General features: G+C 31.6%; 11 protein-coding genes, 1 long non-coding RNA gene and 1 other non-coding gene across 22 annotated transcripts; 3 read left to right on the top strand and 10 right to left on the bottom strand.

Annotated features, from left to right (window-relative positions):
* Positions 1-13,207: 13,207 nt before the first annotated feature.
* On the bottom strand, positions 13,208-14,525 carry LOC150027336 (uncharacterized). Its single transcript, XR_016521665.1, has 3 exons — positions 14,454-14,525; positions 14,228-14,302; positions 13,208-13,388 (listed from the first exon to the last, which is right to left on the bottom strand). It is a non-coding gene; the product is annotated as an uncharacterized LOC150027336 (long non-coding RNA).
* Positions 14,526-16,143: 1,618 nt separating this feature from the next.
* Positions 16,144-17,938, bottom strand: LOC137833120 (GDSL esterase/lipase At4g16230). The gene is made up of 5 exons (XM_068641492.2): positions 17,570-17,938; positions 17,352-17,479; positions 17,025-17,270; positions 16,601-16,856; positions 16,144-16,506 (listed from the first exon to the last, which is right to left on the bottom strand). The coding sequence occupies exons 1-5, from the start codon at positions 17,817-17,819 to the stop codon at positions 16,277-16,279; spliced, it is 1,110 nt and encodes a 369-aa protein (XP_068497593.1). The 5' UTR covers positions 17,820-17,938; the 3' UTR covers positions 16,144-16,276.
* Positions 17,939-28,367: 10,429 nt separating this feature from the next.
* Positions 28,368-30,351, top strand: LOC137831944 (Pectin lyase-like superfamily protein). Its single transcript, XM_068639859.2, has 5 exons — positions 28,368-28,746; positions 28,871-29,033; positions 29,297-29,503; positions 29,593-29,840; positions 29,945-30,351. Exons 1-5 carry the CDS (start codon positions 28,478-28,480, stop codon positions 30,096-30,098), a joined length of 1,041 nt encoding a protein of 346 aa, XP_068495960.2. The 5' UTR covers positions 28,368-28,477; the 3' UTR covers positions 30,099-30,351.
* Positions 30,352-30,553: 202 nt separating this feature from the next.
* On the bottom strand, positions 30,554-31,857 carry LOC137833528 (uncharacterized). The gene has a single exon (XM_068641872.2). It carries the CDS (start codon positions 31,813-31,815, stop codon positions 30,745-30,747), a length of 1,071 nt encoding a protein of 356 aa, XP_068497973.2. The 5' UTR covers positions 31,816-31,857; the 3' UTR covers positions 30,554-30,744.
* A 2,622-nt stretch (positions 31,858-34,479) lies between these two features.
* Positions 34,480-38,197, top strand: LOC137831943 (DNA-binding enhancer protein-like protein). The gene is made up of 3 exons (XM_068639858.1): positions 34,480-34,805; positions 37,562-37,628; positions 37,713-38,197. Exons 1-3 carry the CDS (start codon positions 34,621-34,623, stop codon positions 37,791-37,793), a joined length of 333 nt encoding a protein of 110 aa, XP_068495959.1. The 5' UTR covers positions 34,480-34,620; the 3' UTR covers positions 37,794-38,197.
* A 1,081-nt stretch (positions 38,198-39,278) lies between these two features.
* Positions 39,279-44,881, bottom strand: LOC137831942 (uncharacterized). 5 transcript variants are annotated; one of them, XR_016521352.1, is made up of 13 exons: positions 44,425-44,829; positions 43,892-44,306; positions 43,149-43,815; positions 42,818-42,858; positions 42,564-42,632; positions 42,074-42,174; positions 41,872-41,950; positions 41,485-41,698; positions 41,291-41,359; positions 41,137-41,186; positions 40,941-41,022; positions 40,485-40,579; positions 39,279-39,876 (listed from the first exon to the last, which is right to left on the bottom strand). XR_016521352.1 is itself a non-coding variant. In XM_068639857.2 (13 exons), the coding sequence occupies exons 1-13, from the start codon at positions 44,691-44,693 to the stop codon at positions 39,744-39,746; spliced, it is 2,169 nt and encodes a 722-aa protein (XP_068495958.2). In that variant the 5' UTR covers positions 44,694-44,881; the 3' UTR covers positions 39,279-39,743. The 5 variants fall into 5 exon arrangements, 3 of the variants coding, with proteins under 3 accessions (XP_068495958.2, XP_090159230.1, XP_090159231.1); XR_016521351.1 differs by having other exon boundaries at positions 43,146-43,815; positions 44,425-44,824; XM_068639857.2 differs by having other exon boundaries at positions 41,485-41,583; positions 44,425-44,881.
* Positions 44,882-46,791: 1,910 nt separating this feature from the next.
* Positions 46,792-53,941, bottom strand: LOC137831941 (phytochrome B-2). Its single transcript, XM_068639856.2, has 4 exons — positions 51,542-53,941; positions 49,995-50,802; positions 48,186-48,479; positions 46,792-47,655 (listed from the first exon to the last, which is right to left on the bottom strand). Exons 1-4 carry the CDS (start codon positions 53,616-53,618, stop codon positions 47,436-47,438), a joined length of 3,399 nt encoding a protein of 1,132 aa, XP_068495957.1. The 5' UTR covers positions 53,619-53,941; the 3' UTR covers positions 46,792-47,435.
* Positions 53,942-69,767: 15,826 nt separating this feature from the next.
* LOC137831940 (ATP-citrate synthase beta chain protein 1) lies at positions 69,768-76,996 on the bottom strand. 3 transcript variants are annotated; one of them, XM_068639854.1, is made up of 17 exons: positions 76,692-76,996; positions 75,669-75,787; positions 75,453-75,555; positions 75,167-75,232; positions 74,631-74,754; positions 74,412-74,546; positions 73,293-73,353; positions 72,944-73,020; positions 72,662-72,817; positions 72,438-72,566; positions 72,170-72,302; positions 71,927-72,054; positions 71,624-71,729; positions 71,421-71,497; positions 71,148-71,218; positions 70,744-71,028; positions 69,768-70,095 (listed from the first exon to the last, which is right to left on the bottom strand). In XM_068639854.1, exons 2-17 carry the CDS (start codon positions 75,766-75,768, stop codon positions 70,020-70,022), a joined length of 1,827 nt encoding a protein of 608 aa, XP_068495955.1. In that variant the 5' UTR covers positions 75,769-75,787; positions 76,692-76,996; the 3' UTR covers positions 69,768-70,019. The 3 variants fall into 3 exon arrangements, with proteins under 3 accessions (XP_068495955.1, XP_068495954.1, XP_068495956.1); XM_068639853.2 differs by having other exon boundaries at positions 76,687-76,962; XM_068639855.1 differs by having other exon boundaries at positions 76,431-76,757.
* Positions 76,997-86,793: 9,797 nt separating this feature from the next.
* Positions 86,794-91,871, bottom strand: LOC137831939 (uncharacterized). 3 transcript variants are annotated; one of them, XR_016521507.1, is made up of 12 exons: positions 91,533-91,871; positions 91,394-91,442; positions 90,822-90,968; positions 88,709-88,839; positions 88,557-88,626; positions 88,350-88,440; positions 88,073-88,142; positions 87,861-87,956; positions 87,679-87,774; positions 87,504-87,587; positions 87,316-87,407; positions 86,794-87,128 (listed from the first exon to the last, which is right to left on the bottom strand). XR_016521507.1 is itself a non-coding variant. In XM_068639851.2 (12 exons), the coding sequence occupies exons 1-12, from the start codon at positions 91,794-91,796 to the stop codon at positions 86,997-86,999; spliced, it is 1,326 nt and encodes a 441-aa protein (XP_068495952.2). In that variant the 5' UTR covers positions 91,797-91,871; the 3' UTR covers positions 86,794-86,996. The 3 variants fall into 3 exon arrangements, 2 of the variants coding, with proteins under 2 accessions (XP_068495952.2, XP_090159539.1); XM_068639851.2 differs by having other exon boundaries at positions 87,679-87,778; XM_090303413.1 differs by lacking the exons at positions 86,794-87,128; positions 87,316-87,407; positions 87,504-87,587 and having other exon boundaries at positions 87,614-87,774.
* Positions 91,872-94,273: 2,402 nt separating this feature from the next.
* Positions 94,274-95,411, bottom strand: LOC137831938 (TPD1 protein homolog 1). The gene is made up of 3 exons (XM_068639849.2): positions 95,163-95,411; positions 94,978-95,082; positions 94,274-94,859 (listed from the first exon to the last, which is right to left on the bottom strand). Exons 1-3 carry the CDS (start codon positions 95,248-95,250, stop codon positions 94,558-94,560), a joined length of 495 nt encoding a protein of 164 aa, XP_068495950.1. The 5' UTR covers positions 95,251-95,411; the 3' UTR covers positions 94,274-94,557.
* A 6,595-nt stretch (positions 95,412-102,006) lies between these two features.
* Positions 102,007-108,885, top strand: LOC137831936 (uncharacterized). 2 transcript variants are annotated; one of them, XM_068639848.2, is made up of 9 exons: positions 102,007-102,465; positions 102,650-102,858; positions 103,036-103,162; positions 103,411-103,476; positions 103,576-103,647; positions 103,989-104,087; positions 104,169-104,365; positions 104,868-106,524; positions 108,074-108,885. In XM_068639848.2, exons 1-9 carry the CDS (start codon positions 102,142-102,144, stop codon positions 108,626-108,628), a joined length of 3,306 nt encoding a protein of 1,101 aa, XP_068495949.2. In that variant the 5' UTR covers positions 102,007-102,141; the 3' UTR covers positions 108,629-108,885. The 2 variants fall into 2 exon arrangements, with proteins under 2 accessions (XP_068495949.2, XP_068495948.2); XM_068639847.2 differs by having other exon boundaries at positions 102,059-102,465; positions 104,868-106,530.
* Positions 108,886-109,625: 740 nt separating this feature from the next.
* Positions 109,626-109,697, bottom strand: TRNAT-UGU (transfer RNA threonine (anticodon UGU)). The gene has a single exon. It is a non-coding gene; the product is annotated as a tRNA-Thr (tRNA).
* Positions 109,698-113,003: 3,306 nt separating this feature from the next.
* LOC137833118 (putative N-acetyltransferase HLS1-like) lies at positions 113,004-114,924 on the bottom strand. The gene is made up of 3 exons (XM_068641491.2): positions 114,660-114,924; positions 114,365-114,495; positions 113,004-113,972 (listed from the first exon to the last, which is right to left on the bottom strand). The coding sequence occupies exons 1-3, from the start codon at positions 114,891-114,893 to the stop codon at positions 113,102-113,104; spliced, it is 1,236 nt and encodes a 411-aa protein (XP_068497592.2). The 5' UTR covers positions 114,894-114,924; the 3' UTR covers positions 113,004-113,101.
* Positions 114,925-124,066: the final 9,142 nt, after the last annotated feature.

Here is a 124,066-nt window from a genome sequence, read left to right as displayed (position 1 = left end):
CTAGTAGTTTCTAATTGATGAAGGGCAGCCTAATGCTGTTGTGCCATAGTAGCACTCTGTTGTTGCAAGGCTGTTGCCATCATCTCTACTGCCCGAGCTAAGTTGGGCATATCTACTGGTGGAGGAGGAGTAGGTGGTCTACGTGCCATCTTCTAAGCACATAAAGAATTGGATTAGAAATTACTAAAAATTTCCAACTACATCTTTAAGACAAATTAATTTCAAAAAAATAATCATACGAAACAAGTAAAAACCAATCAAAACTTATCCCTAAAATGTACTCTAGCTACTTAGAATTAAGATAGAAAATAATCTTGATCTAGTCATGAGTGTGCACCCTCACCACTCTATCAAGATTCTTTTCATTCTTAATACTTTCATCTTTATTCATAACAATTAACTTGACTCGAACACAAACAAGATTTCAGGAAAAACAACTTTGTCAAACATCTTATTAGAAACTTTTAACTTAGTCTTGAGGCTAGACGTAAACAAAAATCTACACGCAGGAGAAACAGAATAAACCCACTACCCTCAGGTTATCCTAAGGATGAACCGCTCTGATACCATTAAATGTAACACCCCATAATTTACTTATAATTATTACAATACCGGTTCTACATAATTCTATACAAGCTTACAGTTTTTCAAAATATTCCTAATACATGATTAGGATTTATAGAAATACAAATATTTACATATCCACAGCTCAAAATAAAACTCTGTAACCTCTAAGGTTCTCCTGCACCTGTATGGTCATCTGCTCATGTACATAGTACAGTCATCGCAGTTCAAACACAACAAGAAAAGCAAGGGTAAGCTACTGAAAATAGAATTTTATAATATACACACTTAAATCCAAAGAGAAAACCAAGTTACATGATCAATTTCTCAAATTACACAATCTTCTTCAATTCCCAACATTAAAACAATCACATAGATCTCACATGGATCTACACATCCAGAATATTCAACAAACAACGTCTTCCGGAAGACCCGTATTAAGTAAGTCCTACCAGAGACTAACACCTGATCCAAAGATTACCAGCGAATCCAACAGAAAGGATCAGGGTAAGTTCAATACAACCCAAGCCGTGCATCTCATATGTCACGGTGTGCATGAACTCCCCCATCAGCTTCTCACCACCTGATATCTTAGTCTATGTGACTTAGATCATCAGTGAAGCTCGGAGATCTCTGTTACCACATAGGCATCAATACTTAATACACAGCAAACATCAGTCCATACATTATCCCGACATCAATATTTAATACACAACGAACATCAGTCCATACATTATCCCAAATGTATGAATTCAATTCCATACCATTTCGTCATACAATATAATTCAAAAAGTGATCCAAAATATTCAAAAGTTTATTTGACATAAAAAAAATAACACTTTAATACTAAATCATCAAAACCGAATATTTCCACAAATTTAAATAATATATAAACAAACAACCCAATATATATAAACACACAACATCCCTGCAAGAAAAATTGAATATTGGGACCACGTCCCTTCCGCATTCAGATCTTCTATCCTAGGGTGCTATTAAAAAATTAAATTTAGCTTCCCTTACCTCAATTGCTTGCTTTTCAAGCAACTTTTAGAATTTTATTCCCCACCGTTTGGATAAGCTTCAAGATTTACGGGCCTAATGCAAATTATCCAAACAGAACAAAATTTCAGTATATAATATAATAAGTTGAGAGGATTAAACTTCTCAACTGACCCCACCAAGATTGATGACTAAATCCTAAGGAAAAACATAGAACAAAGGATATTTAGAGTAAAAATGAACTTACTCTGTTTGAAAATCTGATCGGGTAGAAATGTTCCTTAACTCCTCTGCTACAGCGTGGTATGATCAGATTCTAAAAAAGATGAAGTTTGGGAGAGAAAATTAGGAGAGAGGGAGAGAAAAGCATATGGAGGGAGAGAGAGAAAGAAAGAATGTGTGTGACGGGGCTGCTGCTTTTTTTTTAAAAAGCGCTGTTACATTATCTCCAACTACAAAAATTTTCGTCCTCGAAAATGAACTTACCAAGAAAGAGGTTAAGGTATGATGCTCGTATCTCCTCTTCAATTTCCCAAGTGGAATCTCCAGATATGAGATCCCACAATACTTTCACCATGGGAATACTTCTTCCACGAAGTTGTTTCACTTGTGAATCTAAAATTCTGATTGATCTCACTTCAAATGACAGATTTTCTTTCACCTGGATAAAATCAGACTCTAGAATGTGGCTAGGATTGGGTACATACTTTCTTAGCTGAGATACATGGAAAATATTGTGAATGTTAGCTAAAGGAGGAGGCAAAGCAATTTCGTAAGCCACAGGGCCTATTCTCCTGAGAATTTGATAAGATCCTATGAACTTAGAAGTCAATTTCTAGGATTTTAGTGCTCTTCCTACACCAGTGAATGGTGTAACTCTTAAAAAGACATGTTCACCCGCAGAGAATTCTAAAGGTCTTCTTCTTTGATCTGCATAAGATTTTTGCCTGCTGAGAGATGTTTTCAATCTTTCCTGAATCATTTTGATTTTCTCATTGGTTTGTTGTATTAATTCTGGTCCAATTAACACACTCTCACCATCCTGAAACCAACACAGAGGTGTCCTGCACTTTCTTCCATATAATGCCTCGAAAGGAGCCATTCCTATGCTAGCTTGGTAACTGTTATTGTAAGTGAACTCTACCAAAGGTAGAATTTCATCCCAACTGCCCAAATGATCTAACACACAAGTCCTAAGCAAATCCTCTAAGGACTGGATAGTTCTCTCTGATTGTCCATCAGTCTGAGGATGATATGCTGAACTAAGTCTGAGTTTAGTTCCCAAAGCTTCTTGAAGTGTTTGCCAGAATCTGGAGGTGAATCTGGGATCTCTATCTGAAACTATGCTGGAGGGTACACCATGCAATCTGACTATTTCATCTATGTAAATCTGGGCCAACTTCCGCATAGAGATTCTCAAGTCTATAGGTAGGAAGTGTGCCGTCTTTGTTATCCTGTCCACTATGACCCAAACAGAGTCATGCTTCTGCAAAGTACGTGGTAAGTGGGTAACAAAATCCATTGAGATACTGTCCCACTTCCACACTGGAATGTCTAACTGAGTTAACATGCCTCCAGGCCGTTGATGTTCAATCTTTGATTTCTTACAAGTCAAGCAAGCAACTACAAACTTAGCTACATCATTCTTCATGCCATGCCACCAATAAGACTTCTTGAGATCTTGATACATCTTGGTCATCCCTGGGTGTAAACTGAGTTTGCTTTTATGATCTTCAGATAACACTGTTTGCTTTAGTTCATTATCCTCTGGTATGCATATTCTATTTTTGAATCTCAAAATACCATCCAGTCCTAAAGAGAAGTCTTTAGCTTTATCAGTATTTAATAAGCCCATGACGTTCTTCAATTTTGAATCTTCCAACTGCTTCTCCTTCACCTTCTCCAGAAATTCATTAGTTATAACAAGGGTATTACAACTAATGCAATTTTGAAGACATGGAAACCTCCAAATTCATACTCCTGAAATCTTCAATCAATGCTAACTCTCTAATCATAAGCGAAGACATTTGTATCTTTTTACGACTCAACGCATCTGCAACAACATTTGCCTTCCCAGGATGGTATATCAGCTGGAAATCATAGTCTTTTAAAAATTCAATCCATCTCCTCTGCCTCATATTTAACTCCTTTTGATCAAACAAATACTTCAAACTTTTATGATCACTAAACACATTAAAACTAACTCCGTAAAGAAAATGTCTCCATATTTTTAAAGCAAAGACAACTGCTGCCAATTCTAGATCATGAGTTGGATAATTTCTTTCATGCACCTTTAACTGACGAGAAGCATAGGCAACAACTTTCTTATTCTGCATTAGAACACAACCCAATCCCTGATAGGAAGCATCACAGAAAACTTCAAAAGACTGATTGGTATCAGGGATTGTCAATATAGGAGCATTAGTCAACCTTCTTTTCAACTCTTCAAAGCTTTTCTCACATTGTTCAGTCCATGCAAAAGGATGATCCTTTCTAGTCAATTGGGTCAAAGGAGCCACTATTTTAGAAAAACCTTTTATAAATCTCCTGTAATATCCTGCTAACCCGACAAAGCTTCTAATTTCAGTAACTGTTTTAGGACGTTCCCACTGAAGTACAACCTCCACTTTAGAAGGATCTACTGATATTCCCTGTGCAGAGATGACATGTCCTAAAAATTGTATTTCTGACATCCAGAAGTCACATTTTGAAAGTTTAGCATATAACTGTTTTTCTCTCAAAATGCTCAGGACGGTTCTAAGATGTTCTGCATGTTCTTCCCTTGTACGAGAATAGATCAAAATATCATCTATGAACACTACCACAAACTTATCAAGAAAAGGTCTGAATATCCGATTCATATAATCCATGAAAATAGCTGGAGCATTAGTCACCCCAAATGGCATAACCAGAAATTCATAGTGACCATACCTTGATCTAAAAGCAATCTTCTGAACATCTTCCGCTTTCACTGAAATTTGGTGATAACCTGAGCGCAAATCTATCTTAGAAAAGACAACTGCCTCATGCAACTGATCCATCAAGTCATCAATTCTAGGAAGAGGATATTTATTCTTTATTGTTAACTTGTTTAATTGCCTGTAATCTATGCATAGACGTGACGAACCATCTTTCTTCTTCACTAATAGCACTGGAGCTCCCCATGGAGAAACACTAGGTCGAATGAATTGCTTCTCCAATAAGTCTTCTAGTTGTTTCTTCAATTTAGCTAACTCCGCTGGTGCCATCCGATATGGAGAAATTGACACAGGGCCTGCTCCGGGAATCAAGTCTATTGCAAACTCTATCTCTCTTTTAGGTGGAAGTCCAGGAATCTCATCAGGAAATACATCCATAAACTCCTGAACTACAAACATATCTTTTTGTACTTTATCAGTAACTATAGAACAAGCCAAGAGCATAAAACATTCTGCACCTTCTCGTATCTCTCTCTCAAACTGATGAGCTGAGATAACCTGCATTCCTTCTAATTTAGGGAAAATTAACTTCTTCCGACCACAATCTATAAGGATATGATTAGCAGACAACCAATCCATTCCCAAGATAACCTCCAAATCTTTTAGAGGTATACAAATCATGTTGATCTTGTATCTCTGCCCATCTATAATTACTGGACACTCAGCACACATGGAAGAAGTTACTATAATACCTTCTGTTGGTGTAGATACCACCAACTCAAATTCTAATTCTCGGACTGGCAACTTAAGTTTCTTAGCACAATCAAAAGATATAAAAGAATGGGTTGCCCCAGAATCAAACAATACAGATAATTGTGTTCCAAGGATAGAACAAATACCTCTAACAAGGCTATCAGACTGTGAAGCTTCAACTCCACTAATAGCAAAAACTCTGCCAGCAGCTTTGGGTTTTTGATTACTATTTTGTTGTACTTGTTGCACTCCGCCAGAATTTGGAGCTCCCAATTGGACACGACAGTCTTTTGTTGCATGACCATACCTGTGACATCTATCACATGTCACATTTAACACTGGATGAGGGCAAAATCTAACAACATGTGGCCCACCGCATCTAAAACATCTGAAACTAGGTGGTGATTGAGAACTGGGTCTTCCACTGCTATAAGATTGAGGTTTGAAATAAGGTTTCTTTCTATCTTCATATTTAGGCATGCTTTTAGAAGGTCCTCCCACTTGAGGCTTAGCAAGTCTGCTACTACTTTTAAAACTCTCCACTACTTTTGCTTTCTCCACTAGGGCAGGGAAAACTCTAATGGACATAGGAATCACCACTTCTTTAAGTTCTTGCTTCAATCCAAACTCAAATTTTCTACATCTCCAAGCTCAGTCATGGTTTGGGTGTAGAATCTAGCTAGGTGTTTGAACCTAGTAGCATATTCTGTGACTGAAAGATTTTCTTGTTCCAGCTGCATGAATTCAATTTCTTTTGCATACCTGACACTATCAGAAAAATACTCCTCCAGGAATCTTACTTTGAAGTTCTCCCAAGTGGCATCTTCTCTTTTGTCTTCCATCATTTGCTTCATGCCTATCCACCAAAACTCAGCTTCTTCAATAAGCATATAGATGGCATAAGATAACTTTCTCTCTTCAGGGCATTGAGTAGCTTCAAAGATTCTTTCGATGTCTCTCACCCACTGGTCTGCTCCATCTGGATTTTCCTTGCCATTAAATTTGGGTGGATTGTGTCTTGGAAAATCCTCCAGACTAAAAGTATGGGGTAGTTGATGAAGCTGAGATGCTTCAACCGCTAATCTAGTAGTTTCTAATTGATGAAGGGCAGCCTAATGCTGTTGTGCCATAGTAGCACTCTGTTGTTGCAAGGCTGTTGCCATCATCTCTACTGCCCGAGCTAAGTTGGGCATATCTACTGGTGGAGGAGGAGTAGGTGGTCTACGTGCCATCTTCTAAGCACATAAAGAATTGGATTAGAAATTACTAAAAATTTCCAACTACATCTTTAAGACAAATTAATTTCAAAAAAATAATCATACGAAACAAGTAAAAACCAATCAAAACTTATCCCTAAAATGTACTCTAGCTACTTAGAATTAAGATAGAAAATAATCTTGATCTAGTCATGAGTGTGCACCCTCACCACTCTATCAAGATTCTTTTCATTCTTAATACTTTCATCTTTATTCATAACAATTAACTTGACTCGAACACAAACAAGATTTCAGGAAAAACAACTTTGTCAAACATCTTATTAGAAACTTTTAACTTAGTCTTGAGGCTAGACGTAAACAAAAATCTACACGCAGGAGAAACAGAATAAACCCACTACCCTCAGGTTATCCTAAGGATGAACCGCTCTGATACCATTAAATGTAACACCCCATAATTTACTTATAATTATTACAATACCGGTTCTACATAATTCTATACAAGCTTACAGTTTTTCAAAATATTCCTAATACATGATTAGGATTTATAGAAATACAAATATTTACATATCCACAGCTCAAAATAAAACTCTGTAACCTCTAAGGTTCTCCTGCACCTGTATGGTCATCTGCTCATGTACATAGTACAGTCATCGCAGTTCAAACACAACAAGAAAAGCAAGGGTAAGCTACTGAAAATAGAATTTTATAATATACACACTTAAATCCAAAGAGAAAACCAAGTTACATGATCAATTTCTCAAATTACACAATCTTCTTCAATTCCCAACATTAAAACAATCACATAGATCTCACATGGATCTACACATCCAGAATATTCAACAAACAACGTCTTCCGGAAGACCCGTATTAAGTAAGTCCTACCAGAGACTAACACCTGATCCAAAGATTACCAGCGAATCCAACAGAAAGGATCAGGGTAAGTTCAATACAACCCAAGCCGTGCATCTCATATGTCACGGTGTGCATGAACTCCCCCATCAGCTTCTCACCACCTGATATCTTAGTCTATGTGACTTAGATCATCAGTGAAGCTCGGAGATCTCTGTTACCACATAGGCATCAATACTTAATACACAGCAAACATCAGTCCATACATTATCCCGACATCAATATTTAATACACAACGAACATCAGTCCATACATTATCCCAAATGTATGAATTCAATTCCATACCATTTCGTCATACAATATAATTCAAAAAGTGATCCAAAATATTCAAAAGTTTATTTGACATAAAAAAAATAACACTTTAATACTAAATCATCAAAACCGAATATTTCCACAAATTTAAATAATATATAAACAAACAACCCAATATATATAAACACACAACATCCCTGCAAGAAAAATTGAATATTGGGACCACGTCCCTTCCGCATTCAGATCTTCTATCCTAGGGTGCTATTAAAAAATTAAATTTAGCTTCCCTTACCTCAATTGCTTGCTTTTCAAGCAACTTTTAGAATTTTATTCCCCACCGTTTGGATAAGCTTCAAGATTTACGGGCCTAATGCAAATTATCCAAACAGAACAAAATTTCAGTATATAATATAATAAGTTGAGAGGATTAAACTTCTCAACTGACCCCACCAAGATTGATGACTAAATCCTAAGGAAAAACATAGAACAAAGGATATTTAGAGTAAAAATGAACTTACTCTGTTTGAAAATCTGATCGGGTAGAAATGTTCCTTAACTCCTCTGCTACAGCGTGGTATGATCAGATTCTAAAAAAGATGAAGTTTGGGAGAGAAAATTAGGAGAGAGGGAGAGAAAAGCATATGGAGGGAGAGAGAGAAAGAAAGAATGTGTGTGACGGGGCTGCTGCTTTTTTTTTAAAAAGCGCTGTTACATTATCTCCAACTACAAAAATTTTCGTCCTCGAAAATGAACTTACCAAGAAAGAGGTTAAGGTATGATGCTCGTATCTCCTCTTCAATTTCCCAAGTGGAATCTCCAGATATGAGATCCCACAATACTTTCACCATGGGAATACTTCTTCCACGAAGTTGTTTCACTTGTGAATCTAAAATTCTGATTGATCTCACTTCAAATGACAGATTTTCTTTCACCTGGATAAAATCAGACTCTAGAATGTGGCTAGGATTGGGTACATACTTTCTTAGCTGAGATACATGGAAAATATTGTGAATGTTAGCTAAAGGAGGAGGCAAAGCAATTTCGTAAGCCACAGGGCCTATTCTCCTGAGAATTTGATAAGATCCTATGAACTTAGAAGTCAATTTCTAGGATTTTAGTGCTCTTCCTACACCAGTGAATGGTGTAACTCTTAAAAAGACATGTTCACCCGCAGAGAATTCTAAAGGTCTTCTTCTTTGATCTGCATAAGATTTTTGCCTGCTGAGAGATGTTTTCAATCTTTCCTGAATCATTTTGATTTTCTCATTGGTTTGTTGTATTAATTCTGGTCCAATTAACACACTCTCACCATCCTGAAACCAACACAGAGGTGTCCTGCACTTTCTTCCATATAATGCCTCGAAAGGAGCCATTCCTATGCTAGCTTGGTAACTGTTATTGTAAGTGAACTCTACCAAAGGTAGAATTTCATCCCAACTGCCCAAATGATCTAACACACAAGTCCTAAGCAAATCCTCTAAGGACTGGATAGTTCTCTCTGATTGTCCATCAGTCTGAGGATGATATGCTGAACTAAGTCTGAGTTTAGTTCCCAAAGCTTCTTGAAGTGTTTGCCAGAATCTGGAGGTGAATCTGGGATCTCTATCTGAAACTATGCTGGAGGGTACACCATGCAATCTGACTATTTCATCTATGTAAATCTGGGCCAACTTCCGCATAGAGATTCTCAAGTCTATAGGTAGGAAGTGTGCCGTCTTTGTTATCCTGTCCACTATGACCCAAACAGAGTCATGCTTCTGCAAAGTACGTGGTAAGTGGGTAACAAAATCCATTGAGATACTGTCCCACTTCCACACTGGAATGTCTAACTGAGTTAACATGCCTCCAGGCCGTTGATGTTCAATCTTTGATTTCTTACAAGTCAAGCAAGCAACTACAAACTTAGCTACATCATTCTTCATGCCATGCCACCAATAAGACTTCTTGAGATCTTGATACATCTTGGTCATCCCTGGGTGTAAACTGAGTTTGCTTTTATGATCTTCAGATAACACTGTTTGCTTTAGTTCATTATCCTCTGGTATGCATATTCTATTTTTGAATCTCAAAATACCATCCAGTCCTAAAGAGAAGTCTTTAGCTTTATCAGTATTTAATAAGCCCATGACGTTCTTCAATTTTGAATCTTCCAACTGCTTCTCCTTCACCTTCTCCAGAAATTCATTAGTTATAACAAGGGTATTACAACTAATGCAATTTTGAAGACATGGAAACCTCCAAATTCATACTCCTGAAATCTTCAATCAATGCTAACTCTCTAATCATAAGCGAAGACATTTGTATCTTTTTACGACTCAACGCATCTGCAACAACATTTGCCTTCCCAGGATGGTATATCAGCTGGAAATCATAGTCTTTTAAAAATTCAATCCATCTCCTCTGCCTCATATTTAACTCCTTTTGATCAAACAAATACTTCAAACTTTTATGATCACTAAACACATTAAAACTAACTCCGTAAAGAAAATGTCTCCATATTTTTAAAGCAAAGACAACTGCTGCCAATTCTAGATCATGAGTTGGATAATTTCTTTCATGCACCTTTAACTGACGAGAAGCATAGGCAACAACTTTCTTATTCTGCATTAGAACACAACCCAATCCCTGATAGGAAGCATCACAGAAAACTTCAAAAGACTGATTGGTATCAGGGATTGTCAATATAGGAGCATTAGTCAACCTTCTTTTCAACTCTTCAAAGCTTTTCTCACATTGTTCAGTCCATGCAAAAGGATGATCCTTTCTAGTCAATTGGGTCAAAGGAGCCACTATTTTAGAAAAACCTTTTATAAATCTCCTGTAATATCCTGCTAACCCGACAAAGCTTCTAATTTCAGTAACTGTTTTAGGACGTTCCCACTGAAGTACAACCTCCACTTTAGAAGGATCTACTGATATTCCCTGTGCAGAGATGACATGTCCTAAAAATTGTATTTCTGACATCCAGAAGTCACATTTTGAAAGTTTAGCATATAACTGTTTTTCTCTCAAAATGCTCAGGACGGTTCTAAGATGTTCTGCATGTTCTTCCCTTGTACGAGAATAGATCAAAATATCATCTATGAACACTACCACAAACTTATCAAGAAAAGGTCTGAATATCCGATTCATATAATCCATGAAAATAGCTGGAGCATTAGTCACCCCAAATGGCATAACCAGAAATTCATAGTGACCATACCTTGATCTAAAAGCAATCTTCTGAACATCTTCCGCTTTCACTGAAATTTGGTGATAACCTGAGCGCAAATCTATCTTAGAAAAGACAACTGCCCCATGCAACTGATCCATCAAGTCATCAATTCTAGGAAGAGGATATTTATTCTTTATTGTTAACTTGTTTAATTGCCTGTAATCTATGCATAGACGTGACGAACCATCTTTCTTCTTCACTAATAGCACTGGAGCTCCCCATGGAGAAACACTAGGTCGAATGAATTGCTTCTCCAATAAGTCTTCTAGTTGTTTCTTCAATTTAGCTAACTCCGCTGGTGCCATCCGATATGGAGAAATTGACACAGGGCCTGCTCCGGGAATCAAGTCTATTGCAAACTCTATCTCTCTTTTAGGTGGAAGTCCAGGAATCTCATCAGGAAATACATCCATAAACTCCTGAACTACAAACATATCTTTTTGTACTTTATCAGTAACTATAGAACAAGCCAAGAGCATAAAACATTCTGCACCTTCTCGTATCTCTCTCTCAAACTGATGAGCTGAGATAACCTGCATTCCTTCTAATTTAGGGAAAATTAACTTCTTCCGACCACAATCTATAAGGATATGATTAGCAGACAACCAATCCATTCCCAAGATAACCTCCAAATCTTTTAGAGGTATACAAATCATGTTGATCTTGTATCTCTGCCCATCTATAATTACTGGACACTCAGCACACATGGAAGAAGTTACTATAATACCTTCTGTTGGTGTAGATACCACCAACTCAAATTCTAATTCTCGGACTGGCAACTTAAGTTTCTTAGCACAATCAAAAGATATAAAAGAATGGGTTGCCCCAGAATCAAACAATACAGATAATTGTGTTCCAAGGATAGAACAAATACCTCTAACAAGGCTATCAGACTGTGAAGCTTCAACTCCACTAATAGCAAAAACTCTGCCAGCAGCTTTGGGTTTTTGATTACTATTTTGTTGTACTTGTTGCACTCCGCCAGAATTTGGAGCTCCCAATTGGACACGACAGTCTTTTGTTGCATGACCATACCTGTGACATCTATCACATGTCACATTTAACACTGGATGAGGGCAAAATCTAACAACATGTGGCCCACCGCATCTAAAACATCTGAAACTAGGTGGTGATTGAGAACTGGGTCTTCCACTGCTATAAGATTGAGGTTTGAAATAAGGTTTCTTTCTATCTTCATATTTAGGCATGCTTTTAGAAGGTCCTCCCACTTGAGGCTTAGCAAGTCTGCTACTACTTTTAAAACTCTCCACTACTTTTGCTTTCTCCACTAGGGCAGGGAAAACTCTAATGGACATAGGAATCACCACTTCTTTAAGTTCTTGCTTCAATCCAAACTCAAATTTTCTACATCTCCAAGCTCAGTCATGGTTTGGGTGTAGAATCTAGCTAGGTGTTTGAACCTAGTAGCATATTCTGTGACTGAAAGATTTTCTTGTTCCAGCTGCATGAATTCAATTTCTTTTGCATACCTGACACTATCAGAAAAATACTCCTCCAGGAATCTTACTTTGAAGTTCTCCCAAGTGGCATCTTCTCTTTTGTCTTCCATCATTTGCTTCATGCCTATCCACCAAAACTCAGCTTCTTCAATAAGCATATAGATGGCATAAGATAACTTTCTCTCTTCAGGGCATTGAGTAGCTTCAAAGATTCTTTCGATGTCTCTCACCCACTGGTCTGCTCCATCTGGATTTTCCTTGCCATTAAATTTGGGTGGATTGTGTCTTGGAAAATCCTCCAGACTAAAAGTATGGGGTAGTTGATGAAGCTGAGATGCTTCAACCGCTAATCTAGTAGTTTCTAATTGATGAAGGGCAGCCTAATGCTGTTGTGCCATAGTAGCACTCTGTTGTTGCAAGGCTGTTGCCATCATCTCTACTGCCCGAGCTAAGTTGGGCATATCTACTGGTGGAGGAGGAGTAGGTGGTCTACGTGCCATCTTCTAAGCACATAAAGAATTGGATTAGAAATTACTAAAAATTTCCAACTACATCTTTAAGACAAATTAATTTCAAAAAAATAATCATACGAAACAAGTAAAAACCAATCAAAACTTATCCCTAAAATGTACTCTAGCTACTTAGAATTAAGATAGAAAATAATCTTGATCTAGTCATGAGTGTGCACCCTCACCACTCTATCAAGATTCTTTTCATTCTTAATACTTTCATCTTTATTCATAACAATTAACTTGACTCGAACACAAACAAGATTTCAGGAAAAACAACTTTGTCAAACATCTTATTAGAAACTTTTAACTTAGTCTTGAGGCTAGACGTAAACAAAAATCTACACGCAGGAGAAACAGAATAAACCCACTACCCTCAGGTTATCCTAAGGATGAACCGCTCTGATACCATTAAATGTAACACCCCATAATTTACTTATAATTATTACAATACCGGTTCTACATAATTCTATACAAGCTTACAGTTTTTCAAAATATTCCTAATACATGATTAGGATTTATAGAAATACAAATATTTACATATCCACAGCTCAAAATAAAACTCTGTAACCTCTAAGGTTCTCCTGCACCTGTATGGTCATCTGCTCATGTACATAGTACAGTCATCGCAGTTCAAACACAACAAGAAAAGCAAGGGTAAGCTACTGAAAATAGAATTTTATAATATACACACTTAAATCCAAAGAGAAAACCAAGTTACATGATCAATTTCTCAAATTACACAATCTTCTTCAATTCCCAACATTAAAACAATCACATAGATCTCACATGGATCTACACATCCAGAATATTCAACAAACAACGTCTTCCGGAAGACCCGTATTAAGTAAGTCCTACCAGAGACTAACACCTGATCCAAAGATTACCAGCGAATCCAACAGAAAGGATCAGGGTAAGTTCAATACAACCCAAGCCGTGCATCTCATATGTCACGGTGTGCATGAACTCCCCCATCAGCTTCTCACCACCTGATATCTTAGTCTATGTGACTTAGATCATCAGTGAAGCTCGGAGATCTCTGTTACCACATAGGCATCAATACTTAATACACAGCAAACATCAGTCCATACATTATCCCGACATCAATATTTAATACACAACGAACATCAGTCCATACATTATCCCAAATGTATGAATTCAATTCCATACCATTTCGTCATACAATATAATTCAAAAAGTGATCCAAAATATTCAAAAGTTTATTTGACATAAAAAAAATAACACTTTAATACTAAATCATCAAAACCGAATATTTCCACAAATTTAAATAATATATAAACAAACAACCCAATATATATAAACACACAACATCCCTGCAAGAAAAATTGAATATTGGGACCACGTCCCTTCCGCATTCAGATCTTCTATCCTAGGGTGCTATTAAAAAATTAAATTTAGCTTCCCTTACCTCAATTGCTTGCTTTTCAAGCAACTTTTAGAATTTTATTCCCCACCGTTTGGATAAGCTTCAAGATTTACGGGCCTAATGCAAATTATCCAAACAGAACAAAATTTCAGTATATAATATAATAAGTTGAGAGGATTAAACTTCTCAACTGACCCCACCAAGATTGATGACTAAATCCTAAGGAAAAACATAGAACAAAGGATATTTAGAGTAAAAATGAACTTACTCTGTTTGAAAATCTGATCGGGTAGAAATGTTCCTTAACTCCTCTGCTACAGCGTGGTATGATCAGATTCTAAAAAAGATGAAGTTTGGGAGAGAAAATTAGGAGAGAGGGAGAGAAAAGCATATGGAGGGAGAGAGAGAAAGAAAGAATATGTGTGACGGGGCTGCTGCTTTTTTTTTAAAAAGCGCTGTTACAGTGAGATCTTTAATGACCGAAATTACCCTAAAAACATCAATTGTAACCTAAAATATAACATAATTCATCATATGTCATATTATTCAAATAAAAAAAGTTATCACATTAGATTTAATAAATTAACCAAAAAACAACTATCACTCTTAATAAATAAAAAAATATCATCCATATTAGAGAAAAATATAAAAATACAGTTAGTAATTTTAATTTATATGATAATTTGGGAAATAGATAATACAAGATATTTTTAATTTATTCAAATTTTGAATGTGCAATTGTATTACACATATAAAGAGTGCAAATAAAGTAGATGCATAATTGCTTTTAGTAACTTTTTTATTTTTACAATCCTAATTTATGTTAATATTCAAAACTAAATTATAACAAAGAAAAGAAAAGAAAACTAACGGACTATTGACTTTGAATGAAAAATATTTTAAAAAATTATTAAGTTTAAAAAAATATTATAATATAACTAAAATTTTAGATGTCTATTTAAAAAACTTTTAGGATCAATTGAAACAAAATTAAAATTCAAAGTTTCTATTTATAAACAGGATAAAGTTTGAGATCAATTAAAATAATATTAAAATTTGAGATGTTTATATGTAGAAAGAGTCAAGTTTTTAAAGACAATTAAACTCAATTACTGATTTGACAGAACACAGGGATTAGAATTATGAATTTCGCAAATATAGAAACTAAAATTGTTTAAAACTTTAAGGACTAAAACTATGGATTTTACAAAATAGAGGAGCCAAAATTGTGTCAAAAGTATTCAAGAACAAAAATTACAGATTTTGAAAATATAGGTTCAAAGTTATAATTAAACCTAATTTTTTAACTATTTTTACAACAATAAAAGTAAATTAACATTTACTTAACTAATCATTATATATTTTTATTATGTTAATTAGTATAGAATAAAACCTTACCTTAAATTTAAAGATGAAATTTTAATAAATATTATAAGATAAAAAAGGAGTAAAATATAAGGAGCCAAAAAAATATTAAAAAAACACGCTAATATAATTGAAAATTTCTTTTAACGAATAAAAAAATATAGAAACTAATTAAAATTATCTGTCAAACGTAATACTTGTGAAACTTAGCTAGTAAACTAACTAAAAATTATAAGCTATAAAATTAGAGTTTAACAAAAAAATTTTATCAGTAATTAACAAATTGAAGTCTAAAAAATAGCTAAAAAATAGTTCGCATTATTTTGTCGTACAATTAAAGAATGGTATGTGAAAATTGTTTCACAACTATAATAATTATATATAATTTTTTATAAGTTGATTTAGATATAAATATATATTATAATAAAAAGTAAATTTATAATTAAATAATATTAAAATATTAAAATAATAATATTGAGTGTTGTATAAAAAAATAGGATTGTATTATTATCCGTGAAAATTTTCTCTGAATGTTAACCTCGTCTTGCAACATTTTCATTTGACAGATAAAAGCTAAGAAACTGATGAGTTCATTTAGTGAAACTGATTATAATATTACTTTTGTGTCGTCTATTAATCACTAGCCAGAAACATTGAACATTTGCTAGTAGCAGGGGTACCCTGCACCAACAATACATCCCTCAAACATTCACATTAGCAGAAGAATCAGATCAAATGTTGAATGAGATGATGAACATTCATTGGAAAAATGTCATTATGATCACCATATAAGAGGCGCTTTGCGATGATAACATTTGTAGCATCAGTGGGATGCCAAGGGTCCCAGAACACATACTTGGATCTGTCCCTGCAAACGCTCGAAGTGGGACCACACGGAATCAAACCTCCAAAACGCCCTGCCATGCAACAACAAGAGCTGCATGGATTCTCAAAACCTGTCACATTAAAAACATAAGGGTCTAATCAGTTCAAAAATATCATGCAAAGTTTAGGTGCTAACTAGTACACTTTTTCACCTCAGATACACACCATAAGCTGTGTAATTGTCGAGAATGTCTTCTAATATGCGATACACATCTGCATAGACGAACATTGAACCCTTCAGATTTGAATTTAACTCTGCAATCAGACCCTTCAACTGGATATTGAATAACTGTGCTAGCTGATTGGGAAAAGTGACACAGTCTTCACCCGCAGCTGGGTTTGTATCCCTCTGACTTGGTATGCATCCAATAGGTCCTACATTTGTCACAACAATTTTCCTGCCACCTAGATTGTATAGCCTCTGCACATATTAATGTCCATAGCATAACAGCAGTTAACACCAAACATCATTAAACAACAATGATATGTCCATCAACATTAAAAAAATGAATATTTTCTTCATTTAATATAGATGGTAGAAAAATATTATATGCAATATCAAGAAGTAAGGTCTTCTGAGGAACATTACCGTGAGCTGTTCTCTGAACTTTGACAGTAAGGTGGTCACAAAGAGTTCTGGAGATGCCAAATCCATCTCTTCAATTAAGACTGATGGTGCTAAATAGTTGTTAATGAAATCGTTGGAACCCATTGCTACTGAAAACATAGACCTGTTGAGTATACTGAGAGTTGCAGGAACACCAATATTAGAGATTATGTCTTGCCTGGTGTTAGCAAAATTATCTAACTGTGCATCGAAGTTGATTCTGTCACCCTTCAAAATCCCAAACATAATGTTATTATTTCATTCAAGTTGGAGTTTAAACAATAGGTATAGTTGAAGCAGAAAACTCACAAAGAGTTTTCCAGTGAGATTGAGGATTCCACCTGCACCAGAAGCATAGTTGACACCTCTCATAATCACTGGGAAAACTGTAGTTGGTGCTAAGTAAGGTGGGGTGAAATCAACACCCAGTTCCTGACCTGATGAATCATGATAAAGTTATGAGATGACAAATAAAAGTGGCACGTTAGTGAAATAAGAAGAAAAGGAAAATCAGAAGTTAATCTTGCCAATAATGTCAACTATGGTTCTTCCATTTGTGAACCTCCCTGTTGGTCTTCCAAAGTCAATTCCAAAGGGAGGATAATTAGCTCTTGAGAGGGAAGCAATGTAATTGTTGTTACCCACTTCGACAAGAGAATCTCCGAAGACAAAATTTGCTGGTTGTTCATCTGAAGTCGTAATCCCAAACAAGAATAAGAATATAAAAACTTCAAACAAAATATCAACAGTCACTGGTCTATTCAACTTGATACACATTGGAAAATATATGGAATGAAAAATTATCTACACAATGACGTTTGGAAGCAGGTTTTCTCAGTTTTCTCTCTCAGTAACTATCTGCTAGAAGGTGCACAAGACCATAAGAACATGATTGTTCGTAATATATAAAGCAGTTCCATAGGAAAGAGAAACTCGAGTAATTTGCCTTTTTCTTTCCTGTAAAATGACATTATCAAGTTTTTTATTTGGTTTTTGAAGGAAAAAGAAAGGAGGGATAATCTTCTATTTTAAGATAATTATATAATTTTTAACCATCATTTTTTTATAAGTCAATAAACTACTTTTAACTCAATTTTAAAATGAGCTGATATGTGTTTTATATATTATTTTTCAACATATTCCTACTACAAACATATATTAAAAATCAATTAAGGATGGAGTCAGCATTAATGCCTCTTCAACACTCATGAATGCAAATCTGTTTCATTTCTTTTACAGGAAAATTATTTTTTAAAACAATTTAAGATACTTCTAAAAATAAGAATACTTTTTTATGAGTTAAAAGAAAAAGTAAGAATTTAAAACTATTTAAAATCTGACAAATTTTGAAAAAAAGTAAGTAAGTTACTATAATTTTATTTTCCAAAACTGCTAACAACCACTCTTATTGTTAGAAAAGTTATATATATATTATAGAAAAGTATTGCTAATATACTTTCATCACGATGTTTCACATGCCTTCACCATGTTTTTTGATATAAGGTTTATTTATTATCTTCTCAACTAACAACTGTAGACACATTAATGCAACCTGTTCTAGTGACTGAACCTGTTCTATGAACTTCTTCAACTGTATGCCTCAGTTTCTGTGCAGCACAAAGCAATCTTACATTATATAAAGATAGACTCGGTATCTTAAGAACGCATCTTAAAGAACAATGAATAATTTTTTTCATTAAAAATATCACTAATATATATTTATCTGAATGTATCCTAATAGAAATTCCAATAAACAAATCTTTTAAATTTTTAATTGATTCCATTAACGCAATAAACCTTAAACATATTCTATGCATGAAACATGACAGACACTTTCCTTCGTAATTTCATCTCTGCTTTAAATTTAAGATAACTTGTCAACTTGTTATTCTCCCTTTCAGTTCATTCATGGTGAACACTGCGCACCACACCATATGATCCCTTTTTTTTCTTTTCTTTTCAGCAAGTAGGTATCGAAAGTTCTCGAATCATAAACATCATCCAAGAGGTTTTCTCTATCAGCAAAACCTTCTTTGTATGTATACAATCAAGAAAATCAAATTTCTATTAATAATTTTTTTTAAACTTAGTTATTTATCAATTGTGTTAGATTTTATTAACTCATGAAAAAGTGATGAATTAGGATACATCCTGTATTATGTTGGTGATGAAATATATGTTCAACAGAGCTTGAGAAAAAAATATGGAGAAACCAGATTATTTAAGATATAAAATATATGTGTAATAATTTCAATAATATAATGAAAAATATTATTATGATATTAAAATATTGAATTAGTGGTGTTTCTCTGTCTCTATTAATAACACTCCTTAAATTGTTTTTTTACTATTCATGTAGATAAACGCGTAATCATGGTGTTGGAGTTCCAAAGTCCGTGAAACTGTTATCTCATCTTCATTTCATTATTGACAGTAAGTATGGGCGTTCAGTGTGATTTTACGTAATAAATAATGAGGGTAGCTAGCTTCTCTTTAATGCAGTAGCAATTATACTGAGTTTATGTCTTGGTTTTATTTAGCAATTAGCAACACACTGCTCAATCTTTATATGCATGAATTCAGCAAATTATTGTACTACCCACTCACCAATTTTTCACGTTCATCATTCAATTTGTTCAGTTAGGATTTTATATGTAGCACATGGGATTAGATAAATAAACCTAATTCCTTATTAAAAGGAAAAGATAAATATCACATGAAACCTAGGTCCAATTTTTCATTGCATTAAGATACAAAATTGAGAAGATACAAAACGATCATTTGAAGCTAAATCAAAAATAAAAAATTCATAAAGAAAAATCTACATGAAACTTTTGCATTTGAAAAAATAAAATGTTCACAAATTGTCCTACCATGTCAATACTTTTAAAGATAGAATTAGTGTTCAATTTAGAATCAGTGGTTGAACTTAAATAACAACAATTAATTATAGAAGCTCAAAAATTGGATCTTACTAATGTTTGGTTGGAATGTGACTCTGTCTTGGTTTGTGTTGCGTTTCCTGCTAGACAAATATTTTTTTGGATGCTTCGTAATCGATTGAATACTTGTCTTAATTACTGTGGAAAAATCAGGTTTATGGTTACTCATATTTACCGTGAAGGGAATATTACTGTTGATAAGTTGACTCATAATTACTGTTGATAAGTTGACTAATTTATGATTTATTCATAAAGAATCATTTTATTGTTATAATAGGCTTCCATCTAGCCTGTTCTTAGAATTCTTTATTAATAGGTATAGTCTATCTATGTATCGTTTTTGTTAACATATAAGTTTTGGTCTAGTCTCCCATATTTTTGTATTTTTTTTTAATAATAATTTTTTCATATATTGACAAATTATTGTTGTTATTTGAGGTGTCACTGAGATGTCAAGTAGCATAATGATACCTAACATGAAAGTTTTTTATAAATAAATAAATAAATAAATAATATATATATATATAACAACAATTATAAGAGTTGGTGATAAATATCTAAAAAATCTGAAAGAAAAATTAGAAAGTATTATTTTTGTACTATTTGCTTAGCGTTGTAACATTTTGTTCAACTTATCGATCATTTGTTTTTGTTTTTATTTTACACTGCAGCGCAACTTGATTGCCCTTAAGCGCATTTATCTGTTTTATTTTTCTATTTTGTGCATGAGTTTTTTTTTTTTCATTCTCTCAATAATATACATGTTTTTTTTTATCTTTGTTTTGACATTGTTCTTACATTTTTATTTTTATTTTATATATAAATAACAAAATCTTGAATGCATGAAAATGTTTTTTATGGTCTTGGATTTGTTTGAGGTTTTTAAGTTGGTATGAAGTCTTTTGATTGAAGAGTTTTACTGGGTGTTTTGGTTTTCTTTCTTAATCTTTTTCTCTTATTATGGATGGAGATTTAGAATGATTTGAAGTGTAGATTTTTAGGGAAATATTTTAAGGATTTCATAATTTAGAATCTAAAATAGTTAGTAGTTAATATTAGATATCAATTTAGAAACTAGTTTATAAATTTTTATTAATAATAAAAATTACTTTAGATACTAATATTTAGTTTAGAAAATATAATCTAACTTAGTCAATATAATAAGGAATTATCTTTTGTGTATAAAATTAGTTTATATATCTTTGTGGTGTTTTTTTTATTGGAATTACAAGATATGAAAGTATAATATTTTTTTGCGTGGAACAATTTACAAGTTCTCATGTTCTTACATTAATTATTAGGAGCTATAAAATAGTTTTAGAGTATAAGTGATATAATTAAAATGACACCTAAATATTTTATTATTAAAGTAAAATATATATATATATAAATAGAAAAATTAGTTATTCAGTTTCATTTTAATATAATCACAATCTCTATTAAGGAAATAATAATTATCAAATTATATGCAATTATTGTATACAATATTTGACGATTTTATACCCAATTATATGCAATTAATTTAATAATTATAGAATCTCATGATTAGTATCCTACCTAATTAGATGTAATTTGGGAAAGAGAAACTCCCTCCTATTTCAGTCCAATTTACCATTAGAATTTTGGGAGAATGTGTTTTAACCGCCACATATATCATTAATCGCTTGTCATCACCTTTACTAACAAAATAAATGACCTTTTGAGCTACTATATAATCAACCACCTTCATCATTTTCTCATCATCTAACAACTTTTGGTTGCCTCTGTTACGCAACTGTTGTTTCAACTAAGCAAAAATTTGATCTGCGTGCCCATGCATCTTCATTGGTTATCCTCACAGTCAAAAATCATACAAATTATTTGATATAGATGCAGACACTTTTTTTACAAGTCGGGATGTCATCTTCCATGAAAGTGTTTTCCCATTCTGCCAACAGTCACAGACACAATCCTCACTTCCATTACAAGGTATTTTGTCCACTATTGACATTGACTTAACCACTCATGTCCAACATTCACTCAATCAACCTTCTTCTCTTACTCATCACAATGCACCTGAACCTCCATCAAACCAACCTTTTTCTCCTACTCGTCACAATACACCTGAACCTCCACCAAATCAACTCTCTTCTCCTACTCGTCACAATGCACCTGAACCTCCATCAAACCAACATTCTTCTCCTACTCGTCATAATACACCTGAACCTCCAGTAGACCAACTTTCTTCTCCCATGCCAAAAAGTTTAGCACCCATTACCAAACCTTCGTAAAAATATCTGCGAGCTGATACTGTGTCGGTACATATGAAGGACTGATTATCCCAGCTTGTAATTTTTCTCGCACAATGTGGCAGTCTATTTCAATGTGTTTTGTGCGTTCATGAAATACTGGGTTTGCTGCTATATGTAATGCCGCTTGATTGTCACAAAAAAGTTGAGCTGGCAAATTACATGGCACCTTTAAATCCTGCAACAGATATCGCAACCAAACTATCTTCAAACAAGTTACAATGAATTTGAAGTTTACTATATCAACAAAATCTAGCATATTTATACTATCACATTCAATCTATATCAACACATATTAATTTACTCAAAACAATCATCCAAGAAAATTTGAAGTTGGTGGGTTATATTGAAAAGTAAAGTTAGATTCTGTTGGTTATTAATTTAGATTTTATTATTATTAATTCTGATTTTATTACCCTTAAACTATTTTACCGTTATATTGCATTAATGGTTAGTTTACAGGCCTGTTAGTATTCTATTTTATAGCTTCCAGTAATTGTAATTTTATTATATATATGATTGAGTAAATCAAAATGAATAAGATCAGTTTTGCAATTTTGTGTAATTACGTTCAATCAGTTACTATAACCTTTTGCCTTTTCTTATTTCCTTCCATTAGTTCCTATAAGTGTATCACAGCTAGTCTGTTATCATGAACTCTACCCAATTATCAGTCCCTATCCTTGATGGAAAAAAATTACAATCGGTGGTGTGTGCAAATGAAAGTTTTGTTTGATTATCATGAGTTATGGGATGTCGTTTGTCGTTGAGAGTGGAGTGTCTGCATTAGGTGATAATGCAACTGAGGCGCAACGAGTAGCGCATCGTGATCAGAAGAAGAAGGACAAGGCCTTGTATCTCATCTATCAAGGGATGAATGATGAGACGTTTGAGCAGATAGAAGGAGCAACAACTGCCAGTGAGGCTTGGACAATTTTGTCAACCAATTATAAAGGTGATGATAAGATCAAAAGGGTGCGTCTTCAAACCCTAAGACGCCAATATGAATTGCTGTAGATGGAAACCACATAGACTATTGATGTCTATATAAACAAAGTTCTTGCCTTGACAAATCAGATGAAGAGCAATGGTAAAACACATTTGAAGTAGGCAAAAGTGGAAAAGATTTTGAGGTCTTTAACTCCCAGATTTGAACATGTTGTTGCTGTAATTGAAGAGGCCAATGACATTTCAAAAATGACAGTAAGGTTATTGTCTGGTTCCCTACGAGCGCATGAGCAGCGGATGAATGACAATAAGATTGAAAAACCAATTGAACAGGCTTTACAAGCACAAGCCTCAATTGGTAGCTCCTATCATAAACATGGTAGCTATTTCAACAAAGGTCGTGGTGGCCAGAATCATGGAGACTCTTGGCGCGGAGGACGAGGAGGCATGTATAATAAATTAAATGTGAAGTGTTATAACTGCAATAAACGCGACCATTATGCAAATGAGTGCAGATTAAAAAGTGATAATCATGCTGCCAATTGTGCTCAAGAAGATAGAAATCACGAACAAGAGGAAGATGGAGTCACTCTTGAAGCACCTGCAGTAGTTCAACCTGTAGCACCTGCAGTTCAACTTGAACCTGTAATTCAACCTGAAGTTGCAGCTCCAATTGCAACTATGATGGAGCAACCAAGAAGGCAGCAACGACAACCTGTACACCTTCAAGATTGCGAAGTAAATCTTGATGATGAAGTTAATGACAATGGAGATTTAGTTCACTTTGCTTTTCTTGCAGATTCAGAACCCGTGAGACTTGCAGATGCCATCCAACACCCCAAATGGAAAGAGGTTATGAATGAAGAATTGATGGCGATTGAAAAAAACAATACATGGCAGCTCACTGATCTTCCAAAAGGACACAAAGCAATTGATGTGAAGTGGGTATACAAGATTAAAGTGAAAGCAAATGGTGAGATTGATAGATACAAGGCAAGGTTGGTGGCAAAGGGATTCGAGCAAAGAGAAGGCTATGATTACGGAGAAATATTTTCTCCTGTAGCTCGAATGGAAACAGTGAGATTAATCATTACTTTAGCTGCACAAAGGCAATGGAAAATTCACCAAATAGACGTCAAGTCTGCGTTTCTAAATGACCCACTTGATGAAGAGGTTTATGTAAAGCAGTCGTCGGGTTTCATACAATCTGGCAAAGAGGAGAAGGTGTACCGACTAACTAAGGCTTTATATGGTCTTAAACAGGCACCAAGAGCTTAGAACAACATGATTGATTCATTTCTTCATGCCATTGGATTCAAAAAATGTGCATCAGATCATGGTCTTTATGTAAAGACTAATGATTATGGAGATTTGCTAATTTTATGTCTTTATGTTGATGATGTGATTTTTACAAGAAGTAATCTCAAAATGATTGGTGATTTCAAGCATATCATGATGAAGGAATTTGAGATAACTGATCTCGGTCTTATGTCCTACTTTTTGGGCATTGAAGTCATCCAAGGAGATGATGGAATCTTCATTCATCAGAGGAAATTTGCTGATGAGTTTTTAAAGAAGTTTAAGATGGAGGATTCAAACCCAGTTAAAACTCCAATTGAAACTGGAATTAAGCTCACGAAGGAAGGTGATGGACAAACTGTAGATGCAACATACTTTAAGCAGATTGTTGGGAGCCTTAGATATCTCACGTGTACTAGACCAGATATATGTTATGCTGTGGGATTGGTCAGTCGATACATGGAGTTACCTCGACAAGTCCATTTACAAACTGTAAAGAGAATTATGCGCTACATCAAAGGTACTACAACTTTTGGTCTATTTTACTCTTCATCTAAGAAGATTGAGATCGTTGGATACTCAAACAATGATTGGGGTGGAGATTCAGACGAGAGGAAGAGCACTAGTGGTAATTGTTTTATGATCGAAAAAACGGTTTGCTTGTGATCATCAAAGAAACAGTCAATTGTTGCATTATCTACTTGTGAAGCTGAGTATGTAGCCGTAGCATCAAGTGCTTGTCAATCAGTTTGGCTTAGCAATATCATGACTCAAATTGGTTTTAATCTAGATGTTCCAATTAAGATTTATGTTGACAATGTCTCCGGTTTTTCATCAAAGAAGTAAACACATCGATATTCGATATCACTTCCTGCGAGACCAAGTTGGGAAGAACATGATCAAATTGGAATACTGCAAATCAGAAGATCAGATTGCAGATATTTTCACTAAGCCATTGAAGATCGATGCTTTCATCAAGTTAAGAGATATGTTGGGCATGAGAGTGATTCCAAATCAGAATTAAGGGGGATGTTGGTTATTAATTCTGATTTTATTACCCTTAAACTATTTTACCGTTATATTGCATTAATAGTTAGTTTACAGGCCTGTTAGTATTATATTTTATAGCTTCCAGTAATTGTAATTTTATTATATATATGATTGAGTAAATCAAAATGAATAAGATCAGTTTTGCAATTTTGTGTAATTACGTTCAATCAGTTACTATAACCTTTTGCATTTTCTTATTTTGTTCCATTAGTTCTACAGATTCTCTTACTTAAGAAGAAGTAGCATGCTTACAAAGAGCTCAAACTCTCAATAAACACAAGAATAACTTACTCTACAACATAAAGAGTCGATCAATGATCCAAACATATTCCTAGGACTCTGAACTAGCAATGACTAATCTTGAAGTTAAAAACATCACATGCAAACAAGTTTATCTAGGCCAACCACAAAACTAAAAACTTATTCAAAGGAAAAAATGTAAAAATAAAATTACTTTAACTAAAATTATGACTAGACAGTTTTGTTGTATTCACAGTCTTTCTAGTGGTGACCTCTAATTGTCAGTTTGATGAAGGAGGTGGTCAAATTTTTTTAGAGAAGACACAAGTGAAAAGAGAATGATTTTTAGAGAGATTATTAAGCAAATAATAATTATCAAATTATATGCAATTATTGTATGCAATATTTGACGATATTGTACCCAATTATATGCAATTAATTTAATAATTATAGAATCTCATGATTAGTATCCTACCTAATTAGATTGTAATTTGGGGAGGAAAACTCCCTATATATATTTCTTATACATGAAGTGATGTAATATACACATAAGAGAATAAGAAACATCTCTTCTTCTTACCATTTTTTATCATTTTCTTATACATTGTGATGTGAAAAAGATTTTTGAATGTGTTTGAATTGTATTATGAATCATTTAAAATGTTAACATTAATGAATATTTTTATATATATTCTCAAAAAATCTGCATCAAGAATTTTCTTAATTAATTATACACTACAAGAAAATCATGAAATAGAAACTAATTGTAGAGATAAAAAATAATTAGTTATTATAATGACTAAATTAGATACCAATTTAGAGACTTTTTTTTTTATTCCTAAATTAGTTTCTATTATTGTTAAATAGTTTCTAAATTTGGTAACAAAAAACTTGATCGCTAATTAGATACCAATTTAGAAACCATTTTACAATAATAGAAACTAATTTATAAATCAACAATATTTTAGTCTCTAAAATGGTCTCTAATTTAGTCACTATAGCAACTAATTATTTTTTGTCTTTAAAATTAGTTTCTATTTCATGATTTTCTTGTAGTGAGATTCATGAAAATATAAATAAAAGTGATAAGGCATAATAAAAATTGAAGAAAATTAGAATAGTATTAGAGTTAGTTTTTTTTTTTTAAATACAAGTTAATTTCTTGCTGAATAAAATATGAAAACTAAAATAAAATTATTAAATAGAAACTAATTTAAAATCAAAATAATTAATTATTGTATTGACTAAATTGTAGATAATTTTATTAACTACAAAAATTATTTGTATATAAAGTAGTTTCTATTATTAATAAAAATTTATAAAGTAGTTCCTAAATTGATATCTAACCATGAGATACCAAGGTGGTTTTTAGTAATGGAAGTTTACAATTAAAAAATAAATTTGAATTATTAAAGTGTGTCCTAAGACACATTGTTGAAAAACAGGAAATAAAATAAAAAAAATAGAAATTGATTACTTTAGTAATTAAATATGATTTATTTTAGTATAAGTCATTACTCAAAAGATATGTCTTCTTATATAAGATATTTTAATTATTAACTATATTTATTCATTAATTTTTATTTTTTTCACTATTTGTTTATTCTAAATATATCTATGGATATGAATAAGATTAATATATATATATATATATATATATAATTATATTGAAATGATCTCACTTTTATTCACTTATTCATTAATAATTAAAATATATGTGAGCATAAATTTTGAAAAAATTAATTAATAATATATGTACCATTAGCTAGCCAAATCTCTTATTAAGAAGAATTAACTTATCTAAAGAGTGTTTATTAATCATTAACATATATTCAATATAACTATAAAATCTTAAAAATAAAAGAAAAGAGTACTTTAAATTGTTAAAATTAAATAACATTAGTTATGAATGAAAGAAGAAAAATTTCTCAATGTTTTAGTTTGAGACAAAGAAAAAACTATAGATAAATTAAAACGGATTGAAAATGTAAAAAGGTAAATATTTAGACTTTAAATTTTTTTATTTTAAGACAATAATTATATTTTTAACCAATAAGCAGGGGGGTAAATATAAGATTAATGGAGGGTCAATAAATTGTTTGAAAAAAAAGAAAATAAATAATAAATTTCGTAAACTCATATCAAAATTGTTTCATATTATTTAACATTATTTTACTGTTAGACTTAATTTATCATCTAGGATTAAGGTGTAAGTTAAATAGTTTATGTACAGTTATTTTGTCCATTTTTCTTCATCAAATGTGAAACTAACGTACGCATTATAATATTGCTATTTTAATTATATTCAATTTTAAATAATAAAATTCTGGAGTCCATTTTAAAGCTGTAGTAAAAAATATACTTAAACTATATGAGTGAATAATTATAGTTGATGGTTATATAGAAGCAGAAAGACGGAAGACGTGAAAACAAGCCAAATGGCTTATGCAACTAAATTAAAGGAACTTATGGATGTCCTCTAATATAGACAATGTATCTTTAAACCATTCTGTCATTTCATTCACAAACGCTCAATTTTACCTTCCTAACATCTTAGCTCCAAAATTAAAGAATGTTATTGGCACTTAAGAGCCTTCCATTTCCATCTTCATGCCTCACAAAAGCCACCACCCCAAATTCTAACTTCACATTCTCTTCCGTCTAAGACATGGCTAATCTTCCTTCATCATGCTCTTCTTTTCTTCTTTCATCATTCACAGTTGCATTTCTCATTTCTTGCATCTCACATTCTGCCCTTGCCGATAAGGAAAAAAAAGTCACCTCACCTATGTTGACAGAAAAGTTAGGAATTAATCGTACTATCAAAGTAGATGGCAATGGCAATGGGGAGTTCAAAACTATCCAAGCTGCCATAGATTCCATTCCTGAAGAAAACTCGAATTGGATCATTGTTCATCTTAGGAAAGGACTATACAGGTGCAATTTATACATTTTTCCCTGTACTTGTTATAATATATATATATATATATATATATATATATATGAGGAGCTTAATAAATATAAACTTGTTAAATTTTGTTTTCATTTTGATAATGTGAAGAGAAAAGGTGCACATACCAGAGAGTAAGCCTTATATATTCCTGAGAGGGAATGGGAGAGGAAGAACTGGTATAGTTTGGTCTCAGAGTTCTACAGACAACGTGGCTTCTGCCACCTTTAGAGTCGAAGCACACGACTTCATTGCCTTTGGAATTAGCTTTCAGGTAAATTCTTCTTATATACTTAATTAAAACTTTGCAATCCTATGTTGTAAATGAGGATTGAAAACTGAATAAAATTTGTCGTACATGAGAAAACATCCTTAAAAGGTATTGCCTGTTGCATCCACTGATCTTGATTTATGTTCCTATTACGTTGTGGTTTGAATATTTTACTTATGTCTCTAAAAAATTGAACAAGCTAATAAAAAAAGTTCGTTTGAGTTATTCTTAGAAGTGAAATGGTCCACTTATTCCTTTCATTGCAGAATGAGGCGCCTACGGGGGTTGCTTATACCTCGCAAAACCAATCGGTGGCAGCATATGTGGCAGCAGACAAAGTGGCATTTTATCATTGTTCGTTTTACAGTACTCACAACACTCTCTTTGATCAAAAAGGTAGACATTACTATGATAATTGCTACATTCAAGGATCAATTGATTTCATATTTGGTCGTGCCAGAACAATCTTCCATGTAAGTAGTTACATGTGTGTACCATGGATGCTTTTGCTAACATTGGTTATGGAGTGAACCGAGCATTGATTAAATCCATTTTCATGCAGGAAGCTGAAATATTTGTGGTAGATGATAAAAGGTTAACGATTCAAGGTTCAATCACGGCTCATAATAGGGAAAATGCAGATGAGCTGAATGGATATATCTTCATCAAAGGCAAGGTTTATGGCATTGGTGAAGTTTACCTAGGAAGGGCCAAGGGTCCTTATTCTAGGGTGATTTTTTCTGAGACATATCTCTCCAAGACCATTGTCCCACAGGGGTGGACCAATTGGAGCCATGGCGGTAGCACAGAGTAAGAAAAAGTCACCAATTGAACTTAATTAATATTGTTATTTATATTTTGTGCACAGTATTTATAATTAATTGACTAATTGTGGTAATTAATGTAAACTGTAGAAATCTAGTCCATGCGGAATACAATTGCCATGGACCTGGTGCTGTGACCAAGGGACGTGCTCCTTGGTCGTTGCAGCTAACTAAGGAAGAAGTTGCGCCCTTTTTAACTATTGACTATATTGATGGCAAAAATTGGTTGCCAGTATGGCTGTAATCGTGTTTGTTGATGTTGTGCACAAACTTTTAGAGGCAAAACAAGGATGTCATATGTTTTTCTACTTTCAATCAATCAACTCAATATCATCCAACTTTTCTCCTTCTTATATCAGTTTATGCATTACAAAAAAATCTCTCTTCAACTCAACTTTAACGAGTTTTAGACTGTAGATATCAGAGATAATTAAACATAAAGTTGGATTGTTTCCCCAAAACTCAAGTATGTAGTCACTTGCTCATGACGCTCTTGTAGCAAGCAATTTAGACTACATTATCAAGGAACTGTTTCTAGAGCATTGGAATTGTACGTTACTTGTTATTTCTGTTCTTTACATTGCAACTTAATTCTGGAGTGATGGGTCGTGTTCATATATAAAGTAAGCAAAAAACCAGCACTGCTAGCTCCACCTATAGATTAAGAAAATTAATAATAAGGATAAACATATACGTAACTTAAATTATAAACTCAAATTTATTTCACTAATTTATTATAGCAGTATTGATCTTTATTTGCATCCATACAGGGATGAACATCATATCACAAAATTCGATAATTTATTTAATTAATATACTACTATATATTATTGCATGCTACATCCATGCATGATTGATAGCATAAGATCTTGTTTTCGGGAATATTTATGTTAATACCCACCACCAATTTCTCCATCACCACTACCAACTCCAATGCCTCCAAATCCCCCACCAGCACCACCTTCAGCTCCTCCTCCAAAGCCACCACCATGTCCCCCTCCAATGCCACCCCCATCTCCTCCCTTTTCACCTTCACAGCCTCCACCAGCTCCTCCTTTACCACCACCAACAACACCTCCTCCTTCTCCCGAGCCTCCACCAGCACCACCTCCTGAGTCCCCACCAACACCAACATCTCCTCCAATGCCACCACCACTTCCTCCTCCAACACCACCACCATGTCCACCACCAGCTCCTCCAATCCCACCTCCACTTCCTCCTCCAACACCACCACCATGTCCACCACCAGCTCCTCCAATGCCACCACCACTTCCTCCTCCAACACCACCACCATGTCCACCACCAGCTCCTCCAATGCCACCACCACTTCCTCCTCCAACACCACCACCATGTCCACCACCAGCTCCTCCAATGCCACCACCACTTCCTCCTCCAACACCATCACCATGTCCACCACCAGCTCCTCCTTTAGCGCCACCTCCGGCTCCACTACCTCCTCCTAAACCCTCGCCAGGACCAACTACTACACCTCCTCCTTTACCACCACCACCAGCGCCCCCGGCTCCACCACCTCCAACGCCACCTTTGTGTCCACCTTCAACGCCGCCACCATGACCAACTCCTCCTCCCACACCACCTTGTTCACTTCCTGTGCCGCCTCCGGCACCTCCTCCAACTCCACCACCTGCAACTGCACCTCCTCCTTTACTGCCTCCACCAGCACCACCTTCTGCTCCGTCACCTCCACCAACTCCTCCTCCTATGCCACCACCATGCCCACCTTCACCGACTCCATAACCCCCACCAACACCAACACCAACACCACCTCCTTCTCCGCCACCTCCACCCCCTTCACCGAAACCTTCTCCATTGCCAAAAGCACCCCCTTCAAAGCCATGAGGTAATTCATCATCTTTGATTTTTCGACATTCAGCTGTCACTATGACTAGCAAAAGGAACACACTAAGTGTTCCAGCACTCTTAAGTAGTTTATCCATCATCTCTGAACAATCTTACAAACTCAATCCAGAAATGTTTGTGCTGCCTGCAATTTGAAAGCTAGCAAGAAGTAGTATTTATAGTGGAAGCCATTGTACGTGCCATTAATTCACGTAGTTCAGATCTCTCTTTCACTCTCATATCCATGGTACTACTTCCATCACTTGCCCAAAAAATTCAAACTCGTTTGGAAAATCGACAACCACATTTTTCCATTCCATTCCTTTTTCGCCACCTAATAATATATTTTCCATCAATACCTTTATGAAAAAACTCTATATTTGCTTAGTTCTTAAAACAAATAAGAATTCTAATATGTATAATGTATTTTTACTAATACCTTGCAAAATTTACTAATACCTTGCGTCATTATATATTTCGGTCCTGTTACCAATAACTTTTTATAACACATTAATATGGTGGAGAATCATTTAATCTTTAAAATGTAGAACAATGTATTATAAAATTATAAATTGAAAATAAAGATTTATGTGTATAAGTATTTTTCATTCTTTTTTATTCTTTTTAATATAAAGATGTTTTTCATGATTGGTTTAAAAGTATTTATTCCTTATTTTTATAATTATAATAAAAATTTATATAATAAGTTTGAGTTTTTAAAAAATTAATGTATTTTTGTATCTTATTAATGTCGTATGAATGTCGGTGTTCAATAGATGTGTTCAATACGAACACATCATTTTAAAGACATATGAGTGTCGGTGTTTAATATATCTGTCCATATATTCGAAATATGTGTCTACAATGACTTAAAAAACTTGCTAATTTTAAAGCTTGGCCTTGTGGATCAAATCATAGTTCCAGATAGGATGAGGTTACTAATATCAAATTTATCTGCCGACAATTTATACTCTCAAAGTGGATGAAAATTAGTGGCTCTTTATCCATCCTTGACTTTCTTTCATAAATTTTTTCCACCAAATAAAGTATCAGTTGAGCTAAATGGTAGCAAATTCATATGCTAAAGCTTTTTCCAATGGAAATAATCACTTCAAATTAAATTTACTATTTTTGTTTAAATTTTTCGTAATTTGTCCAAACTAAACTAAGATCTCTTTGTATATGTTATAAAAAATAAGGATAGTGATGGCAAGATTTTCACAAGTTTAGTGCGAAAATAATTCATTATGTGTACTATCTGCACAAAAATGTAGTTTAAATAAAAAAGAGCAATAATCTTTCTGTTACAGTTGAATAAATTTGGCGGTGTATAAAGTAAAGGGTTAGTTTGCTACAGCCATGCATGAATACATCAGTCAATATAATTATAGATAATATACAATAAATTTATAGAAATCATAAAATAAGAAAAAAAATAATTGTCATATGTCATTAACTTGATGTTATACTCGTTTACAGTGTAATAACTTGTTACTTTATATATATATATATATATATATATATATATATATATATATATATATAACATTATTATTGTTAGTTTGCACATCAACATCATTATAAGTCTGAGCATATGTTGAGGACATGGAAAAATATTTACATCTTTTTTATAATCATTTTTAGAATGATATATATGGGAAATAATTTTCATAATAAAATAACATTCTTGAAAATATCAATTTTGTGGCTTTTAAAATTTAAGAAAATAAAACTTTTAGTGTGTGGTTTAAAACTAAGAAAATGTCAGAAACAATACTACTATTAAGTCTCTTTCTAGCAGTGATGGGAGTAAAATAATAAAAACAACGAAAAACATAAAGATTAGAAATGTCACAAATTTTTTCATGCAATTTTATTTACATGGAGAAACATTAATAAGTAAAAGAGTAAGAATACGATTAATTAAAAAAAGTAGCATGTTGTTGTGTAACAAAACACCAAAAAATAGCAAAAAGATCGTACTGAAAAACCAAAGCATGAGTGAAATAGAATTTGATATAAGGAATATTTTTTACTTAAAAAGGTATTATACATCGACAACTTGTTTGGAAACACCTCGATAGAACAACATTATAGAATCTTGATATTTGATAATTAATTTTTTTAACACATGCTAATAAAAAAAGATGGTTAATACACTCTTAAGAGTGACATATTAGTGAAGGTTATTTTTTTATTGACAATTTCAAAATCGATGTTGATTGAGATATCATTGAAAGTTGTAGTTTTTAATGACAATTTAAATATCTGTTGCATATTGTGTATGCAATGACAATTTTATCTATCAAATTAAACTATCCGAAACAAGGAAGAAAAAGATATAAAAATGACACAAAACGCAATACAAGAATAACAATAAAATAAATATAATGTGAGAGCGGCGATGATAACAACAAATATAGTTAATACTTAGAATAAAAACTTCACTAAAAATAATTAGTCAAATTATTTGATAAAAATAAACCATAAAAAAAATATATATTTAAATAAGTTTCTTCATAAATACTTTTAGGTGAAAAAAATAATGGAATGAATTTATTTAAAGAAACCTATTCCACATATAAACTAAAATTTATCTTTAAAGGAAACTAGTATAAGAAAGTTTTTTCAAAATTAGGTTACGTAATGGGGGTAGAGGAGGGTGAAAAAATGAGGGCAAATTAGTTTTTTCACAAATTGGGGGTGCAGTAGTAAAACAAGGAGTGAGAATAACACGAGCCTTAGGTTGGAAGCCCATGGGTCTTAGGGCGATTACAATAAGGGAAGAAGGAGCAGCGCCATTGTTCCGATTGTGGAGACTTTGAATTTTGTAGCTGAGTGGGTGTGATAGGACACAGTAGAGCGCAGGGAAGAAGAGAAGGGTGGTGTTAGGGTTTAGGGTAAGAATGGAGGGTGGAGAGGAAGGAGTGGAGATGGTGGTGGATTCGAAGGACTTACAGCAACAGAGCAAAGCCTTGGATAAGCTCACTGACCGCGTCGAGGATCGCCAATTGGATTCCACTCGCGTCCAGGAGGCCATGGCTTCCATCGCTGCTTCTGCCGAAGCTGATCGCAATGCCATGCGCATCAGGTCACCACATCTTCATTTTCAATGCATGCTATGCATCAAAAACCAACGCCTGCTTTTAATTCATGCATTATAATATATACTACTTGGCCTAGGGATTATGATTGTATGTTTTTATTCTGAAGTATCAGTAACTTAGGACCAGATGTTGTGCTTTGGTAAGATTAGTAGAAAGTAGAAACTAAGTGATAATGCTGTAATGCTCATATATCATGTAGTTTATATATGGTGTTCAATGTAATGATTTTAAAGTAGAAATTGATAAAAACAACTTAACCATACGTCTTATAAAACAAAATTATTTCGTGTATATGAGCTTGTGAAGCTTTTAACTTAGAAGTATGGAGAAATATAGCACTGCAATTGTGAAATGCATTAAAGGAGCGAGGGACACATAATTTAGTGGATTAATCAAGTAGGATAAGTTCAGAAGTTGCTCCTTCAATTCCTTTTTCATATAACAATTTAAGCTTATACGACTTTTCAAACGTTTCCGTGAGAACTGATGCAAGAAAAATAAAAAAAAGAAAGAACAATGAACGCTGAAATGTGTGATTTGTATTGACGATACAAAATTGCATTTAGGTTCATTCTTGTATTGAATGATAGAAAGTCATTTAAGATACATCTCATGATACAAACGTGGGTAATTGAATTGTATCTAGTTATGGGATTCAAATCATGAATAGGAATATTGTAGTAACTATGCTAAGTTTGAATCACACAAACGAACTAAAATCTCATCCAACTTAAATCTTAAGACATTAGGTGTATGTGTGCATCTTTGTTGCTTATATGGAGCTTTTTTGTCACTCCAACAATGTTACCCTTCTTATCCACTAAATTTGCATTTGTGATCCCTCCGCTTGTCATTTTTCCATGGAAGTAGTACACAAGAGTGTTTGTCATTTTTCTCCAAAGAGTGACAATGTTTCCGCCTTTGATCAGTACTGTTACTGACCTTGATATGTGATGGTTCTCAACATTACTTGCCTTTAATAAAAGTACTGAGATGAAATGTACAATTGAGAAGCACTATCTCAGAGAAGTAAGGACCCTGGAGTGTCAAAAATTGAAAAAAGAGTGAACAGAAATAATCAAACAAAGAGACAATGATGGCCATATAGAACAAGGAGTCAAATAGAATAGAGAAATGGAAAAGAGGCGGAGAGGAAAGACAATAGAGTGAAACAAAGAAGCGGAGAAAGGAACAGAGAGGTTTCATGACAATATTTGATGGTTTGTTCGCCAGATACAGTTTTCATCGTTGTTTGGTTTTATAATATAGAAGTGGAGAGTTCATTCAGCTTAGCTTGTGTGTGGAGGTTATTCAGGTCCCTTTTGTTGAAAACACAATGAACAATTGTTGAACAGTCAAGACTTGTCATTTATTTTTTTTTTTTTTTAAAATACAACACCTTTTTTGCTATGACCACCAAAATGAGCATGTCAAAAGCCGGAGGATGTAGTATAAGACCACAATCCTGTTAACATTTGATGACAAACTGCTGAAATCTGGAACCATTAAGCTATGGCCACTATTTGACACAACGCTTATTAACTTGGTAAATTGGGTGTTCTCCTTAATTCAAGGTCAAATCCCAAAAAAACCAATAAAAAATGAAGACAGGTGCACGGTTGAAATTTACCCTTGAATTTTCAGAGTTAGTATACCCCCCTCCTAAAATAGCAGTGTGATTTGATTTGTAACAAAAGAACCCTGATGGTCTCTTTAACATTAAAAATGTGAAAGTATTGAAGGATCCATGTGGTTACTAGTTTTATAGTTCATCTGCATTGTGAGGATGGATACTTGTAGCTGCTTAGCTGCTTACTAATGTTCATTGTCTTTAGCTTTCCTTCACTTTATACTGTTTTATATCTTTCTATTGTCCTTGTACGTATTGAAAGATCAAGTTGCATTACTAACAGAAATAGAGTGTGAAGAGCTTGTTAAGTTCTAAAGTGATAATTTAAATGAGTGAAATGTGTTTTTGGGTGAGTATTTACAAAATTGATTTTGAAGTGAAGTGATTTATATTTAGATATTTTAATTCTAAAAACAATTCAGTAATAAAACTTAATATAATTTTTTTTATCTAACTCAAAAGCTACTTAAAGTTGTTCCTACCTAAACTTTGGACTCAATCAATTCCTTAACTAAGACCAAAGATGTAAACGTTTATCTAAATCACTTTAGCTGATATTTTAACGTGATTTAGGTAATTCAACGTGAATCGAAACACGCACCATGTAAATAAATAATAGGCTGAATAGTCTTTTGGGTCTTTGAGAGTGTATGTCACCTTAGTGAATTCCTAAAAACGTCAAAATACAAAATTAATACCCTAAAGTAAGTTATTTGTTTTTCACGTTAATCTTTCGGATGTATAACGATAATTAACAGAGCTAGTTTGTTGACCTGGCATGTCATCTACTGCCTATCATGCGAATTTGAGAACAAGGTAATTGACGTGTCACCTAATATGTCACTTTGGCAAACTAACTGTATTAGGAAGGACCAACATGAAAGAAGAATCTTATTAAAGGGTACTAATTTTTAATTTCTACGCTTTTAAAGATTGACTAGAGAAGAATACATATACTTTCAAATACCTGAAATCCTACTCAGCCTGAATAATGATAAAAAAAACTAAAAAGCTGTATGTTTAATTCTCCATTTTCCCTCCTGTCTAGTCCTGCACTGATAGTTTGACTTTTATCTCTTAACTGTATAATGTATTTTGGTCCAATCACAGGGAGAAAGAATTAGCTGCTGTTAAGATAAATGCAGCAGATGTTGATATAATTGCAAATGAGCTAGAGGTAACTTAATCAGATTGTTCATCAATGCATCTAGAAATTTTTATTCCAATGGGATTTATATATATTTCTTATTGTTTTCATCAGTTGGACAAAAAGGTTGCTGAAAGAACTTTGCGCGAGCACAAAGGTGACGCAGTTGCTGCCATTCGGCACTTGCTTCACTAGAGAGGTGATAATGAACAAGGGTCAATGCTTCAGAAAATTGTTTTTCATTTAAATTGAATCTCAACCGCATTCTGACCTAATTCATTCAGAAATAATAAATGTATTGTTGATTAACTGTCTTTACCTCTCCTCTCCCCAAACTTTTATGTGCTATAAAAGTAGCCATTATCTAATGGAGAAGTCCTTCTTGAAGACCTCCTCGTGTCTCATAGTACACATGCTTGCTCGTTAAGCATAGTTTTGTCATCTTGAAGCCCAGCATGTGACTAGTTCAAATCAAATGAAAAAAAAGAGCCTTGCTTATGTGCTCTTGTGAATTGTGGTGTGTAATGCTTGTGCGAGTGGCATCTTCTGTTTTGTTTGTTACATTCAAATTGATAAAGCTACATTTCAGATTTTTGCTATTGTTTCTTGAAATGGACATTGATGGGATGGAAGTGTCCACAATCTTTGGTGACTTTTTGCTTATTCAATAAGATTCCGATAAATTATGTTACCGGGTCCTTACAATGCCAAGGTCCCCCCACTCTATGGTGCCTTTCCTTTCATTGGCCATACGCCATAATAATGTCTTCGGAGTTATTGCCATCCCCATTTTTTTGTTTGTAACCACTTCCACTTTATGTGTGATAAAGCTTCAAACCATATTCATTTAATAGGCGTTGTAAATTAACTAAAGGCCAATGCATCAATCAGTAATGTAATAGTACAGATTTCTTACAGTGAAAATTTATGCAGCATATTTTTTAATTAATTTTCATCATAAAAATAATTCTCTATTCAAAGATTAGATTTTTCTGCCGATCTTTAAAATTACAAATTGATTCGTAATGGTATTTGGCATAAGAAACAAAAGGGGTTGAGACATTCTATAAATTGGTTGAGAAAGTTGGATGTGTCTCCTTTGTTATCCTCTTCACGTGATTTTATTCGTCGCGTCACATTTCCACTCGTAAAACAGACTTGGCCATAGGACAGAATAATGCCAAGGCTAATATATATTGGAGATTGATTAAATTTATAATTTAAATACACTCAAATTATAAATTTTAATATTATTATTCATATATAAATCATGCATCATATTTTTTTTTATATTAGTCGTCGTAGCAATTATACTCGGTAAAATTTCATTTCTACATATTTGATAGTATACAAACTCATGTAACAGATGAGTGACTTTAATCTAACATTTGAACAGTTTGCATATTCATTCGTATACAATTGTATAGTCAGACCGGTATGTATTCTTATTTTTCACCAAAGTGGCTGAATGGACAAATTAACGTTTGAAGAATATGAAGTTGGTCGTTTTCTTGGAAGATGAAAATTGCAGTCAAACATTATGAAATATATTGTGTAATCTATCAATCGAATTGGGTCTCATGTTAAATAGATTGATATTGCATTCTAACTTTTATTGAGTCTGCTGCCTTCAGTCCTCTCTTAAGTGTTCAGCTGTTATAGGTCTAGCAGATTCTGATATCTCTAAACTATAAATAGTTTATGTAATCAATAAATTCTGATACACAATAATTTCTAAAATTCTCTCTTTCCACTATTTTCTCTCATTTCCCTGCTTCCTACATTGATTTATATTTTTCTTTCTCCCAAACATTCTATACAACTATATGCAGTACAAACATTTTCCATATAAAATACAAACCTATCCACAAGACTTCAAGCATATAAACCATTACTAGCAAGTTTAAGATTCTATGGTGCCATCAAAGAAATATCAAATGACTAAAAATAGTTTGGTAACCATTTTCCTACTTGTATGGTGATAACTGGACAAAAACTGATGAACCAACAACGCTGCCAGACTCCAAAACCAGGTATTTGTACCAACAGGTTTACTCATCAGGAATGTTTTGTATTGCATATGCCAAAAATTCCTTATGCACCAGCTTGTTAGAGATGAAGAAGAAACAAGCTCAAAGATTGTGGCTATTTGCTAGAGAACTCCTTTTGAGTGCCTTCCTCGGCAGATCGAGCTGCCTGGAATTGAATTGCATACTGTCTATGCAGTTCTCTAAGCCTTTCCACCAGTTCCTGGAATGTTGGTCGGCAAACTGGATCACTGGTGGTAATGAACAAAGTAAAAAGTTAGCATGTGAGAGTTGATAATTGCACCACACTTCGCTTCAAACACAACGAAGCATAACTGATAACCACTAATGTCTAACATGAAAACTCTAACAAATGAAGTAGACTATTTAATAAGAACCCATTAAAAAGAAATTAGCAAAATGTTGTTTTGAAAATCCTTGTCAACCAAACGAAGGCAAAAAACCCTTTTAACTCTTTTGTTTAGAGTAAAAAACCCTTGTACAACATATGCAACAGCTTCAAGTTATGAGCGTTAATTAAAATTCATGGCCAGAGGCTTTCAGCCCGTAACCATAATGTAGATACTAAGTAGAGAAGTCTCACACATGCGAATAAAGAAGAATAAGGAGAAATAGAATGTTGCAATGCTGTCCTTAAGCAAAAGACCATTTCACTCGTGTATGACTTTAAACATAATATTTAGCATATAGTCATTCTCTACAACAAAATGATCTCCATTTATGATATAGTGAAATAGAATCTGATTTTTTCGAACGTTTGATGATAATTTTGTCATGGATATTTAGAGCAATGGGGGAAAAAATTAAAAATACGTATGACAGTGGAAAAATAGCACACCTGTGCCAGCAGCTCTCAATTATACAAGCCCACTGTGGATCAACATCTTCTGGAATTTCTAGTCGATGGTTCATAAACCCTACAGCTCCAATAACCTACAAGAATCCTAGTGAAACTGTTCATATGTACTCACTGAGCATGAGTAGACAGTGAAATATAATAACAGGCATTGGAGCAAATGATGATGATAAAAGCTGTCACTCACTGTTGTCTTCTAAGATTATTTGTAAATTAAAAACTAGATTAGTGTAGACATGATGAAGAAATTAAAAATTCAAAAACCTAATTTGCATACCCTGCTAAATGGTTTATCTACAAGCACTAGAATTAGTGGAATAACAAATTTAACAACATTAAATGTTTCAACTGTGAAAATAGCCGTTTTTAACTATTACATAACTTTTTATATCTGTTCACTTTCATAAATTTTCATGGATGTACACATTAAAAATATACCTGCATTGGGTTGAGAGTATCCCAAGGGATCTTTTCAGTTGTAAGTTCCCACAATATCACCCCAAAGCTGTAAACATCAGACCTAATGGTTCCATGAAGCAGCAAAAAACAATTCAAAGTGGGATTAAAGTAAGAAAGAGTGAAGGGGAGAGGAAGACAAAAAGAGAGGGTAATAGAGAGCATAAAGCACACTTACTTCTCGTCTGACAGTTCATTACGAAGAACTTCTGGTGCCATCCATTGAGGCTACAAAGCAGAATAAAAAGTGGAGAATCAGAAACACTTTGGACACTGAAGGGGAAAAATTCAAAAGTCAAACATCTATGGGACCACCACAAACGAGAGCCTACCGTGCCTTTTCCTGTCTTAGTAGTGAGATATGTTTCATGTTTAAGACGGGAAAGTCCAAAATCACCAACCTGTTTTGCCAACAAAAGTTAAGATAGTCTGGCTAAATAAGAATAAAAATAAGCTGTAATTCCTTAAGCACTAACTGAATGAATACAACCCAACATATAAAAAGTAAAAAGATACGTGACGAAACCTTCACAGTCCAATTCTTATCAACTAGAATATTTGAAGACTTCAAATCTCGATGAATGATAGGGGGGTTGCAATGATGGAGATAATTTACACCTCGTGCCTATAGAAAGATTAAGCATACACCATTGCTTCAATCACAGTGATAGAGATCCTTTCTAAGATAACAAATTGAAGTTGAAGTCGAAATCTACTAGTATTGCTCCAAGAATAGATGTCTGAAATGATTAATAATATTGAAAAGGGAAAATGGAGGGAAACAAAAGTGAACATGCTGTTATTTCTCATCAAACATCAGCATCACAAGAATAAGATGTAATTACTTAAACACAAAGAAGATACATCGACACAGGAAGAGATGTTGTCCATAATACTGCTTTTAAGTACTCACAATATCTAAGGCCATATGAACTCTCCGTCTCCACTCTAGTTTGGATGTGTTTCTCTGAAGCAATCGAAATAAGCTTCCCCTGAATAGATAAAACATAAATTGATGCAACAATTATCAGCGCAAATCAGCATTATGAGACAACAAATTGAATCAGAATGAATGCTCACGATACTGAGTAAATCAGAGATGGAGCAAGACAAACCGTGGGAGAAACTCTGTTACAATGCATAAATGTTGAGGTGAAGTCACAGCCCCCATAAAGAGAATAATATTTGGATGACGAAGTCTTTTCATGACAGACACCTGCTTATAGAATACATTGTCAAATCGGTATACAACTGAATTTTAAGGGACATTCAATTAGTCACTGGAACTGAGGAATTTTATAATTAATTTGATTGAAAGTCCGGTATTATCAATCCGCATAGCTGAGGGGTTATTCCTCAAGTGATTCAAATCAGGAAGTCTCGCATATCAGGTTTTCCAAGAGTAATAAAGATGATCTCATCATGTAAACATCGTTAAAGTAAAATCCACCAAAGATAGTCTATTATGGTCTAATCTAAAAAATTTCTCTCCTAGGTAAGGGTGGATCATAGCATTCTTTATACACAAGCTGGCTTCATATGGATAAACTTTAGCTTATTTCTCATTTTCCAACATAACAAGTAAATTAGACTTCCAGACATTACCTCTTGTCTGAAGGACTGTAGCATATCATCTGAATATTCTTGCTTTGAGAAAACCTTGACAGCAACATCCTGAAGAAACATGAATATACTTTTGTCTGATAACTAAATTTTCAATTTAACAATTTAAAAAGGACTTCAAACGGCAGTAATTTGAGTTGCAACATAACAATTAATGTAATGTATTCAAAAAAACATAAACATGTTAAGCAAGATGAAATTTAAAACAGAAATTACAGGAAGAGAAAAGAACATACCGATCCATACCACAGAGCATGATATACAGTTCCACAAGAACCTGCAAACCAACAACAGAAAGGTAAATAGAAAACACTCAAAACTGATATAGCAAACCAGTGGACAATAACCACTGATTACTATATATTTGGGTTTTGTAAGTAAGGGTATCAAATTCAGGTGGCGGGCCTAATAAAGAAGCAAACAAATTTCAAAAGTAGAAATTCTGTACATAGATATATCAGCATTATTAACAAACACATGTCTTTCGATTGATGCATGGATATTGTAAAAAGACAAAAAAGCTTATTTTTCTCAAGCATGCTGCCACTTGAGTAAAGACATGACCACCTTGTCCAATTTGTTCTCCAACTGTCAAGTCCTCCCACAAAATTTCATAATCCAAGCAATCGGAGTCAACATCCACTTTATTATTGGCAGCACAACTACTGCCACTGCCACAGCTGCTGGTACTACTTGTGCTGTTAACATTAACAAACGAGAACCAGGATCCTGAAGCCTCGTTAGTAACAGGTCCATTGCTTTCGCCTGCCTGGCTTTCTCGCTTCAACCCAGAAGAAAGATTATTCTGATTAACCGACTCATTCTCTTGGTCACCCTGCAACCAAGGGGAAGCAACATGAACATTCCTTGCCTCAGATCCTTCCTGATCACTTGCTCTCCAAGGCCATGACAATGTTTTCTTTTGAATCCATGTTTCAGCCTTAGAAGTTATGATCTTGTGAATAGGTTTTCCTTCACTCTGATCATCGGAGTCTCTCATAGTTCTCCCTTGGGATTTCTCTTCAGCATGAGAAAAGGCACCAAAAGGAGATTTTTGCACATCTCCTCTGGGAGTGCTAGCCCCACTGGAATTACCATCTTCTCTCGGGTCAGAAACAGCACATTCCAACAAACTATGCTCGGAATGACGACTTTCTCCACTCCCACCTTCACGATTGACACTATTTTCTCCTGTTCGGATTCTGGACTTAACTTTGTTACTCATCTTTGAAGCCTGGTGTAACAGTTAGAAACATCAAGACATGCTAAGCCATACACAAACACAGAAACACAAAAGGCACAAAACTAACCAAATTTGAAATTTTCGAAGCCAGAGCAACTTGGAGTGGCTGCTGAGAGTCAAGGCCAAGTTTATCTGAAATGCTACTCCTACGACCATTGGAACCCGATACAGATTCTGCACTCTCTGCTCCTAGAAAGGGAATTCTGGATTCAACAAAGGGCCGTGAATCACAGGAGACGCAAATAAACCCAACCATGCTTCCATCATCATCATAGAAAGGTGTATTGGTTGCCACGGCATAGAACCTATCGCCTTTCTTATTCTTAACAGGGAACTGGCCTCTCCAACTCTCTCCCATTTTGACATGGTTGAACACATCATTGGCCAAACCAAAATCCCTGGGATCCACCAGCATCTCAATCCCATCCCTCCCAAGAACCTCTTCTGCCGCATAGCCATACAGATTTTCAGCACTAGGGTTCCTGCAAAATGATGATCACACAACCCCACGCATAAAAAAACAACTTTTACTTTAGATATGCTACAAAAACAAGCACCCCAGATGACAACAGTTGACGAGGTATAAAAATAAGCACTCACCAGTACATGACACGACATTGAAGATCCAAAACATGAACAGAGTGGCCCATTGACTGCAAGATATTGAGATACTTGTTTCCATTTTGATGCAGAGAAGAAGAAGAGGGTTGGTTAGACGTAGCAGCACCAAACCTAGAATGAGACCTGTGGTTTTGAAGCAGCTGGAAGTTGGACATTTCTTGCTTGAGGTGAGCGTGACCCTCTTCGAGAAGTTCTATCTTTTTGAGAAGCTTCTCTTCTTCTTCTTCTTCTTGTTCTGGGGTTCCCATTTCAGCAATTCTCACTATGAGAATGATACAAAAAAAGTAAGGGCGGATAAACTTGACACTCAAGGTTTGAGAAAGAAGAACACATAAACAAATGGTTTGCAACTAGAAAGGGTCAACAGACAAAAACGACAATCTCTTCTTTTTATCTGCTGCAGTGTTCGGTGATAATTATCATGATCAATAACCACTACTTCCAATTAATCTCTTCACATGTATTACAAAAATTAAACTTTCAAATATTAATAATAATTTATTACATATTATATTATATGAAAATTAATATTTTTCATCATTAGTGAAGAATAACCTTATATAAATAAACACATGTCTCTTCCTTTTGTTGTTTTTCACTTATCGTAATATATAATTTTCAAAATTTCTTTATCTAACTGACTATTTACCTATATAAAAAATAAATAAGTTTTACTTCATCTCCATGGTAAAATTCATTTTGAGTTTTCGACACACTTTTTCGTGTTCCAATCAATATCTTGTATTATTAAAAAACTTTCAATGTTTTTTGTTCTAATGTTAGAATCTTTATGGATTTTTTTTTTTTTCATGGAGTCTCAAAATCATATTATATTTGTAATTTTTTTTCTCAATCCCCCCACAAAATAAGTTATTCAAAATTCTTAGGTGATATTCAGCTTACTTCTCTTTAATGTACAAATTATATAATATTTTTTTTTATTCTAATAACTTCTATTTTGAAAACTGGGCCTGATTTATGAATCAGTCAAATAATTTGTGCTAAGAAACTACAAAACGAACTTAAAAAAGAATGGAAGAAAAATTGGTCAAAGATTGATTTATATTTCAATTGAAAAGTATTTAATAATACTTTTTTTAAAATAAATATCTAAATATTTGTTGTTTTTTAGTATATAAGATTTAATTACCCTCTGATTAATGAACTCATCCTACAAAAATTTATTCACATTGCTTTGCATGAGAAAAATGATGGTACATTTCATGCAACTTAATTTTCAATTTTTGTATTAAATGCACCGGAATGCATCCTTATCTCACTAATTGTACTTGTGGCTTTAAACAAAAGGAAGAAAGGATACTCTGCACATGTATAGCAATTGAAGCACACCTTCATCATCTCTTTCTCACTATCTCTGGGAAAAACATTCTGTGGTACATCACATCAAGAGAAAGATTAGCAAACTTCAAAAACTTAAACCCCTTTAACTATGTGGATCTCATTCATCTCCACCTATTTCCTATATTTTGTCTTTACGCTTTTTATAACTATTACTCTCTTTTTTAGAGAGGACAAATATTTGTATATATAAAAAACTAAATCTTAAGTTATTTTAGGAATAAACCTGTTTCATTTCATAGAATGAATAAAAGAATATGCACTCTAGATTCTCTTACAATAAAATGACAATAATAGTTGTAAAAGAGTTTCAAGTTACATCTTTCTTATAAGGAATCAAATTGATCAAGATCTTCTTCGGTAGTAATTTTTTATTTATTTGACATAGATACTAGTTCAATATTTACCTAAAAAGTACTAATATGTATCCAATTGAAGTGATTTTTGTAAAATATTTATGATAGTATTCACAATATGTACCCATTGGTACTCAATGAGTATCAGATACGAATGCATACTCAGTGTAGATAAAGTATATTGTTTTAGGAGTACCCATCCTTCAGAGATCAAACTTTCTTACCTATAATAATATGATTGTTATATTTGGGTACGAAAATTCTACTATAAGCTATCTGTAAGATTTATTTCCTTTATTGATTTGTTGAATTTAAGATATATTTAATTGAGGGATGTGGTTATCCATGAATTCCTTCCCATATTATCTTTGAACAAGCTATGGATTTAATAATTCTTATTGATTACAAAAGATTTAACTAAGTATAGAAATAGTAATTACTTTAGTTGACTTGACCATCGAATCTATCATTGGATTGAAATTGAGCCACATTGCATATATTATAAACCATCGAATGGAATTATTCTAAAACCTTTCTCTTCATGGTGTGACTAGTTCATCTGCTAATGATTTAAGAAATAAAATAAATCGCGGAAAGAGTAACAGAAACAAAAATTCAGACAATAAAGATATAGATAGGTGCAAATTCTTTTTTATTAAAGAAAGGCTAGCTTACACGAAATTTCCAAAAATACAGGATAAATAACCCAGCTTTTATTAGAGTGGGAAGGGATTTACAGGAAATGATGAAAAAAAGAGTGGAGAATTGGAAAGCAGCATCATAGAGGGCAAACCTTGTGGGAGACAATAATTTTACACATATTTGCAAACTTTGAAACTCATTCGGTATAAGCAGTTACTATTAGAACAGACGAGAATGCAGAAGATGGATGCAGTTCAATCCAACTATAGATTGGAGTTCACTGCAGCTGCTAATGTAAGCATTTGCTTGAAAAAATTCACAGGAGACTCCACTTGATCATGAAGGTGTGCATATTGGCGACACAGCATTTCATCTACTCTGCCATAACTTTATCAGTAAGACTTAAGGTTACATTTAGCTACATAACAAGAAGCCACTCTTGCTGTACCGAACAAGTTTTGTCAGGTTGCAACAGTTCAATTTGGGATAACTACACAAATCAGCTTGTTCAAATTCTTGTCCCATATGTCGCCTTGTTAGGTGAGAGCATAACTTATGACAACAAACTATCTAGCGGTCAGCATGAGGGGGCAGAGCCAGGGCTTTAAATTTAATCTTACGGCTACAGAATAGCTATTTAACACTTCTAGAGTTTCTCCGCGTCACAGGGAGTTCAAGAAGAACAAAAAAGTAGCACCGTTCTGCTTCCCTGATATACTGGACTTCTCCGTTCATTACCTTTAGAATCTTTCTGCTCATGCTCAACCCTAAACCTTCTTGACTCACCCACCGACTGTTATTGAACATGTCTTGAATCAGTTCAGGAGGAAGACCTTCACCAGGACATACCATTCTTCACAAAAGAAAATAGCAGACAGTCGATTAAATACTATCCACTCGAAAATAATAATACCCAAGTAAACATTGCATATATGGAAAAGCACCACAAGGTCAGTACTAATTTACAAGTTGCTAAATGTATACATCCAATAAGTATTTAGCTAATAACAAGCATTTGCCCTTTTTTTCTCTCTCTTTCTTTTTGTTGGATAAGAACATTGTTTTCTTCTTCTGCGTAATCTCTTTCCCAACAAATTATGTAGAATGACAACAGATCCAAAGGGAAGTCAAAAAGCATTGGGATTATTCTTTTCAGTAACTCACAAATTACTAGTCAGATTGTTAGTTTGTTCAGATGGGAAACTAAGATTCTAAGATATCAATCTACCAAGGCCACAATATTCAATTATTGTAATCATATTGAGATTGAGACAAGGTCTAAACCTAAGGCTCCTGTAAACACTTATTTTAGGTGTTCATTATCATCCGTAAACACTTGAAAACAAAAATAATGAGAATTACTTTAAGATCACACCACAGTACCTAAATTCAGCATGGAGAAGAGTGAGCCCATCCGAGATTTGTTTTATTCTTGGATGTACATGAATCTCTACCCAACCATCTGGAGATGGTGCATAGCGCACTATATTCAATAAGAAATCAGTCAACACTTGTTGAATCCTCAATTGATCACCATAAACAGCCAATGCCTTGATTTCTTCTGGAATATCACGAATCAACTGTAAAGTTCTTTCTCTTAACAGTAACATTACTTGGCTAACAACTGCATTTATGACATTTCCAAGCAAGAATTCCCCCTTTTCAAGCTCCAGGGACCTAACGCCAAAAGGAAAACAAAAACATGATCGTACCTTTCTCTAAACAAAATCAAAATCAATACAGTAAGTTTATAGGGACATTAAAGCAAGTAAGAACACTAAAGGAAACTAACTAAGACAGCAAAACATGAAATGGAAGTATCAACCCACTGGCAAAGTATGGTATATGGAGATAGAACTAATTATTGATATTCAAAGATACCAATTCCCCAAATTTAAACATCCTAGTGGGAAGGTAGTGTATATGTTTACATAACAAATACGTGCTTTGTTGTCTGACTTAATCTACGTAGAGCGTCATAGAAGACAAATGAAGTTGATATACATCATTGACGAACATGTAATACAGGGTACTCACAAACTCCAAGACGTTAGCAGATCAAAGCAAAAATGGAAAACTTCAAAGCATATTGGTAAAACACAGATGTGGTCAAAGTTAACTCGAAAACAACTTTTAAGACTTAATATTTTACTCCTTAAATAATACAAGAGTTTTGAGTATCATTCCAACAATAAAAGATGCTTTACTTTTTATCTCTCTAAAATAGGAAATCATTGTTTTTTAATATATACTATTAAGTTATATTAAACAAAAATGTTAAGTGAGCATCTCATTTGGTATCCACTAGTGCATGGGATATAATGTCGACACCTCTAATTTTTTTTCTTTCAAGATTATTAAAACAAATATTGCATATTTTGAAATGAATGTTAGAGATAAAAATTAATGATTTAAATTTGGAAGGATGAAAAATCAAAAGAATTTAAATAGAATGTTATATATATATATATATATATATATATATATATATATATATATATATACATCTTAAAATGAATGTTAGGAATAAAAAATAATAATGAGTTAATAAGATGAAAAAGAAAGAAAAAAAATTATAGGCACCACACTTAAAACTTTTATTTTTTTGGAACAAAAAAATATTGAACCTGTTTTTTAATCATTTATGTTGTTTCTTATACAAATAATTCTAAACAGAAAAGATTTCTCCAAGTACATAATCCTGTTGAGTCTTTCAATGGGGGTATATAGGGAAGATGAAATCAATTTCTCTATATTTAAAATTATGAACTAATTTATAAAAATGATTTCCTATTAGCTTTTTCAACATCTTACTTTTCTCTTATAAGCTAATTTTAGTTTTAGTTTATAGAGAAATAAATTTTGTTTTTTCTTCTTATTTTTCTCTTATAGGAGTATGTATGAAAAAATTTACTCCAAACAGGCTCTAGACATTTTAGTTACAGTACCGTGGAGCAACAATACTCAACACTAGGACTAACTTGGCTTCCTGGTCCCGTTTCGAAATACCATTTGTTCTGAAAACTAAGCTATCACATTTCAGTACGATTCAGCTTTGATTGTTAGCATCTAATTCATCACATTGCAAGCTTTCACATTAGGGATGCTGGATTTAAATAGCAAAATTTGTTACTCTTTACATTGTCTTTCAAGACAACCAAAAGGTTTTAAAGGATAACTTAGAAAACTTACCCATCCTCAATGCTTTCAAGATCAACGTCGCGTATTATCTTTAACATTTGCTTCTCACAGGCAGCACTAGTCTCAAGAAACTGCTTTTGCTCATCGGTCAAGCCTGTAGCCTCCAAAAGAGAGTTGGTAAAGCGTATGCCACTTAAAGGATTCTTCACTCCTTGACAAATATAAGCTAACTCTTTCATCCTAGCAAAGGAAGTCTTCTCTTGTTGTCTCTGTGCCTTCAGAGCCTGTTGAAGCTCAGGACTCACAATTTGCAAAAAGCAAAAAGCCCCAATGATCTGACCGTCCATGTTAACTCTCTTATTTGCAGTCAGGAAAGTTTGTATATACTTTCCATGCCGATCGAGAAATGAAAAAGGAAATTTGTCTGTATCTTGTCCGTCAAGTGCATTGTGTAAGACAATCATAAACTTTGTTATTGAATCTGAACCCTTCAACTGACAGCAACTACCAAAAACCTCTCCCACCAACATTTTTCCAATGACATCCGCACGACCCCAACCTGTAAGCTTTTCCATGGCAATGTTCCACTCTAAGCAACATGTGTTATCGTCTGATGCAAAAATGGGAGGGATCAAAGCATTTGGACTATGCACAATAGCCTTGTAGTCACCTTGTATGTTGATAAATTTGTCCATCACAATTTTTTGACCAGTAACATCCTGACCAACAAAGCACACTCCAACTATATTATTTGTATAATCCTTGCTGGAGCAAGCATTCACCACAACAAAAACTGCCTTATTTTGATGTTCTGGGCGAAACGTCCTCATTTTTATCTCAACATTCTTATCCTCTTCACCTGTACTAATTAAATTCAAGTTATGTCATTGTACAACCAATTATCAATACCTCATTTCTCCTAAAGCCAAACTAGATGTAGTTTATAGCAATGGGTAACAGTTTACTTCTAAGCTCATTGAAATACATTATGCCCCATTCAGTAGTTGGAAAGTAGGAATATGAAAAAGCAATTTGAGTACATTTTATTTTCTAAAACATCTTAATTTTTTTATATCAAGCCAGAGTAAAGTGATTTTCATTCCAGAATCTACACCATCCCAAAGTAGCCCCTTACAAAAAACGAAGCATCCTAAATCCTAAGTGACAGACTGCTAACTAAAATAGAATGATACTGTCACACTGGATTGGTCTATGAATATTTTCTTCTTTTTCCCATTAACAAGTTTTGCATTGTTACACGGTTGAATTTTATGCTTACCTAGGTTGCGGTTTTTATTGAAACTCTAATGACTGAACCATTAAGTGCAAATTGTGCAGAACAACCGGTAGTTTGTGCTTGAATATTTGGAAAAGAAAAGGTAGTTAGTATGGTGATATGAACTATTTTTGGGGTGCTGCTGAATACCGTTAAGTATATGAGCACCCACTAAAATTCTAGCTATCATGTTTACAATACAACTTTGCCAAACAAAAATGGTTAGATTGGCATGTTCTCCCAAATGGTACAGGGTTCTCCAACCTAGTTATCTAACATACCCAATAAACGGACCACAAAGGCAGAGTATTAGAAACAGCACCTTTTAAAGCACGAGAAAGAAGCTTTTCCACAGTTTCTTCAGACTCCTTAAACACAAGATCGCGAACCAAGGACTTCCCCATAGCCTCCTCAACAGCAAGTCCTGTCAATTCTGAAACCTTTGCATTCCAGCCATTTATGTGACCATCAGTATCAACCGCAAATATAGGAGCGGTGGCTGTTTCTATCAATCTAACCATCTCTCTCGCCACAGAACTTAGTTCATCAACCCCTTGCAATTCTAGTTCTGCCACACGGGGATCCACAACAGCCTTAGAATTGCTATGCTCAGTATCTCTAAACGAGTCACGAAGAATAAGCTGCAACGAGTGAATTGCATCCATTTCCGCATTCTCCCATGGCAAGCTACGGCTTTTCACCACTTCTAAAAATGCCTTGAAAGAAGAACGGGGATGCATTCTCTGCCCATCATCCTTGTCCTCCGGATGATGCTTTGCACCACCCCACTTGATCTCTTTTCCCGTGTGCGACCTGAACCAGAAAAGGAAATCCTTCTCCGTGATATAAGCAACTGCCATCCCACAAACCGCATCCCCGAGCGAGGTAGCCCCAGGATAACCGGCATCAGCAAGACTATCAGTACTCAAACCAGTCGAATCTCCATGGAAGGCCAACAACCACTCAATAATGTCCCTTATCTGAGTCTCAGTTGGAGTCACACCCAACGGATAATAGTTCCCTTGGTAGTAAAGAGCAGCCCCATCACACTTCACCAAGTCCATAATACTAGGACTCTGAGTGACAATGCCAGTAGGCGAATCCCTAAGAAGCATATCACACAACAGTGTCTGCGTCCTCAAAACCCGTTTCTCCAACGATTGCGCGGCCAACTGAAGCTCCATGTTCAACTGCAGCCCAAAGGCCTGCATGAGAAACTCACAAGCATACCTCAAGGGAAATGGAATACATCTAGCAGAAGTGTGATGGCAAACAACAAGCCCCCAAAGCCTCATCGGACTCCGGCCTCCAACACTTTCCTCGTCATTTCCATTAATAATAACAGCCATGACCAAAGACGCAATCGACCCCATGTTAGCCATGTACTGAGCATGACAACCATGGGGGGCCCTGAGCGTGGACCCAACCAAACAGAGAGGCTGCACAAGAGCCTCATCCTGCACCACCCTCACAGCAGATGCATGACAATCCACAATCATCCTAACCCTATTCTGCCTAAACAAAAACCTAGAAGCCTGAGGAATATCAGTGGCGGGATAATGCAAACCAATGTAAGGCTCCAAATCAGGCCTCTTACTCTCAGCAACAACCTCCCCATGCTCATCCTCGTGAAACTTATAAACCATAACCCTATCGTACCTTGTCAATTCCCTAACACTCTCAACAACAGTGTCACACAGAAGCTTAACATCACCACCGGGGAGAGACTGCAGCTGCGAAATCGCGCGCACGGCGAGCTTCTGCGACTGAACGGCACCGGCGATAGAAAGCGCCGGGTCCTCCGTACGTGCGGGCTCCAAATCGATGACGATTCCGACGTCAATCCGGTGAAGTATGCCGTAAAAAGGCTTACCAGAGGTTCGGGAATGGATCCAGATAGGGTTCATGAGGCTAATTTCGCGCGCGGCGAAGGCCTTTTCGAGGAGGAGAGCGCTGGATTGAGTGAAGAGCGTACGGACGTCGGCGCCGAGCGCAAAGGCGTCGAGCTTGTCGTCGATAGAGGGGACGGACTGCGGAGTAATGCCGAGCATGTCGCGCGCGTTCTCGGAGTACGCCAGGATGCGGAAGGAGGGCTCGCCGACGGCGATCATGGAGCCGAACGGCTGGATGAAGCCTCCGCGCTGGATTTTGAGGAGGTACGCCGTTATCTGCTGCTCCGGCACCGATTCCGGGGTGAGGCGAATCGATTGGGAGTAGTCGAAGGACCTCCCCGACTCGCCAGACTGCTCGAACACCGCGTGCAGACGCGCGTCCTCCGTGTACTGCGCGATGGCTTTGCTCATGGAGTCGATGTTTTGGTGGCTCAGCTTGGTTCGCGAATTGTGAATTTGTTGCTGTGGCGGAACCGACGAGTTCTCTGCTCCGCTTGCTGAGGCCATTGAAGTCGAAAATTTGGCTCTGTCACTTGTTCTCTTTTTCCTCTTTCTCTTAAGGTTATGTTTGTTGTGTGAAACTCTCGGAACTCTAGAGAGTGACTGCCACCACGAGGAAGATGTAACCAGTAAGAGTGAAAATTAAATTAAATTAAATTAAATTAAATAAAGAAAAGAGAGAAGAAGAAGCTCAGAGTGACAGTGGCAGCTTCAGCAATTTCACAAAATAACGCTGCTTTTGTTGTTTGGCGTTTCTCGTGCACGCGACGCGATTGCTCGATAGCCTGTCTCTATGTGGTCTGCGTAAAGTTAACTTTAAATATTAAACCAAAACCATCACAAACTCTAAATCTCACTAATATACCTTTTATCTTCTCTAATCACTACTCTTATCTTCTTAACCCACTTTAACTCATCAAAGTAATATAATTGTCAAACATTTCACGTTACTTTATGCATAAACAAATCTTACTAATTTTTTTGCTTTTTTTGGTATGGTGGAATTTCTTGTGGCAGAGGTTGGGTCGTGCGAACATAATTGAGAAGGGTAGTGAGTCAGAGTGACTGGTGGAGGATCACACTTTGCCAATTTTTTTCCGAATAAAATCTATTTTAAAACAAAATTACGATAACTAACCCATGCCTCAATCAAATCAAACTTCGTCAATTCTTTTCTTTATGACGTCACAATTCCTCTCTCCACAGATCCAAATAAATAATAATGTTTACTTATTATATATACATAATAAAGTATTGAATATTTAATATAAGTGATAATTAGTTAAAATAAAATAAAAAACAATTTTTTAAATTGTGAATTAAATTATGCCTAGCACGAGGCATACATATGGGTACTTGATATGATAATAAATATCATAAATGACATTAAAATGGAACATAATAGTGCTTAATTAATATGATAATCCATAATTAAATATTATTCATATAAATATAGGTTTAGTTTTTATTATTTATATATACACTCATATTTTATGTTTTTTGTGTTAGTTGATAGGAGTCGTTCAAATCATAAAACATATTCTTAATAATAAATGAGTAAATCTTTTGTGTTGACAAATAATATAAATTTGTCGCCTGATGTTTTTAAATAACATACTATTTATAAAATCTCTTTATCTAACATTCGATCATCTAAGTAACATCAACATCCAAATTTAGTTCAACAATGTTAATGAGTTTGAAAAAAAAAACAACTTCGAAGGAGACATGATATTCTAATTTTGTGACTTTTTTTGTTGTCGTGTCTTAAATGATTATTTTTATAGATGTTAATCCTGATATTTAAGTATTTTGTAGTGTTATGTTGAAACTGGAAAATTAAATTCTCATATCATTTGATTTTACAACAAAATTAAATAATAAAAATTTAATTGAAAAATATAACTTTTTTGAATTTTCATCTAAAAATATTCAATTTTGTGAATAATTTAAAATTTAATTATCTAATTTTTTATTTTTAATTCAAAGACACGTAAGTAAGCAATGATGATACAAATAATAATTACGTTAATTATGAATATTTAATTAAAAAATAAATAAAAAATTATGTTTCTAATAAAATAATTTTTGTAATAAATATTTATTTAATAAATCAAATTTATGAAATTCTAAATAGTTAATTAAACAACGGTTAATATCATAACTTGGTCTCTATGACCGAGTTGATCGAGCCCAACACGTCCGTGTGGGCCGACCGACACATCCAGCCCATTAATGCTTAAATCAAGATCAGCAAAACTAAATCACCATTAATAATTAAGTAATACATTTCTAAAATCAATCAACTCCACTAATCTAGTCCAATAAGGTAAATCATCAAAATAATATAAATAGCGACATTTCAATAACAAGGTACGTCTTTACTAAATATACTTTGACAACTGAGCGCATAATACTTTTTGCTGACTTGAGCATTGGAGTGCCTTCTGCAGGTACTCCCATTCAGCATTCAACCGGGATAGAGCAACTGAGACCGGAAGAAGTAGTACAAAAACGAGAAGAGCGAGTTGAAGTGCGAGTTGAACAATTTATAAAATAATATAAATTTAAAAAAAAAAGAGTTGAGTAGCTTTCACAAAAATAATGTAATCGAACTAAATTACAATTTTCAACTAGAAATAATTAATCACTAACTACACAGAAATTTCAGCAAAACCACAGGAATCAATTCTGAATAGTGTTATTTTATTTTATTTTATTGTTTATTTATTTATTTCCACACGTCCTTGGTCTTTGCACATTCACACAGTCATAGTGACATAAGTTTTATAACATGTTTCACGCAAGCCTCCGGCTGGTTGATCGCGCCGAAGAAGAAGAAACCGTGTTAGAAGAATAAATAAATAAATCATTTTCGTATAAGTTAAAACTAATTCAAATATAAATTAAAAAAAATTAAATAAATAATCTGAACTATATATTATTATTTATATAGAAATGTTTTCACCAGAAAAAAGCTCTGAGTAAATGTGTCAGTCAAATGCTATTCTCGTAGATTATAATTAGATTAATCCATATTTTGTTTTTATAATTTGATTATAGTCACTTCTAATTTATTTTCCTAGTTTATGTACTAAGATTATACCTTCTGAGAGTATGTGAGATATAAAAATGGATAATTAGCAATATTTCATACGATTAATAGGGTTTAACTCGATTGGTTAAAAAAAATACTTGCGTGTTAATAATGCAATATTATGTTTATATTAATTACATTAGTATTATCATTTTAATAATCCTATTTTCAGTGAAATAATTTTTTAATTACTATGAATTTTTGCATAATATCTTAAATAAAGAAGACAAAGAAAAATACAAAAGCGTAAGTAACGCATTACAAATCAAAATAATAAAATGAGTGTAAAATGGTAGGTACGAGGTTAAATTAAACTTAAAATCCACTTCTCATATCTATTTATTTACATAGCATAAAATTTGATAAGAGTCACATGTATAAATTTATATAATAAAAAGATATCACAAAATCTTATAAGAGATTTACATCTTTATCTTTACTATTTAAGCATTGAGTTACATGAGTTAAAGATAAGTTTAAAATATCTCAAATATAGAATTCCTATAGTTTCAAGTGTGCAATAAACTTTTTTTTATATTTTCACTACCCAAGATTTTAATCTATGTGATTTATACACTTAGTAAGACTATGATATATCTTTATATTAGTTTTACTACTTAATACACAAATTAATCAATCAATTATTCACATATTATCCTAGATTGTGACATCAAATATCATACATTTCATTTACCTATGTAATTTAAATCACAAGTATTATGTCATATAAAAACATATACTAAAAATATTAATAATTGATCACATGATAATATTCAAGTATGTGTCATATGTTGTTAAAATATAATAATTCATTCAAATATAGACAATTTTTCATTAAGAAACATTTTAAAACATGTTATAAAAAACACAATTCGCATTCGATCATCAGTTTTGCTCATTTTAAAAATTAAATAAAATTCACTCAATTACCAATTCAACTCACTCAACGACTTGTTAATCATCTAGCTAACAAAAACTCCTAAACTTACACTAAAATAAATCTCATCAACTATTTAGTTACACCTCTATCAAACCTCTTGAATTTTCAAATAAATAAATTTTGCTTAATCAACAAAATTACTTTGATTTGAAAACTAATTAAATAGAAACAATTCTCAATCCAGAGTTATTAGAAGGTGGAGAGTGGAAAAATATAAAGAATGAGAACTAACAACCAGAGTTTAAGAGACTAAAAAAAAGAAGAAATATTAATGTGTAAAGGGGAAAAACGAGAAAGTTTAAGGTAATCCAAAAGCTTTAAAAAAAGAATAAAATAATTACAACATTAAGACATCATTTAATTGATGAACAAAGGTTAAATATTAATTAATAAGTTAAATTTTACCATTGAAAGAGTCGTGTCCATTCCTTTCTCTCTTCAATTCAAATTGGATGATTAATGGAGTGATGGTTTTTGGGACATAGTACGATAAATGGATATGTGGAGGGTAGAGGAGATGAATGTAGGAATAAGAAACAAAGCAAATAATGGCATGTGAAAAGGTGATATCGAGAGTCAATTGTTGAAGATAGATAGATGAGTGATAAAAAAAAAATACCATTGGAGGAGATAATGGAATAAATATAATTCTAGTACTACTTTAGATTCTACGAACAAAAACAGTGATAAAGAACAGAATAATTTTATCAACAATCATAGGCTTCTAAGAAATCACATAGCCATAGTACCATTATTGTTCTAGCCAGACTTCTATTTTTCATTATTTACTTTTTTATTAGTTTTAATAGTTACAATGTATGATCACCATTTATTTTATTTTATTTTTAAAAAGAAAAGCGATTGTGATGAGACAACACAATAGTAATATTCGTCAAAGTTGTCTTAGGAAGAGATAACTATCCAATCCTTTCACCACTTTATTGATGTTGTTTCTACAAGGATTTTTCATGTGCAATGAAACTTCAAAATTCAAAGCATCTTAAATGTCAAAAAAACTCACTACCAATAATTTTCACATTTATTTAATGTCAGAATATGATCCAAGGAACTGCTTCTAAAAGTAGGTCAGAGGTGTGGATTTTGTTTTTATTTAAAAATAATTGAATTTGGTGTAGTGAACAGCAACCTGCAGAATTTGTTTCCATTGCAGTTCAGACTGTGAAAACAAGCCTATCATGTGGCTGTAACAAAAAAAATTGTATTGTTTGAATTCAACTATGTTCAAAATATTAACCAACATGCACAAATAATAACATGCACATCCGTATTTTTCTCAAATCATCTATTATTTTTCTTATATTTAAAGTTACTTAAATGTACTTGATTTAAATGTGTAGAAAAGTTAAACTCGATATAAAAGAGTAAAAAAGATAGAAAATGAAATCGATAAGCTTAAAGGTTAAAATATGTTAAGATTGAACAAAGGATACTAAAAAATCTTATAAAATCGTTCTTAGTTAAATATTACAAAAAAAAATTGCATAATTACTCAAGATGTAATAATGTCTTTTAAAAAAAATTAGATAAAATTTAGAAAGCAAGAGTAATGGAAAAAGAGGTAAAATTATATTTGTCACTGATTTTATATAATATATAAAGCGTAACAGCACAATATTATCAATCTTATCATACATCAAAATATTAAATATGGTGTAATTACATTTCAAAATTTAAAGTATATTGTTCAAATATTCAAAATATTAAAATATAATAAAATTAATGTTCAACAATAAACATGCTATCATCTCTGTATTTTCATATTCAATCTCAATCAATACACATTAATTTACTCAACAATAAATCACTACAAGAAAGTCATGAAATAAAAACCAATTTTAGAAACAAAAAATAATTAGTTGCTACTAAATTAGAGACCATTGTAGGGACTAAATAAATTTTTGGTTTCTAAATTAGTTTCTATTATTGTTAAATTAGTTTCTAAATTGTTAATTGGTAGTTAAAACCTTGGTTGCTAATTAAATACCAATTTAGAAACTATTTAACAATAATATAAACTAATTTAGAAACCAATTTTTTTTTAGTTTTTAAAATGGTCTCTAATTTAGTTACTATTGCAACTAATTATTTTGATATCTAAAAATTAGTTTCTATTTGATGATTTTCTTGTAGTGAATGTTGCGACCACATCACATTCACATCCATACTCTCTAACCTATCCATATTCTCTAACCTAGGGTTTTATTAAAATGTAAATCTAACATTAAAAAGTAAGTGTGTTAACACAAAGCTCAATTTCCTAAAGAAAAACAGAAATAACATAATTAATGCACTACAAAGTTCTGATCAATGATCCAAACATATTATTAGAACTCTGAACTAACCGGGAACGTATCATAAAGTCTCAGGTATCACATGCAAAGAACTTTAATCTTTTTAACAAAATTTTTTAAAACTTACTGAAAGAAGAAAGAAACATAATTAAACTTACTCAATCAAAATTCTAATTAAGTTATTTAACTTGATTTACTACGAGAAATTTAAAGATGATCCCCAATTATTAATCTAAGAAAGATGGATCTAGAAATATAAAGAAAAGACAAATAAAGAGAAAAATGAAAACTGACTAACCTATTTTCTATTTATATATAACAGGTTTCATTTGAATGATGTTATTTTGACTCTAAAATTATTTTATAAATATTTACACAAAAACTTAATATTGATTTTTGTAAAAAAATTTGACATATATTTTGTTTAAATGATTTTTTTAATGTGTCAAAATCATAGTCGAAATGACAAAACCAACCAAACTTTTATATAGAGCATATATCCAAAAAAATTTAGAAAAATAAAAGCAGACATGAACAGTTTTTTTTCCTCCGTGAACATTTTTTTCCACCATGTTTTCAACCTGTTCTTCCCATCTAACAATGTCACAGTTCTAAAGTTATGTACAAGAGAAATAAATTTTTAAAAATCACCAAAAAGAATTTACTTTTTTACTCTTTTAATTTTATGAAATATTATTTTTAGTCTTTATAATTAGAAAATGTTATTAATGACAATTTTTTATTTCATTATTATTCAAATTCTCAGTTAATTTTATAAAATATCACAATATTAATATTTCATATTTCACCCATATATTTTAAAATCTCAATCAAAGGCATACTACTAACTAAAATAATTTATTAGAATAAAAATTCATTGTGTCATTTTGTGTCACCTATCTACTGTGTCAATTTTGGACAAAGACAAAAGACTATGATAAAAAGGGGATAAAGTAATACATAATAGCCATGATGGTAGAGTATGCATGGACATAACTAGTATGCAGTATGTTATCTAGATCTCTTAAATATAGTACACGACAAAATAAATAAATAAATATATATATATATATATATATAATTATGAATTGTTTTAAATTGATAAAGATAAAATGCAAGCTGCAATATTTTAAAAAAAAATTGAACATTTGTGTGTGGCTAGTGTGATATATGCCATTGAATAACAGTGTCCTTATTAGGTTGTTAGCATTTTTAGAACAAACTCATTCTAGTAGGATGATCACAATATTCTACTTCTAAACTATGTGGAAGTTAACAAAAATTTAATAAACTTTCATATAACCATATCACTCAATTTAAATTTTGATGACAAACCTTAAATAGAGCTCCTAGTTATCACTTTATAATGTAATCTAAACCTAAAAGAAGAATAAAAATAACATTTACAAAATAAAAAATGTAATTATCATATGATCAAAAGAAATAAGATATACCCAGTTTAAAATGCTAAAATCATATTTAAATAAGATTTAAACTACTCTCTGGTTCTAAATGTATGACTCTGTTTTTAAATTTGGTTTCTTTGTTATAATATTTTGAACATTCTATGTTTATTATTCTTATGTGTATATTACATCACTCATGTATAGAAAATATATAGGGAGTTTCTCTCTCCCAAATTACAATCTAATTAGGTAGGATACTAATCATGAGATTCTATAATTATTAAATTAATTGCATATAATTGGGTACAATATCGTCAAATATTGCATACAATAATTACATATAATTTGATAATTATTATTTCCTTAATACTCCCCTCAAGTTGGTAGGTGAAGATCAAGAACCCCAACTTGTGTCGTAGCGTCAAAAATCGTTCTTTGCCCAATGCCTTCGTAAAAATATCTGCGAGCTGATACTGTGTCGGTACATATGAAGGACTGATTATCCAGCTTGTAATTTTTCTCGCACAATGTGGCAATCTATCTCAATGTGTTTTGTGCGTTCATGAAATACTGGGTTTGCTGCTATATGTAATGCCGCTTGATTGTCACAGAAAAGTTGAACTGGCAAGTTACATGGCACCTTAGATATCGCAAAACCAAACTATCTCCAAACAAGTATTGGCCATTGCGCGGTATTCTGCTTCCGCTGATGATCTTGATACGTTTGTCTGTTTTTTTGACTTCCATGAGATAATATAGGAACCAAGAAAAATGCAATATCCAGATACTGATCTCCGAGTTGTCTGACAACCTCCCCAGTCTGAGTCACAATAAGCTGTCAATGTCAGATTGTTTTCGGATGACAATAGTAATCCTTGTCCTGGTGATCCTTTGATGTACTTTAGGACTCGAATTGCGGCATCCCAATGAGGTTTCCGTGGATTCTGTATATATTGACTTAGGGTCCGAACCGAAGATGCTATGTCAGGTCGAGTAACCGTGAGGTATATCAGTCGTCCCACGAGTCGCCTGTATTTGACTGGATCCTTTAATAACTCTCCATCGTCTGGTGTGAGTGTTAGGTATTGTTCCATTGGAAATTTGTCTGGACGAGCACCTGTGAGTCCCGTATCCTGCAAAATATCAAGCGCATATTTTCTTTGGGACATGTAAATACCAGCTTTGGAACGGGAAAATTCAATCCCTAGAAAATATTTTAGGTCTCCAAGATCTTTAATGCGAAATTGTTGTAATAAACAATCTTTAACACGCTGAATTTCTGTCAAATCATTTCCTGTCAGAAGAATATCATCCACATAAATCAAAAGGGCAGTAAATGATGAGTTATTCTGTCTTGTGAATAGAGAGTAATCTGTCTTGGACTGTTGAAATCCTACAGATTTAATCACATGAGAAAATGTTGAAAACCATGTTCGAGATGCTTGTTTGAGACCATAAAGGGATTTGTTGAGTCGACATACAATGTTCTCCCCTGTCGATGATGTCCGGGTGGCAAGTCCATGTAAATAATTTAATGCAATGTGCCATGTAAGAAGGCATTTTGCACATCTAGCTGGTGAGTAAACCAATTTCTGGCTGCTGCAATGGTGAGGAGACACCTCAAAGTTGTTAATTTTGCTGTTGGTGAAAAAGTTTCAGAATAGTCGACACCTTCAATCTGAGTGTACCCCTTTGTGACAAGGCGCGCCTTATATCTGTCGACGCTACCATCTGAGTTGTACTTTATTTTATAGACCCATTTGCATCCGATGGGTTTTTGCCCAGCGGGTAAAGATGTTAAGGTCCACGTTTGATTTAGCTGCAAGGCGGAAAGCTCTTCGTCCATTGCTTTTTGCCAATTTGGATCAAGGATAGCTTGAGCATAAGTGTGAGGTTCTTTGGTGGCTGTGATGTTAGCAAGATATGCACTATGTGTAGAAGAAAATCGTGAATTAGAAAGAAAATGATGCATAGGATACCTGGTTCCATTTGGTCGGTCTTGGGCAGTGGTCGAATGATTGGCTTGGGATCCCGTTACGTAGTCGGAAGGTTGGGTTGATGTGCGACTGGATCGTCGAACAGGAAGGTCGGTTGGAGAAGGTTTGGTAATGGGTGGTAAACTTCTTGGCATGGGAGAAGAAGGTTGGTCTACTGGAGGTTCAGGTGTATTATGACGAGTAGGAGAAGAAGGTTGGTTTGATGGAGGTTCAGGTGCATTGTGACGAGTAGGAGAAGAGAGCCGGTTTTATGGGGTTGAGTTAGGCTTAAAGCCCACTTCTTAACATGGTATCAGAGCCATTTTGAGCCTATCCTAGCGAATATTTGTTGGGTTTATCAGGCCACCCGCCATCGGGCCGTTATCGGACCACCCATAACATATATCTCCATGCACGAGTTGGTAGCCTCGGCGTGAGGGGGGTGTGTTGAAGATCCCACATCGACTAGATATTAGGACATTTCATCGTATAAAAGTGGGTGCAACCCTCACCCCATGAGCCGGTTTTATGAGGTTGAGTTAGGCTTAAAACCCACTTCTTAACACATTCTCCCATGAATCTGTTTTGGTGAGAGGTGTGGGTGAAATTTGAGAGAACAATTATGAAGCGGTTATTATGAGAGAAAGCATGTTAGATAAATTTTGTTTGGAGGTGAATGAGTTTCTGAGTTCAATTGATTCACAAAAGACATGCAGTGTTCACATATGAGGACCACCCATGATGACCCAACTAAAAGTGGAACTCTTTGGACCATAAGTGCATCAGATAAAGAACCCACAAAGTTCCAAAACTGCAATAATGTCAAAGACGTGAAGTTCACATGAAGAAGCTATGATAGTTAAGGTAAACTCATCCAATCACACCAATGGAACGTGCCAGCACAAACAACCCAATCTCCACACTTTCATCAATCTCTTGCTTGCTGAACATTCCACTGCCAGCAAAAAGATCTAAGAAAAGAGACCCAATTGCACCATCCACGTTAAGAATTCAATTATTTACCTTTCAGAGGGTGTAGCCTTCAACTTCAACACCATATTCATGTATTTAACAGAAGGAAAATGTGTGCCTGCAAACTTTTGTAGCAGCTCAACTCTCTTCTCTTTCTCCCCAGTTTCTATGTTTCAAATTGGTATTTTATTAAGTAAATATGAATAATTTCATAACTTTTAAATCAATTTTTAATTCCTTTTTGGCAGGTTGAAACTGTTAAAAACCTATAATATGCAGATCTGACCAATGTAAAATGTATCAGCAAGATTCAAGGTGGAAGATGCTATATATCAAGACTATGGAAAAAAATGGTTTAATTCTTTACTTCATCCCATTTTTACATTTTAGTTCTATACTTAAAAATGATTTTTGACTGGTGTTATCTTACCTTCTTCAACCTAACAAAGATAATCTAACCATTAATATTACGACTAATAAATAACATGCTGCCTATTTCCAGGATCAGGATAGGATAGAAAATTCACAAAACATAGGGAGAATTTCAATACATTCAAATACTTTTTATTACTCGTTTAATATCTATATGTATACAATTTTTATGGTTTAATCTCTATTGTCTAAAACTGCTGAGACTAAATTAAAAAGTGTATGTATAGAGATTATAACAAGTAGTTTGCAAATACAAAGACTAAAATGCAAAGAGTGTGAAGATACATTATGCCATTTCAATATTAATGCATGGTAACCAATTTGTGAAATGTTTCCTTAACTGCAGCTTTAAAAGTTTGATATGATGTGGGAACAACAGCTCCAGCGTGCCTGATTCTTTGCTTGAGAAGATTCCAACTCAAGCACTTTTATCTCCCTGATTATTGTGCAACGCAAGAGCCAGGGACACTAAGAATGTTATCCTTCAATGAAGAATATTATTCAGGTTGTTAATGAAAACAGATTCAGATATGATAGCAAATTATGTAACTCTTGCTACCCTTCTGAAAAAGAGAAACTCTGCTTGAGACTCAAAAACCTCTTTTCACTCATAATTATAGCTTGAAATCATGTCTCCTTCTCCTTCACTATAACAAAGATCTTTATTTCCATTTTTGGAAAAAAATTTGCCAACGATGGATTATATTGTGAATCCTTCCAATGGTTTCAATTGTAGTCAGCAACAATCATCACAGATATCTTATTCTTCTACTATCTTCTGAATCCAACCTTCATATTGGTTTTATAAAGTTGGGTTTTTTACTTTTCTGTTTTTTTCTTATGATACTTCCTTGATGGTTTCCCTTGTTTTTCACTACTTTCAGACTTACTACTTCGATAACAAGTTCCTCACCTTTTGAGCACAAATAGGACCATCTTTTACCCTTTTAGTGGACAAGGAATTTAGGGTATGCATTTTTCTTTTAACTTTCATAAAATATGTTTATATTGTGGTTTGAACAATCTGTTTCCTAAAGGTTTGGGGTGGGTTTTATGAACTAATTATTTTACATATAAATTTAAACATATTATTTACATAATCTTTTTGTATCAACTTTACCTCCAAAAAATATTACCATACAAGAAAAGTTCATGTCTATTCATATATGTTATTAAGTATTTTGTAGTGTGAGTTTTCCAGAAGAGTTTTCATTCTCAATGCATTTAATATACTCCATATATATCAGTTGAAATGAAACATAAATATTGATATACAAACAAATATATCTTAACCATATAGATTCAATACGACACTAGAATGATCAATAGAAACAAAAAGCAGAACATAATTCTGGTATAGGAATTGAGTTTCACTAAAATCTAGCTGTCTGGGACAGTGATAACTACTCATGCATATTAAATTGGGAATCCCGGGTAAAACTTTAAATTCTAAAAAAAACTAAGTTTTATTTGAGGAAAAAAAAAATTATCTTAAATTTGAGAAACTAGCACAAAACTTAGACACAGCATTATTTTTTTCATATAGTTTATTAAACAAATTTTAATCTATACTCTCGTTTTCCTCATATGTAATGATATTTAATAAAATTATTTATTGTGCTGATTATTAAAATAAAACTTGAATTTTAATTGAAAAACACTACTAAAAACACACATCATATGATAACTATTTTGTTTTTTTTTTACACAATGTTAATTTTCACTTATTATATTCTATAAATAAAATGCATTTATTGTGTCGCTGGAGAGGTAGATTAGGTTGAACAAGATAAAATGAGTTTTTCTTTCCTCTCTCTATAAAATATTCACTCGTAAATTTAAATTGCAATGATGATGAAAATATTAAAAAAATCTTATTATTTAAGTATTTTTAAATCATAATAGTAATTTTATAAAACTTATATAATTTATTTAATTTTAAAAAAACTAAATAAATGAAATAAACTTGTGTATATTTTTTAATTTATATGATAACGTATAAATATTTTTTCATTTAACATTATCTTATATCTATTTATATTTATAATTATAGTAACACATAAGTTTAAATTATATTATTCATTAGAACATTAAAATTAAAAAAATGTAAATATTTTTTATAATTTAAAAAGAATTGTATAATGAAATGTAATTTTGTACAATTTAGTTAAAATTAAAGTTTTTATAATAAAAAAAAAATCATTGAGAATGATTGGTTTGAATAAACTGAAAGTAATCACTAAGGCAGCCCAACTCTTACCCAAATGATTCATTGTTGGCAAATTCTTTCTGCATTAAATTAATTTTAATTTGTATTCTATCTTTAAAATTTCTAAAATTATTTTTTATTTTAGATTTGAAAATTTGGAATTTAAAAAATACAATTTTGGAAAAGAAAATTATAAAAGAAAAAATATATTATAGAAAAAAATTCAAAATGCAAAAAAATATATTCTAAAAAAAAATCCAAAATACAAAAAATATATACCTAAAAAGAAATTTCCAAACACAAAATCTAGAAATACATTTAAAAAAAATTCTAAAATTCACCTTTTATTTAAGGTTATTTTCATAGTTGTAGAATAATATTTTTCTCATTTTAATAACAAATCGGATGCAGGATGAAACTGATATGCTTCATGAATAATTTGCCTTTGTTGTTTTGTGAACTCATCCTCAAGAAGTCCTATCACTACAAAAACATTAGGTAATTACACTCAATTTCAGTGGAAAAGACGAAAATGCTCTTAAAAAATGAAATACATATAAAAATACATTCTAGATTCTCTTTTCTGAAATATGTTTCTGGATTTTTTTTTTTTAATAGACTTTTCATTTTTTTTTCGAATTTTTATTTCTAGAACACAAAAGGCTCTTCCAGGTTTACTTTTTCAGAATGCATTATTTTCAATTCTGAAATTTTATTTCCAAAATAAATAATATTTTTGAAATTTTAAAATTGTGTTGATTAAAAATATTGAGTATAAAAAGAATTTGTCAAAACATTATGACCCATTTCTATTGCTACACATTGTTGGTTTCGGATTCTATTGGGCTCTTAAGACAGTTACATTCTGCACCCCATATTTTTAAGCTACAACTCCATAACGTTTGAAATTCTAATTTTATCTTTAAGAAATTTGTATTTTAGACATAGTTGATACATCACTTCTATTTCTAATCATGCATTTACAAAATGATCCATTATTCATAATTTTTTTTTAAAAGTAAATATATTTTAAGAATGTACAATTATTTATAGATCCATACATGAATTTCTGAATCCTAGAATGCATTTCATGTATATTTCTTTATTACTCCAAAAATACAATTTTCTCAATTACTCCAAATAATATCCCTTTCAGCTTTCAATAAAAAAAATCTGTTGCTCACATTCACAGGATGGCAACTTCAGTACCCAGGATGATGGATAGTGGAACCCCTCTCTCCTTGCTTTCTTTTTGTGGAAAAAAGACATTTTTAGACCCATTTTCTTTAACACAATCATACAACCTACTTTTATTTAATCAAAATTTAAATTAGATTATTCAATAAAAAAAACTAATAACAGTGATTATAGGCCGATTGTATAAAACAAATATGGTTAAATTAAAATAGCATGACTCAGTAGATACACTCTACCAGGGATCTTTTCTAACTCTGGCTTCCCTGTGTTTTTGTCTTTTACTGTACATAATGCTAGTTGTATCAGTTTCCCATACTGTGTTAATTATTCTTGGAATTTTGTTTTTTAATTGATGCTTTTTGGTGTGCTGGATTTTTTGTGGTTGGACTTGGGTCGTGCGAACAAGTGATACAGATAGTGTTGAGTGAAAGTGACATGCAAAAAACATAATATCTAGAAAAGCACGTGCGAAGTGGGCTCCCTGGAATCCCAACTTTAAAGTTTGGATAAATTATTTAGGTTGATTATTCCTGTAACCTTTTTGTGTGTGTATATACTACTTCAGCAATTTAATAAAATATTATATTGTTTTCTATTTTTTGTGTTTTTATTTAAATTAAGTTATTTAAAAACCTTAAATGAATTTTCCAGATTGCATCTTCCGAAAAATAAAATTGTGCTTGAGATAATATAATTTATAGTTATAAAATTAACAATTCTGAATTTAGATTTATCATAAAAGTACACCTTATCATAATTTTTGAAAAAAATAATTTGGATTTTTTTTATTTCAAAAGATTTTTTTCTGGAAATATTATTTATTTTGTAATTTTGTTTGATGCATGTTCATCATTGTGTTGACATGATCTTATCTGAGTAGTGGAATATGACTATTTCTAAAAAAAATAAAATTCCAGTTGTTTTATTTGTGTATATGATTCTGTTAATTAGATTTCTTCTCTATTAACTTGATTATTTTTTTGCAGATACAATTTTATTGTCTGACAGAACGGCTTATTGAGTAAATCAAATCTGTCTGTTATTCCTAACATTACAGAATTAGTTAGTGCAGATGCAATTAATATTGAAAAAGAGGTTGCTAAAATATCAAACACCACCATATAATCTCTTTTGGAATAAAAAAAAATCAGGGTACTTAATCAGGAATAAATTAAATTAAACATGTTTAGTGTTAAAAAATTTATGTGATTATTAGAATGAATTATTATTAATAATTATATGATTGAGTAATTCTTAAGATTAATTTATATATATATATATTGTTTTTTAACATTTTTTTAGATGTTACAAAAAGATAAATAAGAATTGAATTATTAAAAATGAATGGTTCAAAGACTAAACCAATAAAAATAAATTTTAAAATATTTAAAATATTAAGCATGGTATTATTGCGTTAAGACTATATAGCACTAAATACAGAGGTGCAACGAAACTCTCTTCAAACAATAAATTTATTTACCGCTGTTTTTAACGGACATTTTATAAATGAAAACTTCAACAAAACAACTTTCATATAGAATATAGATTGTGTGAAAATTATTTTAATGAATAGAACTTACAAACAATTGTTTCTTAGAATATTCTTTTTAAATATATTTTTAGTTCCTCATTTATTTATTTATTTATTATCTTTATCATTTAAGTTTAAAATTATTTTTTTAATTCTTTAATTTGAAAAAAACGTATTTTATCTTCTCTATTGAAACACTTTATACTTGATAAATACAGTCAACATAAATACTTAAAAAGAAAACAAACATGTGATTCAATATTTGAATTTATGAATATATAATCAAAATTAATTTTCGTACATACATGATTTGCTATTGTTAATCTTATAAGTGAAATATCAATAATATTAGGGTTTAGGGTTTATAGGATCAAAAGGACTGAAATAAACATTTTTCAGATTATAAAGACTAAAAAGCATATATGTGTGTACTTTTTTAACCTTTTATTATCTGAAGATCAAGTTCCTATTACAATGGACGCTGATGATTTTATTATTATTATTCCATTTCTATCTAAACATACTTAAATCATTATGTTATAATTTGTGCAGGACAAAATAGGCAAGTAATTAATAACAAAACATTTGACGGTCAACAGATGCGCTTCAATTTATGTGATAATTTCCTATGAAGCCACATACATGAATGTTCATCAATAGAAATATATAATTTTAAAAATGACCCAAATTCTCTCTTTATGAATTTTATCCTTACCAATAGACCGTACAACACTAGTCTAAGAGTTACAAAATCACTCCAGCATATTTCAGATGCATGATTTCCCAAAAGATTGCTAATTTGAAGAATTTCAAAGTTCTTACAGTCACAATTTTTCTCACTTTGTGTAGAGAACATCCTCCCATGGGTGACGGTAAAGTGGTTGCTTCAATCGTTTTTGGTCAAAGGTGTGCCTGAAATTTTAAATAACAATGAATAAGACCAAGCCATGCATAATATATTTTGGAGGAGATAAAAGATTATCAGTTCAATAGATTCACAAATGACATGTTATATGCACATCCAGTAGGCTACGACGACCACCTAACACTGGATCATGCTGATAAAAAAAAAAACTCTGTTGATCATAAGACTATAAAAGAATTGTGAATTAAAAAAAATGGGGAAGACAAATAAATCCACACAGGTATGAACACTTGGATTAATCAGACATAGGTATGAACATACAAATACACAGTCGAGATTAATCAGACATAGGTATGAACAGACGAGATGAATATGATATTCTATAGTAAAATTTATATAATTATAATTCTTTTCATTATTATTTGACATTAATGAGAAGAAAATATGTCAGTTTGACAATATATTATTTATAATACCATGTTTAATATATCCATTATCATGTATGAAATATTTCATACCCGTCAGATATAAAAAACAGGATGGGTGTTCAAGGACAGACAAATATAATCAAACCCTAAAAGATAATCCCTAAACCCGCACCCACCCATTGCCATCTCTTAAAAAACGCCACAAAGATTTACAAAAACCCAAAAAATGATTTTCACATGAAATACGTATAATTAATTGAAACTCACCCAATTAGACCAATGGAGCGTGCCAGCACAAAGAGGCCATTCAGATAGCCAATCTCTACAATTTCATCAATCTCTTGTTTGGTGAACATTCCACTACCGGCAAGAAGATCCAAGAAAAGCGATCCAATTGCACCATCTACGTTAAGAACTAAATTATTTGCCTTTGTGAGGGTGTAGGTTTCAACTTGAACAGCATATTCCATGTATTTAACAGAAGGAAAATGCGTGCGTGCAAACTTCTGTAGCAGCTCAACTCTCTTATCTTTGTTGTCCCTATTCTTGATCCTGTTTCACAGGAAAAAATCAAGCCTTAGATTTATATTTTATGACACTACAGCAACAGCAAGTGCAATGGAATTAGAACATATTCATTGCTTAATTAATTTTACAACGAAATAGGTTACCTGTGCCCTATTCCTGGCACACGGATTCCCTTCTTCTTCATACTTTCGACAAACTCATAAGGTGTAAGCCCCTACAAGACACAGAAAACAGTACCATGTTAGAGATGAAAACCAAACTTCGCAGTGTATATTTTAGGAAAGGAGCCTCAGAAAATTTTGAAAATTTCCTGTTTCTAAGTTTATTGTATAAATTATAAAATATGATTTCATTCCACCTCTCTGCAATATTCTCATTAGTTCCAACCAGATTCACAGCAAAAGTACAAATCATACCCTGTCATGAGCATCCTTGAAGTAGCGAGCAGCATCGTCAATGGCACCACCAAATCGAGGACCAATTGTAAGCAAACCTGATTCAGAAGCTCATTACTAACCGTTTTAACTTTTATGGCATTATTTATCAGCAGACAAAGTTTTGTTTCCCCAACAGATATTATGCCTACATCAGTAATTGATAGAATTAGGCATATATTTACCTGATACAAGACTGGAAACTAGATCCTTCCCAGCTCTTGCTGTCACAATAGTATTGTGAGCACCAGAGACACAAGGACCATGGTCGGCACATAGCATGATGCATATCTGATCAAGGAAACCGATCAATAAGAAGATTGGGAGATGATATCAATAGTCTGTTTTGGAAAAAAAATCTAAAACGGAAACTGACAGCACAAAATAAGTTTCACTGTAAAGTGTTGAACAATTTTACATACTCAAGACACAGAGAAAGGAAAGGAGGGAAATATTCAAGGAAAGCTCTGTACTGCTGATTAGTCTACCTCAATAAATTGAGTACAGTATCGTGGAAGGCTGCGTTTAAACCACAGAAGAGAGATAACATCACCAACACCATAACCTTTTTCAATGATGGAAGACATGGGTACACCAGCATAGCATGGCTCCTCACCTTCAGAAAATATTGAAAGAGAAAACTTCAGTTTAACAATCAAATGTGAGTGTCTCATCCAGAAAATGAGAGATGACACATCTCTAAATTAAAACATCAATGGATTTCAATATACCTCTGTCATCAGAAATGGTGGAAATAATATGAGTTGGAGCACGGACTTTTCCACTCTTAATTGCAGAGCTAAGGTCTTCTGGGATTGGTGGAGGAGTAATTTCCTTGACTGGTGTGACCTTCCCTTCTTCAACCTGAGATAAGCAAACCATTTACAACTAATTAAGGAAAAGAAAGAGATTACTTTACAATATTGCGCATTTCCTAGATTAGGAGAGAGGAGTAAACTCAATTAAACATACGAAAATTTTCAAGACATGTATACTAACCAATTTGTCAAATGTTTCCTTAATTGAAGCTTCAAAAGCTTCAAATGATGTGGGAACAACAGCTCCGGCATCCTTTAGTGCCTGATTCTTTGCTTGAGCAGATTCTAACTCACCACCACTTTTAGCTCCCTGATTCATGTAAGAGCCAACAGACATTAAGAATGTCGTACTATGATAAATGCTTTAATTGACAATTAGTCAAGGTTAAAGGAGCTGGGACATACTGCATGACCAAATTGTACTTCAGATTTGAATAGTCGTGCACATGTCCCACTAACCCAGGCAACAACTGGTTTTGATACTTTTCCTTGTTTTAGAGCTTCCACTAATGAATACTCATCACGCCCACCAAGTTCCCCAAGTACTACCATCATTTTAACCTGAGGTTTAAGATAAACCCAGACTGGTCAATAACTAAAAAAAACTTATATGCTCTAAATTCTAGTCAGATATTTATATGATGCACATATTTTAGGTAGCTCCTCAAGAAGAAAGAAAAAAAATACCTGGGGTATGTTGTTAAACCGTAAAACATGGTCAGAAAGTGTGGAACCGGGGAAAACATCCCCTCCAATGGCAATGCCTGCAGTTAAACAAGATTTAACTAAATACTGGTATTAACAATACTCTGGTCATAAATCCATTCTTGTAATATCCAGAGTTTTTGACAGGTGGATGTATCTTGTTTTTTTGTAGAATTTTTTGGCTAGGTACCATGTAGTTATATGATGTGATACCAGCATTTATAACTCATGTGAGGTTTTTATTTATGGGTTGGAGTACTCCTAGTACTCCCATTTTATTTCATTCTTTATTGCTGAAAAAAAAAATCGAAAAGAAAAAACCAGCAAATACCTTCATAAATCCCATCAGTTACACGGGCAATACTGTTGTATAATTCATTGGACATCCCACCCTGTAATTCAGAAAGTTTTTTTCCTTTAGAACCATCCGTTCATACATTATATCATGTCAAAAAAATCACAAAGCTGAAATTCTAAATTTCCACACAACACAATTTGCTACGTGACATTAAATAGAAACAATTCCATTGAACATGTGATATTAGCTAAAGAGGCTATTACCATTATTTAGAACTAAAGAGAGCATAGGGAGGGGAGGAGTGTTTATTGATGCTCAAAAACATATCATGCAAGTAAACTAACAAATCATGTTATGTTGTGAAAAAGTTGCGCCCTTCTCTAGTTATAATTTGATACATCTGTACTCCACCATAATTAGTATAATCTCACCATCCACTCTTAAATCTAATTTAAAGATTGAGTTTAATATTCACAAAAATATATTAAGGCTATATATATCTCTTTGGTTCTTTCAGGAAGGAGAAGCAAATTTAAATGATAGAAAAATAAACTCAAAGATAAGGAATTGAGCTACACAAAATTGCAAATATGTCCTGTCGCACCAGCATACTATTTTGTATCCACACATACTGAAGGTACTGAATAAGCTCAAATTTAAATGATAGAAAAATAAAGTCAAAGATAAGGAATTGAGCTACACAAAATTGCAAATATGTCCTATCGCACCAGCATACTATTTTGTATGAACACATACTGAAGGTTCTGAATAAGCTAGCAAATCAATAAGGTATTTGAGAGACAGTCTGATCACTATACTATATTTCTAGAATCTAGATGAACTAAGCCGTGATAAACAATTATAAACAGACAAAAGGTATGATTCGTGTTTATCTTTTCAAGGATTATTCTTAAATTTCTTGAAGCTGTAATTTGGGACTTGAATAGCTCCTGCCGGTGGAATATTTGTCTGGGTACAAAAGGAGTATACATAAAGTATCGTATCTAAATCCAAAAAGTAAAATGCATGCATTGGCTGAGACATTGATCATATCCTGCACCTTCGTACCACAAGCAAGTTGGGATTATCAAAGCTTTATAGTGATGCTAGAAGATGACATCAACATAAGCAGGAAGTCAAATAAATACATACAGATTTAGAAACAAATCCAACAGATCCGGGCCTGTAGAGCTTGCACTGAATTATATTGTCAATTGTGCCAGCTGTGTCACCAATTTTAAAAGCACCTGCTTGAATGCCTCCAACAGTGGCAGGACCAATAACAACCTAGCAAATCAAGAGCAATTAAATAAGTTTTTTCCATGTTATTTTATGGCTATTAATTTGATCAATATCTATTTCGAATTCCACCTTATTGTTTGAACGGGCATATGCAATCAATTGCTTAGTGTCTGACTCAGGTACCCCTTCAGCAATAATAGCAACAACTCTAATTGTTGGCTGCTTTAAAGCAGCCATGGATGATGCTGCAGCACTGCAAGTAGATTAATTTGTACATGTTGACATCATAAGGATTTAGGTAGAGAAGAAGATAAAGAAAAACGAATAGGGACTGAATAATTGAAATTGATATTGATTTGATGTGACATGATATGATATGAAAGACAAACTAAGTACTACTAGTAACAACTATATATTTTAATACTAGACAACCAATCCTAATTAAATAAGGAAATAACTCAAGAAATACGTAACCAATCTTAATTAAATAAGGAAATAACTCAAGAAATACGTAACCACTCATAATAGATCATTTAAGATATTGTAAATTATTCTCTGATCTAAAATGATATTATGAAATGTTTCCAGATATCCCAATGAATATTCATGTATTATTGTGCAACAAGATACCATAGACTCCAAATAATAGTAAATAATTTGCTGACCTTCTAAACGAAGCAAAGTTGATGAAAACATCGGCGGTAGGATGTGCAGCACATGCGGCTTCAATGCTGCAAAATAAGTCAACGGAAGACTAAGAAAAATCACCCCACACAAACAAGAATGTCATGTTCAAAAGTTGGTCACTTTGTATTGAATGATATGTTAAAACGGTAAGGAGACCGATAGAATAAGGAAAAAATATTCTCTTTGCTACAACTACAAACCAAATCCCAAATTCAAACAAAAAAAGAGGAAGTTTGTGTAGAGAAATAGATGAAGAACACATACGTAGAATGAACAGGGATGGCAATTTCCTCCTGACCAAAAAAGAGTTTCTGAAATCCCTCAGAACCAGGATTAATTATTCCAGCAACTGATGGGGTTTCCCTGCCTGTGAACACAAAATCAGAACTTCCATTATTTTTAAGAACAAATATTAATGTCAACGTATCATTTCCTGTAATCTGCCTAGAAGAAAATCAAGATGATAGATCCTATACAAACCACAGAGGAAGTCAAAATCAAGCATCCGCTGGATGGGCAGTTGCTTGTAGTTGTAAAATAAAGCTTGTGTAGTGCGGGAGAATAGTTGTCCAGTGGCCATGATGAAGAAACAGATCGATCTGGCAACAAACAAGTGCGTTACTTTCTACATCGCAGAAGAAAAGTTACAAAGAAATAGTTGAACCATTGCCGTACCAAAAGTTATTTTAAAACGTAACATTAAAAAAAAGGATCACATAATTAATAATGTACTATATTCTCCATATCAGTTGAAATGAAACACGGAGTTGTTATCTCTATCTAAGTACAAACATTAATGATCTATCTTAAGCACCCATAGATTCACCCCCAAGCAGTCAGCAAGGCGCAACTTTAGTATTATGTCAGGCTCATCCTCCAACTACAGATTCAACTAGATCAAAAAAATTATATATCATTCACAACTATAGTCTCGTGATCCAAATAAAGAGGAAAAAATTAAACATCATACAAGAAACAGTAGTCAACAAAGTCCATACTCCACAACCTCATTTTAGGAACAATCCAATCGTCAGAGGAAGAACTAAAAACCAACCAAAACAGAGTCGTTTAACGACCAAAACTTCGCAATTGAGGAGAATAAAGTTACAATCTCAACGAAAAGCAAGCCAGAATTTGAAATCTGTAACTATATAAGTAAGAGAACGAAAGCAGAATCGATCGTTTCATTCAGCAACAAAAACGAAACACGGCGTCATCACAGCAACTGAAAATACGATTTACGTGATTTGATTTGAAAATTAAGCGAAGGAAACTAGCGAGCGAAGCAGATCCACTACGAGCACAAGTTGAAGCCGAATGTACAAAAATCGAACAAGAAACAGCGAAAAGCGGAAGAGGATATTCTGGAATAAGAAGCGAGAGTATCCCTAAAATTGCAGAGAATTGAAGATTGGAAGCGGAGAGGGAAGTGAATAGAAGGAGAAATGGAGATCTATGATTTGGTTGGTGGAAGTTAGTTGGAGAGTGAGGAGCTTACCTCACCTGATTCACTCGCCTCGCTTGCGGAATCGGAGAGGAAGTGAGTCAAGAGCGAGTTGGAGGGGAAATGAAAAATGAAGGGATGGTAGAGGCGGGTTTATATAGTGATGTAGAGAATGTGTGTGTGTTGAATAGAGCAAGTCACGTGGGGCGTGGTAGTTAGCTTCCTTGTTGTACAAAATTTACTTCAATTTTGTGTTCTTCCTTTTTTCTTTTTTTCAAGTGGTGACTTGTGTTTGTGGTTGTGTTAGTTAGATCAGAGCGAAATGTAGACAACGAGGCCCGTGTTAGGTGAGGTGGCTAGCTATTGCTAATTTTGCTTTGTTTTTAAAATAATAATTAAAAAACAATGAAGAGACTAACTATACACTCCATGTTGAAAAAATAACTACCACTCATGAAATTAAAAATAAAATCACACTTTTATCTTAATATTCCTTAAAACAACGGTTAAGATTACAAGCATGATGACTGTAAAAAATGAAACTTAATTATAATTTAACAACAATCTTAAAAGAATTTAAATATTACACATACATAGCTTCCGTGAACCAATTCGGTTTGATTGGTTTGACGGAAAATTGACCACCTCACTGCTTAAATAATCCAAAAAATAGTTGAGTTAAAGAGAAACACAAACGACTAACGAGAAATTATTTGAGTGAACTTTACAATTTTTTTCTAAACGTTTTGATGATTTATTCTAATATTTTCAAATAAATAAAAACTCGTGTAATATCTATAAATGGATTATTATTATTATTATTATTATTATTAAAATTACTATTAGTTTTTATCATTTAAAATATGTACATGGACTTTTTATACTAGCTTAATGTTTTACCTAACTTAATTTTATATTAATTAAATAATTACTATGCATTTAGCAATTTTTACTCTGATATTGAATTTCTTAAATAAAATATCGGATTTGAATAATAAAAATAGAAATGTGATTAAAAAGAATATATTTTATTAAAAGTAGTCATCAGATTTGTTATTTTAAAAATAAACTAAATCAGTAGATATGTGTAAAAGGTAAAGAATGGTTTAATTTTAAACCTGGACTTTAATTATATATTTTCTTTTAATTTTATACAGTAACAATTTTAAATATTATATTAATAAATGGTAATGATTTTATATATTTCAAATATATCTAATAGTAATAATATTAAGTGTACCATCTTTCAGACGAACTTATTTATAAAGATTTTCAGGGAAAATATGACAAAAAAACATTTTTATGAATTAAAATTAAATTATATAAATTAAAATAAAAAATTTAAAAACTTATATTAGAAAACTTCTACAATCTATAAATGAATTTCAGTTTATAGAGAAGTTTATATTTATTATGTTTTCTTAAAAAATTTATTGATATAATTTTATATAAATTAACTTATACATAATAAATATATAATTTTTTTCTTCAATTAGCAAAAGAAATAATTTTTCACCATATAACAATCTTCATTGAAATATTTACGAATTTTAGTATTAGAGAGCATCCCAATCTGATTCTCTTTCAAGTAATAAATAAGTGACTGTGTTAGTGTGGTAACTAAAAACTAATAAACGAATTCAATTTAGTTTTAAAGAAATTTTATTAAATGCAAATGGACGAAAGCGTGGTATTGTATGTCACTGTATTTTGTCGATTTTGTTGCTTACTTCAAGTAAATCTAGAGTATTCCATAACTATTTTCATAGTTACAATCTATAAACATCAATTGAACGTCACCAATCATAAAAAAATAGACAAGTTAATGAAGAAGTGGAAAAAGTTAAATTGGTGGGAAATGAACAACTCAACGGTTCAAAGTGGCGTGACAGTGCAGCAGCAAATGAAGTCGTGTTAACGGCACTCTCAATCCCAGTGACAGAGATGTGGAAGCAGAAACCAAAAAAACTAGACTAGGGAGTGATTTTTAATGAGAAAACAAAAATTGATCAAATTCATTTGCTCTCTGATTTTAAGTATTTCTAATAGTAGTGCTTGTATTGTGAGAATTGAAACAATGCCTTTCATTATTAAAAATACTTTTTTTTATCAGCATAAAAAAATCTCATACCTATTACCTAACTTTCATTTATCTTAATAGAGTTCTGCTTACACATGAAGCCAACAGGCAAAAGATACATGCATAATGACACAAAAATTCTTGTTCAGATTTTTTTTTAGAATTCACATTTAGAAATAAATAAAAAATCATAATATATAACTAAATACAAATTTTAACTTATAAACTAATTTTATAAAATTAAATTAAATTTAAAATATATTTTCTAATAAAATTATTTAGAATTTATTATAATAAAATTATCATGTCACTAATCAAATCGTTATTAAACTATTTATAATATATAACTATATATAATTTCACGAATCAATATGTTAAAAGTCACGTATCAATTAGAATATATAAATATATATAAATTTCATTTTATAAATTGATTAATTTATAAACAATATCTGGAAAGAAAAATTAGAAGTGTCGATTACAAATACGCTTAAAGAAGAAAACAAATACATCAAACATATATGAACCACCATTAAGTAATATACATACCCCAGTTACAAGGACTTTTTTGGACAGGATTTTCATTATTAAAATGGTAAAACACACCATTTTTGTTTTAAAGAATTAAGATAGTGATATCGTTAATGATAGGATATAGGATAAGATACGAAGACTTTTTTTTTATTAACAATAAAAAATAATATAAATAAGAGTACTAAAAATATTTTAACTATACTATTGACGAGATTAATAAAAAATAATATAAATAAGAGTAATAAAAATATTTTAACCCATATACTATTGACGAGATTAAAAAAACACTTATCGAATTTGAGAGTTGTATTTTATATTTTATATATTTGTATTTTTATAATAAAAGTTAAAATTTGTACATAGGAATGCTTACACAGATAAACAGATTATTGTAATAATATCAATCATACTATTTCAGTAATTTAAATTTAAATATTTTTTGTTTTCTTATATTTTCTTTTCCTTTATCATCATTTAATATATGCAATTTTTTAAAAATATTGAACATTTTTATTTATAAAATATTGGATAAAATTGAACACGTAAATCTATAACGAATAATCTATTATAAAAGATTAAATGACTCCAACGGAAATACTGATAAAAAATTCATTGAAAATGATTTGTTCAAGTATAGGATAATATTACAAAGTGAACTTTAAACCTAAATAAATTCTCTACAGGTTTGCATTCACTTATATATTATGAATGACTCTAATCTCTAGTTGATGTGTGATCTTCAACAAATGATTTTCTATAAATATATTATCATTTGTCTCCCAAAGTTAGACAGTCTTTTATATCATTCAAATAATTCGGATATCAACTTCAAACAATTTCAATTCATATCTCATAAGAACATTTAACATCAGAGTACGATTTTTATGATTTCTACTATAAGTCAAACTATGATATCGACTTCATCCAATATTAAGATAGACCCATCATTTATCAACACACAATTGTAGATATACAACAACTGTAAGTGAAAGAAATTTTTTTAGTTTTTTTTATGACTAGACAAGATATAATACAATTATGATGGAAACCTCTTTTTCTTGTCTTTTTTTTATTTTATTTTTTAGATAAAGATTTGAGAAAATATGTTTGTAGAAGTCTTTGAATTTCATGGTTAAAGTGTAATAAATAAACATGTAAGAGTGAGAGGTGAAACCAACTCATTATAAAAGAGTATAAATTAAGTTTTAAATAAGATTAACCTAATGAAAATTTAGTAACAAGTAAAATGACAAAAAATAAATATCATTTTATTTTTAATTCTAAATTAGAAAAATAAAATAAAAAACACTTCCTATTTATAGAAGACTTGAGGAAGAGTTTGAGCCAAACTTTAGGTGGAAACTTAAAGCTCAAGTCTAATATAGATATAAAACAATCTCTTAAAAATAACAAAGGTAAAAGAAAAGACTTATTACTAGTCTAAGTACACAATTTATGAATTTTTCGGGTTCAAAATTTATTTGAACTTATTTTGCAGGTGGTATGATTTGGGTGTATTTGAAAATGAAAAAAAGTTTCGATAAGAGAGTGAATGCGGAGGTATGTTAAACCATACAAATCAATTTAAGAAAAGCACAGCTATTGCTCCCAAGCTATGTTGCTGGCGTGAACTTTAAGTCAGGGTTTATGTCTATTTAATTATCATTAATCAATGTTACTTCACACTTTTCGAAAAGATCGACTGGGTAAATTTAGAAGACTCAACAAACTCTAATGTTCAATCCAATTGATGTTTTAAATATGTTATTGTATAAAATCCAAAGAAATTTTTAAAAAATTGATAATAGTTTTTTTTAAATGATATAATTTTATATAAGTATTAAAAAATGAATTTTAAATTTAATTCAAACTTGTTAAAATGGAGTTTATATTATAAAATATTTTTATTTATAGTTATTGTTTGTGAGAGAATTGTTTTTCAAATAAAATAAAAATTTAAATTTAAACAATATCTAGAAGAAAAAAAGTTGACTTTATTTTTTAAATATGACTATGCCATAACTGAAAAACAATAAATATGATTGAACCAACTACAAGAAAAAATGGGGTCTCCGTTAAATAAAAACCCAAGCACCCACAATTAATATTCGAACACAAGTTCTTCTAATAATCAAGGAAGGGTTAACCACTAGACCAGAGAAGTTCTTTGATCATATTATCATTTTTATTTTACTTATAATTATTAACATAATTTATACATATTAATATTATATTAACATTAATATTATATTAACATTAATATTATATTAACATTAATATTATATTAACATTAATATTATATTAACATTAATATTATATTAACATTAATATTATATTAACATTAATATTATATTAACATTAATATTATATTAACATTAATATTATATTAACATTAATATTATATTAACATTAATATTATATTAACATTATTATTAATATTATTATTATAATTAATATTATATTCATATTATTAATATTTATTAATATTATTCATATTATTAATAATATTACTATTATTATTAATATTATTATTAATATTAATATTATTATTAATATTAGTATAAATATTATTATTAATATTATTATAAATATTATTATTAATATTATTATAAATATTTTTATAAATATTTTTATTAATATTATTATAAATATTATTATAAATATTATTATAAATATTATTATAAATATTATTATTAATATTATTATTATAAATATTATTATTAATATTATTATTAATATTATTATAAATATTATTATTAATATTATTATTAATATTATTATAAATATTATTATAATGAATAGTTTCCAGTGTCTGATTCTTCAAAATTTGATACTGCAAATGTAACCAAAAAATAAATTATGATGATGTATATATGTGATAAGTTAATGTCACTTCACAAACAACTTATTTTTACTTATTGAAATTCATAAAAACAATCTTTAAGAATTGAATAATAATTTCAATTAATGAAGTGCCTTCTAACTTCAATTAATGAATCAACCTCTAAGACCTAAGTTCAAAGCATATTTAAATATATATACCAGTTTAGGCTAAACTCACTAAAAAATTTAATTATATCTATTTATTAAGAATTGAGAAAATATAAAATATAAAATATTTTATTGATGTTTTACAATAAACTTTTGACACTTAAAAAAAATTAAAAAACTCTATTATTTTGATGAGATTTTAGAATAAATATTTAGAATTTAACGAAGGTTTTAAAATAAACCTTTAGAAATTAATGAAGGTTAAAAAAATCTTTGTTATTTTATGGAGGTTTTAAAATAAACATTTGTAAATTAATAAAGGTTAAAAAAACCTTCGTTATTTTGTGGAGGTTTTAAAATAAACCTTTGGAAATTAACAAAGGTTAAAAAAACCTTCGTTATTTTGCGGAGGTTTTAAAATAAACCTTTGGAAATTAATAAAGGTTAGAAAAACCTCTGTTATTTTACTGAGGTTTTAGAATAAACCTTTGGAATTTAGCTAAGGTTAAAAAACCCCCGTTATTTTGTTGAGGTTTTAGAAAAAACCTCCATTAATTAAATCAATTCCTAAGGTTATATTAACCTTCACTAAATAACCTCTATTAAAACCTTTTTTTCTTGTAGTGACCCTACTCAGGAAACACTAAATAAAGATATCCATACTACATCCTAAATATTTATATTGTATTAGAAATTTAAGGTCATTTGAAAATCTTATCTATATAAAAAAGTCAAATAAATAATATATAAGTAGAAAAATTACAATATAATTTGAAGATTTTAGATTAAAGGTAAATCTTTTAATTTTTTATATTGGTATCGAATTTTTCTAATGTCTCTTCTTCTTGAATAACTCATAAATGATATCAAAATCACCAACTCATATACATATAACCTAAAGTAGGCAAAAATATTATAAGTTTATAAGTTCATTATATTGATTATTTATTTATTTATTTTAGAAACGTGTAAAACGGTATAAAAAGTAGGATTAACACCGTTCATAATTAAAAAAAAAAAATCTACTTGAAAGAGAGAGGTATACCAATACAAAAGCTACTTACACATAAAAGAGATTGACAAGAATTCAAACTGGAAGTCTCGATAAATAAAAAATAAACAGTATATAAGTAAAATGACCCACAAATATATTGCTTTAATGTTTTGAAATTTTATTTTTTTGATTTTTTTAAGTTAACTTATAGGATCTAAAGTTTTAAAATGTATTACTTTTATCCTTCAAATTGTTTAAATAATCTTATATTTAATATTTAGATAACACTTGGAGGATCAAAACTGAGTATTTCAAAAGTAGAGAAATTCAAAATAAAATAAATGTACAGAAAAAAAAACATATTTTATCTTATAAATATTTTGAAAAAAAAGAGTTATGTTTCATGATATTGTTTTAATAATATATATAATATACATGTAATCTACATAAAAAAGAGTAAGAAATTCCATTACATAAATATTCTTGCATTGCTTTGTTTTTTTGTTTTTTTTTTTGTGCACTCATTCCTCGTGCAACTCAAGCCAAGTATAATAATACTAATTAAACATCCCCCATGATTTTTGGAATCTCTATCCATGGGCTTGTAATACATGTATTTTTTTTAAAATATTATCTATTTAAAAATATAATGATCAAGTTACTCATAATATATATACGTATATATATATATATATATATATATATATATATATAAGTTTATATTCTCAGCAAGATTACCAACTTTAAACCTTACGTGTCTAAATTGTGCGTGATTAATGCACTCATGTTAAACATACAAGGAATTTTAATTAGAGGCTTACTAATAAAATTAATATATTGAGCTTAAATAAGTTAAATATTGAACCTAAACTAAATTGAACAAGAAACTTAATATTTAAAATACTTTAAAGCTTTTATAATGTTTATTGTAGTGTAAGTCAATCTGGCATTGATCGGAAACTTTAAGTACAATTTAACACTATTAGTATAAATAATAATAATAATAATAATAATAATAATAATAATAATAATAATAATAAACAAGTGCTTAAAGCCATGTTTAAATGATAAATATATATATAGGGTGCTCTCCTTTACATTTATTTCTTGGTATGTTTCTTGTTCTCAAATGATTGGAACTTGTATGCCTTGAAAGTCCGTTGTGTGAATGGCAAAGGAACATTGTGATCTGTCAGGATAAATTGTTAAAAGAAACACATAGAATGTCCATGTCAGGGTGAAATATGCAGTACAATAATAAAGGGGACACAAATATAAATAAAATATGCGTGCATGGAAAACGAGGGACCACTATCGTGCTCCATCAACCCCTCAAATGTCCTAAACGATGAACAAATAAACAGGAGAAAAATACTATCCTTATATATCTCATGTAAGATCACTTTTTGTTGGACAGAGTGAATTAAGGAATTTATTTATTAAAATAGAATTATTTTTGAAAAATTATTGATACGAAAAAATCATGTGAACCTGCCATTTTTTTTAATGACATGATTTTAATGTAGTAATTTGGATTGATGTCGTGACATATTGAGACAACTTTTTTTTACATCTAAAAATTGTCATATCTTATAAATAAAATATTTTAGAAAATAAAAATTGAGATTCAAGATAAAAGGATATATAATTTTTACCATTTATAGTAATTTTCTCACATTGAGAGCTCTCTTCATTGACATTATTATGATGAGCTCAATTGCAATTGGTAGACCTACACCCACCATGCATAAGGCACAAGTCACAATGTTATGATTAACTTGTCTCCCTCGAGTATATATCTCAATACATGTGAGAGTATATATCTCAATAATGATTGATGAATTTTATAAAAAACAATGATCACTTATTTATATTCTACTTTTAGTTTTGTTTTTTAAGATTTTTTGTTGCTTTTTTATTTGTCATTTTTAAAATTATAAGATTTTGAAGCAAACCAATAAGAAAGAAATAAATAAAATCTTCTTTTTAGTCACCAATTATCTTGGAAGGTTAATTACTGATAAAAGTCATTATCTTATAACATTTCATAATGTGTCAGCGCAGAAATTAAGAGACTATATGAAATGTCTTCATTTATTGTCAATAATACATTGATGATTTTCAATTTAATATCATCATTCTTCAAACTTCCAGTAAAATTATTACCAATTTGTTTGGGGTTAATATGGGAATCCCTCAGCTAACTATTAGTGCATGCATAATTTCTATAGGTTTAAGATTTTAGTCATTCTTAACACATCCAATGCTAGTACATATTCTAAACTTTAACTTTATGTCAATTCATCCATAAACTTTACCATTCTTTTTGAAAATTGATTTCCTAATTTTGATTTTATCTTTTAGTGGTTCTTAAAATTCACTCCATTCACACATAGTCCTTTCAAGAAGATGAAGTTAAAATATTACAAAAAGATCGACATGATTTTTTTACTTTAAATTTTAAATATTTTTTATTTAAAAATCAATTCTTAAACGTTAAAAACATAGTAATTTTTATAATTAAAAATGGGTTTTCAATTAATTTTTTCTTTTTAATTCAATTTTTTTACTTTTGAAAAAAAACTGTAATGAAAGGACCAATGAACGAATAAAACTCAAGATAAATAAAAGATTAGAATTTATTATCCAGTAACAATTTAGGTTTCCTTTAATATAAGGAAGTAATTTAAAAAAAAAATTAAGGATCTAAATAAATTAAAATTAAAAAATGTTTTACCAAAAATACGAGACAAAATTTAGGGGGATAAATAAAATGAAATTAAAAATTAAGATATTTATTTTAAAAGGATAAAGTTTAGTAATTAATTACATGATTTTTAAAGTGTTTACTGTAAAAAAAATGTAAGATTGAGGTAGAATGAGCTCTTTTTCATAAAAATAAATAACCATAATCTAACTTGTACTAGTGTGAAAAATAAATCTAATTTCCATTCTCTTAACTATTGAGTTATATAGTTTTTTTTATCTTGTTAGCATTTTAGAAAACATAAATATATTTTTATTTCCTCATTTGAAATAAACTTATTATAATTTTTTCAAATTGAAAATTGATATTTATTGCTCTAAAATAAATCTTTTTTTGTCAAAACACCCACGCATTTTTTTTGGAATGGATATCTTGAAAGGAAAACAAATATATAACCATGTATTTGATGATAAAACAAAATTAAAATACTTTGAAAATGATTTATAATTCGTTAGTCGTATAATCGAAATCTGCAATATGGGAAAAGAAACTAAAATAAAAAAATTTCTTAAACAAGAATAGAAAAGAATAACTAGGAACTAAAAAGAAACTTATACTAAAGTTGAAAAGGGGAAAACTTGAATATAGTCTCACATAAAACGTTTGTTGGTCAAATCAGTAAAAATAGATGCTATAGTAATGTCAATATAAACTAAGAAAAATCAATGAAAAAAAATAACATTAATTAAAAATTTAGTATATATATTAATTGAAAGAAACACGCATTAAAAATAATCGATTTATTAACCAATTATATAACATTATAAGCAGAATTATTTAACTTAAAAAAAATAATTTAAAAATATTTTGGTTTCTAACTATTAAATACAGTAAATATATAATGTACAATACTCTTATACACAGTGAATCTAGAAATGAGCTATATGGATCCATTTGTCATCCACTATTATTACATTTTAACAACTTTCTATTCTTCTTTGGTATTGGCTGCAGTTTTCAAATACAGCTCTGAAGGGTGACTGTGAAGTTGCCATCGATCATGAACATTTAATAGGCCCCACCAAAGCAAGTGCTTCCTTAAGAGCCATCAAGAGATACTCAGAATGATCCTCAATTGAAGCAGCCCCACCATGTTGTGATTGCATTGATCTCAATACTCTACCAACAATCTGAACCAAAATGTACATTATAAGATTTGACAAATTGGCATGCCAGATTCACATGACTATAAGCCAACAAATTATTATTGTTATTAGGTAAGGGTACTAAAAATCTGCTACCAGTGTTGCTTAATACACAGGGATGCAACTAACATCTATATCTATATCTATCTAGATATATAGCTAAGTAATTTACCTTCCGTGCGTAGCCACCATATGCAATGCCGCTAATTAAAGCATGTGGTGAATCAGATGAGTTTATTGCTGATTTGTCATCATGCAGGTATTCTAGGAAAAGTTAACCAAAAGCAAGGTCCAGTTATAATGAACTTGAGAGAGAGTTTGAAGAACAAGAGATACAAAACAACAAAATGGGGACACTACCACTAATAGTTGTTTGAAAGAGTCCCTCTTTTTTCAACCCTTCAATTGTGTGAGCATTGGTTCCACCAGCAAGTTGAAGAAAACCTATGAGGGTCACTAACATTAACAGAATCTAGGATAGATGTAAACATTTAAAGGTTTTCCAGGGAACATAAAGTGAGTTATAAGTAGAAACCAGGAGGTCTTTCTTTTTCTTTAGCCAGTTGAACAGCAAAGGCAATTGATTCCTTAGTTGCTCCTCTCCCAATATCTCCACTCATAGGACGACCATCTAACTTGAGTTTGTGAAAGACAAAGATGGACTTGTTAACAAAAATATGGAAAAAAATAAAAATTTGAGAATGTTCAGAGGCACACCTGCCATAAGTTGAAGCTTTGAAGATTGGGTTTCATAATAGAGAACATATAGTTCATGGAGGATATTGTTGAATCACCAACATTAGGTAAGCTAACCTGGATTATTTCAATAGTAGTGGCGATTCAAAATGCCAATAGCCAAGAGGCTAAGTATTTACTGAAAATTTACTTCTATCCCTTAAATATTAGAACAGATTGGTGGCACCACTTACAGCTATAAGCTTCAAATTTTCTACTGAATCTCCCAGAGCACTCCAGAGTTGTTCGAACAATGTACTCTGTCTATAGAAGGATAAAAGGTCACATAAGCAAATGAATTCAAACAAAAACATCAAAGAAATAGTGTATCTCAATCATGAAAAGAGAAATAAAGCACAAAAAGCATGGTGATTGAATATGGGAATTGAGAATTATACCTTTATTACATTAGTGATTGATAAAATTATGGAAATATCCTTGTATATAACCAATTTGATAATTTAATATTACCTCCCACTTGTATGTATCTCCATAGCATCAACGTCATTTTTCTTGATGAGATCAGCAGTTGCAATAGCATCTCTTACATATGTTACCTCTCCTAGATCAATATGAAAAGTACATATGGTTGAAATCAAATAATATCATCGAAATAAAAATTAAACAGTTAAAGAGTTAAGAACATATAATCACAGATGGAAGTGGAAAATATCTCACTTATTTTATCATAGGGGCAAACTGGAAGACAGCGACCACAGCCATAGCAGCGTTCTGTTATGACTCCATCCTACATATTGAACTTTACACCTTTTAATTTTTAAGAACATAGCCTGTATGTTCAGAAGAAGTTTGTAAAAGCAAGTTAAAACCTTGAGTACACTTGGTGCTTCAGTATTATACGAAATTCCCGAAGATTTCCCAAGGAATGATATTGCACTAGCAGGGCATACATTTTCACAAGGCCGTGAACAGTCTGCTGGACAGTCCTCTGGATCAAATTCTGTTCAGAAGACATGAACATTCATATGTAAGCGTTATATTAACCTTTAAAACCTGATGCATCATATTGAATCTTTGTCAGTAAAGAAAAAACTTTTAGTACGATAATAATAAAAGATGATCATGCTTTTGTAGTGGCATTCCATTCCACGTTTTCATAGTGTCATGGCATGGCACTTTAACTATGACAACCCTTATCTCCATGGAACAATATCATTAGGAACAAGAAGTTCTTTAATATACGTTTTTTTTTTTATCATAACTCCTGCATGATCATAGCCCTATGGTCAAGATTATGAACTTAACGAGTACAAGTTTACATTTTAGAGATTAAACTGCCACTTAATGTTGAAGTAAATAAGGTCTCACGACCATATAGTGAGTGGGTAGACTTCTTCAAATTGGAAATTGTGACTCATATTCAAGTACTCTAGAAGTACTTGAATGCATCATATGTAAGCGTTATATTAACCTTTAAAACCTGATGCATCATATTGAATCTTTGTCAGTAAAGAAAAAACTTTTAGTACGATAATAATAAAAGATGATCATGCTTTTGTAGTGGCATTCCATTCCACGTTTTCATAGTGTCATGGCATGGCACTTTAACTATGACAACCCTTATCTCCATGGAACAATATCATTAGGAACAAGAAGTTCTTTAATATACGTTTTTTTTTTTATCATAACTCCTGCATGATCATAGCCCTATGGTCAAGATTATGAACTTAACGAGTACAAGTTTACATTTTAGAGATTAAACTGCCACTTAATGTTGAAGTAAATAAGGTCTCACGACCATATAGTGAGTGGGTAGACTTCTTCAAATTGGAAATTGTGACTCATATTCAAGTACTCTAGAAGTACTGAAATTCAAATATGTAAATTATGTGATGTGAGTGGATTGGGAGATGAAACATTATATGGCACTTTCAAGAATTGGATCAAGATTCTCCAAGCAATTCAAGAACACAAATCAAGAAACCCATTGAAAACGCATTTCAAGAACACAAATAAAGAAACCCATGGAAAACCCATTTCAAGAACATGAACCGAATAGAACATCAACAAGTAATTCCAACCGATTAAAACAAGAACCAATGACAAACTATTGATTAGAAACATTCAATAGCAACATTTGACCGATTGAAAATCAAGAACAAGAAACAAAAACATGTTTTAGAGGTTTTTAATATAGAATGGGTATGGAAGAAGAAGATGAAGAGTTGAAGAAACTTATGTGGTTGAAGACAATGGGAGTGATCACGCCACTTGGATGGTGGAAGGCTCCAAGATGAGTGAGAGTGCCGCCACTTGAGGATTCCCAAGACCCACAAAATAAGACAAAGAGAAGGAGAGCAAGTCTCACAAAGAAACCACTCAAATTTTAAAGAATAACCTCACTTTGAATTTCAATATTCAACTTTCAACTTGTATTCACAAAAGAACCAAACTCCTCTTTATAGTGTAGAGGCCGGTCATATGAAAAGACATAAAAGGCATGGGAAGGCAAATGAAAAGGCCATCCAACCAGTCACATGCTACATGAAAAATGTGACTTTTGGTACTACTCTTCATAAAATCCCATACTCCTATTCATGTTCTATTTTAAAAACTATTATAAAGATATTACAAAGAGATATTAATTGGGTTTGAGCCTCATCTTTTGAGAAGATTAATAAGAAAAACTTTAAATGCTTTGGACTTTGTCCATTTCTTTTATTGATGAAGTCTTTATTTGTTTGTTGAGATGATCAAGTATAGCATCCTTGATCATCTTCATGTATTTTTGGTTTACATCACTATGTTATGAATATATGAACTGGCTTACAGCAAAATATTGTGCCCAATAACAAAATGAGTGTGTTCACCCTGCAAATGTTTGAAATGTAAAACTAATTGAAATCGATCATGATAATTTAAACACTTGCAACGTCCTTCACGCCACAAGATTTCTGAACCAGGCGCCCAGTTAAAACTTACCGGCCTTCCGAAAATGAAGATCTTTATCATCATTGACACTGATCATCACCCACGGCTTTCTAAGGCATACGATATCTCTTGCAGCTTCAATTCCTTCATTCACAGCACTAACAACTGATGCATCAGCAGCACAGTCAATGCAGTCAACTGCCACCATTTAATCCAATTTAAATCACACGATATTCCTCAGAGTCAATAATAAGACCAAGTTTGCATAACTTAAACAATGAAAAGAAAAATACTAGATGCAATGCAATTCCTTCCTCAAACACTTATCATAAATAAATTTTCACCTCGCTAATTCGTGTAATAACAAGATGGAATGAAACTCTAATTTTGATAAGAATAACACCAAGAACACATACAGAATTGCATTTAACTTTTGTCCAAAATGAAAATCCAAAAGCCCTAATTTTGGCCGAGCTGAGACTACTCAAAGGATTTGTACTATGGAAAACAATGCTTAAGGAAGCTTCAATTGTCCAAAAGAAAAAGTGAGCCACAACATGTTGATTATCATGCAAGTATATATTGTCTGCTATATTACTCTCACCCTAAACAAGAGACCTTACCTCCAGCAAGAGTGTAAACCAGGCTGAGATTTCTGATATCAACAACATCCTATATATATATGGAGAGAGAGTGTGTTATTACAAGTTTGAGAAGCTCTTTCTAAGGGAGAAACAAGATAGAGTGTTTGAGTTTACATACCTCAAAGCTTGCACCACAAATGAGCTTGACCCAGTTGCCTCTGTGGAGAGAATGAAGTGGAGAAGATGAAATGGAAGGAAGCACGAGGGTGTTGACGAGGCTCTTCAAGTTGTCAGCAGTAGACTTGGTCTTGGTGTTTGTCTCTGGGGTGGAACTGTGCATGCGCGAGTTTGTTAAAGAGAGAGAAGATGGAACAAGAATTTTAGCAGAAAAATCATGCTGTCTGGTTGAAATATTTGTAGTGCAGAAATATCTGAGAGCCATAATCCCACACCCTGTTTTCTTATCTTGTTCTATAGTTCTCCCCCCAAAGGATAAGTCCACAATTTTTCATTTTTCATTTTTTAAATTTGGTTTTTTCCTCCACCTATAAGTATTTTAGGAATATTTAAGAAGTAATTTTAAATTGTTGAGAGAAAAATTATTAATTCCAAGAATAGTATGTGAATTACACCTTTAAAGAAAGAAAAAGTTAGAGTATGTTTAATTTAAAGAGAAAAAATCTAGGAGGTGACAAAGTGAGGCGTACCGACGTTTTCAACCTGTTGACCCGTATTAGCCCGTCCCACATAATTCGCGGTCCGCACGGGCTAATAGCGGGGGAGCTGACCCGCTAGCCCGCAAAAAAAAATAATTGACTTGACAATAATGCTCCAATGGAGGAGTGACAACTTGCAATTGTCGCGCGTTACTGTCGTTCCGTTGCTGCATACCACTACTGTCTCTATGTTCCCAAAAATAAGAAAAATGGGTTAACTTGCATATGGGCGCGAGTCAACTCTACCTGCATTTTGCGGGCCTATACGGGACCGGCCGGTCCACTTTGGCACCCTAAAAAACTGATTAAGTTTTGTATTCTGATCTATAACATACTAATAAATTTGCATAGTTATTTGATAATTAATTACATTTTTATTTAAAATTATAATTCTAAAGAAATAATCTCAGAAATGAAAAAAAAAATGACGGTGTTTGTGAAATAGGTAATTATTTGTTATGCGTTGTATAAATTCAGAGTGTTTGGTAATTGACAAAAGAAACTCTAACATGAATAAGTAGCTTCAACTTTTAACATCTTTATTTTATTGTATATTTTTTTTATACAATTATTTCAGTGTAGCTAATAACAAATTTTTAATGTAATTCAATTTCAATCTTTTCAAAATGCTAACTATATTTTATTCTGTAACATCAAATACAAGAAGGGAAAAGCGGATCGTGGACCAAAGTAATAGTGATTGGTCTAGGCTTTGATATGGGCCACGATTAAGAAAATGGGGGCGTTTCTTCCTGTACCTCCATAATTTTTGTCTGCACCTTTATAATTATTGTAATTTCAAAAATATTCTTCTACAAATACTTTTAGGTTTGTTGGAGATAAATGAGGTTAGTGATAAGTAATAGATTAATTTTTTTTTTTTCATAACTATTAGGTTATGTTTTTTTTTTAAGTTATACTGTAATCAAATATACCATGACATTTATGTCACAAATACAAATATACAAGTTAGTTTCTAAAACTAGAAACTCTTCAAAAAAGATTGATACTTAATGATTAACTTTCATAAAAAGATACGTAGTAAACACTTAATTATTAGGGTATTTGTTCATAAATAAAAAATATGATTACTAAGAAATCACTAAATATAAATTAATTTTAAAAATAAAAAATAAAAAATAAAAAATTATTATATTTAAATTAGATACTATTATATAGATTATAAAAATTATTGATATTTAAATTAGTTTTTATTATTCATAATTAATTTTTAAATTAATATCTAATTAACTATCTAGATTTTAACTACTAATTAATATAATAATTAATTATTTTTATCTAAAAAACAATTTTTATTTAGCAATTTTCATGTAGAATATTTCACTTTCCTGATATTACAGATTCTAATACGCAATAAATTTAAGTCATACGAGCTTTGGTATAAACAATAATGTTCCTTTTTCTATGTGCAAATTCATCTTATTGTTATCGAGATCTGAACATTAGAACAATATTAACATTCATATTGATTCCTTAATTATAATTTTAAATGTAAGTCTTCCAAATATGAAAATGATGAAATTAACTTTATTATACATGTTTGTGTCTTCTCATAAAACTTTTTATTTTTTAATGTGTATGTGCTGAATATAAGACTGCAAAGAAGGTGAAAAACACAATATTAGACATTACAACTCCCTGTCTTAAAATTTATTACAAAGAGCATGTAGAATATAATACGGGATTAGTTCACATATGCAAATAATGATTTATTTAAAAGTAAATTATAGCATGAATTCTAAACAAAAGATAAAGTTAATATTTTTAAAATATGTATAAATGGGATAAAACATTATAATTTATTTAATGAATAATAAATTTATTGTTAATATAAATTTTAAAAACTAAAAACAGAAGACTGTAAATGTAAGTGTCAAAAAAGAATAACACAATACACAAATATATAACATCAATTAATATTTTTTAAATTGTAAATTTATTATTTTAATTCTTAAAATTATAGAATTGTAATTATTTATTCCTAAAATTATAAGTAAAATAAAAATTAAAGTGACAGATATTTAATAAGTTTAAAACTAAATATGCTTTTTTTATAACTTGAAGAGCAGTAAACTATTTTTTTTAGATTGATTTCGGAAGTGTTCATAAAATATAAAGAAGAAATCACCAAAAAAGTATTATATATCAAGAAGAATGTTTATCTTCAATACACAGACACACTAATAATACCACAATTATTTGAGTATTTCATGCAACATGCAGCTACAGCCACAGAAATATCTTTTTGACTTGAAAATTCCATCATTCCTATAAAATGAAAATTCCCTTTCAAGGGTTTGGTGTCTCTAGGCATTGATAGCAGAAACAAACCAAATTATACATTTACATATGAAAAATAACACAAAACTAAAGCTAAAGAAAGAGTGCAATGGCTAATATCCACAGGGTGGTGGACTCATGGATTTTTGGAAGTCTTTGTATTTGTTCTACCTTATTTTGGATTCATCAGCAAAATTTGGCAGACTTGAAAGCAAGAGGGTACATGAAAGAATTGGAATATGTGATTCTGATTATCTGGCTAGAGGCTAAAGGGTTCCCTCCATTGACCAAGCAATCATCATAGGAGATCCTTTTGAACAATCTGGGGTTCACTATTCTTGCAGAAGCAAACCAACCACAGTGGAGGTGGATGTCACGGGGAGCACATCCAGAAACACAGGTGTTAACAATCTGCACAATGAACTGTGGTATTCCTGATGTAGAACTTGTGCTTTGTGAGATGCTTATGTCTTTGCTTGTGCAAGAACCTAATGTCGACATGATCAAAGGCACGGTGAAAAGGGACTCCAAAAATGAAATAAAAAAACAAAAAGGAATAATGGAAGTTTTTTTTCCATCATAGTTGGAAAAGTAAGATCTATATACCATGCAACCAGTTTTTTCTAGAGGCAGCATGTTCTGCTTTCACTGACACTGTTATGGACCCGTTTCTGTCTTCCTGGAAAGAATGCAAAATCTGGTTCGATTGACCTGCCAAACATTATGTCCGCTTCAGGGTCACAGGAAGCATAATCATTAGAATAAAAAGAGGTAAGAGTTTGCTGCAGTACCTGAATGCATTCCCTCGTCACAAAATAGAAAAGGGAGCATAGTGAAGCACAGGAAGAGTATCAGAGGACAAGAGTTTGTGATGGTCATGGCAGAGTGCTATGGCTAGCTTTCTTTGTTTTTCTGCTTCACAAACAAGCACACCAATCAAAAGTTTTTGGAAAGAATTTTGAAGATGCTAGAGAGGGGCTTGCGATCTGTAGGGTTGGTATGTGGTGACCCCTAGTGTAACAATGCTCAATTGGCTTGCAGATTTTTTAAGTCCTCTAGAGGTTCAGGTCTCCAGTTTTATTCATGGGTTAATAATGTACAAACAGTTACTTTATGCATCAAATTTGACTGTTACAGTGAATTTATTAAGAGAAAATAATCTATAAACTCATTATGCAAGTCATCCCATAACAAGCCTCTATGTATGGTGGTAAGTTTATTTACTTACTTCTATAATAACCGTTTTCAAAGCTATATCAATTATGATTTTTATTTGCTATTGGTGTACAAAATTAGTATTTTGTACTAAAAATACATTATAATTTAATAGAACTTATATAATCAAGGTTTATATTTCCTACATGCAGAAAATGAATACAGAAATTAAACTATAAAACGAAGGATCTTATTTATGAGGTAACAAAAGGTTAAAAGGAAAGAATAAATTTTGTTGGTCAAAAAATAACTCTCTTTCTCTGTTTCCTGATACACAGCCTCAGTTGAAGTGTAACAAATTCCAATACTCCATTTTACCTTTTCTTACCCTTCTGCTTTTACATTGGCATGGATATAGCATCTAGAGATGGCGACAAAGCACCACGAGTTCTAAGCTGTAGGAAGAAATTTACCGGGGAGCAATGGCAGTCCACTATGTCAGAGGAAAAACATGAACTTGTAAAACTGCTTCTTGTTCTTTTAATTCTAAATTTTTATTTTTTGTTTCACCTGCATAATATTATAGACCTGTTCCAACTTTGAAAAAAGAGAATTTTACCCTCGAATCAATGATCACCCATGAATGATATCCATGCATGTGTAGACACGGTTGCATACATCATCATGCATATCTCATTTATCAGCATATATCATGAAACACTTTTTGCTAACATTGTGTGACTTTTTTATGTATGCATGTGTATACTTATGCCATAAATAATGGTGACTACTTAGAAGGCACACACGTGAAAAGAAGATAGAAAACCACTTTGCAGGTGTAGTGGAAGAAAGAGGGTCTATAATTAACCTATAGCAATGACTGGAAGATACCTCTAAAATCAAACCTTAATTTATTCAACATTCATGCAACAGTTGTAAGTCACTGTTAGGTTGCCAAAAGACAAAGCAGCGTTTTACCGATAGTTGTGAAATGATAGATGAACTTACATCTTTCTTTCCATGCTTCTGAGAGGCACATGTTTTTGGTTCAAACACCCTTTGGATTCAACTACTACTTTCTTGTTCAGATAGGTAAAAGAATGACCATGAATATGAATTTATTAGTGTGCAAATTATAGTAACCTAAGGTTTTGGATCGAGGAGAGCCTGGTGACCCTGTTTGTGCATGTGTGACCAACCATGTGATTGAATTTAATAGCTGCAGCCACTTTAAAATTTCACACCTTATTAGGTTGCCCCAATCTAATAATAATTAGAAACATAATTGACATACTAGCTGCTACTATATTGAATAAACTGAATTATTAACACACAAATCAAATGGGAAATTACTCACCACTCATCTTTTCATCATATAAATCCATCAACTTCCTAGCTAATAACTAGCTCCAATGCAAAATATACATTATTGGGTGAATTAAAGGTCAGTTTCCTACTTTGTATCTGATCCCATTTTAATTGGTGTGGTGTCTGAAACCCATGTTGGCTCTAATAAGTCAAATTCAGTAAAGCTATTCAAAGGAAAAATAAAAACTCTATTTGACATTTGCCTTCAAAAACTTTTTTTTTTCCTTTAAGATTCTGATTGATAAAGTTTGGTAATTTAAAAGCAAGTTTCAGATTGGAGTTTCAATGATAAAAATAAAAACAAGTTTAAGATATTCATTTGTAGAACAAAAAGAAAGTTTTATTTAAGTATGATGAAGTGGAATTATGGTGTGAACAAGTTGAAATGCATACTTGTCAGATTTTTTAAATAAAGACATTTTCTCTCTATAAAAAATATATTTAAAAAAACTGAAATCCAATTAAACAAATCCTGATTTTCCTCTGGTGATTTATGTCGGTCAATTGTGATAAAATGTAAAAGAGTTTCAAGAACTTTTCTATCAAAAAAATAGAGCCTTTTTAGTACAAAAGCTCCTCTACGTACAAAAAGCCATTATTTTGTTACACTATTGGCTTGTTTGCAAGAACATTCCAACACATCATTCCATTAAAAAAACCCTTCCTTTCAAGGTAATTTATTTTTATAATTTCTTTTATAACAACATATACTATTTAATATTTTTTTTGTTGAAATTTTGTTAAAATAATTTGATTTCTTAAAATAATAAAATTTCAAATTTCACTTATAAAGAAAAAAAATTGAAATTTTGTCTTAAATCTCTTATCACTTGACTTTAGTCAAGATATTGTTAATTTAATCTCCATTAAAATGTCATCAATTTATATTATAGTAAAAGTTAAATTTTATAGAAAAAATAAATTTTAATTTTATAAAATAAGATTTACATCTATTTACAATCTATTTTTATATACTTTAATTGATGTAAAATCTCTAATAGATATTTAAGGTTATTTTTTCTCTTTACTAAAACTTTTCTATGATTGAGTTTTTTTACTGATTGAGTTTTTTTTTTACTAATTTCAATTTAGAAAAATTTTAATCTACAGAATTTGGGTTGAAAATTCAACTAAAAAATAACTTTGAGAAACGAGATTAAGAATAGTCTTCACTAATATTGATTGAAAAATAATACCTAAAATAATATTTTAAAAGTATTAAATATTACTTAATATTAAAATAGTTTTATATTAACCATTCACCAAACAATAATCACCTGAAAGCAAATGAATAACCACTTTAATTCATTAGGGAATACTCTCCTTAATTTAACTTTTAGAATAAGTTTTTTTTTACATTATTAATAGTAAAATTATTTTACAACAATATTTTAGAATAAAATATTATATTATAATAAAATAATAATTTACTTAAGTGTCACATTGGTGTTAATGTATCACTCATTATTTTAATGTTTATTAAGATATCACAATTCAACACTAATTTGAACAGTGGTCCAGATAGCCATAACTCTTGCCCAACTATCAATATAGGTGGAGAACCATAATTAATTGCAAAAAATATCATTGACCACATCACACTAACAAGTAAGAATAGGTTAATCATCTATCAAATTACTAACAACAAATCTATCATCTAACCACTTCATAAAATTCAATTAACAATATAAAATTTCTTCAATTATGTATCACATGAGATCAGAACTTTTAAATTGTATTTTATAAAATGATGCGTACATAATAAAACTAATATTGACTGTCTCAAAACTATGAAACTTCCATAATTGAAAAAATCATGTAAAAGATAAAAACGAGTATAATTTTAACTTTTTAATCTAATTAATTTTAAATTATTAAATTAGTCATTCGAATTTTTTTGTTTCAATGTCATATATAAAGATTTAAATCAAGTGAGGTGTTAAAAGCTCTTAATAAGAATATTTTTTTAAACAAAAATTGCATATAATTGCAAAGTGTTATTCAAAAGTTTATCATGTTACTTGAATAATTTGAAAAAAAAAAATAAGAATTTTTATATTTTTTTATCCTCAAATTAAGAATCATTGATAAGAAGTGGGCTTTAAGCTTAACTGAACTCCATAAAACCAACTTAATGAAATGAGGTTTGCACCCACTTATATACTATGAAAGACTCTAATTTCTAGTCAATGTGGGATTCCAACAATCATACCTATCATTATCAAAAAGAAATTAATTACATTTCAAATTAGCACCATTTTAATAAACTAAAAAAAATATTGTGTTGCTAATGGAACAATAATAAACATAACATGAAAACTAGCATTTTATTAGACAGGGTCATTATTATATTGCAAGGACAATTGAAAAAAATATTTTAGCTACACAAACAATAAAATAAACAATAAAATGTTAAATATTTAATAACATTTGAGAAATGTTAGCCTTTTTACGTCCATTTGCTAGATTGTTATCTTAATAATAAAAATATATAAAGATAAACACCTGTGAAAAATTGGGTCAAAGAAAAAAAATGGGTTAAAGGAAGTAATATAATTGGTTAATTAGTATACTGATCTATCTACATTTAGTAAGAGTTAGAGAATGTACACGTTTTTTCTTAGAATAAAGGGCTAATGATGCTTATAGAAATGGTTATTTAAGCAACCTAATTGGTTAAATAGTATATTAATCCATATTCATTGAGAATTATGGGCCTTAAGTACTAAATAACACTAACATAAATGGCCCAACAACCATAATTCTTATAAAATTAATTCAATATATTACTTTTTATAGGCAAAACAGGAAGTTAGCCATGTATTTTAAAATTTGGTTAACTGTATTTACTGTTGATTAAATTATACTTTGGGTGTCTATGCCTCTAATGTCACATTTAAGCAACTAATTTTTCATCTCAAGTTTGCTAAAACATAATTATATAAGTGAATTGGGTCAAAGAATGTGTGAGAGAATATTTATAAATGTTTCCACTTTAAATTACTAGTGTTGGTTTAGGTGGTTAATGATGTTTTATTGAAGTTGTTAATTTAAGAATGTAATTGATTAAATAACATGTTAATCCACTTAAGTGGGAGTTATGTGTCTTAAGTATCAAACAATATTTTCCTAAATGACACAGTAACTATAATTGTCATAGAATCAATCCAATAAATTATTCTTTCAGGAAAAACATGAGACAATTATTTTGTAAATTCCCCTTACAATTACGGTTATTTATTAGGGTGATTAATGATACTTGCAGAAATAGTTAATTCAACAAAATAATTTGTTACATAGTAGGCTAACCTACATCAAATGGAATTTATATGTCTCAAGCACGAATATGAGTGATTAATTAAGTAATAAAATAGGGTTAACTCTATTCACAATTGGTGGAGTGATGTTTTTTTTTATTCCTCCAAAAATTTATGTTAATTTCACATATCCTCTAAAAGAAATTATACTTAGAAAATATGTCTACTTTAAAAATTAATAAATCAATTGCGTTAAATATAAGGTTTAATGCATCGATTATTCGCAACATTCCAGAGATTTTATAAGGGCAAAACATGTGGTCAGCCATATTTTTTACATTTAGTTAACCATGAGGCAAATTTCTAACAGAACACTTTACATTGAACAATTTATAGATATATTTAAGCAATTCACAACTCTCAATTAACGACAATTTTTTTTAATTGAATCTTTATAAGCCATATGAAAGGAAACTTTACTTAGCCAACTTGCATGATTTAGTACTTACTCAGTTGGCACACACAACCTTAGAAACTTTGAAATCTATGTTGGCAAAAATATGGTTAACTACCTGACACTAACAAGTGGAAAGTTAGGCAGCTACTGTTTACCAGCATACATTACAACTTTGTGTAACAAAAACATAAGAAAAAATATTGAAAAATTACATGATCCAAGTTGTCTCTACCAAAATTTTTGCCTCATTGAATGAAGAAAAGAAGGCTAATAAATTTTAGGAATCCCAACTAGAATAAACAAGAGTACATTTTTCATGCAATGTGACACCATATATCATGCAATTATGCCTTTGTCAAGACTTTCACTAGTACAAAAAGAAATTATTTATTTAAGATATTTTTATGGTGAGACGCTTTTATTCAAAATACAGTAACATTTTTTTAAACTAAATTCTTCTAAAAGGACGATTATTTGGTATAACCGTCTTCTTACAACAAAACATTTTGTGTAAGAAAGCGATTATACCAAATAGCCGCCCTCTTAGACTCTTATTTTTACCCTAACTTAGAGCAAAGTTATGCTTTCATACTTTCTTTCTCTGGTGCTTTGTTTTCTTCTTCTTAGTGGCGTTTTATTTTTTTTTAAATATTTTTTTAATGTTTATTAATGTGTTGGTATTGATGGCGAGGGAGTTGGACCCTTGACATTTGATACTTTTGGTATTGAGTCCGAGGGTCTTTGATCCTCGACAATTGATATGTGTTGGTATTGAATCTAGGGATGTTCAACCCTCGCAAACGTAATATTTCATATTTATTAGTAAACACCTGAATTACTATTACAAAATATAATGAATTAAAATTGGATTAATTCTTTTTGCATAAGTGATGGGTACGAAAGATGAGTAGAAGAATTTATACAATTTTGCGCAACATAACGCGAATAATAGATAATACTAATTAAGTTAAAAAAATATTATTATAATTATTATTAACATTATTATTATTATTTTTATTGTAATTACTACTAATATTAATATTACTACTACTAATAATAATATTATTGTAATTATCATTATTATTAATATTTATAATTAATAATAATAATAAATAAAAACTATAACCGGAATTAAATACAAAACAACAAAGGAGAAAAAATAAACCTTACACTGCACAAAGAAAATTTACAAATACAAATAAAAGCTAAAAGAAGAAAAAAAAACCCAAAATAAATTTTTTAAAAAATTAGAAAAAAATTCAACATATCTCTTAAGTCCACAAACTATTAGAATATTAATTCCACAAACTATTAAAATATTAATATTTTTGGAGAGTTGTATGATGACATAAAAAAAATTGTATACATGTAAATGTAACTTCTTACTGTAGTGAATTTAGAATGCTAGGGTTTAAGATTGTGAAGGGTTTTGTCAAAAGATACGTTTTCGTTATGAGTTATATTTTAAAAAGAAAGTGAGGATATTTATAGGTCTGTTGGGGTTTTAGGTGGCTGGGAAGCTACTCACTGGAGATGGAAGAGTTCCACGATGATGACGATTTCGGCGAACTCTACGCCGTCGACATTGAACTTCCCAATGCCATCGACAAAGAGCAAGACGAAGAGCAAGAAGAAGAGAAACTAGATGTGAACAGTAACATTGTCAACCTGGTTGAGGACACGAGTAACGGCACAGTGAATGATGACTGTGCTGCTGCCAGTGACAGCGACGACGACGACGGTTTGAAAATCGTGCTGAATGACGAGGATTCTCCTGTCGGAGTTGTTGGTTGTAACGACGACGGCGGATATGGCGATGATGGTGATGATAATGGTTCCAGATTGTTTGGTAATAAGGTCAGTAAGCTGATTCTACTACTTATCTTCTTTTTACGGTGTTTTGTTTATTGGACAATTTGAATTTGGATTGATGTTTCTATTACTTGTGGACACAGTAATGAATATAAGATAGATTGAATTCATGAATGGCGTTATTTTCCTGTAGTGTTTAAAATTGTTGAAGTTGTGTTTATTTCTGTAGAGTGATAGGAGTCGAGGAGTAGCGTTTGTGAATATTATGACGGCCAATGCGGCAATGGGGATGGCTTCTTACATTTCATCCTTGAATAAAGGGAGGAGGAATGGTGATGCCTGCATCCAGAACCTTGCGTTGAGCTCCTCTCGAGTGTGCCTTGCAGCAAATCCTGTGGCTCTACAATGTGGATATGGATCGGTTCTTCCTTGGTACTGGTCAGTGTGTGTATTTTGATACGCAGTTCACACAGAGCTCAGTGAATTTTGTTAATTTGATAAACTAATTGGGGTGTGAGTAAGCGGTCATGATGATATTCTGTACATGTTATTTTATTCTAGCTAGCATTTCTATATCTTAATATCATTTACTGTGATTTCCCCCATCTACTGCAGGGGCATATTTGATGTAAACATTGATACATTTATGGAGAAGCCATGGAATGTTCCTGGAGTTGACATAACAGATTACTTTAACTTTGGTTTTAACGAGAGCACTTGGAAACTATACTGTGCTTCATTGGTGGGTATATTATTATGTCCAAGAGATCTCATTTTTAGCTATTACATGACGCTTGTCTCTTGGTTTCTCTGTTTAGATGCTCATAGTTTATTTATCCATTTCCCTTGTTAGCTTTATTGGATCTTCTCCTACCGTTTTTGGTATTACCCGCTATGTTGTATGTTTAATGTTATAATGGTGAATTAATTAGCATATGGTTTTATTAGACTCACGAGAAACTTAACCAGAGAGTTTTACACTCTGTACAGGAGCAACTTTGGAGAACATCCTTGCGAACTGGTATTTCAGTTGATGGCTCTGCGAAATGGAATCAGGTGTTTAACATAATATTTGCAAAAGAACAATTAAGAAGTTGTGTTATTTGTTTGAGAATTCTCTTGACTGATCTTGCTGACCGGGTATAAGTATTTCAGGAAGCCGTGAGAGAGAAAACTGATCAAGCTGTTTTTGGGAGCGTACTTTTTCCTTCATCAGATTGTAAATTGGTACGCTGATATTCAGCTGTTGGCTCTTGGTAGAAGACTAGCAATATTAAAGTGTTTCTGTCATGTTTATTTACAGTATTATTGGGATAGATTTGTATTAGTTGCACTAGGTTAGTGCTTGACCTTAGTTATTAGCATTGTTAATAGTTTGTAAGACATCTCACACTCACATTAAGAGTAGCATTCAGAGATATCCCCCTCCCCCATCTTTTCCTTATAATTTTACAGCTTTTGGTTAATTTGTGAGTTTCTTCAAGTTAACTCATTAACTGTTGCTTGCAAATATGAACTTGGATATTGATACTGAGTTACTGCTTGATTAATGATATTTGATAATTCAGCCAAAAGGTAGAGCAATTCAGGTTGAGGACAGCATTGTTGAACGACAACCATCCATAGATGTAAGACGACCACGCAATAGGGATTTTAATGTTATAGAGGTATACACTCAGTCTGTTTACAACAATGTTTGTGCTGTAGCTGCCTGTGTCTTTGTAGTAATTACTGTTGGTTTTGAGCAGATAAAGCTGCTTGAATCCTCTGATGATTATTCTGGTTCTGGCAATAGCACCGTAATGGATGCATCATTAGAAGGGGAATCTATGGCAGGCAATAAGGGAAATATTCTCTATTCTTGCAGTGAACGTGATGAAGTGGTGTCTGGAGATCAATTGGAAGATGTGAAAAAAGCTGAGGAGGACTCTTCTGTTCTGAAAAGGTCAGATTGATACACTGTCTATCTGATTCCTTTCTATAAAATTACTTTGTTGTTTATTCTTTAATATAAATCTGTTTGAACATCATTGAAGCTTGTTTGCCTTCCCGTAACACCATATTGGAAGTATGGATAAATTTGTCAAATTCAAGCTCAAGACAAATATAAAGTAATATAGATATGTGAATGGTTTTTATTTGTCAAATATAGAAAAATTCTATCCTTAACCTTTTCTGATGACTGACTGTGAAATCTTATCGGATGAAAACCATACTACATAGCAATAGTACTCTAACTGCAGCTATTTTTTATTGTAAAATAAAATATACTAGTTGTGTGTAGTTGTCCATTCATTTGTTTCAATTGATTCTTTATTGTCCGAAATCTGCCTACATTGTCATACTTTAAATCTTAAGTGCCTTTTGGCACTTAAGTTTATTTTTAAAATTCTTAATGTCTTTTTGAAGTCACTTTACAACTTATATCTGGACTCTGCATTTCACAGAAGTGGCCCGATACTTGGTGTAAATGGAGATGAGCATCCGGATCAAGCAGACCAACTTTCTGAAGATACTGCAGAAGTGACAGAGGGGAAAATAAAGGCAGATGAAGGTGGTGGCATTGAACCATGTAGTTCTTATCCACATTGGATTGAGTCAGAACTGTCACTTGGAGATCAAGAGCGTTGCCTGACTTCCTATAGCGATAGTGATTCTGAGCCAACAGAAAACAGTGTTCATGTTCATAATGATACAAGTCTTATTAGCCCCATAAAAAGGAAAACATTGAATTGTGTTACTGACGTGAAGGAATCTTCCCCACTTTATTGGAAGAACTCAAAATACAACAGTGTCAATAAGAAAACAGTAAACATAGCTTATAATTCAAGAACTAGTGGTCTATTCAGAAAGGAATGGAGGCACCGAAGTAATGGATTTGAGTCTGGTTATAATATGAACAAGCACACTGAAAATGATAATGATGTTTCTTCCGTCCTCAAGTCCAATAAGAGGGATATGTCTCTGTTGGCTCGTCAATTTGTTGATTATGGCAGACAAAAAGACCATCTGCAAGCTTTTGAAAGTAAAAGAAAAAGAGATGTTTCATATAATAGGGAAACAAAACAATCCTACTATTATGGCAATGAAAAGGTTGTTGATGAGTTGGTTACACGGTGCACTAAATATCACCATGAAGATCAAGAAAGCTTTAGGGAAAATACAAACCGATATGACAGGAAAAATGGGGATGTGGGGGATTATTATATTTTTGAACCAGGTCATTGCGTTTCAGATAATGAGGACAGAGATAGAGATTGGTATCATCTTGGTTGTGGATCCTCTGCTGATGACCTGAGTCCTTGCTTTTATAGGGAGCCCAAGCAGTTTCTTCCAAAACATTTATCTTTTCTTGATAAGAAAAGGCATAATCAAAGGAAAAAAATGGATGAAAGATCCCATTTTATTGACAGTAAATGCATTGATGATTTTGATGAATGTGAGTTTGAGTTTGTAAACAAGAGCTATAGGATGGCCACTTCTGCTGCTGAGAGAGAAATGGAATCTTCATACACTAATTGTGGAGAGCATTTTCCACATATAGATAGAGATTTGAGAAGATCTGTCCGTAGGGGAAGACACTGTGACAGCCCCTCTTTAACTTTGAATAACTCATGTTCTGGGATAATGGAAGATAATTGTCCAAAATATACACATTGCCATACTTCAAATCGTAAGTATCACAAACAATCTTATACAGATTCAATGAAAAATTATGCATATGGTGCAAGAGTAAATGAAAACTTTGGGAGTTATGGGAGAGATAAGCATGCTAGGGACAGCAAAGGCAGTTACTGGTCATGTGATTATACTGACACTGCCGAAGATGAAATTTATCCTGTAGAAGAGTATCAGTTTTACAGGTCCCCTTCTAAGTTCCTGAATTGGACTGAGGATGAAATTATTTATAGGCATCATGAAACAACTCTGTGTGCAAAGGTGCAGAGTGAGTATATGCCATTGAAGCGGCATTGGCTAAATAATCCTAAACAAGAGGCTGAGAAATATTTTAAAGCTAGCTCTAAGATTATGTACAGAAGTAAGGGTGGGCAAGCAGTGCTGAGATGCAGGAAATCAGTTGACTTGATTGACAGAGAAGGAAAGGTAAAGGTGGGGAAAATATGGTCAAGAATCTGTACTTTTGTCTATATGAATGAGTTATCAAACATGTTGCACTTTAATTTCTTTTTGGTAGCTTTTGCTCATATAATGCTAAACGTACTGCCTCACTCCCAAACATTAACTATGTCTTATCTTTTCATTCTCAACTTTTATTTTTTATAACTGGTTTTTACGTTTGGACCAATGCCAGATTGTAATGTTGTTCTTGAGTTTCAGCATCAATATCAAGTAAAAATACTAAATTCCTGAGGATCTCGGGTCAAGTATGTAAAACAAATCTGTGTAGTTCCCTGAAATCTTAACATTAATTTCGTGTTGTCAAGTAATATTGTTTTTGCGGCAGTAATATTGTTATGGCATCAGTGTTTGCCAACTTTGCCTCTAGTAGGATAAGGCTTTGGATATTGTACATAATATAAAATTTCTGTCACTTTCTATTTTGCTTCTAAACCATGTACATCTTGAAACTAGTACACGATTATGCTTGGAATGTGACATAATATGTTAAGGGGTTGTGGTGGTCAACGGGGTGCCATCAAACGTGGCCAATGATCATACGTTATCACAGCCACATCCATAGATTTCATGGCTTGAGATAACTGTTGTGCTTATGGTATATGTTTTCTTTATGCTTAGATTTTAATTGATTGAAGCTTCCACATTAGATAGCACACATTTCTGGCACATTTGTATTGATTTGAATATCTCTTTGTCAGAAATTTGTATTTGTTATTTGTAGACTACAATTTATCCCTTGATATCAACGGGCATAGTATGTTGTTTAGTCTATATACGCAATCTGGGGGCAGAATTGGGCAAGACTGTCTCTTTTTCTTCCCAACTTCTGTCAAGTTTGCATTGTTTACTCAATTCTATTAATGCATGTATCTGCTAACTAGTTGTATTATTTTATCACTTTAAAAAGCCTGCATTGGTTTTTATGTAGAAATGTTGTATTTTGGACAATCAGAATGTGCCTTTTCAGGTATTTTACCTTTCTCTGCTAAATGCGCCTGTCTGCTTATCATATGTTTTAAGATATGTATACTGTAAAATTTCTGACTTTTGTAGTGTGGGCTTTTCTTAAACTGAAGTTTTAGTTATTTTAAAATAATTTCCAAAGAAGATGATTGGCAGCATGAAGGTGTATTTATTGTTTATTTGTGATGAAAAACCATGGGCCACTCCACTATATTCAATTTGTGATAAGCCACGTGTTCAGGTTTAGTATGAGTTGGCAGATACTTAACTTCAATGACTATTGCATTGTAAATTTTTTCATTTTGACTTCACAATAAAGCCCGAACGGTGTCTAAGTCTTTTATGTTTTCATTATAATGCTTTGTTTATTCTGCTAATAATCATTCTGTTAGTTTCTACGTTTATATTTTGCACCCGTGGCTCACATTTGTCACACTTCACTCTTATATATTTGATGCAGTATTCTTCATATGTCCGCGCAAGATTTTGTTGTTTGTTAGATGTATTGATATCTTCCTGGTTTTTTGGTTTGGTTGCAATTTTTTGACAGTCTCAAGTGAGAAGTTCCAGAGTCTTGTCCAATGGTAGACTTGAAAATGTCAACCAGGGGATTGCTAAGAAGCGGAGGAGAGATTCAGTGGGTTTTGATGAATCTAATAAAAGGGCCAGCAAATTTGACGCCTCAAAATACGAGGGCAACCTCGGATGTAAGAAATGGATCAAGAACCTTCAAGATCAAGGGCAGAAAGAAAACTCGGATATCGAGGAAGGTCAGATTGTAACACAAAAATGGAAATCATCCATTGAGGAGGCTTCTGTAGCCAGAAGAGATGCTTCTAAAGGCCCAGTCGTGACTGACAGTGTGAAGAAGAGAATGTCGCCAAACGAAGGTAGTTCTGATCAATGTATTGGTGGATATGACAGTCAAAGGATTCTCGATTCTTTAGCCAAGATGGAGAAACGTAGGGAGCGCTTTAAGCAACCCATCACAATGAAAAAGGAAGCAGAAGAGAGTTTGAAGCTCAACAGTGATTCTTCCATTGTTGATACAAGTGAAATGAAGCAACATAGGCCAGTTCGAAAGAGGCGTTGGGTTTGTAATTAGTTTGAATTGATGGCCAGAGTTTGTTTAAGATCTATAAAGGACAGCAACTACAGGGTGGTCTTGGTTAATCCACTTTGGTGAAAATCATATTTTGCCATTGGCAAATTTGAGAGATTATAGATGTTGTTTTCTTCTCACTTGTTGGAATAAAGCATAATTAACCCAACAGTTTTGGCGGATTTATTGAAAGCTCTTTATCACAGAGATTGTAAAGAACTGATATTCACGATTGATACACAATCATGTCGAATTTTGGATGCCCCTGTTTATACATCAAATCATCGTTAGGGCAATTCTGCACTCCCTAATTTGAACCTGTACCCCACATTTTTCAGAAATACTATTTTACCCTTCTTTAAGTGATTTTTGGATTATCTGTTCAGAAAATTTGTCCAGCATAATTTTTTTGGAATTCATGAAATAATTCTTTTGGAATCCATGGAATATCTCGTTAAAGACTTTCTGAAATGGATTTCTGAAATGAACTTTGTAAGACTTTCTGAAATAAACTTTTTAACGTATATAATACTTTCTAAAATGATTTTAGAGAATGAATTTTCTAAAACAATAATACTTTTCATATGTTCCAGAAAGAAGAGAGAGTATCAGATGAGACAATTTGGTTATTTTCACCCAATTGTGTGGGATGAAGGTTTAAAAATGGGGTCTACTTAGAACTCACAGGATGATGTTTAATAAATGCTATTCGAAAAACTAGATGCATATAAAAAGCAGTTGGTAGTTCAAATAAATACTAAAAGAATTTTTTTTGTAACAAGAGTTATCACCCGAGTATATTTAAATGAAACTTAATGTGTAATTTAAAGATTCACTTTGGTATGAATTTATATATTGTTGAGACGACTTAAAACAAAATCATGCCAACACACAGTATAGAGAAAAAAATAAATGACAAAAAAAAATTTAGTACAAAAAATAATGACAGTTTAGAGAAGAAAAATTACATATGAAAAAAATAAAAAAATAAAGATAGAATTGCCCCCATGCAGGATCGAACTACAGACCTTCAGTTTACAAGACTGACGCTCTACCACTGAGCTATAGGGGCAACTTGTTTATATGTTAATTAGTTATAAAATTATATTAATTTTAATTGATATGACGCATAATTAAATTTTGGTATAAATTTGCTTACAAATTTTTATTCTAAGAGGGCAATTTATGAGCTGTGAATAGAAATAGTAAATTGCAACAAAATGTTACAACTAAAAAAAGTTAAAAAAAATAGTGACAAGAAGAATTTAAATATAACTTTTTAAAAACCTCTCACTCTCATTCATCCACTCTTTTTCATTCATCAAGCTCTCATCTCATTTTTCTTTTGTCTATCTCCGTTTTTCCTTTATTATTTATCATAATTATACTCTTTTATCATTCAATTTCATTTTCGTCTCTTTCTTTTCTTCCAATGTCCAACAATGCAGCCAACATATCTCATTACTGAAGATTTAATTATTTCATTATTAACAATGAAAAACCATTTTCTATCATTAATTTTCATCAATTGTTCACTATATTTTTGAATTCCAATTTACAAAATGTCTCTCTAAATTTGGTTTATAAGCTATAAAGAGTATAGATCAGATAGGTATCCACCTCAAATCATTGCAAGTATCCACAAGAATCCATTTAATTATTTAAATTTGAAAATTTTACCAGAGTCCATTGTGATTCTTTTCTCAAGTTTTCTGAAAAAAGAAGAAGAAAAGAGTACGTGATTCTTTCACGTCATCTACATAATTTCCTTCATGACATTATTTGGAATGCACTTATTTTTTTAAATATGACAGGAGTAAAGCAAGTTTCTTATCAGTAATTATTAGAAGGTACTATGCTCACATGTGTTTAGGATTTTATCCAATATTTTTCTTTGTTGAAAAGACATAAACAAATTTTAAGGCAATGATATTTTTTTTCTGAATTTATATAAAGGTTAATTGTGAAAATTCATATTGATGAGAAGTATGTTTAGATAATATTTGATTTTTTTTCATCAGATATGAGATAAAGAACATATTCTTCCTAATTTACGTTGATTTTATATAATATTTTATTTCAAAATTTATTTAATTATAATTTATTTTAATTGATATTGGAAAATATGTTATTTTAATACTATATTTATTTATTTTTTATAGAAATAATTACTTACTGAATATTTGGACGGAAAATATTACACCATTTATACCCATATTTTTTTGCATACAGTAGTACATTTCATTCTAGGAAAATAATTTCTTATAGTTCAAAATTTGAAGAAAACTAATAAAAATACTCACACATTCCGAATTGTAGTTTTTTTCCTAAGAAAAATACAATTATAAATTATAAAAAAAAGTTACACATGATTTTAATTAAAAGTAATAAAAACATGTATATGCTCCAAAATAAATTTATTATATATTTGGTTTAAATACATTTTTAATCCTACAAATATGTTTTGTTTGATTTTAATCCTTGTAAAATATTTTTTTTAATTTTAAATTCTTGAAATTTTGAATTATTATTATTATTATTAATTATAGTTAGTTTAACGCTAATAATTCAAAAAATTTATTTTTTTATTTTTTATTTTTCCAAAATATTAATTAGTACAATTAAAATAATAAAGAACCTTTCATATAAATATAGTTAAATTATTCTAACATGTATAGATTTATTATTTAATGTAAATAACATAATTATAAATGTTACTTTTACATTTGATTAAATAATTTACTTTAATATATTTTTTAAATAATTATATTTTATTTAGAACTTATAATTTGTTTCATATATATATATATATAAAGTTTTTAGTATTTGACGGATTGTTTACTATTTATGAATGATAATCCGACCCAGTTAATATATCGTAATGTTTTGATATGAGAGTTTAATGAGGATATTTTTGGAATCTTCATAAAGGGTAGATTGTAGAGTTAGTGGTGTGGGATTATGAGAATTTATGAATAAATTAAGTAAGAAAAGAGGATTGGTACAAAAATGGACAATATGATTTCTATAAGAGAGAAGGAGGCAAACACACAAACTAAACTACAAACCACTATTTTTGGTTACCTTTGATGTTCTAGTTAAGGTCATCTATCTTGGCTAGAATATTAATAAAATTAGTTACTAATTTAATTTAGAGATTAATTTAAAATATAATATAAATAAATTGCTAAAAATATTAAAAATTTATTTAGATTCTTATTAAAAAATTAATTCAATTATCATATATAGAAGTTAATTTAATTATCATATTGTATAAACGTTAATTCAATAATTATTTTATATAAAATTAGTTCTTACCAATTCATGTTTGAGATTATATATTTTTTAAGCCCAAAAAAACTCTAGCTGTGACAGACTCTAAATGACTCTGATATCATATTAAGAAATAAACTTTAAACTTTACTCAACATTACAAAATCGTCTTATAAAGTGAGATTTTTACTCACTTATATACTATCAAATATCCTTATCTCTAATCGGTGTACAATCTCCAATAAACTTAGCTTCAGGTTGTGTATTTAAAAAAATGGAAAAATTGAAAACTCTTTCTTTTCATTTATAAATTAGCCCTTCTTAGATAGATGGTGATAAAACAAATAAAAAGAAGTTGATATTCATGTAGAGTTTTTTTATATTTTTTTTATATTTTTTTGTATAACCTTTTCTTATAGTAGTATAGGTTGGAATAACCTTAAAATACTCTATATTTTTTTATTGATAAAAACATTTGTTAATTTTTGTCAAATATTAAAAAATCAATTTTATAGAAAAAATAATTACTTGCTATATTAACTAAATTAAATATTATTATAAAAATTAAAAAAATTATTGATATCTAAATTAGTTTTTATTATCAATAAATAGTTTCTAAATTGTATATAATTAGTTACCAACTTTATAATCTAAATAATTGGTAGTTAATTAAATACCAATTTAGAAATTATTGTCCATAAGAGAAACTAATTTGGATATCCATAATATTTTTCGTTGCTAAAATAATATCTAATTTAGTGAACATAAAAATTAATTATTTTTTTTAATCTTAATTTCTATTTAATTATTTTCTACACTTGTGATAATCGTGCATGAAGTTAACATAAACTAGTTAACATGAAGTTAACATGTGAACGGCTTGCACCAAATTGGGAAAAAAGAAATATTCATTAGTTGCAACCTCAAATATGCCCCTTCTTCATATGGGGTGATTGATGTGGTGATATTATCTCAATAGATTTGAGATATAGAATAAAATAAAATTAAAACATAGAGAACTAGCAACATTTAAAAGAACTAGTGTAGAAGACAATTTGTTTCTTCATTAAAATAATAAAATATTAACATCATTAATCAAATGTAACTAATTTGTTTCTTCATTAAAATCAACATATTTTTCATCTGAAAGAGATCATGTAGAAGACAATTTAGGTCAACATGGAACCCTTGAAGATTATATACCTAAAAATCTCTAGGGTCAACAAACACATTTCCCACTTGTCTCACCAATATTTCATCAATGTTTTCATCAGCATGGCTTGAAAGTCTCTTTGTATACCATAGATCATCGATACATGAGATGGAATCTGTTTGAGGAACATGGTTGGCAAGTGGATCACCAAACCCTAACTCAGTTATAAACACCTTACAGTTCCCCATTCCTTCTCCCACTCTTGATGTGAATCTCCACATGGATTCCATGAGCTCTCCAAGGTTCTCTCCCTGTCCATAGATTCCATAAAGAAAGAGAAACCCAAAGGATCTACAAAGTGAGTTACTCATCGACATTTTAAGACAAGGGAAAAGTCTCTCTCTTGCGTGATTTAAGGTTGTAAGAAGAAACCTTACTTGTTGAGACCTTCTAACTGGAAGCTTGTAAGCTTCACAAGTGTTCCATATACTAAAAATGACCCATGAGTTTGAAGTTTCGTTGCTAATGAGATCTTCTTCATTATTTACCTTACTTCGCAAATTGAGGCCCTCCCTTTTATAATAACTTACCCATGTGCCTACACTGAGTTTCTCCTTCAGAATAACGTCCATATCTAGTGGATACAAATCTTTGGTTCTCAAGGTTCTTCTGTATAACGAAATTGCTAGATCTATGTCCACTTTCTCTATTTTTATATCCCTGGAAATATGCTTTGTGAGGGAGCTAATTGGTTGGACAAATATGACAAGTGAGCTAAGGTTCACATAATTGCATTTGATTGTGAATAGGTTTTTAGAAGCATCATTATCCTTTTCAGTGGCAAGGAATGCATACTCAGCTCCATTTCTCACCATCCATTCTTCAACTGCAGCGATAAGTCTAAGTGCAACCCCCTTTCTCCTACAGACACCAAAATGTTTTCTCACTCACATTAACAAGAATGGATATCTAGCAGGATGGTTCTGTACAGCATTCTGTAAAAGTGTATTAAGGCACTAATGAACAAGCAAAAGGTTGAAATGGAAAGAATGAAATAAGTTGAGAGACGAAAATATGTATTAGGTAGGCATGATGTTATCATAACATCTTGGCTCAAAATAAGCAAGACCAAATTTTGTAATCTTGTAAATATTTACTCACACACATATATATGTGAAAAAAAAATTCTAACCTTGTGCAAATGGTTCAGAAGATCGTTTCAGAGGATAAAAAAGATAAATTACAGGATTAATACACTAACCACAAAACAAAAATAGAACTTTTTAGGTGCAATAAATGAAAGTGAGCACTACCTGTAAGTAGGAGAGACTCTGAGGCCAAGGATGTAACCCATCTTCAAGAGTGATCCAGAAAGAGTACCTACATTCTTAATTACTCCCCTAATCACTCCAACAAGTTCCTTGCTCTCCAGAAGCTCAGCTACCTGAAATATGATGAGTAGTCAGGTATGTATTTAATCATGTAATATACATCAGTATATGTGTTTCATGCTAGAAAAGTGTAGAACAAAGAGTTTATGAAATCTGAAGAAAACAAGTTCTAATTAATGTGCAGTATTTGAAAAGCAACATAGGGATAGTGACCCACCAGCATTACATGAAGGGGGAAAAACCTAATCCTAGATAAAGGATCACCCATCATGTTGGTAAAAATGGAGACCACCTTTTTAGTCCCAATCTCAGAGTTCCTCTCTAGTTTTCTCACCATTTTAACATCTTTATCTTCATTATATTCTCTTATAAGAATCTTGCTCCTTGTACGGTCAACCATTTCTTCTCTTTGGCTAAATGGAGCAAGTGAGGAAGTGGGAATGGAAATCATTATGGGATCTTTCTTGATTTGGATCTATGCAGACCAACATTCACATTGAACCCTTATATATGGCGAAGAATAATTGTTTTCTTTTTCTTTGCTTATTTTGTTTTGTTGTCGTGACTTGAACACAATAACATACTATATATATTTTCCAACACATGAATTGATGCACTCGTTGAAATTAGCATTGTCCTGTTCGTTTTTTTTAATTTTTTATTTCAAAATTGATTTATGCTGGCACACGTGATTAAAGTAGAAAGTCCATTGATTAAACCCTTATATATGAGCTTGTGAAGTTAAATGCAGCGATCCAGGCCTAATATATCCAAATTCTTGGTAAAATGGTCCGGCTACATCAGCATACACTGTAAACTGCAGTCATGGTTCGAATAGAGGTAGTAATTTGTTTTATGATTGAAGTAATCTATTACATTTGAGAATTGATTTTAAAAGAAGGTCCATTATTGTTTTAATATGCGAGAACTACTGGTTTACAAATAGCAAACTCCCGTAAATTAATTTTTCATGAATATTTGATTTTTTTAATCTTATATATATATATATATATATATATATATGTAAAAGAGACACATATAATGTTTTACTCTTCCATTTTTAAAAACACACCTATTCTGATGTTTCTAAATTTCACTCAATTGCAATCCACACCCCTCCCCAAATTCTGGATAGTGATAATTTGTAGGTCCAAACATCAAGAAGTGTATCTTAGCATCAAAGTGGTTCAGAGACAATATGTGATAATCCTATTATTCTCAATAATAACAACAATGACATACCCTTGTACAAGCCATACACCCAAATTATAATATGATGTTTAGAATTATTTCTTTTGTCAACAAAAGAAAATGAAGTATTTTAGAGATACTACAACCTTGTTAAAAAAAAAGGTTATGTATCAACATAATAAAAAAAGAAGAAACAAAAACCCCTGAAACGTATCATCACACTTATCCAAAAACCACAATCAACAACATCCATCCACACAAGAGAACATGTAGATTTGTATGAATGTAAACAAAAAATTAGGGGTGGTAAACGGGTAAGGGCGACCCGTTTTGGCCCAACTCGAAAAGAGCGGGGGATAGAGCAGGCTGGCCTGCCCGCCAAAACTATGCAGACTGAAATTGGTAATCTGCTTCGCCATAGGGTGGGTTGGCAGGCAAGCAAACTGATCCACCACTTTTTAATTCTTTTTATTTTTTGTAATTTTTGTTTTGTTTTGGATCTATTTATTTGGTTTCAATAATTGATATAATTTTTGGACAATAAAAATGTAAATAAGAGAAATAAAATTGAATCAAACTTTAATATTACAATCAAAGAAGGTTTAATACTTAACAAAATAAAGTAAATATTAACAATACTTTAATGAATCAAATTATGTATAAAAAAATTAATGTAAAGTTATAAAATATTGACAACCACCAATTTTAATTTAAAAAAACATGAGATTCCTTTTTAAAATTGCCAAAAATAAAAAAGGGCGGGTTAACGGGTTATGCAGATCAAGCCAATACAGGCTGACTGGATTAAAAGATTAACCTGCCCCGCCTAAATAAGACGAGCTAGCGGGTTCAAAAGATTAACCCACCGTCTCATCTAAATGAGGTGGGATGACAAGTCGACCTAGCTCACTTTGTCATCCCTACCATAAGATACATAACATTGTAGCAATAGAAGCAAGTGAGAATTTGGGAGAAAAATCTTAACAAGAGTTGTGATTTAAAATAGTTCTCCAAGCATATAAAACAAACATCATTGTTAAGAAATTCCCATAAACAACATGTATTTGTCTTGATTTCATTGTAAGATGCATTTTTCATGTGCGTTGTTGCCAAGGTGACTAATTCCTTCACTTATGTTGGTGCTCATGATCTCTTCCCTTTATCTGTGGGAAGAATTCTAGTGTGTTGATTGCGTATACTAAATCCAAGGACCACTGTAAGGAATTTTGGCTAACATAGACAAACTCCTTTAAAGCAAGTTAGTTTGCAAAATTGTAATATGATAGAAGTATTGTTAGGCATATAGGTATGGGTATTATTTTGCATACATCCTAATCTCAGTACAAAAAGTTATCTTTATGGAACGTGTTACACTACTTTGAGCACAAGTTCTAGTATAGATTTTTCATAGTTACATATCATATACTATATCAAACATGATTATATAGTATATTGTCTATCACTATTTCCCTTTTTAGGTTATCTTTTAATGACAACTTGTTAAGCATCATCTTCTAGGAAAAATGTTGAGTCAAAGGTATTGTTTTTGCCTTCTAAAATTGATTATGCATCTTGAAGTCTTTCTTATACTTAAATTAATCTTGAAAATATAAACATTAAAGAGTTTTTCATACCAGTTGTGTTTCCAAAACCTTATTTGTGTCCTTGAATCTACGTATCTATTTTCCTCAAATCACCACCTTTTTCACCCTCCTAACATACCATGTGTAGATCCCTCCACCATCATGATTCATACCTATTATTACTTTTATTGTTTATGTTCCTCCAAAATCCATTATTGGATTTTAAGATGTCTTTCCATAGGCCCTACTTTTCCATACTTGACCTCTACTTCCATTTGGCTAGTAAGGCTATATTAAGTAACTTTATGTCTTTAACTTCTAGCTCACCCCCTCATTTTCCTTGATATTATATTTTTGCCCATCTAACTTAAGCTATTTTTCTCCTTTCATGACCCCATCCCCATAAAAAAAAATATTTTGGATCCTTGTAATTCCAAGAGTAATAGTTGACGGTGTCTTATAATTGAGAGGTAATAAAGAGGTAGAAAAGTTATAATCGATTTTATTAGGCAGACTCTCCCAGCAAAAGATAGGTATCTTCCTTTCCATATCTTGCTAGGGACAATTTGTCATGATTTATTTTTTCAAGGATTTCTCCCACAAGTAAACCTAGATATGTAAAAGGTAGATTCATAATGCTAGAGTTCTGGACTTCTGAGAACCTATGCAAACATTGCTCTTGTATTACCAACCTTTACTTTTAAGAAAGATATTTTGAAGCATCTTAAAATGCCTTTTATGACGAGGATATTTTGCAAATTAGATTCACATATAAACAAGATATCATTAACAAATTGCAACATATAAACTATTATACCCTCCTACCTTCAAAGAATTTGTTTCTTAGTAGCCTCATTTACTATTCGAGACAATCATTCTCCTACTATTAAAAATAAAAACGGAGTCATAAGATCTCATTGTCTTAAACCTTTTGGTGGTTTAAACTCTTGAATGGAGCTTCAATTTACCAAAACTAAAATAGATGATAATTATAAACACGCACTCATCCATTTAATCCACCTCCAACAGAAGTCCAGTCTTTCCATCATGTACCAAAAGAAATTTAATCTTACTGAGTCATATACATTTTCATAATCTACCTTTACCACTATATAACTCATTTTTTCCTTCATCCTTGACAACTACAATGCTATCCATTAAACATTTCCCCTTTATAAATGTTGATTGAGAGCCATCATTAGAAGGACTTGTTTTAGTCAATTTGCTAGAAATTTTGACTCAATTTTATACACATAGCCTACTAGTGAGATGAGTATAAATTCCTATAAACTAATTGGGTTTTCTACCTTAGGGTAAGTGTTATAAATTATGTGTAGCATCCCCTTGTAATATTTCCACTAAGGTAAAAATGTTGTACGACTTGTATGATTTTCACTTTGATTATGATCCAGAAATTTTTATATGAATCCAAACTTATACCCATTTGTTCTGAGACTTTTATTACTATCACATTGGCATATTGCATCCTTTATTTTATGCTCGACGAAGCCACTAATCAACATTTTGATATAGATTTTATCTTGTCCATTGACTCCTAAAGCAACCTAGTTTAAAAAAAGATTAATTGGCACATTAGGGTGGGTTTGTGTAGAGGCATATGCATTTGAAGTGAGTCGTTATTAGTTACAACTGCATTAAATTAACCATGTACATAAGGAGTTACAAATATTCTCTTGCAAATGAAATTGTCAAACTCCATGAATTTACTGGTTAGATGCTAATAAATACATTATTAACTCGGTTGGTTGTCAAGATTCAGGTTTATACATTTTAGCTATTTTTTCAACACAGATTTTGAATGAGTGCAGTGCCAACATTGAGGTTAAAAATTTGGGCTAAAAATTTTATACAGCTACAGGTTCAATTCTAGTGTGAAACGAGAGGACAAAGATAAGGGCTATCCTGAATAGCTATTATGTCTTTGATGGGGGCAGGGAGAGAGGTAAGAATGTGGGGGCATTAGAAGGATAAGTCTGTAATTATTATTATTATTTTTTTAAAATGGTATATATGAAAACATTGGGGTGTCCCAATCCTTTTAAAAAATTATCTATAAAAAAAAATGAAATTATACCTTTCATCTAATCTGGTCATGATTATACAACATTAACCTGCTCTGATCACTTAAATTCTAAGTATGGACAGGAAAAAATTTATGATTATATTGATATCTTAAAATTTAAATATTACATTATACAATAATGTCGTGCATCTTATCCTAAATAACATTAAATATGTATAAAGATTGAAATAATCCTCAAGTATTTAGTTTTATTTTATTAATTTTTTTTGATAAAAAATAAATTATGCAGTGTTCAAACCTAGTCCCACCTACTAACTTGGCTTTCCAAACTTTAACTTGGCTTTTCAAACTTTGTCCTGAATAATATGTATAAACATATTGTCTCTTCTTACTACTTACTACCTGCATAAAACACTCATCATTACACACTTTTGTTCCCTATCATTCAATACAATAGTTTATAGCAGCATTTGTGAAACAATTTTTAGTTGTATAACATGACTTAGTTTCCCCACTTTTTATTTTTACTTTTTTATCGGCACTTTGTTTCCCCACTAACTCTATTCTGATTGTAATTTCAACATAACCATGTTGTAAGCTCAACAGTAGCCCACCATTTACACAGAATCCAAAGTACAACAAAATCAGATATATCTTCCCTAAACTCTAACAACACTTCGTAATAAAATGATTTAGATATACGTCAAAGAACATCAAAATCTCATAGATATATATGATGCATATTATTGTGATTTTGTTATCTAAACATTCATTCCCAGAATTTTGGTCATGTCTATCTTCAATCCATGGCACTAGTCATAAAACCAGGACTAGACAAAGTTGTACAGTCTATATTATAACTTTATATTTTCTCTAAATGATATGATCTTTCGCTACAAATCCACAATAAGTTTGTAACTATAACTATAAACCTACCCATGTGTATAGCACCAGAGCATAGAGGAATGGCGTGGCAGATTTTGCTAGTATTAATATCAAGGAAAGACCAAGAACAGATCTGGGCACAAGTTGTAAGCCATTGCTGCTGCCACAATCTGTCCTAGGTACAAAGGCATCAGTCTCTAGCTGTTTTATGCATAATTTTGCTGCATAATTGCTGCATAATTGTGGAGCCTAGGCATTGTTTGGTTCTGTTATGTCCAGCACTTACTTGTAGTGCAAAGTCCGATTGGTAGAAGATTGTCAAGCTGGAATCTGTGTTTTCAAACCTATCAGTTTTGGCCTAGCTTTTTAGGTGTAGCTTTGTACCATTTGTTTTGTAGGGTGGTGGTAGAGCCTATAGAGGCTGGGAGTGAAGAACCACAGCACGCTGTAACTTAAGATTTTTTGTGTTATGTTAAAGACGAAGAAGCCTAGATTTTGTGTTTTCTGAATTTTTTTTTACTGGGATATTTCTGAAATGTCTGTTTTAATTCATTAAGTTATTGTTGATAAAAAAACTCTACTGTTGTCACCTGAAGTCAAAGCTATAATTTTTTATAATATAAATACTGAAGCTATTTCTCACTAGTAGTATTGGATATGTTGATCGGTTATTGAGAAAAATGGTTGTGAAGTACCTTAATTCTTTGCACTTATAATGTATCCCTAACATACCTACATGGACAGGTGCATGTCTTTTTGTCATATATAATGATCAGAATAGAGATTACATGTGAGATTGTCTGATAGGAATCACCACATATTCAACATTTTAAAATTTAAAATTTTATTGAGAAAGAAAATGATGGTGCTCATCAGTTTGTAGTTGAAATGATGCAAAATTAGAGCACATATACATGGATTTTGAAGTTACTTGCCGACAAGACTTTTTATTCTTAATAAGTAGATTTTGGATTGTTGAACAAAGAAACTGCAACAGGAGCACAAAGCTATAGTGTTCCTCCCCCAACTCATAGGAAATCCCGACTCCTTGGTTTCATGTTATGAACAGTTTGTCCATATTTTCTTCATTCAATAACAAAAGAAGACTAGTATTCAACGTGAAAGTACACATTTACAAATAGTAATGGAGTTGTGTGGCATTTACGACACATATAAAACACTTCTGGCCACAGACTAACCATATTTTTCATTTTTTTCAATTTCTCATTTTTTTTATCATTTTAAACGTCCCTACATATAAAAAATATCACAATGATTAGATAGATAGATACTGTAAATATTGTTACTCTTCTATAATATTCTGTCATCTTATTCAGAATTTGTAGGTTTTACATTAATTTCATATCTTATATGGCGATATAGTAAGAACAACTTGGACAGTTTCATCTTGAAGAGTTTATTTTCTTGATTCTAGAAAAAAAAGATGCATATGTAGAAATGCTTGGAAAAACACCATTCTTAAATATTTGGTCAAATGGGTAGATTCACAAAGGGATGTTGCGCAATTCAATTTATTCTAGGGCTTAAACTATTTTTAACTGCTGCACTGGGATTTTTGGCAATAAGTAAAATGAATTAAAAGGGACTTCAAGGATGTTCCTATGCTTATACAAGAACTAAAAATCTTCTTCAATAATACCTAATCTTAAGATTCCAGCACCTCATTATAATCATCTATAAAAGTGCTGCTCTGTTATTTACATTATTAGGTTATTCACATATTATTGTTCTATTATCAGTCTTAATCCTATAAGATTTTTCTATAATCGTACTTAAACAACTCTAATGATAAACTTACATTACATTATAGAGGCGGCAAATACTGAAATAAGAAAGAGAAGAGCACGTGATTATATGAGGGTACTGGCGGAGGAGGAAGAATGGGATACAACTCTCAATATTCGCTCTTTTCTTGGCTCGTCTTTTAGCTTAGTCACTAAACTAATGATTGCTGTGTCCTTCAGCACCTGCTACAGAGATTGTCATCGAAAGCAACTTTGTAAATGACAGAAAAATACCGTAAAACATGGAGTTATGGCAATGTCATTTGTCAGATTCGTATTTTGTTTTTTAAGCAACCAATGTATCTCTCAATTTTCTTGTTATGGTAGGAAAAAGAACTTATCATTTCTGACAAGGAGTTTAATTATTGATAGTTCCGGCAGTGAAGATCTTGTGGAAATTTCTGTGTTCTGCGCCACCTTGCTTTATAATGTGTCATGTTTCAGCGATGCAATAAGTAGTCTTTGGCCCTTAGCTCCTGTTCTTTCCATAAACCTTATCCTGCATGTTGCCAATTCATACGAACTGTATTAAAAATTGTGCCTTCCAGAACACCATCTTCAAAATCTATTCAATTTTTTTGAAATAAAAAGAAAAAATAACAGATATAAAGGGAGACCTAACCACATGGCTCCTACCAGGTAGGGTTTGGAAGGACAGGTGTAAGCAAACATAGGCTTTGTTTCTATTACAAAATGTTGATGAAAGAATGAATCGGAGTTGATATCTTTTCCTTTTAATTTTAATATTTAAATCTATTACTTTATTCAACTTATCAAAACCTCTTACACTATCACAACCCTAACAAATTCATGTTTTATGTCTTATTGAATTATTAAACTTGCAGTACAAGTTCCAGATATAATGTATTTTATTAAAATTCCCTCAGCATCTAAGCAATAGTCACATTAATTACACATCGATTTTGTTGCTCTAGTTTATTCATATTATCAATAGTATTAATTACTGATGTATCTTCTCATCTATATGTTAAGTATCAAATAATCGTTTTCTATTTTGTGAAGCTGTCATGATATTGATCCCATCTCATTAATTATTTTAGCATTTGTTTCCCCAAATTTAAACATATGACAAAAACTAATTATTATTAGAATATATCTATTTTAAATTGGCTATTTTTGAAGTTTTTATATCAATTTTAAAATCGATTAAAAAATGACACTGCAAAAAGAAATTATTTTTTATAATTGATGAGAAAATACTAATTGATTTAAAAGGAAACTTTTTAAATCGGGTTTCTCAAAATCCAATTTAAAAATGGCGTATTCTTTTAAAAATATTATTTTATACTGTATTCATTGTAATTATATATGTTTTAATTAAAGAAGTGCAACTATCCTAACAATATAAACAGAATTACACTCTAACATATCAAAGTTGAAACCTTTGCCACTCCAAAAGGCAAGGGATCTGAATCTGTTTTTACTCCAAGAATTCTGAATATATATTTTAATTATTCTTTCAGAATAAAACAAAGCTAGCAGCAACTAAAAAAGTATTAGACCAGATCATTTACTATTGTAACATACTATTTATTAAAAAGTAAATCTAAAGATACAGTATTCAAGTTTGTCTCCCCGAACATCAAAGCGAACCAATAAAAGAATTGTCCAACAGCTGTAATAAAGAGCTCCATAAGAACTGACATTAATGCAGCAACAAATGATCTCCACTGTATTCTTCTTTCTTCATCGTAATTAAAATGGAAATATTTGTCTTCTTTTATAAGGAAGCTTTTTATTAGCAAAATAGAATTTATAACAAGACTAGACCACTTGCAGTTGCAGCACATTAAATCCTCCATTAGCTCCCTTATTCCTATACTATTTATATTCGCACATCTATCTGACCATCGTGCAATTCTCAGCTCTCAGCAAAGGCTACTTTTTTTTTTATCAAAAATAAATAAATAAAATTAAATGGGATTTTAATCATGATTCGATTATTTTTTTTATTTTTTATTTTTTTTCATTTTGGATACTGGTTCGATGGTTTGTTTGATTTGTGTATGAGAATTATTGACTTTGCTTATTTACATCTTTTCCAAATTTTCAAATCCCTTGTCTTTTGTTATACACACTGTCACTAACACTTCAA

The sequence above is a fragment of the Phaseolus vulgaris genome, chromosome 6 (assembly GCF_051622355.1).
Source record: "Phaseolus vulgaris cultivar YP4 chromosome 6, ASM5162235v1, whole genome shotgun sequence".
NCBI classification, from domain to species: Eukaryota; Viridiplantae; Streptophyta; class Magnoliopsida; order Fabales; family Fabaceae; genus Phaseolus; species Phaseolus vulgaris.
The sequence above is the reverse complement of the archived record's forward strand: the minus strand, read 5'-3'. Positions and strand labels throughout refer to the sequence as shown.

Excerpts from the sequence above, each read along its gene's own strand:
- LOC137833120 (XM_068641492.2), bottom strand. The coding sequence starts at position 17,819 with ATGTGTATCAAGTTGAATAGACCAGTGACTGTTGATATTTTGTTTGAA. Across the intron at positions 17,480-17,569 it reads AACCATAGTTGACATTATTG|GTCAGGAACTGGGTGTTGAT; the intron begins GCAAGATTAACT and ends ATGATTCATCAG. Across the intron at positions 17,271-17,351 it reads ATCTCACTGGAAAACTCTTT|GGTGACAGAATCAACTTCGA; the intron begins GTGAGTTTTCTG and ends GGGATTTTGAAG.
- LOC137831940 (XM_068639854.1), bottom strand. The coding sequence starts at position 75,768 with ATGGCCACTGGACAACTATTCTCCCGCACTACACAAGCTTTATTTTAC. Across the intron at positions 71,730-71,926 it reads ACTGTACTCAATTTATTGAG|ATATGCATCATGCTATGTGC; the intron begins GTAGACTAATCA and ends TTCCTTGATCAG. Across the intron at positions 70,096-70,743 it reads CGCTCCATTGGTCTAATTGG|GCACACCTTTGACCAAAAAC; the intron begins GTGAGTTTCAAT and ends TTAAAATTTCAG.
- LOC137831938 (XM_068639849.2), bottom strand. The coding sequence starts at position 95,250 with ATGACCATCACAAACTCTTGTCCTCTGATACTCTTCCTGTGCTTCACT. Across the intron at positions 95,083-95,162 it reads TGACGAGGGAATGCATTCAG|GTCAATCGAACCAGATTTTG; the intron begins GTACTGCAGCAA and ends AATGTTTGGCAG. Across the intron at positions 94,860-94,977 it reads TAGAAAAAACTGGTTGCATG|GTTCTTGCACAAGCAAAGAC; the intron begins GTATATAGATCT and ends TGTCGACATTAG.
- LOC137833528 (XM_068641872.2), bottom strand. The coding sequence starts at position 31,815 with ATGATGGATAAACTACTTAAGAGTGCTGGAACACTTAGTGTGTTCCTT.
- LOC137831939 (XM_068639851.2), bottom strand. The coding sequence starts at position 91,796 with ATGGCTCTCAGATATTTCTGCACTACAAATATTTCAACCAGACAGCAT. Across the intron at positions 88,840-90,821 it reads TCTTCATTTTCGGAAGGCCG|AATTTGATCCAGAGGACTGT; the intron begins GTAAGTTTTAAC and ends TCTTCTGAACAG. Across the intron at positions 87,779-87,860 it reads AAAGCTTCAACTTATGGCAG|TTAGATGGTCGTCCTATGAG; the intron begins GTGTGCCTCTGA and ends CACAAACTCAAG.
- LOC137831944 (XM_068639859.2), top strand. The coding sequence starts at position 28,478 with ATGGCTAATCTTCCTTCATCATGCTCTTCTTTTCTTCTTTCATCATTC. Across the intron at positions 29,034-29,296 it reads CCTTTGGAATTAGCTTTCAG|AATGAGGCGCCTACGGGGGT; the intron begins GTAAATTCTTCT and ends CTTTCATTGCAG. Across the intron at positions 29,504-29,592 it reads GTGCCAGAACAATCTTCCAT|GAAGCTGAAATATTTGTGGT; the intron begins GTAAGTAGTTAC and ends ATTTTCATGCAG.
- LOC137831942 (XM_090303104.1), bottom strand. The coding sequence starts at position 44,693 with ATGGGAACCCCAGAACAAGAAGAAGAAGAAGAAGAGAAGCTTCTCAAA. Across the intron at positions 44,307-44,424 it reads CAATGTCGTGTCATGTACTG|GAACCCTAGTGCTGAAAATC; the intron begins GTGAGTGCTTAT and ends ATCATTTTGCAG. Across the intron at positions 42,633-42,817 it reads ATGCTCTGTGGTATGGATCG|GATGTTGCTGTCAAGGTTTT; the intron begins GTATGTTCTTTT and ends ATGTTTCTTCAG.
- LOC137831943 (XM_068639858.1), top strand. The coding sequence starts at position 34,621 with ATGGAGGGTGGAGAGGAAGGAGTGGAGATGGTGGTGGATTCGAAGGAC. Across the intron at positions 34,806-37,561 it reads CGCAATGCCATGCGCATCAG|GGAGAAAGAATTAGCTGCTG; the intron begins GTCACCACATCT and ends GTCCAATCACAG. Across the intron at positions 37,629-37,712 it reads TAATTGCAAATGAGCTAGAG|TTGGACAAAAAGGTTGCTGA; the intron begins GTAACTTAATCA and ends TGTTTTCATCAG.
- LOC137833118 (XM_068641491.2), bottom strand. The coding sequence starts at position 114,893 with ATGATTTCCATTCCCACTTCCTCACTTGCTCCATTTAGCCAAAGAGAA. Across the intron at positions 114,496-114,659 it reads TCCCCCTTCATGTAATGCTG|GTAGCTGAGCTTCTGGAGAG; the intron begins GTGGGTCACTAT and ends ATCATATTTCAG. Across the intron at positions 113,973-114,364 it reads AGAGTCTCTCCTACTTACAG|GAGAAAGGGGGTTGCACTTA; the intron begins GTAGTGCTCACT and ends TGGTGTCTGTAG.
- LOC137831936 (XM_068639847.2), top strand. The coding sequence starts at position 102,142 with ATGGAAGAGTTCCACGATGATGACGATTTCGGCGAACTCTACGCCGTC. Across the intron at positions 102,859-103,035 it reads TCGGTTCTTCCTTGGTACTG|GGGCATATTTGATGTAAACA; the intron begins GTCAGTGTGTGT and ends CATCTACTGCAG. Across the intron at positions 103,648-103,988 it reads CTTCATCAGATTGTAAATTG|CCAAAAGGTAGAGCAATTCA; the intron begins GTACGCTGATAT and ends TTGATAATTCAG.
- LOC137831941 (XM_068639856.2), bottom strand. The coding sequence starts at position 53,618 with ATGGCCTCAGCAAGCGGAGCAGAGAACTCGTCGGTTCCGCCACAGCAA. Across the intron at positions 48,480-49,994 it reads CTTGAAAGCATTGAGGATGG|GTCCCTGGAGCTTGAAAAGG; the intron begins GTAAGTTTTCTA and ends TTTTGGCGTTAG. Across the intron at positions 47,656-48,185 it reads CTTCTCCATGCTGAATTTAG|AATGGTATGTCCTGGTGAAG; the intron begins GTACTGTGGTGT and ends TCTTTTGTGAAG.